The sequence below is a fragment of the Oncorhynchus tshawytscha genome, unplaced genomic scaffold (assembly GCF_018296145.1).
Source record: "Oncorhynchus tshawytscha isolate Ot180627B unplaced genomic scaffold, Otsh_v2.0 Un_contig_4177_pilon_pilon, whole genome shotgun sequence".
NCBI lineage: Eukaryota > Metazoa > Chordata > Actinopteri > Salmoniformes > Salmonidae > Oncorhynchus > Oncorhynchus tshawytscha.
This window is the reverse complement of record NW_024609106.1, coordinates 1-108,866: the sequence shown is the minus strand read 5'-3', so window position 1 is coordinate 108,866 and position 108,866 is coordinate 1. Positions and strand designations below refer to the sequence as shown.

General features: G+C 44.3%; 3 protein-coding genes across 10 annotated transcripts; all 3 read right to left on the bottom strand.

Annotated features, from left to right (window-relative positions):
* Positions 1-1,588: 1,588 nt before the first annotated feature.
* On the bottom strand, positions 1,589-3,670 carry LOC121844287 (zinc finger protein ZFAT-like; the record flags this gene model as incomplete). Its single annotated transcript, XM_042314219.1, has 3 exons — positions 3,435-3,670; positions 2,354-2,560; positions 1,589-1,870 (listed from the first exon to the last, which is right to left on the bottom strand). Coding segments are annotated over exons 1-3 (508 nt in total), but the record flags the coding sequence as incomplete, so codon positions are not given.
* A 2,679-nt stretch (positions 3,671-6,349) lies between these two features.
* On the bottom strand, positions 6,350-50,449 carry LOC121844286 (cytoplasmic dynein 1 intermediate chain 1-like). 7 transcript variants are annotated; one of them, XM_042314210.1, is made up of 18 exons: positions 50,137-50,449; positions 39,322-39,467; positions 38,725-38,842; positions 35,138-35,279; positions 34,096-34,101; positions 33,287-33,346; positions 33,008-33,123; positions 32,266-32,358; positions 31,980-32,142; positions 30,723-30,822; positions 30,348-30,473; positions 29,121-29,267; positions 9,491-9,604; positions 9,005-9,138; positions 8,535-8,679; positions 8,174-8,314; positions 7,630-7,755; positions 6,350-7,200 (listed from the first exon to the last, which is right to left on the bottom strand). In XM_042314210.1, the coding sequence occupies exons 2-18, from the start codon at positions 39,427-39,429 to the stop codon at positions 7,090-7,092; spliced, it is 1,950 nt and encodes a 649-aa protein (XP_042170144.1). In that variant the 5' UTR covers positions 39,430-39,467; positions 50,137-50,449; the 3' UTR covers positions 6,350-7,089. The 7 variants fall into 7 exon arrangements, with proteins under 7 accessions (XP_042170144.1, XP_042170145.1, XP_042170146.1 ...); XM_042314212.1 differs by having other exon boundaries at positions 6,351-7,200; positions 35,138-35,228; positions 50,137-50,447; XM_042314215.1 differs by having other exon boundaries at positions 6,351-7,200; positions 35,138-35,195; positions 50,137-50,443.
* A 209-nt stretch (positions 50,450-50,658) lies between these two features.
* On the bottom strand, positions 50,659-105,248 carry LOC112243682 (protein tyrosine phosphatase type IVA 3). 2 transcript variants are annotated; one of them, XM_042314218.1, is made up of 6 exons: positions 105,085-105,248; positions 67,988-68,709; positions 67,356-67,448; positions 61,114-61,244; positions 53,836-53,910; positions 50,659-52,337 (listed from the first exon to the last, which is right to left on the bottom strand). In XM_042314218.1, exons 2-6 carry the CDS (start codon positions 68,084-68,086, stop codon positions 52,220-52,222), a joined length of 516 nt encoding a protein of 171 aa, XP_042170152.1. In that variant the 5' UTR covers positions 68,087-68,709; positions 105,085-105,248; the 3' UTR covers positions 50,659-52,219. The 2 variants fall into 2 exon arrangements, with proteins under 2 accessions (XP_042170152.1, XP_042170151.1); XM_042314217.1 differs by lacking the exon at positions 105,085-105,248 and adding an exon at positions 72,329-72,570.
* Positions 105,249-108,866: the final 3,618 nt, after the last annotated feature.

Here is a 108,866-nt window from a genome sequence, read left to right as displayed (position 1 = left end):
TTCCATGACATTGATTGACCAGGTGAATCCAGGTGAAAGCTATGATCCCTTATTGATGTCACTTGCTAAATCCACTTAAATCAGAGACATGGATTTTGTATGTGTGCCATTCAGAGGGTGAATAGGCAAGACAAAAGATTTAAGTGCCTTTGAATGGGGTATGGTAGTAGGTGCCAGAAGCACCAGATTGTGTCAAGAACTGCATGCTGCTGGGTTTTTCATGCTCAACAGTTTCCTGTGTGTATCAAGAATGGTCCACCACTCAAAGGACATCCAGCCAACTTGACACAACTATGGGAAGCATTGGAGTCAACATGGGGTAGCATCCCTGTGGAACGCTTGACGGGAAGGGCGTGTATGCAATCCATGCAATCTCCATAGCTGGACATTGGCAGCCTTACTGATGAACTCCGTGACTTTCAACGTGGCACCGTCATAGGATGCCACCTTTCCAACAAGTCAGTTTGTATAATTTCTGCCCTGCTTAGAGCTGCCCCTGTCAAATGTAAGTGCTTTTAATGGGTAGTGGAAATGTCTAGGAGCAACAACGACTCAGACGCAAAGTGGTAGGCCACACAAGCTCACAGAACGGGACCGCCAAGTGCTGAAGCGCGTGGCACGTAAAACAATTGCCTGTCCTCTGTTGCAACACTCACTACAGAGTTCCAAACTGCCTCTGGAAGCAACGTCAGCACAAGAACTGTTCGTCGGGAGCTTCATGAAATGGGTTTCCATGGCCGAGCAGCCGCACATAAGCCTAAGATCCCCATGCACAATGCCAAGCCTCGGCTGGAGTGGTGTAAAGCTCGCCACCATTGGACTCTGGAGCAGTGGAATCACGCTTCACCATCTGGCAGTCTGATGGACAAATCTGGGTTTGGTGGATGCCAGGAGAACACTACCTGCCCCAATGCATAGTGCCAACTGTAAAGTTTGGTGGAGGAGGAATAATGGTCCGGGGCTATTTTTCATGGTTCGGGCTAGGCCCCTTAGTTCCAGAGAAGGGAAAGCTTAACGCTACAGCATACAATGACATTCTAGATGATTCTGTGCTTCCAACTTTGTGGCAACAGTTTGGTGAAGACTCTTTCCTGTTTCAGCATGACAATACCCCCATACACAGAGAGAGGTTCATACAGAAATGGTTTGTTGAGATCGTTGTGGAAGAACTTGACTGGTCTGCAAAAAGCCCTGACCTCAACCCCATCGAACACCTTTGGGATGAATTGGAACGCAGACTGCGAGCCAGGCCTAATCGCCCAACCTCACTCTTGTGGCTGAATGGAAGCAAGTCCCCACAGCAATGTTCCAGCAACATCTAGTAGAAAGCCTTCCCAGAAGAGTGGAGGCTATTACACCAGCAAAAGGGGGGACCAACTCCATATTAATGCCCATGATTTTGGAATGAGATGTCTGATGAGCAGGTATCCACATACCTTTGGCCATGTCGTGTATGGGCCCTGGTAAAAAGTAGTGAACTATATAGGAAATAGGATGCCATTTGGGACGTATCCCTAGATGGACCATAAAGCACTATTCTATTCCGATCTATTCTAAACAGACATAAAACAGTTGACTTCACACATACCGTTGTCCTCCTCCTGATCCTCATCCTCTCTGAGGTCCATCAAGCAGATGTGTTTCATGATCTGTCGTCTGTTGCCGAACACACGGTTGCACTTCTTGCAGTCCAGGGCATTGTTGTCCTCTGGTTCTTCCTCGTCCACTGGCCCAGCTTCTGATTGGGCCTCTACTGTCTGTTGTTTCTGCTTTTTCTGGTTGGGGCTAGTAGTCTCTGTCATGGGCCCATCAGCTACAATCTTCTTGGTTGAGCCCTTAGGACGTCCTCGTTTTCTCTTAACAGGGCTATCTGTGGGGGAAATATGATCACTGCCATCAATCACTCTATTACACACAGACAGACCTATAGGGCCGGGTTTCCCAGACACAAATTAAGCCTAGTCCTGGATTAAAAAGAGCTGTCAAAATCAGATTACAATCTGCTACAAATGTTTGAAGGACTACCGAGGCACTGAGTAGCCAATTATTCAGATTGTTGAAAAACAAAGAAACACCATAATACGGTCGGTTGTTGCAATGCCCTATTATCCCTGGCTGCTTTGAAGAGGTCTCTCACTTCCACCATTTGTATCCCTGGTTGCTTTGAAGAGGTGCTCACTTCCACCATTTGTATCCCTGGTTGCTTTGAAGAGGTGCTCACCTCCACCATTTGTATCCCTTTCTGCTTTGAAGAGGTGCTCACCTCCACCTCCACCCTTAGTATCCCTGGTTGCTTTGAAGAGGTGCTCACCTCAACTATTAGTATCCCTGTCTGCTTTGAAGAGGTGCTCACCTCCACCATTAGTATCTCTGGTTGCTTTGAGGAGGTGCTCACCTCCACCATTCTCCAGTGGAGCTGTCAATGGCATGAGGGCCACAATGATGTCATCAGGGTTGAGCCCCTCTGTGTGGTGCTTCTCAGACACATGGGAGAGGAGCTGTGCTCGGTGTGGAGAGAACAGGTTGCACAGTTTACACATGAAGATGGAGGAAGTCCCACCTGTGAATTAACAGCCAGGCAGGCCAAGATTAATGTGTGTTTATGTACAAATTTGACTGTGGAAAAGGTTGACGGCCCAATAATAAGATCATTACACATTGACAGTTTAATTGACAGTTGGTAGAGCATGGTGCTTGCAACGCCAGAATTGTGGGTTCGATTTCCACGGGGGACCAGTACGCAAGAAAAAGAAGAGAATGAAAACGTAAGTCGCTCTGGAGAAGAGTGTCTGCTAAATTACTTCAATGGAAATGAGATATTTTCAATAGGCTGGCAGTGGATTGGCCTTTACATTGTGCTTGTGTGTCTCCTCGTGTGTTTAGTGTTCGTTCTGCATGGCTCATTCTTTGGTCAGGGACTGTATATTGTTCCTCTAGCTACCTACCTTTCTTTCAGTTAAAATACTGATTTCAACCCTAGCTAGGGCCTACATGATCAAGCCAGCCTAGCAACTACAAGCTGGGAATACAGAAATGGAATGAGGTCAGTGAAGTATAGTTTATTGGTTTGCTCTGTAGCTCTCCAGACAGGTTTAGTTACCACTGCAACAGCAAAGATGGTTGAACTCCTGACTCCTCAGCAGTATGAATAAAGCTAGCTAAACCCTGGGAGAAACAGGAACAGTTTCGTGATAAATACTTTCTTTACAAACTAAATCCAATAACTTTAGGCCGAACATTTAGCTGCAATAAATGTGCTGTCAATGTTGTGGCTGGTCACGGTAATTATGTGCCTCACTTTTAGCATAGAATAAACTTCACATGAGTAATTTGACTACATCTGTTGGCTAGCTTGCTACTTTTACCTAGCTAAGAAATGTTATTTCTCGAGATAGTACTGTACGAAAAGGTAAACAATCGAATCGAGTACTTACCTGCAGTTGACGTCGCCATGTTTGTAAAATAAAACGTAATACCCCAAGAGTTACATGTACATTTATTTATATCTACATTACTTATTGAATAAGTAATTGAAAATCGTATTTTTATTTGTTTTGAGGAAGGTTTCTGGCGAATCTGCGACAACAAATATGGCGGATAAAGTCTTCCTGTGGAGAGAAAAGCAGGCTGGTTTGGGATGTTCTCCCCCAGTGGCTGGGATGACCAGAAGGCATACTCTACCCTTGATACATTTGTAAAAAGGTTTCCACTCCATTCTTTTGAATAGGACAGTACTCTCCTTATTACAAAATCCTCTGACATATCATGATTGGTTACTCACGCCAAGATATATATGCTCAATGGTTATTAAATATGTTCCCATAACAGTAGAAAACTGTAATTTATATAAATAATGTGATGAAATGATTAAGCTTTAAATTAATGTAGCCTACATGGATTTTGAATACAGGTGTGTGAACTGGCAAAACATTTGAATTTGTGAATGAATGTGCATTTTCTTCAGCAATCCCTACCATTTTTAACCAGGTCCATAAAAATGTTTTGCTAATAGTATGCTATAAACTGTGATATACATTTGAACATGCCAATGAATAAAATAATCAGTCAAGTCAATCAATCAATACACATTTGCAAAGTTTAATTTTTGCAATAACAAACAGTATTGTCATTATTGATCGGTGACAATGCATCCAAATATCATCCATTGATTGCATTTTCTACATGTTAGGTTTCTCATTAAAAAAAACTACCAATGGGGATTAATTGCAGCCTTCTCTGTTCGTACAAAAATAAATCTTTCCATCTCGTCATGAGTGATCCATTAAATCCCATCCATGCAGATCGAAGCTGTCCAAGCCAGCCAAAGTAAACACCCTCTCCCCAGCCTTCCATACAGGCTATAGCTGAGTGTAGGATGTTTACAGTAACTACACTCAGAATGGAGAAGCTAGGATACATCCATTTCCACAGCAGTAGAACTGGAAGTAAAGCGCACTCACTTGTGTCTGGGAAACACCAGATGTACAAACAATAACAATGTTATTTAAATGCAGATGCAAACCTGAGGTTGGTGGCATCTTAATAGGGTAAGACAGGCTTGTGGTAATGGCTGGAGCAGAATGGTATCAAATACATCAAACGTATGCCATTCCATTCATGCAGTTCTGGCCATTATTATGAGCCATCCTCCCCTCAGCGGCCTCCCGTGGTCCCGATCCACTTTTACTTGTAACCGCTTCCCTCATCCACTTCGCCATACATACATCACTGGAGGGTTTACTCCAAGTGATGGGAGGAAGAGAAGGTCCTAATTTTGACTGGAATGCAGCCCTAGATCTACAAACAACACTGGTCTAGGAGTCTGCGGAAGAATGGAGCAGCAAACACCCTACTGAAAGCTAGAACATGTACATCACAGCTTCCAGTCGGGGATGTTTACAGTACCAGGCAACCAATCTTGACAACACACTGAACATATCTGTAAAGATGATACTACTGTATGCAGTCTGTCACTGACAATAGCAGCTAAGGAAATTGAACTTTGACCTTGGTCGCCCCCTACAGGGCTGTGAGAAAACATGAACAAGTCAAATAAGACAATACTGACAAGTTTATCTATCCATATATTACAACATTCAGTGTTGTTGTTATTCCATTGACCATGTCTCCCTCATACGGTGTCATTTTAGAAACAGCAGAGATGGCGTTGGATTGACGTTGGATTTCAACGATCTGCCAGAATAATGGTGCAACTAACTCAGAACCTGGGTTGTGTGAAAAACATTCCATTTCAAATCTTTATCTGCATTATTACATTTTTTTCAAAGCCCTGCTTACATCATAAGTCTAAAAACAAGCTAGGTAGGAACATTTGGTAACAAAAAAGATAGTTATAGCATTTGATAAATTCTATCGGCATTAGAATAAGCTTCCGAGAAAATAGAGAAGCTAGCTTGCTTGACTTTAATATATGTGGTTTTTAAAAGAACGAAACGAACTTGTACTGCTTGCTACCGCTAGTGCTGCTAACCTCTGCAGAGTGCAATCAAGCACAAAGCTAGCAAGCTAACACGGGCAGAAGTAAACTGGAGAAAGGCCGACAAGTAGCTTCACAATATTAAACGTAAACATGGATTACTAGGTAGCGAACTACGGTTCTCTATTTGGCTTTTAGTCGCCCGTCATTTAGCTAACTGACTTGCAAGCAAAAACAAATCAGTCAAAAAGTAATCTAGCAGATTAGCATATCCAACTAGCCAGTTGTGCTATCCTTTCGAGTAAAGTCAAACATGCTAGCCAGCTGAGCTATCCTTCCGAGTAAAGTCAAACTCCTTCAGGCTTACTAGCGAGGCTATGCTCCGCTCAGACTGTCCTCCCCGTGACCACGCATAGAATAAACCAAGTACCACGAAAACGAAACGACACTGAAGCCGCACCATACGAGAATATCTCGTCGTTTTAAAGCACAACAGTTAAGTTTACCTCCGCCATTCTGTTTCCTTCTGTGTGGCGCTTGTCTTTAGCATGACCTTTAGTTACCCGACACTAATATTGACGTAATTGTCATGGAAACAGAACTCCGCCTGCTACGTGGATTCGCGTACGTTCGAAAATGACCACTGAGCTATAATAAGAAGTCAACGACAGTGGACAAAGAAAGAATAAAGCCACCTCTTTACCAAGATTACCCCTTTCATAAATAACATCGCAATAGGTAAATTCTCAAAGTAAGGACGCACAGTACATTCACACGATGATACTACAACGGACCTCAATCAATATTTTACAGTAGCTGACTGAGGATGGTTTATATCAAATTACTGTACAAATGTTTAGATTCAATATCAAACATAGAAATAAAATGTTAAATGCAATACACACTGTAAATGTATTATCTTCAACCATAACCCTAAAACTTCTACGACAGTACTACAGTAGCCCATATAGCCTGGCCTGTGAGATTTGTGGCATACATCCCCCTCAGTATTTATCCATATTTTATTGTCAATTGTTGTCCTTACAGCAAAAAGCCATACATTTTTAGACTTATTTCTTAGAACAAAACAAAATGGTTTAACAGCAAACAAAATGTAATAATGATCATGCTAATGCACTGAAAAGCCCAAAAGCTACTTAAAAACATTATTAAAGGTTAACTTGGATATCTTGAGAAAACAATGATCCACCTTGTTATTAATGCAGCTTTTATAACCTTGAAGAAAGAAGAACAGGAACAGATCACAGGAATATGATAATCAAACCTCATGAGTAGAATATACGGATCATATCTAGCTCACTCCAACATTTAGACCCACGTTAGACCCATAAGCACATTATCATTGCAAGCCATATGATTCTGATATCAAGTATATACATATCAACTGTTTAATTAACCAATAACAAATAAATAACCCTGGTAAGTATAGTTGTTGCCCCGGGCAAATCGGCATTTCATACTTTGATCTATGGAGCATAAGCTTGGAGTCAGTCTAATCCCAATGACTTGAATCTCACTGAAGCATACTGCTGTTGTTACGTCAGTAAATGATGGTTTGTTGTCTGTAAATGTCTGTTATCAGGCTGTCAGTCCTGAAACGTTGCATCCATTGATGAGAGGGTGAGAAGGTTTCAGGCTGGCAGCTCCACGGCCCCCTCCTCCTCTCCATCCCCGCGGTTGGCACGGATCTCAACTAGGGTACGAGCGAAGTGGCTCCAGTCCTCAGGGTGTGGCACTGCCAGCTACAGGAGACAAACACGGTCAGTCACATATCAAATCAAATCCAATATTATTGGTCACATACACATGGTTAGCAGATGTTATTGCGAGCGTAGCGAAATGCTTATGCTTCTAGATCCGGCAGTGCAGCAATATCTAACAGGTAATATCTAACAGATTCCACAACGAAACCTAATACACACAATCTAGTAAAGGAATGGGACAAGAATATAGAAGTATAAAATATATGGATGAGCATAAATATGAAGAAAAAAACCTGAAAAACAATTGGATAGAAACAACAGTAGGCTAACTGATGTATCACATTTCAGCAAAGAAGTGAATAAGAATCCAAGGCACAACAACAAGGCCACGAGTTCCATCTTGTTTCAGCTACAGCACCCATTCTCTCATCGTTCTAACCCTTTAAATGATGGACTTAATTATTTCACCTCTCCCACATCGTAGATCCAGACACGGCCCTCCGAGTCACCCACGGCAACCTCTCTGCCTCCCGACGCCCATCTCACACGGTTTAGAGCACACGCCCCCTCGATCGTCACACTCGCTGTGGGCACCTTTAAAAAGAAAAGCGTCATATTATCTTACAACCACATACCAACAACAGATAGCTATGTAGAAATATGATCAAATCCTATTCTGCATCATACACATCCAGTCCAGGATAAAAGAAAGCTGTACAGTGGTAAACAATTAACTAATAAAAACCGTCATGGAGAAGAACGAGCTGGAGGAGACTGCCCAGAACAGAGTGTGATGGAGAGGAACCAGCTGGAGGAGACCGCCCAGAACAGAGTGTGATGGAGAGGAACCAGCTGGAGGAGACTGCCCAGAACAGAGTGTGATGGAGAGGAACCAGCTGGAGGAGACTGCCCAGAACAGAGTGTGATGGACAAGAGTTGTCGATGACTTATGCTCCCAAAGGAACGATGGGCCATATGTAAGTAAAGTAACCAATGAGATTGTGTGACTCACCTCAGTGTCATTGTTGAGGTTCCACAGGTCCAAACGACCCATCCCATCCACGGAGGCAAAGAGAGCCGGATGCACAGGGGACCAACTGACATCATAGACATAGTCTGCATTATCCTCAAAGGAGTACAGTGGCTTGTTGTGCTGGAGAGAGAGACAGACACAGAAAGAACAACCAATTCAAATTCTATTCTACGAGAATTCTATTCCATTCTAATTCTACAGAGAGCGCAAGAATGCTGCTACCGCTGAGGGTTGTTTGGGGCCTTAGGTGGCAGTTATAACTGTCTTGTAATTGTTAGTTTAAAATGTAGATCAGGGAACAGGGGTAACACCCTGAGTAGAGTAATGTGACTTGTCTTACCTTGATGGACCACAGTTTTACAGTCCAGTCAAAGGAGGACGTGATGAAGAGGTGTGAGAAGTCCACAGTGCCCACAGCGTTATGGCAGCTGATCCCAGTCACTGGGCCCTGGTGCCCCTCAAACATCTCAGCTATACCTGCTTTACTGCACACAACAACATAACAAGGCATTCACATAAGTACATTCAATGAGCCTTAAGATAAAGCTATCATTCCAGATACCGTAGGTTGGTTGGTCGAAGGACACACACATATCGCAAACATCTTGCGCTGTTTTCATTGGAAACATAAATAACATCAACTTCATGAGGTTGCATTCATTTGTAACAATAAAGAAACATTGTAAAATAGAGATAATGTGAGAGACTGACATTACACACATCCCCCAGTGTCATGTGCTGTTTCTATGGAAACGTGAAGACACATTCATGTTATAAATAAGTGTCCCTGTTGAGCCTCAGCTCACTAACCTGCCGTGGCGGGACGCAGAGTACACCATCCCTTCCTCGCTTCCCACTACGTAGTTGTTAACATCTCCGGCAGGGAAGGCCATTCCTGTTACTGCTACGGGCTTGGACTTATTGTAGACCAGCTCCATACTCTCCTGTTAAATGCAGGCTCATATAGTTTACCTCAATAAACATGGAACAAAGACAAATACTAGTCATTTTCTTTATGGATAAAAAAAATATATATATAATGAAATCATTTGTTTAGATAAATTCTCTGAGGAGAATTAATAGGAGTTTATTGCGATACATACGTCTCAAATGGCACCCTATTCCCTTTATAGTGCACTACTACCCAATGGACCCTGGTCAAAAGTAGTGCACTACTACCCAATGGACCCTGGTCAAAAATAGTGCACTATTACCCAATGGACCTTGGTCAAAATAAGTGCACTATAAAGGGAATAGGGGGCCATTTAGGAAGCAGACTTATGCCCCTCTGCTCACCTGAGGCTGAGAGAGCATGTCTAGACTCCAGGAGCACATCTTCCCATCAGTAGACACTGTTATCAGGTTGTTGGCGTTCTGGGTACCCACCACGTTCACACAGTACACTGGGTGCTAGAGGAAAGAACAGTAGGTCGGTTCTTAGATATGTTACCACCAATCTAATGTTGTTCCCCAGACACTTCTTCCCAACGCTTCTTATACGCAATTGGCCTGGGGACGAGGTTAACACAAATCTGTTTGAAATCTGTTTGAATTTGTTAAAAAAAGAAAGAAAAGCCAAACAAACTAGCTTGAATCAGAGATCAGGGGCTGTATATACGAAGCAACTTAGAGTAGGAGTTCTCAGATGACAACCAATAAGATTCCATGGACACGGGATACCTGATCCTAGATCAGCACTCCTACTCTAAAAAGTTTGATACGGTCCCAGAGGTCACACTGATATAAACACGCTACAGTAGAGTATATGAGAGGCAGAGGGAGGTGTCTGTTAACTTACAGTGTGTAGAGGGAGGTGTCTGTTAGTTTACAGTGTGTGGAGGGAGGTGTCTGTTAGTTTACAGTGTGTGGAGGGAGATGTCTGTTAGTTTACAGTGTGTAGAGGGAGGTGTCTGTTAGCTTACAGAGTGTGGAGGGAGGTGTCTGTTAGTTTACAGTGTGTGGAGGGAGGTGTCTGTTAGTTTACAGTGTGTAGAGGGAGGTGTCTGTTAGTTTACAGTGTGTAGAGGGAGGTGTCTGTTAGTTTACAGTGTGTGGAGGGAGGTGTCTGTTAGTTTACAGTGTGTAGAGGGAGGTGTCTGTTAGTTTACAGTGTGTAGAGGGAGGTGTCTGTTAGTTTACAGTGTGTAGAGGGAGGTGTCTGTTAGTTTACAGTGTGTAGAGGAGGTGTCTGTTAGTTTACAGTGTGTGGAGGGAGGTGTCTGTTAGTTTACAGTGTGTAGAGGGAGGTGTCTGTTAGCTTACAGTGTGTAGAGGGAGGTGTCTGTTAGTTTACAGTGTGTGGAGGGAGGTGTCTGTTAGTTTACAGTGTGTAGAGGGAGGTGTCTGTTAGTTTACAGTGTGTAGAGGGAGGTGTCTGTTAGTTTACAGTGTGTAGAGGGAGGTGTCTGTTAGTTTACAGTGTGTAGAGGGAGGTGTCTGTTAGTTTACAGTGTGTGGAGGGAGGTGTCTGTTAGTTTACAGTGTGTAGAGGGAGGTGTCTGTTAGTTTACAGTGTGTAGAGGGAGGTGTCTGTTAGTTTACAGTGTGTAGAGGGAGGTGTCTGTTAGTTTACAGTGTGTGGAGGGAGGTGTCTGTTAGTTTACAGTGTGTAGAGGGAGGTGTCTGTTAGTTTACAGTGTGTGGAGGGAGGTGTCTGTTAGTTTACAGTGTGTGGAGGGAGATGTCTGTTAGTTTACAGTGTGGAGGGAGATGTCTGTTAGTGGTAGAGAGATGTCTGTTAGTTTACAGTGTGTAGAGGGAGGTGTCTGTTAGTTTACAGTGTGTAGAGGGAGGTGTCTGATAGTTTACAGTGTGTGGAGGGAGGTGTCTGTTAGTTTACAGTGTGTAGAGGGAGGTGTCTGTTAGTTTACAGTGTGTAGAGGGAGGTGTCTGTTAGTTTACAGTGTGTGGAGGGAGGTGTCTGTTAGTTTACAGTGTGTAGAGGGAGGTGTCTGTTAGTTTACAGTGTGTAGAGGGAGGTGTCTGTTAGTTTACAGTGTGTGGAGGGAGGTGTCTGTTAGTTTACAGTGTGTGGAGGGAGATGTCTGTTAGTTTACAGTGTGTAGAGGAGGTGTCTGTTAGCTTACAGAGTGTGGAGGGAGGTGTCTGTTAGTTTACAGTGTGTAGAGGGAGGTGTCTGTTAGTTTACAGTGTGTAGAGGGAGGTGTCTGTTAGTTTACAGTGTGTGGAGGGAGGTGTCTGTTAGTTTACAGTGTGTAGAGGGAGGTGTCTGTTAGTTTACAGTGTGTGGAGGGAGGTGTCTGTTAGTTTACAGTGTGTGGAGGGAGGTGTCTGTTAGTTTACAGTGTGTGGAGGGAGATGTCTGTTAGTTTACAGTGTGTAGAGGGAGGTGTCTGTTAGTTTACAGTGTGTGGAGGGAGGTGTCTGTTAGTTTACAGTGTGTGGAGGGAGATGTCTGTTAACTTACAGTGTGTAGAGGGAGGTGTCTGTTAGTTTACAGTGTGTAGAGGGAGGTGTCTGTTAGTTTACAGTGTGTGGAGGGAGGTGTCTGTTAGTTTACAGTGTGTAGAGGGAGGTGTCTGTTAGTTTACAGTGTGTAGAGGGAGGTGTCTGTTAGTTTATAGTGTGTAGAGGGAGGTGTCTGTTAGTTTACAGTGTGTGGAGGGAGGTGTCTGTTAGTTTACAGTGTGTGGAGGGAGGTGTCTGTTAGTTTACAGTGTGTAGAGGGAGGTGTCTGTTAGTTTACAGTGTGTGGAGGGAGGTGTCTGTTAGTTTACAGTGTGTAGAGGGAGGTGTCTGTTAGTTTACAGTGTGTGGAGGGAGGTGTCTGTTAACTTACAGTGTGTAGAGGGAGGTGTCTGTTAGCTTACAGTGTGTGGAGGGAGGTGTCTGTTAGCTTACAGTGTGTGGAGGGAGGTGTCTGTTAACTTACAGTGTGTAGAGGGAGGTGTCTGTTAGCTTACAGTGTGTGGAGGGAGGTGTCTGTTAGCTTACAGTGTGTAGAGGGAGGTGTCTGTTAACTTAAAGTGTGTAGAGGGAGGTGTCTGTTAACTTACAGTGTGTAGAGGGAGGTGTCTGTTAACTTACAGTGTGTAGAGGGAGGTGTCTGTTAGCTTACAGTGTGTAGAGGGAGGTGTCTGTTAACTTACAGTGTGTGGAGGGAGGTGTCTGTTAGTTTACAGTGTGTGGAGGGAGGTGTCTGTTAACTTACAGTGTGTAGAGGGAGGTGTCTGTTAGCTTACAGTGTGTAGAGGGAGGTGTCTGTTAACTTACAGTGTGTAGAGGGAGGTGTCTGTTAACTTACAGTGTGTAGAGGGAGGTGTCTGTTAACTTACAGTGTGTAGAGGGAGGTGTCTGTTAGTTTACAGTGTGTGGAGGGAGGTGTCTGTTAACTTACAGTGTGTAGAGGGAGGTGTCTGTTAGCTTACAGTGTGTAGAGGGAGGTGTCTGTTAACTTACAGTGTGTAGAGGGAGGTGTCTGTTAACTTACAGTGTGTAGAGGGAGGTGTCTGTTAACTTACAGTGTGTAGAGGGAGGTGTCTGTTAGCTTACAGTGTGTAGAGGGAGGTGTCTGTTAGCTTACAGTGTGTAGAGGGAGGTGTCTGTTAGTTTACAGTGTGTGGAGGGAGGTGTCTGTTAGTTTACAGTGTGTGGAGGGAGGTGTCTGTTAGTTTACAGTGTGTGGAGGGAGGTGTCTGTTAGTTTACAGTGTGTGGAGGGAGGTGTCTGTTAGTTTACAGTGTGTGGAGGGAGGTGTCTGTTAGTTTACAGTGTGTGGAGGGAGGTGTCTGTTAACTTACAGTGTGTAGAGGGAGGTGTCTGTTAGTTTACAGTGTGTGGAGGGAGGTGTCTGTTAGTTTACAGTGTGTGGAGGGAGGTGTCTGTTAACTTACAGTGTGTAGAGGGAGGTGTCTGTTAGCTTACAGTGTGTGGAGGGAGGTGTCTGTTAGCTTACAGTGTGTAGAGGGAGGTGTCTGTTAACTTACAGTGTGTAGAGGGAGGTGTCTGTTAACTTACAGTGTGTAGAGGGAGGTGTCTGTTAACTTACAGTGTGTAGAGGGAGGTGTCTGTTAGCTTACAGTGTGTAGAGGGAGGTGTCTGTTAGTTTACAGTGTGTGGAGGGAGGTGTCTGTTAGTTTACAGTGTGTGGAGGGAGGTGTCTGTTAGTTTACAGTGTGTGGAGGGAGGTGTCTGTTAGTTTACAGTGTGTAGAGGAGGTGTCTGTTAGTTTACAGTGTGTAGAGGGAGGTGTCTGTTAGTTTACAGTGTGTGGAGGGAGGTGTCTGTTAGTTTACAGTGTGTAGAGGAGGTGTCTGTTAGTTTACAGTGTGTAGAGGGAGGTGTCTGTTAGTTTATAGTGTGTAGAGGGAGGTGTCTGTTAGTTTACAGTGTGTGGAGGGAGGTGTCTGTTAGTTTACAGTGTGTGGAGGGAGGTGTCTGTTAGTTTACAGTGTGTAGAGGGAGGTGTCTGTTAGTTTACAGTGTGTGGAGGGAGGTGTCTGTTAGTTTACAGTGTGTAGAGGGAGGTGTCTGTTAGTTTACAGTGTGTGGAGGGAGGTGTCTGTTAACTTACAGTGTGTAGAGGGAGGTGTCTGTTAGCTTACAGTGTGTGGAGGGAGGTGTCTGTTAGCTTACAGTGTGTGGAGGGAGGTGTCTGTTAACTTACAGTGTGTAGAGGGAGGTGTCTGTTAGCTTACAGTGTGTGGAGGGAGGTGTCTGTTAGCTTACAGTGTGTAGAGGGAGGTGTCTGTTAACTTAAAGTGTGTAGAGGGAGGTGTCTGTTAACTTACAGTGTGTAGAGGGAGGTGTCTGTTAACTTACAGTGTGTAGAGGGAGGTGTCTGTTAGCTTACAGTGTGTAGAGGGAGGTGTCTGTTAACTTACAGTGTGTGGAGGGAGGTGTCTGTTAGTTTACAGTGTGTGGAGGGAGGTGTCTGTTAACTTACAGTGTGTAGAGGGAGGTGTCTGTTAGCTTACAGTGTGTAGAGGGAGGTGTCTGTTAACTTACAGTGTGTAGAGGGAGGTGTCTGTTAACTTACAGTGTGTAGAGGGAGGTGTCTGTTAACTTACAGTGTGTAGAGGGAGGTGTCTGTTAGTTTACAGTGTGTGGAGGGAGGTGTCTGTTAACTTACAGTGTGTAGAGGGAGGTGTCTGTTAGCTTACAGTGTGTAGAGGGAGGTGTCTGTTAACTTACAGTGTGTAGAGGGAGGTGTCTGTTAACTTACAGTGTGTAGAGGGAGGTGTCTGTTAACTTACAGTGTGTAGAGGGAGGTGTCTGTTAGTTTACAGTGTGTAGAGGGAGGTGTCTGTTAACTTACAGTGTGTAGAGGGAGGTGTCTGTTAGTTTACAGTGTGTGGAGGGAGGTGTCTGTTAGTTTACAGTGTGTGGAGGGAGGTGTCTGTTAGTTTACAGTGTGTGGAGGGAGGTGTCTGTTAGTTTACAGTGTGTGGAGGGAGGTGTCTGTTAGTTTACAGTGTGTGGAGGGAGGTGTCTGTTAACTTACAGTGTGTAGAGGGAGGTGTCTGTTAGTTTACAGTGTGTGGAGGGAGGTGTCTGTTAGTTTACAGTGTGTGGAGGGAGGTGTCTGTTAACTTACAGTGTGTAGAGGAGGTGTCTGTTAGCTTACAGTGTGTGGAGGGAGGTGTCTGTTAGCTTACAGTGTGTAGAGGGAGGTGTCTGTTAACTTACAGTGTGTAGAGGGAGGTGTCTGTTAACTTACAGTGTGTAGAGGGAGGTGTCTGTTAACTTACAGTGTGTAGAGGGAGGTGTCTGTTAGCTTACAGTGTGTAGAGGGAGGTGTCTGTTAGTTTACAGTGTGTGGAGGGAGGTGTCTGTTAGTTTACAGTGTGTGGAGGGAGGTGTCTGTTAGTTTACAGTGTGTGGAGGGAGGTGTCTGTTAGTTTACAGTGTGTAGAGGGAGGTGTCTGTTAGTTTACAGTGTGTGGAGGGAGGTGTCTGTTAACTTACAGTGTGTAGAGGGAGGTGTCTGTTAACTTACAGTGTGTAGAGGGAGGTGTCTGTTAACTTACAGTGTGTAGAGGGAGATGTCTGTTAACTTACAGTGTGTAGAGGGAGGTGTCTGTTAGTTTACAGTGTGTGGAGGGAGGTGTCTGTTAACTTACAGTGTGTAGAGGGAGGTGTCTGTTAACTTACAGTGTGTAGAGGGAGGTGTCTGTTAGTTTACAGTGTGTGGAGGGAGATGTCTGTTAACTTACAGTGTGTAGAGGGAGGTGTCTGTTAGTTTACAGTGTGTGGAGGGAGGTGTCTGTTAACTTACAGTGTGTAGAGGGAGATGTCTGTTAACTTACAGTGTGTAGAGGGAGGTGTCTGTTAACTTACAGTGTGTAGAGGGAGGTGTCTGTTAGTTTACAGTGTGTGGAGGGAGGTGTCTGTTAGTTTACAGTGTGTAGAGGGAGGTGTCTGTTAGTTTACAGTGTGTAGAGGGAGATGTCTGTTAACTTACAGTGTGTAGAGGGAGGTGTCTGTTAACTTACAGTGTGTAGAGGGAGGTGTCTGTTAGTTTACAGTGTGTGGAGGGAGGTGTCTGTTAACTTACAGTGTGTAGAGGGAGGTGTCTGTTAACTTACAGTGTGTAGAGGGAGGTGTCTGTTAGCTTACAGTGTGTGGAGGGAGGTGTCTGTTAACTTACAGTGTGTAGAGGGAGGTGTCTGTTAGTTTACAGTGTGTGGAGGGAGGTGTCTGTTAGTTTACAGTGTGTGGAGGGAGGTGTCTGTTAGTTTACAGTGTGTAGAGGGAGGTGTCTGTTAGTTTACAGTGTGTGGAGGGAGGTGTCTGTTAGTTTACAGTGTGTAGAGGGAGGTGTCTGTTAGTTTACAGTGTGTGGAGGGAGGTGTCTGTTAGTTTACAGTGTGTGGAGGGAGGTGTCTGTTAGTTTACAGTGTGTAGAGGGAGGTGTCTGTTAGCTTACAGTGTGTAGAGGGAGGTGTCTGTTAGTTTACAGTGTGTAGAGGGAGGTGTCTGTTAGTTTACAGTGTGTGGAGGGAGGTGTCTGTTAGTTTACAGTGTGTAGAGGGAGGTGTCTGTTAGCTTACAGTGTGTGGAGGGAGGTGTCTGTTAGCTTACAGTGTGTAGAGGGAGGTGTCTGTTAACTTACAGTGTGTAGAGGGAGGTGTCTGTTAACTTACAGTGTGTAGAGGGAGGTGTCTGTTAACTTACAGTGTGTAGAGGGAGGTGTCTGTTAGCTTACAGTGTGTAGAGGGAGGTGTCTGTTAGTTTACAGTGTGTGGAGGGAGGTGTCTGTTAGTTTACAGTGTGTGGAGGGAGGTGTCTGTTAGTTTACAGTGTGTGGAGGGAGGTGTCTGTTAGTTTCTGTTAGTGTTAGTTTACAGTGTGTAGAGGGAGGTGTCTGTTAGTTTACAGTGTGTAGAGGGAGGTGTCTGTTAGTTTACAGTGTGTGGAGGGAGGTGTCTGTTAGTTTACAGTGTGTAGAGTGTCTGTTAGAGAGGTGTCTGTTAGTTTACAGTGTGTAGAGGGAGGTGTCTGTTAGTTTACAGTGTGTGGAGGGAGGTGTCTGTGTCTGTTAGAGGGAGGTGTCTGTTACACAGTGTGTGGAGGGAGGTGTCTGTTAGTTTACAGTGTGTGGAGGGAGGTGTCTGTTAGTTTACAGTGTGTAGAGGGAGGTGTCTGTTAGTTTACAGTGTGTGGAGGGAGGTGTCTGTTAGTTTACAGTGTGTAGAGGGAGGTGTCTGTTAGTTTACAGTGTGTGGAGGGAGGTGTCTGTTAGCTTACAGTGTGTGTCTGTTAGAGGGAGGTGTCTGTTAGCTTACAGTGTGTGGAGGGAGGTGTCTGTTAGCTTACAGTGTGTGAGGGAGGTGTCTGTTAACTTACAGTGTGTAGAGGGAGGTGTCTGTTAGCTTACAGTGTGTGGAGGGAGGTGTCTGTTAGCTTACAGTGTGTAGAGGGAGGTGTCTGTTAGTTTACAGTGTGTAGAGGGAGGTGTCTGTTAACTGTTACAGTGTGTAGAGGGAGGTGTCTGTTAGCTTACAGTGTGTAGAGGGAGGTGTCTGTTAACTTACAGTGTGTAGAGGGAGGTGTCTGTTAACTTACAGTGTGTAGAGGGAGGTGTCTGTTAGGTGTGTAGAGGGAGGTGTCTGTTAGTTTACAGTGTGTGGAGGGAGGTGTCTGTTAACTTACAGTGTGTAGAGGGAGGTGTCTGTTAGCTTACAGTGTGTAGAGGGAGGTGTCTGTTAACTTACAGTGTGTAGAGGGAGGTGTCTGTTAACTTACAGTGTGTAGAGGGAGGTGTCTGTTAACTTACAGTGTGTAGAGGGAGGTGTCTGTTAGCTTACAGTGTGTAGAGGGAGGTGTCTGTTAGTTTACAGTGTGTAGAGGGAGGTGTCTGTTAGTTTACAGTGTGTGGAGGGAGGTGTCTGTTAGTTTACAGTGTGTAGAGGGAGGTGTCTGTTAGTTTACAGTGTGTAGAGGGAGGTGTCTGTTAGTTTACAGTGTGTAGAGGGAGGTGTCTGTTAGTTTACAGTGTGTGGAGGGAGGTGTCTGTTAGTTTACAGTGTGTGGAGGGAGGTGTCTGTTAGTTTACAGTGTGTAGAGGGAGGTGTCTGTTAGTTTACAGTGTGTGGAGGGAGGTGTCTGTTAGTTTACAGTGTGTAGAGGGAGGTGTCTGTTAGTTTACAGTGTGTGGAGGGAGGTGTCTGTTAACTTACAGTGTGTAGAGGGAGGTGTCTGTTAGCTTACAGTGTGTGGAGGGAGGTGTCTGTTAGCTTACAGTGTGTGGAGGGAGGTGTCTGTTAACTTACAGTGTGTAGAGGGAGGTGTCTGTTAGCTTACAGTGTGTGGAGGGAGGTGTCTGTTAGCTTACAGTGTGTAGAGGGAGGTGTCTGTTAACTTAAAGTGTGTAGAGGGAGGTGTCTGTTAACTTACAGTGTGTAGAGGGAGGTGTCTGTTAACTTACAGTGTGTAGAGGGAGGTGTCTGTTAGCTTACAGTGTGTAGAGGGAGGTGTCTGTTAACTTACAGTGTGTGGAGGGAGGTGTCTGTTAGTTTACAGTGTGTGGAGGGAGGTGTCTGTTAACTTACAGTGTGTAGAGGGAGGTGTCTGTTAGCTTACAGTGTGTAGAGGGAGGTGTCTGTTAACTTACAGTGTGTAGAGGGAGGTGTCTGTTAACTTACAGTGTGTAGAGGGAGGTGTCTGTTAACTTACAGTGTGTAGAGGGAGGTGTCTGTTAGTTTACAGTGTGTGGAGGGAGGTGTCTGTTAACTTACAGTGTGTAGAGGGAGGTGTCTGTTAGCTTACAGTGTGTAGAGGGAGGTGTCTGTTAACTTACAGTGTGTAGAGGGAGGTGTCTGTTAACTTACAGTGTGTAGAGGGAGGTGTCTGTTAACTTACAGTGTGTAGAGGGAGGTGTCTGTTAGCTTACAGTGTGTAGAGGGAGGTGTCTGTTAACTTACAGTGTGTAGAGGGAGGTGTCTGTTAACTTACAGTGTGTAGAGGGAGGTGTCTGTTAACTTACAGTGTGTAGAGGGAGGTGTCTGTTAGCTTACAGTGTGTAGAGGGAGGTGTCTGTTAGTTTACAGTGTGTGGAGGGAGGTGTCTGTTAGTTTACAGTGTGTGGAGGGAGGTGTCTGTTAGTTTACAGTGTGTGGAGGGAGGTGTCTGTTAGTTTACAGTGTGTAGAGGGAGGTGTCTGTTAGTTTACAGTGTGTGGAGGGAGGTGTCTGTTAACTTACAGTGTGTAGAGGGAGGTGTCTGTTAACTTACAGTGTGTAGAGGGAGGTGTCTGTTAACTTACAGTGTGTAGAGGGAGATGTCTGTTAACTTACAGTGTGTAGAGGGAGGTGTCTGTTAGTTTACAGTGTGTGGAGGGAGGTGTCTGTTAACTTACAGTGTGTAGAGGGAGGTGTCTGTTAACTTACAGTGTGTAGAGGGAGGTGTCTGTTAGTTTACAGTGTGTGGAGGGAGATGTCTGTTAACTTACAGTGTGTAGAGGGAGGTGTCTGTTAGTTTACAGTGTGTGGAGGGAGGTGTCTGTTAACTTACAGTGTGTAGAGGGAGATGTCTGTTAACTTACAGTGTGTAGAGGGAGGTGTCTGTTAACTTACAGTGTGTGGAGGGAGTGTCTGTTAACTTACAGTGTGTAGAGGGAGGTGTCTGTTAGTTTACAGTGTGTGGAGGGAGGTGTCTGTTAGTTTACAGTGTGTAGAGGGAGGTGTCTGTTAGTTTACAGTGTGTAGAGGGAGATGTCTGTTAACTTACAGTGTGTAGAGGGAGGTGTCTGTTAACTTACAGTGTGTAGAGGGAGGTGTCTGTTAGTTTACAGTGTGTGGAGGGAGGTGTCTGTTAACTTACAGTGTGTAGAGGGAGGTGTCTGTTAACTTACAGTGTGTAGAGGGAGGTGTCTGTTAGCTTACAGTGTGTGGAGGGAGGTGTCTGTTAACTTACAGTGTGTAGAGGGAGGTGTCTGTTAGTTTACAGTGTGTGGAGGGAGGTGTCTGTTAGTTTACAGTGTGTGGAGGGAGGTGTCTGTTAGTTTACAGTGTGTGGAGGGAGGTGTCTGTTAGTTTACAGTGTGTGGAGGAGGTGTCTGTTAGTTTACAGTGTGTAGAGGGAGGTGTCTGTTAGTTTACAGTGTGTGGAGGGAGGTGTCTGTTAGTTTACAGTGTGTGGAGGGAGGTGTCTGTTAGTTTACAGTGTGTAGAGGGAGGTGTCTGTTAGCTTACAGTGTGTAGAGGGAGGTGTCTGTTAGTTTACAGTGTGTAGAGGGAGGTGTCTGTTAGTTTACAGTGTGTGGAGGGAGGTGTCTGTTAGCTTACAGTGTGTAGAGGGAGGTGTCTGTTAGCTTACAGTGTGTGGAGGGAGGTGTCTGTTAGCTTACAGTGTGTAGAGGGAGGTGTCTGTTAACTTACAGTGTGTAGAGGGAGGTGTCTGTTAACTTACAGTGTGTAGAGGGAGGTGTCTGTTAACTTACAGTGTGTAGAGGGAGGTGTCTGTTAGCTTACAGTGTGTAGAGGGAGGTGTCTGTTAGTTTACAGTGTGTGGAGGGAGGTGTCTGTTAGTTTACAGTGTGTGGAGGGAGGTGTCTGTTAGTTTACAGTGTGTGGAGGGAGGTGTCTGTTAGTTTACAGTGTGTAGAGGGAGGTGTCTGTTAGTTTACAGTGTGTAGAGGGAGGTGTCTGTTAGTTTACAGTGTGTGGAGGGAGGTGTCTGTTAGTTTACAGTGTGTAGAGGGAGGTGTCTGTTAGTTTACAGTGTGTAGAGGGAGGTGTCTGTTAGTTTATAGTGTGTAGAGGGAGGTGTCTGTTAGTTTACAGTGTGTGGAGGGAGGTGTCTGTTAGTTTACAGTGTGTGGAGGGAGGTGTCTGTTAGTTTACAGTGTGTAGAGGAGGTGTCTGTTAGTTTACAGTGTGTGGAGGGAGGTATCTGTTAGTTTACAGTGTGTAGAGGGAGGTGTCTGTTAGTTTACAGTGTGTGGAGGGAGGTGTCTGTTAACTTACAGTGTGTAGAGGGAGGTGTCTGTTAGCTTACAGTGTGTGGAGGGAGGTGTCTGTTAGCTTACAGTGTGTGGAGGGAGGTGTCTGTTAACTTACAGTGTGTAGAGGGAGGTGTCTGTTAGCTTACAGTGTGTGGAGGGAGGTGTCTGTTAGCTTACAGTGTGTAGAGGGAGGTGTCTGTTAACTTAAAGTGTGTAGAGGGAGGTGTCTGTTAACTTACAGTGTGTAGAGGGAGGTGTCTGTTAACTTACAGTGTGTAGAGGGAGGTGTCTGTTAGCTTACAGTGTGTAGAGGGAGGTGTCTGTTAACTTACAGTGTGTGGAGGGAGGTGTCTGTTAGTTTACAGTGTGTGGAGGGAGGTGTCTGTTAACTTACAGTGTGTAGAGGGAGGTGTCTGTTAGCTTACAGTGTGTAGAGGGAGGTGTCTGTTAACTTACAGTGTGTAGAGGGAGGTGTCTGTTAACTTACAGTGTGTAGAGGGAGGTGTCTGTTAACTTACAGTGTGTAGAGGGAGGTGTCTGTTAGTTTACAGTGTGTGGAGGGAGGTGTCTGTTAACTTACAGTGTGTAGAGGGAGGTGTCTGTTAGCTTACAGTGTGTAGAGGGAGGTGTCTGTTAACTTACAGTGTGTAGAGGGAGGTGTCTGTTAACTTACAGTGTGTAGAGGGAGGTGTCTGTTAACTTACAGTGTGTAGAGGGAGGTGTCTGTTAGCTTACAGTGTGTAGAGGGAGGTGTCTGTTAGCTTACAGTGTGTAGAGGGAGGTGTCTGTTAGTTTACAGTGTGTGGAGGGAGGTGTCTGTTAGTTTACAGTGTGTGGAGGGAGGTGTCTGTTAGTTTACAGTGTGTGGAGGGAGGTGTCTGTTAGTTTACAGTGTGTGGAGGGAGGTGTCTGTTAGTTTACAGTGTGTGTGAGGGAGGTGTCTGTTAACTTACAGTGTGTAGAGGGAGGTGTCTGTTAGTTTACAGTGTGTGGAGGGAGGTGTCTGTTAGTTTACAGTGTGTGGAGGGAGGTGTCTGTTAACTTACAGTGTGTAGAGGGAGGTGTCTGTTAGCTTACAGTGTGTGGAGGGAGGTGTCTGTTAGCTTACAGTGTGTAGAGGGAGGTGTCTGTTAACTTACAGTGTGTAGAGGGAGGTGTCTGTTAACTTACAGTGTGTAGAGGGAGGTGTCTGTTAACTTACAGTGTGTAGAGGGAGGTGTCTGTTAGCTTACAGTGTGTAGAGGGAGGTGTCTGTTAGTTTACAGTGTGTGGAGGGAGGTGTCTGTTAGTTTACAGTGTGTGGAGGGAGGTGTCTGTTAGTTTACAGTGTGTGGAGGGAGGTGTCTGTTAGTTTACAGTGTGTAGAGGGAGGTGTCTGTTAGTTTACAGTGTGTGGAGGGAGGTGTCTGTTAACTTACAGTGTGTAGAGGGAGGTGTCTGTTAACTTACAGTGTGTAGAGGGAGGTGTCTGTTAACTTACAGTGTGTAGAGGGAGATGTCTGTTAACTTACAGTGTGTAGAGGGAGGTGTCTGTTAGTTTACAGTGTGTGGAGGGAGGTGTCTGTTAACTTACAGTGTGTAGAGGGAGGTGTCTGTTAACTTACAGTGTGTAGAGGGAGGTGTCTGTTAGTTTACAGTGTGTGGAGGGAGATGTCTGTTAACTTACAGTGTGTAGAGGAGGTGTCTGTTAGTTTACAGTGTGTGGAGGGAGGTGTCTGTTAACTTACAGTGTGTAGAGGGAGATGTCTGTTAACTTACAGTGTGTAGAGGGAGGTGTCTGTTAACTTACAGTGTGTGGAGGGAGATGTCTGTTAACTTACAGTGTGTAGAGGGAGGTGTCTGTTAGTTTACAGTGTGTGGAGGGAGGTGTCTGTTAGTTTACAGTGTGTAGAGGGAGGTGTCTGTTAGTTTACAGTGTGTAGAGGGAGATGTCTGTTAACTTACAGTGTGTAGAGGGAGGTGTCTGTTAACTTACAGTGTGTAGAGGGAGGTGTCTGTTAGTTTACAGTGTGTGGAGGGAGGTGTCTGTTAACTTACAGTGTGTAGAGGGAGGTGTCTGTTAACTTACAGTGTGTAGAGGGAGGTGTCTGTTAGCTTACAGTGTGTGGAGGGAGGTGTCTGTTAGCTTACAGTGTGTGGAGGGAGGTGTCTGTTAACTTACAGTGTGTAGAGGGAGGTGTCTGTTAGCTTACAGTGTGTGAGGGAGGTGTCTGTTAACTTACAGTGTGTAGAGGGAGGTGTCTGTTAGCTTACAGTGTGTGGAGGGAGGTGTCTGTTAGCTTACAGTGTGGAGGGAGGTGTCTGTTAGAGTGTGTAGGGGAGGTGTCTGTTAACTTAAAGTGTGTAGAGGGAGGTGTCTGTTAACTTACAGTGTGTAGAGGGAGGTGTCTGTTAACTTACAGTGTGTAGAGGGAGGTGTCTGTTAGCTTACAGTGTGTAGAGGGAGGTGTCTGTTAACTTACAGTGTGTGGAGGGAGGTGTCTGTTAGTTTACAGTGTGTGGAGGGAGGTGTCTGTTAGTTTGTCAGTGTGTGTAGAGGGAGGTGTCTGTTAACTTACAGTGTGTAGAGGGAGGTGTCTGTTAACTTTACAGTGTGTAGAGGGAGGTGTCTGTTAACTTACAGTGTGTAGAGGGAGGTGTCTGTTAACTTACAGTGTGTAGAGGGAGGTGTCTGTTAGTTTACAGTGTGTAGAGGGAGGTGTCTGTTAACTTTACAGTGTGTAGAGGGAGGTGTGTAGAGGGAGGTGTCTGTTAACTTACAGTGTGTAGAGGGAGGTGTCTGTTAACTTACAGTGTGTAGAGGGAGGTGTCTGTTAACTTACAGTGTGTAGAGGGAGGTGTCTGTTAACTTACAGTGTGTAGAGGGAGGTGTCTGTTAACTTACAGTGTGTAGAGGGAGGTGTCTGTTAACTTACAGTGTGTAGAGGGAGGTGTCTGTTAACACAGTGTGTAGAGGGAGGTGTCTGTTAACTTACAGTGTGTAGAGGGAGGTGTCTGTTAGCTTACAGTGTGTAGAGGGAGGTGTCTGTTAGTTTACAGTGTGTGGAGGGAGGTGTCTGTTAGTTTACAGTGTGTGGAGGGAGGTGTCTGTTAGTTTACAGTGTGTGGAGGGAGGTGTCTGTTAGTTTACAGTGTGTAGAGGGAGGTGTCTGTTAGTTTACAGTGTGTGGAGGGAGGTGTCTGTTAACTTACAGTGTGTAGAGGGAGGTGTCTGTTAACTTACAGTGTGTAGAGGGAGGTGTCTGTTAACTTACAGTGTGTAGAGGGAGATGTCTGTTAACTTACAGTGTGTAGAGGGAGGTGTCTGTTAGTTTACAGTGTGTGGAGGGAGGTGTCTGTTAACTTACAGTGTGTAGAGGGAGGTGTCTGTTAACTTACAGTGTGTAGAGGGAGGTGTCTGTTAGTTTACAGTGTGTGGAGGGAGATGTCTGTTAACTTACAGTGTGTAGAGGGAGGTGTCTGTTAGTTTACAGTGTGTGGAGGGAGGTGTCTGTTAACTTACAGTGTGTAGAGGTGTCTGTTAACTGTGTAGAGGGAGGTGTCTGTTAACTTACAGTGTGTAGAGGGAGGTGTCTGTTAACTTACAGTGTGTGGAGGGAGGTGTCTGTTAACTTACAGTGTGTAGAGGGAGGTGTCTGTTAGTTTACAGTGTGTGGAGGGAGGTGTCTGTTAGTTTACAGTGTGTAGAGGGAGGTGTCTGTTAGTTTACAGTGTGTAGAGGGAGGTGTCTGTTAGTTTACAGTGTGTAGAGGGAGGTGTCTGTTAGTTTACAGTGTGTGGAGGGAGGTGTCTGTTAGTTTACAGTGTGTGAGGGAGGTGTCTGTTAGTTTACAGTGTGTAGAGGGAGGTGTGTCTGTGTGTAGAGGGAGGTGTCTGTTAGTTTACAGTGTGTGGAGGGAGGTGTCTGTTAGTTTACAGTGTGTGGAGGGAGGTGTCTGTTAGCTGTTAGCTTACAGTGTGTGGAGGGAGGTGTCTGTTAGCTTACAGTGTGTAGAGGGAGGTGTCTGTTAACTTACAGTGTGTAGAGGGAGGTGTCTGTTAACTTACAGTGTGTAGAGGGAGGTGTCTGTTAACTTACAGTGTGTGTCTGTTAGACAGTGTCTGTTAGACAGTGTGTAGAGGGAGGTGTCTGTTAGTTTACAGTGTGTAGAGGGAGGTGTCTGTTAGTTTACAGTGTGTGGAGGGAGGTGTCTGTTACAGTGTGTACTGTTAGTTGTGTGGAGGGAGGTGTCTGTTAGTTTACAGTGTGTAGAGGGAGGTGTCTGTTAGTTTACAGTGTGTAGAGGGAGGTGTCTGTTAGTTTACAGTGTGTAGAGGGAGGTGTCTGTTAGTTTACAGTGTGTGGAGGGAGGTGTCTGTTAGTTTACAGTGTGTAGAGGGAGGTGTCTGTTAGTTTACAGTGTGTAGAGGGAGGTGTCTGTTAGTTTACAGTGTGTGGAGGGAGGTGTCTGTTAGTTTACAGTGTGTGGAGGGAGGTGTCTGTTAACTTACAGTGTGTAGAGGGAGATGTCTGTTAACTTACAGTGTGTAGAGGGAGGTGTCTGTTAGTTTACAGTGTGTAGAGGGAGGTGTCTGTTAGTTTACAGTGTGTGGAGGGAGGTGTCTGTTAACTTACAGTGTGTAGAGGGAGGTGTCTGTTAGCTTACAGTGTGTAGAGGGAGTGTCTGTTAGCTTACAGTGTGTGGAGGGAGGTGTCTGTTAACTCTGTTAGCAGTGTGTAGAGGGAGGTGTCTGTTAACTTACAGTGTGTGGAGGGAGGTGTCTGTTAGCTTACAGTGTGTAGAGGGAGGTGTCTGTTAACTTACAGTGTGTAGAGGGAGGTGTCTGTTAACTTACAGTGTGTAGAGGGAGGTGTCTGTTAACTTACAGTGTGTCTGTTAGACAGTGTGTAGAGGGAGTGTCTGTTAGCTTACAGTGTGTAGAGGGAGGTGTCTGTTAACTTACAGTGTGTGGAGGGAGGTGTCTGTTAGTTTACAGTGTGTGGAGGGAGGTGTCTGTTAACTTACAGTGTGTAGAGGGAGGTGTCTGTTAGCTTACAGTGTGTAGAGGGAGGTGTCTGTTAACTTACAGTGTGTAGAGGAGGTGTCTGTTAACTTACAGTGTGTAGAGGGAGGTGTCTGTTAACTTACAGTGTGTAGAGGGAGGTGTCTGTTAGTTTACAGTGTGTGGAGGGAGGTGTCTGTTAACTTACAGTGTGTAGAGGGAGGTGTCTGTTAGCTTACAGTGTGTAGAGGGAGGTGTCTGTTAACTTACAGTGTGTAGAGGGAGGTGTCTGTTAACTTACAGTGTGTAGAGGGAGGTGTCTGTTAACTTACAGTGTGTAGAGGGAGGTGTCTGTTAGCTTACAGTGTGTAGAGGGAGGTGTCTGTTAGCTTACAGTGTGTAGAGGGAGGTGTCTGTTAGTTTACAGTGTGTGGAGGGAGGTGTCTGTTAGTTTACAGTGTGTGGAGGGAGGTGTCTGTTAGTTTACAGTGTGTGGAGGGAGGTGTCTGTTAGTTTACAGTGTGTGGAGGGAGGTGTCTGTTAGTTTACAGTGTTAGTCTGTTACAGTGTGTGGAGGGAGGTGTCTGTTAACTTACAGTGTGTAGAGGGAGGTGTCTGTTAGTTTACAGTGTGTGGAGGGAGGTGTCTGTTAACTTACAGTGTGTGGAGGGAGGTGTCTGTTAACTTACAGTGTGTAGAGGGAGGTGTCTGTTAGCTTACAGTGTGTGGAGGGAGGTGTCTGTTAGCTTACAGTGTGTAGAGGGAGGTGTCTGTTAACTTACAGTGTGTAGAGGGAGGTGTCTGTTAACTTACAGTGTGTAGAGGGAGGTGTCTGTTAACTTACAGTGTGTAGAGGGAGGTGTCTGTTAGCTTACAGTGTGTAGAGGGAGGTGTCTGTTAGTTTACAGTGTGTGGAGGGAGGTGTCTGTTAGTTTACAGTGTGTGGAGGGAGGTGTCTGTTAGTTTACAGTGTGTGGAGGGAGGTGTCTGTTAGTTTACAGTGTGTAGAGGGAGGTGTCTGTTAGTTTACAGTGTGTGGAGAGGTGTCTGTTAACTTACAGTGTGTAGAGGGAGGTGTCTGTTAACTTACAGTGTGTAGAGGGAGGTGTCTGTTAACTTACAGTGTGTAGAGGGAGATGTCTGTTAACTTACAGTGTGTAGAGGGAGGTGTCTGTTAGTTTACAGTGTGTGGAGGGAGGTGTCTGTTAACTTACAGTGTGTAGAGGGAGGTGTCTGTTAACTTACAGTGTGTAGAGGGAGGTGTCTGTTAGTTTACAGTGTGTGGAGGGAGATGTCTGTTAACTTACAGTGTGTAGAGGGAGGTGTCTGTTAGTTTACAGTGTGTGGAGGGAGGTGTCTGTTAACTTACAGTGTGTAGAGGGAGATGTCTGTTAACTTTACAGTGTGTAGAGGGAGGTGTCTGTTAACTTACAGTGTGTGGAGGGAGGTGTCTGTTAACTTACAGTGTGTAGAGGGAGGTGTCTGTTAGTTTACAGTGTGTGGAGGGAGGTGTCTGTTAGTTTACAGTGTGTAGAGGGAGGTGTCTGTTAGTTTACAGTGTGTAGAGGGAGATGTCTGTTAACTTACAGTGTGTAGAGGGAGGTGTCTGTTAACTTACAGTGTGTAGAGGGAGGTGTCTGTTAGTTTACAGTGTGTGGAGGGAGGTGTCTGTTAACTTACAGTGTGTAGAGGGAGGTGTCTGTTAACTTACAGTGTGTAGAGGGAGGTGTCTGTTAGCTTACAGTGTGTGGAAGGAGGTGTCTGTTAACACAGTGTGTAGAGGGAGGTGTCTGTTAGTTTACAGTGTGTGGAGGGAGGTGTCTGTTAGTTTACAGTGTGTGGAGGGAGGTGTCTGTTAGTTTACAGTGTGTGGAGGGAGGTGTCTGTTAGTTTACAGTGTGTGGAGGGAGGTGTCTGTTAGTTTACAGTGTGTAGAGGGAGGTGTCTGTTAGTTTACAGTGTGTGGAGGGAGGTGTCTGTTAGTTTACAGTGTGTGGAGGGAGGTGTCTGTTAGTTTACAGTGTGTAGAGGAGGTGTCTGTTAGCTTACAGTGTGTAGAGGGAGGTGTCTGTTAGTTTACAGTGTGTAGAGGGAGGTGTCTGTTAGTTTACAGTGTGTGGAGGGAGGTGTCTGTTAACTTACAGTGTGTAGAGGGAGGTGTCTGTTAACTTACAGTGTGTGGAGGGAGGTGTCTGTTAACTTACAGTGTGTGGAGGGAGGTGTCTGTTAGTTTACAGTGTGTGGAGGGAGGTGTCTGTTAGTTTACAGTGTGTAGAGGGAGATGTCTGTTAACTTACAGTGTGTAGAGGGAGGTGTCTGTTAACTTACAGTGTGTGGAGGGAGGTGTCTGTTAACTTACAGTGTGTAGAGGGAGGTGTCTGTTAGTTTACAGTGTGTAGAGGGAGGTGTCTGTTAGTTTACAGTGTGTAGAGGGAGGTGTCTGTTAGTTTACAGTGTGTGGAGGGAGATGTCTGTTAACTTACAGTGTGTAGAGGGAGGTGTCTGTTATCTTACAGTGTGTAGAGGGAGGTGTCTATTAACTTACAGTGTGTAGAGGGAGGTGTCTGTTAGTTTACAGTGTGTGGAGGGAGGTGTCTGTTATCTTACAGTGTGTAGAGGGAGGTGTCTGTTATCTTACAGTGTGTAGAGGGAGGTGTCTGTTAACTTACAGTGTGTAGAGGGAGATGTCTGTTAACTTACAGTGTGTAGAGGGAGGTGTCTGTTATCTTACAGTGTGTAGAGGGAGGTGTCTGTTAACTTACAGTGTGTAGAGGGAGGTGTCTGTTAGTTTACAGTGTGTGGAGGGAGATGTCTGTTAGTTTACAGTGTGTAGAGGGAGATGTCTGTTAACTTACAGTGTGTAGAGGGAGGTGTCTGTTAGTTTACAGTGTGTGGAGGGAGGTGTCTGTTAGTTTACAGTGTGTAGAGGGAGATGTCTGTTAACTTACAGTGTGTAGAGGGAGGTGTCTGTTAGTTTACAGTGTGTGGAGGGAGGTGTCTGTTAGTTTACAGTGTGTGGAGGGAGGTGTCTGTTAGTTTACAGTGTGTAGAGGGAGATGTCTGTTAACTTACAGTGTGTAGAGGGAGATGTCTGTTAACTTACAGTGTGTAGAGGGAGGTGTCTGTTAGTTTACAGTGTGTGGAGGGAGGTGTCTGTTAGTTTACAGTGTGTAGAGGGAGATGTCTGTTAACTTACAGTGTGTAGAGGGAGGTGTCTGTTAGTTTACAGTGTGTAGAGGGAGGTGTCTGTTAGTTTACAGTGTGTGGAGGGAGGTGTCTGTTAGTTTACAGTGTGTAGAGGGAGGTGTCTGTTAGTTTACAGTGTGTGGAGGGAGGTGTCTGTTAGTTTACAGTGTGTAGAGGGAGGTGTCTGTTAGTTTACAGTGTGTAGAGGGAGGTGTCTGTTAACTTACAGTGTGTAGAGGGAGGTGTCTGTTAGTTTACAGTGTGTGGAGGGAGGTGTCTGTTAGTTTACAGTGTGTGGAGGGAGGTGTCTGTTAGTTTACAGTGTGTGGAGGGAGATGTCTGTTAACTTACAGTGTGTGCTGCAGCAGACAGAGGGGTCCTCTGGACGGGGGTCCTCCTGTGACTACGGTTATCCCACAACACAATCTGTCCTGAGTACGTTCCCCCCACCACCAGGTTAGGATGGAACTGAGCAAAGCCCACAGACATCACTGACGACTGAGACAGAGAGAGAGAGAGAGAGAGAGAGAGAGAGAGAGAGAGAGAGAGAGAGAGAGAGAGAGAGAGAGAGAGACGGGGAGAGAGCGTGAGAGAGACAGAGAGAGAGAGGGATAGAGAGAGAGGGATAGAGAGAGAAAGAGAGAGAGAGACAGGGAGAGAGCGTGAGAGAGACAGAGAGAGAGAGAGAGAGAGAGAGACAGGGAGAGAGCGTGAGAGAGACAGAGAGAGAGAGAGAGAGGGATAGAGAGACAGAGAGAGAAAGAGAGAGAGAGAGACGGGGAGAGAGAGTGAGAGAGACAGAGAGAAAGACAGATAGCGAGAGAGAGAGAGGGAGAGAAAGACAGAGAGAAGTGAGAAAGAGACAGAGAGAAAGACAGAGAGAGAAAGTAAGAAAGAAACAGAGAGAGAGAAAGTGAGAAAGAGACAGAGAGAAAGACAGAGAGAGAGAAAGTGAGAAAGAGACAGAGAGAAAGACAGAGAGAGAGAAAGTGAGAAAGAGGGAGATAAAGACAGAGAGAGAAAGAGACAGAGAGGAAGACAGAGAGAGAAAGCGGGAGAGGCAGATAACCAGAGGAGGCAGAGACAGAAATAGAGATAGAGATAGAGAGAGAGTAAAATAATTTGAATCAAGTTAAACTATGTTAGTTTTTATATTACCTTTATTTAACTAGGCAAGTCAGTTAAAAACAAATTCTTATTTACAATGAGGGCCTAGGAACAGTGGGGGCAGAACGATAGATTTTTACCTTGTCAGCTCAGGGATTCAATCTAGCAACCTTTCGGTTACTGGTCCAACGCTCTAACCACTAGGTTACTGGGACTTAAAGACACAGTCAGACTGCTACTAATACTGGGACTTAAAGACATAGTCACACTGCTACTACAACGCTCTAACCACTAGGCTGCCTGCCATTATATTGTGTGATATTTAACAATATATTCCCTTCCATTATGTTTGTAACTTGTGGTTCTGAATGTTAGCAAGTAAAATGACTTCAACGTTGTATAATGAAATGTCATCCATCCTCTCTCAAGCATCAGTCATACGTCACATCAGATCAACAAACAGCTGCTGACCTGGCAGTGAAATGTATACTCTGGAGTGGTCTTCTTGAACTTCATGTTCCACACCAGCGCTATCCCATCAGGCTCGTGTGGAGCATCCTCGTTGCTGTTGTAAGAGGCCACCATCAGTTCAGGGTACTGCAAAGACACAAATATAGTATAGAACAGGACTGGATTGTTACTTCAACCAAGTCTTCTTCTTCTGTCTTGATCATAGAAATGGAATGAACAGAATGGGCTTGGAACCTCTGACCATGACTGTAAACTCAGGGGTGAACTCAAAGTGGCATTCATTCTGGTTCTGTGGTCTTGACATAGACAAATAAAGGAAATTAAGGAAGTAGATGCATCAGATATGTTCTAAACTGGGAGAAAGTTCCATTGTACCTGTGGGGACCAGTCTAAGCAGGTGACTACTCGATGTTTGGACCAGTGATCGTCATGGAACACACGGTTGAAAGACAGATTGGATCCACCTTGCATGTCCCTGATAAGACAGAAAGGGAAATGGGAAAGATGTTAGCTCCAGTTCTACTCTGATTCTATTCCGGATCTACTCCGGTTCTACTCCAGTGCTACTCCAGTTATACTCCAGTTATATTACAGTGCTACTCCAGTGCTACTCCAGTTCTAATCCAGTGTCACTCCCGTGCTACTTCAATTCTACTCCAGTTATACTCCAGTTCTATTACAGTGCTACTCCAGTTATACTCCAGTGCTACTCCAGTACTACTCCAGTGCTACTCCAGTTCTAATCCAGTGTCACTCCAGTTCTAATCCAGTTCTATTACAGTGCTACTCCAGTTATACTCCAGTTCCTAATCCAGTTCTAATCCAGTTTTATTACAGGGCTACTCATGTTCTACTCCAGTTCTAATCCAGTTCTATTACAGTGCTACTCCAGTTCTAATCCAGTTCTATTACAGTGCTACTCCAGTTATAATCCAGTTCCTAATCCAGTTCTATTACAGTACTACTCCAGTGCTACTCCAGTTCTAATCCAGTTTTATTACAGGGCTACTCATGTGCTACTCCAGTTCTAATCCAGTTCTATTACAGTGCTACTCCAGTTCTAATCCAGTTCTATTACAGTGCTACTCCAGTTATACTCCAGTTCCTAATCCAGTTCTATTACAGTACTACTCCAGTGCTACTCTAGTTCTAATCCAGTTTTATTACAGTGCCACTCCAGTTCTACTCCAGTTCTACTTCAGTTATACTCCAGTTCTACTTCAGTTCTATTCCAGTTCTACTCCAGTGCCACTCCAGTGCTACTCCAGTGCTACTCCAGTGCTACTCCAGTTCTACTTCAGTTCTATTCCAGTTCTACTCCAGTGCTACTCCAGTGCCACTCCAGTGCTACTCCAGTGCTACTCCAGTGCTACTCCTGTGCTACTCCAGTGTAATGTGTACTTATTCCTCCCATAACATCCATCCACAGGGAACATGGTGTGCATCCTAAATGGCCCTATTCCTTGGATATCCTGCAATAACTGGGACTTTTCAGTTTTTAATTGTTTTATTAATGGAAATTCAGTACAAAGCTGTGATGAGCTGATGAGCCCTATGGACCTTGGTCAAACGTAGTGCACTACATAGGGATCAGGGTGCCATTTGGGACACGGCCATGCTCAATGTTCTCACCCTTCTTTGTCCTCCAGGTCCCGGCCGCTGTAGTCGAAGAAGATGTCTCCCTCCTCGGCCAGCGCCCGCTCCACCACAGAGACCGACCGCTCAAAGAACACCAGGAAGTCCTCTGAGTGGAGAATCTGTTCCCTCTCCTCCTCCGTCAGCTCTCTGGGATGGGCTGAGAGGGATCACACACATTGTGATACCAGTGTTGAGAATATCTGTTGGTTGTATATGTTTAGCTGCCCAACAAGTGCTTTTCCTAACAGCAGTGTGTTAAAGAACATAAAGTCATTATTACCCTCTTTACTGTCCTCTGCCTCTCCTTCCTCCTCCGGCTGGTCAGTCTGAGGGGAAGCTTTAGGCTCACTGCTCTCCTCATCCTCTTCTTCTTCTGGGAAGAAAGACGTGCTTTATGTTCTACACTACAGGTGGCTGCAGAGAGGACAACGGCTCATAATAACATCCAGAACGGAGTGAATGGAATGGTGTCAAACACCTGGAAACCATGGAAACCATGTGTCTGATGTATTTGATACCATTCCACTGATTCCACTCCAGTCATTACCACGAGCCCAGTCCTCCCCAATTAAGGTTCCACCAACCTCCTGTGTTACACACATACATACAACATAGGCTTCAACATTCTTTCAGTCTGTGGGGAGAGAGCATGTTGAAAATATCAACCATACCCATTCATACTAACCAACCTAAAGCTCTACATTAAAAGTATACATTTCAAGAGTCAACTTCAAGAGTCAATTTCAAGAGTCAATTTCAAGAGTCTACTTCAAGTGTCAACTTCAAGAGTCAACTTCAAGCGTCAACTTCAAAAGTCAACTCAAGAGTCAACTTCAAGAGTTCTTTAAGAGTCAACTCAAGAGTCAACTTCAAGAGTCAACTCAAGAGTCAACTTCAAGAGTTCTTTAAGAGTCAACTCAAGAGTCAACTTCAAGAGTTCTTTAAGAGTCAACTCAAGAGTCAACTTCAAGAGTCAACTCAAATTCAAGAGTCAATTCAACATCCAACTCAATATTCCTTACCTTCAGATTGATGTGCTGCTGAAGGAGTCTGGGTCTCTTTAGTGTAGGTCACAAGCTCTTTGGGAACGAAGTCAATCTGTACTATTTTTGACGCTCCAAGTCTGTGCATCCTGCGCCTGAAAGATGGAATAAATGGTTTAGAAGACATACAGGGAACACTCTGCTGTCAGTCAAGAAAAATATAACCTTTGTGTAAGTCCTATGGGCTCTGGTCAAAAGTAGTGCACTATATAGGGAATAGGGTGCCATTTGGGAGCAGATTCAAGAGGAAAGACATACCCCAGCTCAGAGTCTGCCTGCAGCTGGAGAGCAGAGGGGTCCGTGTCCCACTGCAGGGTCCTAAACACAGCAGCAGGGGGCGCCAAAACAACACAAATTAGTCCATACATCAACTCAAGGGACATCCCTTTTAGAACATATGAATTCATGCAAGGACAGTGTGTACACAAAACAAACATTAAACAAAACACAGGATGGATCTCAAATGCCACCCTATGTTCTATGTAGTAGTGCACAAATGTTGACCAGGGCTCATAGTGCTCTGGTCAAGAATAGTTGACTAAATGGGGAATAGGGTGGCATTTGGGACAGAGACACATTCACAGTTCCACTGCCTCAATAGAAGTTAAATTCACAGTTCCAATGCTGTCACTGATGTCAAATAATCAACTGATCTCACATAATCAACTGATCTCACATAATCAACTGATCTCACATAATCAACTGATGACACATAATCAACTGATCTCACATAATCAACTGATGACACATAATCAACTGATCTCACATAATCAACTGATGTCACATAATCAACTGATGTCACATAATCAACTGATCTCACATAATCAACTGATGTCACATAATCAACTGATGTCACATAATCAACTGATGTCACTGATGTCACATAATCAAAGGATCTCACATAATCAACTGATGACACATAATCAACTGATGTCACTGATGTCACATAATCAACTGATGTCACTGATGTCACATAATCAACTGATGTCACTGCACGACAACACTGAAGTCTCCCTGAACAGAAACATCTTCTCCATAATCACTAGTACATCGACTCTGTTTCTTACCTATATCTGATGTCCCATTACAAGATGAAAAGAGAAGGGATAAACATCAGATAGTCTGTGCCACTGTGCACATATACATTGCCTGAGTCCCAAATGGCACCCTTTTCCCTACATAGTGAACTATTTTTGACCAGAAGTCCTATGGGCCCTTGTGAAAAAGTAGTGCACTATATTATTTGAAGTAGGGAATAGAGTGCCATTTGGGACACAAACATTTCCACAGTTCTCATGTTCAATGTCATATGTTCATGATGTTAGCTACATTGATAGACTAACATTTAGGAATTGTTAGAACCAAAGAGAGAAGCTTCTAGCATACAATATACCTTGTTGTTGTCGAATAGAATGCCAATACCAATTATTTCCAACTGTACATCTATTTGTCTGTGTGTTCATATAGAAAATCATGGAACAGTACTAAAATACCTTCTGCTCGTTTGTAACAGTGAACAGTGTTTGTGTTTGTGTGTGTGTGTGTGTGTGTGTGTCGGTGTGTGTGTGTGTGTTTGTGTATCGGTGTGTGTGTGTGTGTGTGTGTGTGTGTGTGTGTGTGTGTGTGTGTGTGTGTGTGTGTGTGTGTGTGTGTTTGTGTGTGTGTGTGTGTGTGTGTGTGTGTGTGTGTGTCGTGTGTCGGTGTGTGTGTGTGTGTGTGTGTGTGTGTGTGTGTGTGTGTGTGTGTGTGTGTGTGTGTGTGTGTGTGTGTGTGTGTGTGTGTGTGTGTGTGTGTGTGTGTGTGTGTGTGTGTGTGTCTGTGTGTTCATATAGAAAATCATGGAACAGTACTAAAATACCTTCTGCTTGTTTGTAACAGTGAACATCTTCCATGACATCAATACTACATCTGATAGCAGTTGTGTGTGTGTGTGTGTGTGTGTGTGTGTGTGTGTGTGTGTGTGTGTGTGTGTGTGTGTGTGTGTGTGTGTGTGTGTGTGTGTGTGTGTGTGTGTGTGTGTTGTTTGTGTGTCGGTGTGTGTGTGTGTGTGTGTGTCGGTGTGTGTGTGTGTGTATCGGTGTGTGATAGAGTAAAGAGCATGTTCCATACCTTCCCACTGTCCCCCCATCTACGGACTCCTGGCTGCCAGCATCACTGGTGGTGCTCACTGATTGTGAAGAGGGAGACATAGGGGTTGGGACTAAATAATGAAAATAACAGGTATCCCATGTTAAGAGCTGCAGAGGCTGCACTGGTGGCCAGCAGTCAGACCCCCACAGCCAAACCAGAAGGGTTCCAAATCAACAGGATGGATTGAAATGGTTCAACGCAAAGGAAGAAGAATTCACAAGAAAAGAGGGAAAGAAATCGTCAAACGTACTTCCTGATGGACACCTGGTTTGTGACATAATAACGACCGACCGCCAAACTAGTGTGAAATCTTTCAATATGTTGACACATCATATCAAACTAACCCTCTGAACCGAATACATAGATTCATACCTGCAGTAGGTCTCTTCAAATACATCTTCATTTAAACAAAATGGCATCAAAGCCATGAATATATAACCCTACCAATCAAATCACTGGATTTTTATAACTAAGCTTTTGGCAATGACACAAATGGAATTTTAATGTGTTTATACCATAAAGGGAAAATTAGAGTAAATTAATAATGTAAATGATTTGTTTGAATATATGATATACTGTAAACTGAAGATCATTTCATGACCTGATTATTTTGTATGGAGACCATTACCACAAGATACACTCAATAAACAAAGACGGGCCAGTTTCCCACACACAGATTAAACCTAGTTCAGGTCTGAAAACATTCTCACTGGAAATGTTTTTGTTAGGATAGGATGATCTCAGAATGGTCAGTAGGATGGTAGGATAGGATGATCTCAGAATGGTCAGTAGGATGGTAGGATAGGATGATCTCAGAATGGTCAGTAGGATGGTAGGATAGGATGATCTCAGAAAGGTCAGTAGGATGGTAGGATAGGATGATCTCAGAATGGTCAGTAGGATGGTAGGATAGGATGATCTCAGAAAGGTCAGTAGGATGGTAGGATAGGATGATCTCAGAAAGGTCAGTAGGATGGTAGGGTAGAATGATCTCAGACAGGTCAGTAGGATGGTAGGATAGGATGATCTCAGGTCAGTAGGATGGTAGAGTAGAATGATCTCAGAAAGGTCAGTAGGATGGTAGGATAGGATGATCTCAGAATGGTCAGTAGGATGGTAGGATAGGATGATCTCAGGTCAGTAGGATGGTAGAGTAGAATGATCTCAGAAAGGTCAGTAGGATGGTAGGATAGGATGATCTCAGAAAGGTCAGTAGGATGGTAGGATAGGATGATCTCAGAATGGTCAGTAGGATGGTAGGATAGGATGATCTCAGGTCAGTAGGATGGTAGAGTAGAATGATCTCAGAAAGGTCAGTAGGATGGTAGGATAGGATGATCTCAGAAAGGTCAGTAGGATGGTAGGGTAGAATGATCTCAGAAAGGTCAGTAGGATGGTAGGGTAGAATGATCTCAGAAAGGTCAGTAGGATGGTAGGATAGGATGATCTCAGAAAGGTCAGTAGGATGGTAGGGTAGGATGATCTCAGAAAGGTCAGTAGGATGGTAGGGTAGGATGATCTCAGAAAGGTTAGTAGGATGGTAGGGTAGATTGATCTCAGAAAGGTCAGTAGGATGGTAGGGTGGAATGATCTCAGAAAGGTCAGTAGGATGGTAGGATAGGATGGTCTCAGAAAGGTCAGTAGGATGGTAGGGTAGAATGATCTCAGACAGGTCAGTAGGATGGTAGGGTAGGATGATCTCAGAAAGGTCAGTAGGATGGTAGGGTAGAATGATCTCAGACAGGTCAGTAGGATGGTAGGGTAGGATGATCTCAGAAAGGTCAGTAGGATGGTAGGGTAGGATGGTCTCAGAAAGGTCAGTAGGATGGTAGGGTAGAATGATCTCAGAAAGGTCAGTAGGATGGTAGGGTAGGATGATCTCAGACAGGTCAGTAGGATGGTAGGGTAGGTGTATATCAGAAAAGTCAGTAGGATGGTAGGATAGGATGGTCTCAGAAAGGTCAGTAGGATGGTAGGGTAGGAAATCTCAGACAGGTCAGTAGGATGGTAGGGTAGAATGATCTCAGAAAGGTCAGTAGGATGGTAGGATAGGATGGTCTCAGAAAGGTCAGTAGGATGGTAGGGTAGGATGGTCTCAGAAAGGTCAGTAGGATGGTAGGGTAGAATGATCTCAGACAGGTCAGTAGGATGGTAGGGTAGAATGATCTCAGACAGGTCAGTAGGATGGTAGGATAGGATGGTCTCAGAAAGGTCAGTAGGATGGTAGGATAGGATGATCTCAGACAGGTCAGTAGGATGGTAGGGTAGAATGATCTCAGACAGGTCAGTAGGATGGTAGGGTAGGATGATCTCAGAAAGGTCAGTAGGATGGTAGGATAGGATGATCTCAGACAGGTCAGTAGGATGGTAGGGTAGGATGATCTCAGAAAGGTCAGTAGGATGGTAGGGTAGGATGGTCTCAGAAAGGTCAGTAGGATGGTAGGGTAGAATGATCTCAGACAGGTCAGTAGGATGGTAGGGTAGGATGGTCTCAGAAAGGTCAGTAGGATGGTAGGATAGGATGGTCTCAGAAAGGTCAGTAGGATGGAAGGGTAGGATGATCTCAGACAGGTCAGTAGGATGGTAGGATAGGATGGTCTCAGAAAGGTCAGTAGGATGGTAGGGTAGGATGATCTCAGAAAGGTCAGTAGGATGGTAGGGTAGGATGGTCTCAGAAAGGTCAGTAGGATGGTAGGGTAGAATGATCTCAGACAGGTCAGTAGGATGGTAGGGTAGAATGATCTCAGACAGGTCAGTAGGATGGTAGGGTAGGATGGTCTCAGAAAGGTCAGTAGGATGGTAGGGTAGAATGATCTCAGACAGGTCAGTAGGATGGTAGGGTAGGATGGTCTCAGAAAGGTCAGTAGGATGGCAGGGTAGGATGGTCTCAGAAAGGTCAGTAGGATGGTAGGTTAGGATGGTCTCAGAAAGGTCAGTAGGATGGTAGGGTAGAATGATCTCAGACAGGTCAGTAGGATGGTAGGGTAGAATGATCTCAGACAGGTCAGTAGGATGGTAGGATAGGATGATCTCAGAAAGGTCAGTAGGATGGTAGGGTAGGATGGTCTCAGAAAGGTCAGTAGGATGGTAGGGTAGAATGATCTCAGACAGGTCAGTAGGATGGTAGGGTAGGATGATCTCAGACAGGTCAGTAGGATGGTAGGGTAGGATGATCTCAGACAGGTCAGTAGGATGGTAGGGTAGAATGATCTCAGAAAGGTCAGTAGGATGGTAGGGTAGAATGATCTCAGACAGGTCAGTAGGATGGTAGGGTAGAATGATCTCAGACAGGTCAGTAGGATGGTAGGGTAGAATGATCTCAGACAGGTCAGTAGGATGGTAGGGTAGAATGATCTCAGACAGGTCAGTAGGATGGTAGGATAGGATGGTCTCAGAAAGGTCAGTAGGATGGTAGGATAGGATGGTCTCAGAAAGGTCAGTAGGATGGTAGGGTAGGATGGTCTCAGAAAGGTCAGTAGGATGGTAGGGTAGAATGATCTCAGACAGGTCAGTAGGATGGTAGGATAGGATGGTCTCAGAAAGCAACAAGGATATGACTGGTATACCTAATGGTGGTTCTGGTGAGATCCCAATACTCTGCAGCAGCGCCTCCGTCTCTCTTCGTTTGCGGTCCAAGTCAGAATCTTCAGAGACATTCTCTGTTTTCTGCTGCAGACTCTCAGACTGAACAGGTGTTGAGGAGAACTTCAGTATCACTATCTCTGTCCCAAATAGCACCCTATTCCCTACGTGGTGCACTGGCCAAAAGTAGTGCAATATCTAGGGAATAGGGTGCTATTTCAAGTGCATTATATAAGGAATATGGTGTTATTTGAAGTGCATTATATAGGGAATAGGGTGCCATTTGAAGTGCACAATATAGGGCATAGGGTGCCATTTGAAGTGCACAATATAGGGAATAGGGTGCCATTTGAAGTGCACTATATAGGGAATAGGGTGCCATTTGAAGTGCACTATATAGGGAATAGAGTGTCATTTGGATCGGAGCCAGTGTATTTCCACAAAGACTTCAGAAACACTAACAACCCAAATCAGACTTCTTATAACCTGTTGTAGAAATGCTCTATTCATCCTCATTTGAGATGCTGAACTAAACCAAAGAAGTTCACATGACATTCAAATGAATAGAGATTTCTCCTCACCTCTTTCTTTTTCCTCTCCTCCTCCTTTCTCTTCTTCTCCTCTCGTATTTGAGCTAGCCTCTGTTTCTTTCGCTCTAGCTCAGCTTTCAGGTCGCTTTTGTCAGACATCTTCGTCCTACTAGATAGATAAGAAAGCAGCAATCTGCCTGTTGATACATACAGCACAGTTAGCCTGTTGATACAGCACAGTGAGCCTGGTTCATTCTGCCTGTTGATACAACACAGTTAGCCTGGTTCATTCTGCATGTTGATACAACAAAGTGTGCCTGGTTCATTCTGCATGTTGATACAGCACAGATAGCCTGGTTCATTCTGCATGTTGATACATACAACACAGTTAGCCTGGTTCATTCTGCATGTTGATACATACAACACAGTTAGCCTGGTTCATTCTGCCTGTTGATACATACGACACAGTTAGCCTGGTTCATTCTGTATGTTGATACATACAACACAGTTAGCCTGGTTCATTCTGTATGTTGATACATACAACACAGTTAGCCTGGTTCATTCTGCCTATTGATACATACGACACAGTGAGCCTGGTTCATTCTGCATGTTGATATACAACACAGTTAGCCTGGTTCATTCTGCCTGTTGATACATACAACACAGTTAGCCTGGTTCATTCTGCATGTTGATACATACAACACAGTTAGCCTGGTTCATTCTGCATGTTGATACAGCACAGTTAGCCTGGTTCATTCTGCCTGTTGATACAGCACAGTGAGCCTGGTTCATTCTGCCTGTTGATACAGCACAGTTAGCCTGGTTCATTCTGCCTGTTGATACATACAACACAGTTAGCCTGGTTCATTCTGCATGTTGATACAGCACAGTTAGCCTGGTTCATTCTGCATGTTGATACAGCACAGTTAGCCTGGTTCATTCTGCATGTTGATACAGCACAGTTAGCCTGGTTCATTCTGCCTGTTGATACATACAACACAGTTAGCCTGGTTCATTCTGCATGTTGATACATACAACACAGTTAGCCTGGTTCATTCTGCCTGTTGATACATACAACACAGTTAGCCTGGTTCATTCTGCCTGTTGATACATACAACACAGTTAGCCTGGTTCATTCTGCATGTTGATACATACAACACAGTTAGCCTGGTTCATTCTGCCTGTTGATACATACGACACAGTTAGCCTGGTTCATTCTGCATGTTGATACATACAACACAGTTAGCCGGTTCATTCTGCCTGTTGATACATACAACACAGTTAGCCTGGTTCATTCTGCATGTTGATACATACAACACAGTTAGCCTGGTTCATTCTGTATGTTGATACATACAACACAGTTAGCCTGGTTCATTCTGTATGTTGATACGTACAACACAGTTAGCCTGGTTCATTCTGCATGTTGATACAACACAGTTAGCCTGGTTCATTCTGTATGTTGATACATACAACACAGTTAGCCTGGTTCATTCTGTATGTTGATACGTACAACACAGTTAGCCTGGTTCATTCTGCATGTTGATACATACAACACAGTTAGCCTGGTTCATTCTGTATGTTGATACGTACAACACAGTTAGCCTGGTTCATTCTGCCTGTTGATACAGCACAGTTAGCCTGGTTCATTCTGCATGTTGATACAACACAGTTAGCCTGGTTCATTCTGCATGTTGATACAACACAGTTAGCCTGGTTCATTCTGCATGTTGATACAACACAGTTAGCCTGGTTCATTCTGCCTGTTGATACATACAACACAGTTAGCCTGGTTCATTCTGCATGTTGATACAACACAGTTAGCCTGGTTCATTCTGTATGTTGATATAACACAGTTAGCCTGGTTCATTCTGCATGTTGATACAACACAGTTAGCCTGTTTCATTCTGCACGTTGATACATACAACACAGTTAGCCTGGTTCATTCTGCATGTTGATACAACACAGTTAGCCTGGTTCATTCTGCCTGTTGATACATACAACACAGTTAGCCTGGTTCATTCTGCATGTTGATACAACACAGTTAGCCTGGTTCATTCTGTATGTTGATACAACACAGTTAGCCTGGTTCATTCTGCATGTTGATACAACACAGTTAGCTTGTTTCATTCTGCATGTTGATACATACAACACAGTTAGCCTGGTTCATTCTGCATGTTGATACGTACAACACAGTTAGCCTGTTTCATTCTGCATGTTGATACATACAACACAGTTAGCCTGGTTCATTCTGCATGTTGATACATACAACACAGTGAGCCTGGTTCATTCTGTATGTTGATACATACAACACAGTTAGCCTGGTTCATTCTGCATGTTGATACGTACAACACAGTTAGCCTGTTTCATTCTGCATGTTGATACGTACAACACAGTTAGCCTGGTTCATTCTGCATGTTGATACATACAACACAGTGAGCCTGGTTCATTCTGTATGTTGATACATACAACACAGTTAGCCTGGTTCATTCTGCCTGTTGATACATACAACACAGTTAGCCTGGTTCATTCTGCATGTTGATACATACAACACAGTTAGCCTGGTTCATTCTGCATGTTGATACATACAACACAGTTAGCCTGGTTCATTCTGCATGTTGATACAACACAGTTAGCCTGGTTCATTCTGCCTGTTGATACATACAACACAGTTAGCCTGGTTCATTCTGCATGTTGATACAACACAGTTAGCCTGGTTCATTCTGTATGTTGATACAACACAGTTAGCCTGGTTCATTCTGCATGTTGATACAACACAGTTAGCTTGTTTCATTCTGCATGTTGATACATACAACACAGTTAGCCTGGTTCATTCTGCATGTTGATACGTACAACACAGTTAGCCTGTTTCATTCTGCATGTTGATACATACAACACAGTTAGCCTGGTTCATTCTGCATGTTGATACATACAACACAGTGAGCCTGGTTCATTCTGTATGTTGATACATACAACACAGTTAGCCTGGTTCATTCTGCATGTTGATACGTACAACACAGTTAGCCTGTTTCATTCTGCATGTTGATACGTACAACACAGTTAGCCTGGTTCATACTGCATGTTGATACATACAACACAGTGAGCCTGGTTCATTCTGTATGTTGATACATACAACACAGTTAGCCTGGTTCATTCTGCCTGTTGATACATACAACACAGTTAGCCTGGTTCATTCTGCATGTTGATACATACAACACAGTTAGCCTGGTTCATTCTGCATGTTGATACATACAACACAGTTAGCCGGTTCGTTCTGTATGTTGATACATACAACACAGTGAGCCTGGTTCATTCTGTATGTTGATACATACAACACAGTGAGCCTGGTTCATTCTGCATGTTGATACATACAACACAGTTAGCCAGTTCGTTCTGTATGTTGATACATACAACACAGTTAGCCTGGTTCATTCTGCATGTTGATACATACAACACAGTTAGCCTGGTTCATTCTGTATGTTGATATATACAACACAGTTAGCCTGGTTCATTCTGTATGTTGATACATACAACACTGTGAGCCTGGATCATTCTGCATGTTGATACATACAACACAGTTAGCCTGGTTCATTCTGCATGTTGATACATACAACACAGTGAGCCTGGTTCATTCTGCATTTTGATACAGCACAGTGAGCCTGGTTCATTCTGCCTGTTGATACATACAACACAGTTAGCCTGGTTCATTCTGCATGTTGATATACAACACAGTACGACCATTAGAAAATTCACCAATTCTCTCTGAGAACTGCTAGCCTGAGTGCCAGTCTGTTTGTGCTAACATGCCAACTCCTTGTCCTTCCTTGTCATGTATGTTTGGCTTGACAATGAGCAAATGAGTTGGCAAGAGCACAGACAGTTTTGGGACCAGGCTACAGAAGGAGACAACAGATCTGGGACCAGGCTACAGAAAGAGACAACAGATCTGGGACCAGGCTACAGAAGGAGACAACAGACCTGGGACCAGGCTACAGAAAGAGACAACAGATCTGGGACCAGGCTACAGAAGGAGACAACAGACCTGGGACCAGGCTGGGACAGAAAGGACAACAGACTGGGACCAGGCTAGACCAGACCTGGGACCAGGCTGCAGAAAGAGACAACAGATCTGGGACCAGGCTACAGAAGGAGACAACAGATCTGGGACCAGGCTATAGGAGACAACAGACCTGGGACCAGGCTACAGAAGGAGACAACAGATCTGGGACCAGGCTACAGAAGGAGACAACAGATCTGGGACCAAGCTACAGAAGGAGACAACAGATCTGGGACCAGGCTACAGAACTGCATGGAAAACAGAATTATCATAATTTAAAATGTTTTATATTTTTATTGAACCTTTATGTAACAAGTCAGTTAGGAGCATATTCTTATTTCATATATATTTTGATTTGTTTAAACCTTTTTTGGTTAATACATGATTCCATATGTGTTATTTCATAGTGTTGATGTCTTTACTATTATTTTACAATGTAGAAAATGGTTAAAAAAAATAAAGAAAAACCCTTGAATGAGTCGGTGTGTCCAGACTTTGACTGGTGCTGTAGGTTCAGAAAGCTGTCTGGCAGACAAGATTAACAATACCCTTTCTAGCACTAAATATAGGTGTTCTACAAAACCCTTCAATGCTACCATTACAGATGATTACACATCAATCCATGGGTCATGCACAGCATCATGTCCACCTACATCTCTCTTTATGTCGTGTTGTGTTGTCTCTCTTGTCGTGATGTGTGTTGTGTCCTATATTCATATTTCATTTATTTGACATTTTTAATCCCAGCCACCGTCCCCGCAGGAGGCCTTTTGCCATTTGGTAGGCCGTCATTGTAAATAAAAATTTGTTCTTAACTGACTTGCCTGGTTAAATAAAATAAATAAATATAGGTTTAATCTCTGTATCAGTGTCATGTCCACCTATAGGTTTAATCTCTGTATCAGTATCCACCTGTAGGTTTAATCTCTGTATCAGTATCCACCTATAGGTTTAATCTCTGTATCAGTATCATGTCCACCTATAGGTTTAATCTCTGTATCTGTATCATGTCCACCTATAGGTTTAATCTCTGTATCATGTCCACCTGTAGGTTTAATCTCTGTATCAGTATCATGTCCACCTATAGGTTTAATCTCTGTATCAGTATCCACCTATAGGTTTAATCTCTGTATCAGTATCATGTCCACCTATAGGTTTAATCTCTGTATCTGTATCATGTCCACCTATAGGTTTAATCTCTGTATCATGTCCACCTGTAGGTTTAATCTCTGTATCAGTATCATGTCCACCTATAGGTTTAATCTCTGTATCATGTCCACCTACAGGTTTAATCTCTGTATCAGTATCCACCTATAGGTTTAATCTCTGCATCAGTATCCACCTATAGGTTTAATCTCTGTATCAGTATCATGTCCACCTATAGGTTTAATCTCTGTATCAGTATCATGTCCACCTATAGGTTTAATCTCTGTATCAGTATCATGTCCACCTATAGCTTTAATCTCTGTATCAGTATCATGTCCACCTATAGGGTTAATCTCTGTATCAGTATCATGTCCACCTATAGGTTTAATCTCTGTATCAGTATCATGTCCACCTATAGGTTTAATCTCTGTATCAGTATCATGTCCACCTATAGGTTTAATCTCTGTATCAGTATCATGTCCACCTATAGGTTTAATCTCTGTATCAGTATCATGTCCACCTATAGGTTTAATCTCTGTATCAGTATCATGTCCACCTATAGGTTTAATCTCTGTATCAGTATCCACCTATAGCTTTAATCTCTGTATCAGTATCATGTCCACCTATAGGGTTAATCTCTGTATCAGTATCCACCTATAGCTTTAATCTCTGTATCAGTATCATGTCCACCTATAGGTTTAATCTCTGTATCAGTATCATGTCCACCTATAGGGTTAATCTCTGTATCAGTATCCACCTATAGGTTTAATCTCTGTATCAGTATCCACCTATAGGGTTAATCTCTGTATCAGTATCATGTCCACCTATAGGTTTAATCTCTGTATCAGTATCATGTCCACCTATAGGTTTAATCTCTGTATCAGTATCATGTCCACCTATAGGTTTAATCTCTGTATCAGTATCATGTCCACAGTTAGGTTTAATCTCTGTATCATGTCCACCTATCGGTTTAATCTCTGTATAGGTATCATGTCCACCTATAGGTTTAATCTCTGTATCTGTATCATGTCCACCTATAGGTTTAATCTCTGTATCATTGTCATGTCCACCTATAGGTTTAATCTCTGTATCAGTATCATGTCCACCTATAGGGTTAATCTCTGTATCAGTATCATGTCCACCTATAGGTTTAATCTCTGTATCTGTATCATGTCCACCTATAGGTTTAATCTCTGTATCAGTATCCACCTATAGGTTTTATCTCTGTATCAGTATCCACCTATCGGTTTAATCTCTGTATCAGTATCCACCTATAGGTTTAATCTCTGTATCAGTATCATGTCCACCTATAGGTTTAATCTCTGTATAGGTATCATGTCCACCTATAGGTTTAATCTCTGTATCAGTATCCACCTATAGCTTTAATCTCTGTATCAGTATCATGTCCACCTATAGGTTTAATCTCTGTATCAGTATCATGTCCACCTATAGGTTTAATCTCTGTATCAGTATCCACCTATAGGTTTAATCTCTGCATCAGTATCCACCTATAGGTTTAATCTCTGTATCAGTATCCACCTATAGGTTTAATCTCTGTATCAGTATCATGTCCACCTACAGGTTTAATCTCTGTATCAGTATCCACCTATAGGTTTAATCTCTGTATCTGTATCATGTCCACCTATAGGTTTAATCTCTGTATCAGTATCATGTCCACCTATAGGTTTAATCTCTGTATCAGTATCATGTCCACCTATAGGTTTAATCTCTGTATCAGTATCATGTCCACCTATAGGTTTAATCTCTGTATCAGTATCATGTCCACCTATAGGTTTAATCTCTGTATCAGTATCATGTCCACCTATAGGTTTAATCTCTGCATCAGTATCCTGTCCACCTATAGGTTTAATCTCTGTATCAGTATCATGTCCACCTATAGGTTTAATCTCTGTATCAGTATCATGTCCACCTATAGGGTTAATCTCTGTATCAGTATCATGTCCACCTATAGGTTTAATCTCTGTATCAGTATCATGTCCACCTATAGGGTTAATCTCTGTATCAGTGTCATGTCCACCTATAGGTTTAATCTCTGCATCAGTATCCACCTATAGGTTTAATCTCTGTATCAGTATCATGTCCACCTATAGGTTTAATCTCTGTATCAGTGTCATGTCCACCTATAGGTTTAATCTCTGCATCAGTATCCACCTATAGGTTTAATCTCTGTATCAGTATCATGTCCACCTATAGGTTTAATCTCTGTATCAGTATCATGTCCACCTATAGCTTTAATCTCTGTATCAGTATCATGTCCACCTATAGGGTTAATCTCTGTATCAGTATCATGTCCACCTATAGGTTTAATCTCTGTATCAGTATCATGTCCACCTATAGGGTTAATCTCTGTATCAGTATCCACCTATAGCTTTAATCTCTGTATCAGTATCATGTCCACCTATAGGGTTAATCTCTGTATCAGTATCCACCTATAGCTTTAATCTCTGTATCAGTATCATGTCCACCTATAGGTTTAATCTCTGTATCAGTATCATGTCCACCTATAGGTTTAATCTCTGTATCAGTATCATGTCCACCTATAGGGTTAATCTCTGTATCAGTATCCACCTATAGGTTTAATCTCTGTATCAGTATCATGTCCACCTACAGGTTTAATCTCTGTATCAGTATCCACCTATAGGTTTAATCTCTGTATCTGTATCATGTCCACCTATAGGTTTAATCTCTGTATCAGTATCATGTCCACCTATAGGTTTAATCTCTGTATCAGTATCATGTCCACCTATAGGTTTAATCTCTGTATCAGTATCATGTCCACCTATAGGTTTAATCTCTGTATCAGTATCATGTCCACCTATAGGGTTAATCTCTGTATCAGTGTCATGTCCACCTATAGGTTTAATCTCTGCATCAGTATCCACCTATAGGTTTAATCTCTGTATCAGTATCATGTCCACCTATAGGTTTAATCTCTGTATCAGTATCATGTCCACCTATAGGTTTAATCTCTGCATCAGTATCCACCTATAGGTTTAATCTCTGTATCAGTATCATGTCCACCTATAGGTTTAATCTCTGTATCAGTGTCATGTCCACCTATAGGTTTAATCTCTGTATCAGTATCATGTCCACCTATAGGTTTAATCTCTGTATCAGTATCATGTCCACCTATAGGTTTAATCTCTGTATCAGTGTCATGTCCACCTATAGGTTTAATCTCTGTATCAGTATCATGTCCACCTATAGGTTTAATCTCTGTATCAGTATCATGTCCACCTATAGGTTTAATCTCTGTATCAGTGTCATGTCCACCTATAGGTTTAATCTCTGCATCAGTATCCACCTATAGGTTTAATCTCTGTATCAGTATCATGTCCACCTATAGGTTTAATCTCTGTATCAGTATCATGTCCACCTATAGCTTTAATCTCTGTATCAGTATCATGTCCACCTATAGGGTTAATCTCTGTATCAGTATCATGTCCACCTATAGGTTTAATCTCTGTATCAGTATCATGTCCACCTATAGGGTTAATCTCTGTATCAGTATCCACCTATAGCTTTAATCTCTGTATCAGTATCATGTCCACCTATAGGGTTAATCTCTGTATCAGTATCCACCTATAGCTTTAATCTCTGTATCAGTATCATGTCCACCTATAGGTTTAATCTCTGTATCAGTATCATGTCCACCTATAGGTTTAATCTCTGTATCAGTATCATGTCCACCTATAGGGTTAATCTCTGTATCAGTATCCACCTATAGGTTTAATCTCTGTATCAGTATCATGTCCACCTATAGGTTTAATCTCTGTATCAGTGTCATGTCCACCTATAGGTTTAATCTCTGCATCAGTATCCACCTATAGGTTTAATCTCTGTATCAGTATCATGTCCACCTATAGGTTTAATCTCTGTATCAGTATCATGTCCACCTATAGGTTTAATCTCTGTATCAGTATCATGTCCACCTATAGGTTTAATCTCTGTATCAGTATCATGTCCACCTATAGGTTTAATCTCTGTATCAGTATCATGTCCACCTATAGGTTTAATCTCTGTATCAGTGTCATGTCCACCTATAGGTTTAATCTCTGTATCAGTGTCATGTCCACCTATAGGTTTAATCTCTGTATCAGTATCATGTCCACCTATAGGTTTAATCTCTGCATCAGTATCCACCTATAGGTTTAATCTCTGTATCAGTATCATGTCCACCTATAGGTTTAATCTCTGTATCAGTATCATGTCCACCTATAGGTTTAATCTCTGTATCAGTATCATGTCCACCTATAGGTTTAATCTCTGTATCAGTATCATGTCCACCTATAGGTTTAATCTCTGCATCAGTATCCACCTATAGGTTTAATCTCTGTATCAGTATCATGTCCACCTATAGGTTTAATCTCTGTATCAGTGTCATGTCCACCTATAGGTTTAATCTCTGCTTCAGTATCCACCTATAGGTTTAATCTCTGCTTCAGTATCCACCTATAGGTTTAATCTCTGTATCAGTATCCACCTATAGGTTTAATCTCTGTATCAGTGTCATGTCCACCTATAGGGTTAATCTCTGTATCAGTATCATGTCCACCTATAGGTTTAATCTCTGTATCAGTGTCATGTCCACCTATAGGGTTAATCTCTGTATCAGTATCATGTCCACCTATAGGTTTAATCTCTGTTCAGTATCATTGTGTATCTATCAATGCCGGAAACACAAACTAGCGTATGGGCGAATGGTTGGGATGTTCAATTCGACATGAAATTGTGTGATTGGACTGCCAAAGCACAGTGAGAATGGAACATCATTTATTCTAATTATATGGATGGAACTATTTACAGCACTAGGAGCCAAGGAGATGCAACTCCCAAAGATGCAGGTATTACATTGGAAAGTGGCAAGTACATTTTGAAAGCAAATTATACATTTGATACTAAATGAACAACGTACTGTAATGAAACAGCAGGGAGCAAGTCTCGAACCCGCGACCTTCTAGCTCGAGGTCCGGCGCGCTATTGACTGTGCCGCAAAAGCATGCTCGTGCTGCAGAGTCGATTTCCGCGCTTATAAACCCAGGGTCGTTACAGTACAAATATTTTCTTTACCTGCACGATCAGTAAGTAGGTGCTATTACATTATGAAAATGAGAAGTGGGAACGTAATGCAAAACATAAATAAAATGACAAAACACTACGAGACAAAGAAAAAACTTTATTTTAAATCCTGATGGATGACCGAGCAGACCGAGGCATGCAAAACAAAACAAGCAGAAATGAGGATTGTAGCCTATGGCATGATGGTAGAGAAATGTTGATATCATGCATTACAAATACTGTACATCATACAGTATTTGACAGTGTGGACTCGCCTATTATAACAACTACCAATTAAATAATAAAAACGGAAAAGCAATGGCCCTGGATACCATGGTGAGGCTTATTACGCTGTAGATACATTGACCATGTTTTGCTACATTTGCAGCACATTGAATACATTTCATTTCTAGATTGTTCTCCCCATCACCAGTAAAACCATGTATTCTCCAGTTAAAATCGTGGTGCGCCTAGGTTTTCACACAATGACCAGAACACATTTTGAACCGTTAGACTTGGCCTACATTATTGGGTGCCGGCTAATAAGGATGCTCATGCAAGACAAAGATGCATTTTAATTAGCCTACCGTCTGCACTGTGCCTTGCGTTTATCTCGGGTCCTTTCCAGAATTAGCTATATCGGACGTGCCACAGGCAAAAATACCTGCGTGATTTATATAGACAATATCACTACGGACAAGACGTTTATATAATACAACAAAGGACATAGAATTAGCAGCTCGAGCTCTGCCCTCTTTCTCAATTGTAATTAGATTCCGTCCGGAAGTAGCCAGTATAGCATACGTCATTGTTGTACAAACAGGAATGTTTGAGATAATAAGATGATGACTTAATCTACACTATAGATGATACATGTGCCATATTATAATATCAAATTAACAATATGGTCATTGAAGAGAAAACGATAAATCTATTTCAGAAATTGCAAAAATGAAGGCCAACAAATGCCACTAATAATGTGTGAATAACTACACATGGCCACTAGATGGCAGCATTTAGCTTGCTTTCACAACAAGGCAAAAGTGGTTGTTTAAAATGATTCGTTCTCCCACAAGTCAACTCCTGAATAAAACACAAAACAGTCCAGCTTACTTTAAACAATTACTTTATTTCTTGTACTTCATTAACTGTGAACAATCTGAAGTGGGTTACTTCCAAGGCAGCAGATAAATGTGACAGCTTTCTTCCAAGGATACGAGTCATTCCTTCAGTACCGGTCCTTAACTGAGACTGCGTCTTGCACCCTATTCCCTATTTAGTGCACCACTTTTGACCAGAGCCCATAGGACTATAGTCAAAAGTGTGCTATATAGTAGTGCACTATAAAAGGGGAATAGGGTGCTATTTCAGAGGCAGGATGAGAGACATTTATATCCACACTGACAGATGCAGAGCCAGGACGTTATTTCTGAGCAGACGGTTCAGTTGGCTGTTTTTCATCCCAGAGACGACTACGGGGCACCGCCATGTTTACGTTCCCAAAGCATAGTACGCGTCCCAGATGGCACCCTACTCCCTATATAGTGCACAACTTTTGACCGGAGCCCATAAGATCAGTGCGAGTCCATGTTTTTGTGTATATTTCAAGGCATTGTAGCCCATAGACCTCTGGTCAAAAGTAGTGCACTATATAGGGAATAGCGTGCCATCGGGGACACAGACGGTGTTGCCTACCAAGCCCACCCAGGCTCAGCTGACTCCTACATGATACACTGAGATCCTTCATGTTGTACAACAGAAGCAACCAGTGGTGAAGAATCCTAATCCCAGAGTATTTCATATCACAATGTAAAAAATATTGCTATTTTAAAAAACGGCGACTCAGCACAAAACCTTGTCCTATTTTAAGTCCCATCCCGCATCCCCATATCCTCAAAAAAAGGAGACAAGGACATGATTCTAACAAGTGTTAACTTACATGCATTATGAAAACGGAGCAAGGAGCAAGATGGCTGAGCTCTGTGGATGGCATTTCAATTTAACAAAGACGTTAAACTGGATTTCCTTGAAACATTGAGATAAAAACACACAGACAGCATAAAATCTGTTATTTTTCATGATTATTTCATTCATGTCATCATGGCTAGCAGGGGCTTTCAGTTAACATGGTGTATGGTGATGCAGACCTGTTGTGACAGCTAGTGGTGTGTTTCATTGACAGTGCTTTGGGTTGGGGCAGTGCTACCTAGCAGCAGGGAGGAAAGAGGAACGATCAGGCCTGGGACCAAGCTGACAGTGTTGCTGCTGGTTGAGGGGTTGGTCTGGTGGTCAATGGCGTTGTGTGTGTGTGTCACAGTATGTCACAATCAGTGCAAAATAGTTTGTCAGTGTGTGTGTGTGTGTGTGTGTGTGTACACTTGATGGAAATAGGGCTTGTTTGTTTTTCCTCTCTATGAGTTCAATTGGCCGGCAGTTGGGGACGAACGTGTTCTTTCAAAGACATCAGAGAGGAGATGGTCTCTAACAGCCCTGAGAGTGAGAAGCAGAAGAATCCCAACAGAACAGTGGCAACTAACTGTCCCCATGGAAACAGACAACAGGTCAAGTCCTAAATGCATCTTAGCGGGGTGGAGGTCGGTCCAATATTAAAGTTCATGTAGTTGTTCCATATGGGTCAGAACAGGCGGGCTGCGGGGTCACACTACATCATCACATCACACAGCACTTGTTCTTGTGTTTGTGAGGGTCTTTGAAGCGTAGTCGCTGTCTGGAGCGGTATTTCTCCAGGTAGGTCAGCTGCTTGCTGTTGATCGCTCCCCTGCGCTTCCTGAGGAGACAGAGAGAGACAGGTCTACTGTTACTCCCTACAGGAACCTCTGTTGTGTCCCAATTGGCACCCTGTTCACTACTTCTGAACAGTGTCCACTCTGGTTAAAAGCAGTGTAACATTTGGGGACTAGGGGCCCCTTATATGTGAAGCTAAACAGCTTGACACTGTAGCCACACACACACACACACACACACACACACACCTTTGCTGTATATAAGGGCCCTCATGTAAAGAGACAATTATAATTCATTTAGGGGATGATTTTCCCAGATCCACATGAAGCCTATTTATTCCTGGACTAAAAAGCACCTTCAATTCATGATGTCCCATAATCCTCCTCAGTACAGAGCGGTTCAATCCCTTTCTCCCTCCTCATGATGTCCCATAATCCCCCTCAGTACAGAGCGGTTCAATCCCTTCCTCCCTCCTCATGATGTCCCATAATCCCCCTCAGTACAGAGCGGTTCAATCCCTTTCTCCCTCCTCATGATGTCCCATAATCCCCCTCAGTACAGAGCGGTTTGAACCGCTCTGTACTTTCTCCCTCCTCATGATGTCCCATAATCCCCCTCAGTACAGAGCGGTTCAATCCCTTTCTCCCTCCTCATGATGTCCCATAATCCCCCTCAGTACAGAGCGGTTCAATCCCTTTCTCCCTCCTCATGATGTCCCCATCTAAATATACAGCTGTCAGATGAAACAGGAACAACACTAAAAAGGTTGAGTGGACTTCCACTCTCAAAAACATCAAGAGACGGAAGGTGAGATGTTCCTACTGCCTGATAAACTGAACTGAATCTGGAGGTGGTGTACATACTGCCTGATAAACTGAACTGAATCTAGAGGTGAGGTGTACATACTGTCTGATGAACTGAATCTGGTGTACATACTGCCCGATGAACTGAATCTGGTGTACATACTGCCTGATGAACTGAACTGAATCTGGAGTACATACTGCCTGAAACTGAATCTGGAGGTGGTGTACATACTGCCTGATAAACTGAACTGAATCTGGAGGTGTGGTGTACATACTGCCTGATGAACTGAACTGAATCTGGAGGTGAGGTGTACATACTGCCTGATGAACTGAACTGAATCTGGAGGTGAGGTGTACATACTGCCTGATGAACTGAACTGAATTTGGGAGGTGAGGTGTACATACTGCCTGATGAACTGAACTGAATCTGGAGGTGGTGTACATACTGCCTGATGAACTGAACTGAATCTGGAGGTGAGGTGTACATACTGCCTGATGAACTGAACTGAATCTAGAGGTGTGGTGTACATACTGCCTGATGAACTGAACTGAATCTAGAGGTGTGGTGTACATACTGCCTGATGAACTGAACTGAATCTGGAGGTGGTGTACATACTGCCTGATGAACTGAACTGAATCTAGAGGTGAGGTGTACATACTGCCTGATGAACTGAATCTGGAGGTGGTGTACATACTGCCTGATGAACTGAACTGAATCTAGAGGTGTGGTGTACATACTGCCTGATGAACTGAACTGCCTCCTCATACTTCATCCCGCCCTCGATCAGAGCCAGAGCCACCAGCACAGGAGCCCTGGAGGGAGAAACACAAAGAAACAGCCTTTACATGCTGCTACTAATACTGGGACTTAAAGACACAGTCAGACTGCTGTTAATACTGGGACTTAAAGACAAAGACAGTCAGACTGCTACTAATACTGGGACTTAAAGACACAGTCAGACTGCTGTTAATACACAGTCAGACTGGGGACTTAAAGACACAGTCAGACTGCTGTTAATACTGGGACTTAAAGACACAGTCAGACTGCTGTTAATACTGGGACTTAAAGACACAGTCAGACTGCTGTTAATACTGGGACTTAAAGACACAGTCAGACTGCTACTAATACTGGGACTTAAAGACACAGTCAGACTGCTGTTAATACTGGGACTTAAAGACACAGTCAGACTGCTGTTAATACTGGGACTTAAAGACACAGTCAGACTGCTGTTAATACTGGGACTTAAAGACACAGTCAGACTGCTGTTAATACTGGGACTTAAAGACACAGTCAGACTGCTACTAATACTGGGACTTAAAGACACAGTCAGACTGCTACTAATACTGGGACTTAAAGACACAGTCAGACTGCTGTTAATACTGGGACTTAAAGACACAGTCAGACTGCTACTAATACTGGGACTTAAAGACACAGTCAGACTGCTGTTAATACTGGGACTTAAAGACACCGTCAGACTGCTGTTAATACTGGGACTTAAAGACACAGTCAGACTGCTGTTAATACTGGGACTTAAAGACACAGTCAGACTGCTGTTAATACTGAGACTTAAAGACACAGTCAGACTGCTGTTAATACTGGGACTTACTGGGACTTAAAGACACAGTCAGACTGCTACTAATACTGGGACTTAAAGACACAGTCAGACTGCTGTTAATACTGGGACTTAAAGACACAGTCAGACTGCTACTAATACTGGGACTTAAAGACACAGTCAGACTGCTACTAATACTGGGACTTAAAGACACAGTCAGACTGCTGTTAATACTGGGACTTAAAGACACAGTCAGACTGCTACTAATACTGGGACTTAAAGACACAGTCAGACTGCTACTAATACTGGGACTTAAAGACACAGTCAGACTGCTGTTAATACTGGGACTTAAAGACACAGTCAGACTGCTGTTAATACTGGGACTTAAAGACACAGTCAGACTGCTGTTAATACTGGGACTTAAAGACACAGTCAGACTGCTGTTAATACTGGGACTTAAAGACACAGTCAGACTGCTGTTAATACTGGGACTTAAAGACACAGTCAGACTGCTGTTAATACTGGGACTTAAAGACACAGTCAGACTGCTACTAATACTGGGACTAATAAAGACACAGTCAGACTGCTACTAATACTGGGATTAATACTGGGACTTAAAGACACAGTCAGACTGCTACTAATACTGGGACTTAAAGACACAGTCAGACTGCTACTAATACTGGGACTTAAAGACACAGTCAGACTGCTACTAATACTGGGACTTAAAGACACAGTCAGACTGCTGTTAATACTGGGACTTAAAGACACAGTCAGACTGCTGTTAATACTGGGACTTAAAGACACAGTCAGACTGCTGCTAATACTGGGACTTAAAGACACAGTCAGACTGCTACTAATACTGGGACTTAAAGACACAGTCAGACTGCTACTAATACTGGGACTTAAAGACACAGTCAGACTGCTACTAATACTGGGACTTAAAGACACAGTCAGACTGCTGTTAATACTGGGACTTAAAGACACAGTCAGACTGCTACTAATACTGGGACTTAAAGACACAGTCAGACTGCTGTTAATACTGGGACTTAAAGACACAGTCAGACTGCTGTTAATACTGGGACTTAAAGACACAGTCAGACTGCTGTTAATACTGGGACTTAAAGACACAGTCAGACTGCTGTTAATACTGGGACTTAAAGACACAGTCAGAAACTTATGGGCCCTGGTCAAAAGTAGTGCACTTAATAGGGAATATAGCGCCATTTGGGACGTTAGAAACAGCATTCACATATTAAGACGGGGAATTAAAGACATCCATTAGTATCCTTCCTGTTATGCCCCCAGCAACGTCTCTCTCTCCATGTTGTCACAACACAGCCAGTTCCCAGGGAATGGAGTTCATTCTGGTTTGGACAAAGGAAAGCCCTGCTGCGCGTTGAGAGCTGGAACTAGTTGTGCTGTATTTGGCCACTAATATTTACAGGTAACAAATCATTAGGAAAAGCTGTAGCCCACTTTCCCCTTTTCTAGCCTTATATGGGTTGTTGCTGTGGTTACGGTAAGTCAGTGTGGAAATAGAGAGCTGAAGAGCATAACACCACTAACACAAACACGGGACTTCTAGGAATCAGTGAAACAGATGAGGTGCCTGCCTGCATGGACATGAGACATTCAAACATATTCATCTAACTCCACCCTGTCAAGCCATTTCAGCCCCCAGACCACTTAGATGTTGCAGAGGTTACCAGCTGAAAGCCAAAGACTCCCCAGCTGATTAACAGGACAACAAACAGTTCAGAGTAAAGTAAACATTGGCGCCCTGTCAAAAACCACAGACGAGTCCCAGAGGAGGTCTCCAGTACGTCAGAGATAGACGGTGCTTCACCAACCCAGGGAGGGGAGGCTGGGGAGCTCCTTCAGCTTACCCAGAGAGGGGGGGCTGGGGAGCTCCTTCAGCTAACACAGGAGGGGAGAGAAGAGCCTGGGGAGGTCAGGGGGCTGGGGGGGGCTCCTTCAGCTAACACAGAGAGGGGAGGGAGGGAAGAGTCTGGGGAGGTCAGGGGGCTGGGTGGCTCCTTCAGCTAACACAGGAGGGGAGGGAAGAGCCTGGGGAGGTCAGGGGGCTGGGTGGCTCCTTCAGCTAACACAGGAGGGGAGGGAAGAGCCTGGGGAGGTCAGGGGGCTGGGTGGCTCCTTCAGCTAACACAGGAGGGGAGGGAAGAGCCTGGGGAGGTCAGGGGGCTGGGTGGCTCCTTCAGCTAACACAGGAGGGGAGGGAAGAGCCTGGGGAGGTCAGGGGGGAGCTAACAGAGGGGGGCTGGGTGCTCCTTCAGCTAACACAGGAGGGGAGGGAAGAGCCTGGGGAGGTCAGGGGGCTGGGGAGCTCCTTCAGCTAACACAGAGAGGGGAGGGAGGGAAGAGTCTGGGGAGGTCAGGGGGCTGGGTGACTCCTTCAGCTAACACAGGAGGGGAGGGAAGAGCCTGGGGAGGTCAGGGGGCTGGGGAGCTCCTTCAGCTAACACAGGAGGGGAGGGAAGAGCCTGGGGAGGTCAGGGGGCTGGGTGGCTCCTTCAGCTAACACAGAGAGGGGAGGGAGGGAAGAGTCTGGGGAGGTCAGGGGGCTGGGTGACTCCTTCAGCTAACACAGGAGGGGAGGGAAGAGCCTGGGGAGGTCAGGGGGCTGGGTGGCTCCTTCAGTTAACACAGAGAGGGGAGGGAGGGAAGAGTCTGGGGAGGTCAGGGGGCTGGGGAGCTCCTTCAGCTAACACAGGATGGGAGGGAGGGAAGAGCCTGGGGAAGTCAGGGGATTGGGGGGGCTCCTTCAGCTTACCCAGGAGGGGAGGGGAACAGGGGCTCCTTCAGCTTACCCAGGAGGGGAGGGGAACAGGGGCTCCTTCAGCTTCCTACCAATGAGCTCAACCATTATTAGTACCAAAGGCCTGGTTTAACCTGGCTCCATATTGCCCACAGGGCTCTGGTCAAAAGTAGTGCACTATGTATAGAATAGGGTACCATTTGAGACATTTTCTCCTCTACCAGCTAGCTAATATACTCCATCAGTACAGATGTGACTCGTTGTCTCTCCTCTGCCATAGAGGACACCTGAAGGAACACCAGACAGGACAGGGCTAAAATGAGTCTGGTAACCAGATCAGTTTGTGCTTCTATTTAGTCAACTCCTCTGTTATGTTGGTTGGCATGCCAACCTTAAGAACTAATGTACGGCATGGCCAACCGTACGAACTAATGTACTGCATGGCCAACCATAAGAACTAGTGTACTGCATGGCCAACCATAAGAACTAATGTACGGCATGGCCAACCATAAGAACTAATGTACTGCATGGCCAACCATAAGAACTAGTGTACTGCATGGCCAACCATAAGAACTAGTGTACTGCATGGCCAACCGTAAGAACTAATGTACTGCATGGCCAACCGTAAGAACTAATGTACTGCATGGCCAACCGTAAGAACTAATGTACTGCATGGCCAACCATAAGAACTAATGTACTGCATGGCCAACCGTAAGAACTAATGTACTGCATGGCCAACCATAAGAACTAATGTACTGCATGGCCAACCGTACGAACTAATGTACTGCATGGCCAACCGTAAGAACTAATGTACTGCATGGCCAACCGTACGAACTAATGTACTGCATGGCCAACCGTACGAACTAATGTACTGCATGGCCAACCATAAGAACTAATGTACTGCATGGCCAACCATAAGAACTAATGTACTGCATGGCCAACCATAAGAACTAATGTACTGCATGGCCAACCGTAAGAACTAATGTACTGCATGGCCAACCGTAAGAACTAATGTACTGCATGGCCAACCGTAAGAACTAATGTACTGCATGGCCAACCATAAGAACTAATGTACTGCATGGCCAACCATAAGAACTAATGTACTGCATGGCCAACCATAAGAACTAATGTACTGCATGGCCAACCATAAGAACTAATGTACTGCATGGCCAACTATAAGAACTAATGTACTGCATGGCCAACCATAAGAACTAATGTACTGCATGGCCAACCATAAGAACTAATGTACTGCATGGCCAACCGTACGAACTAATGTACTGCATGGCCAACCGTACGAACTAATGTACTGCATGGCCAACCGTACGAACTAATGTACTGCATGGCCAACCGTACGAACTAATGTACTGCATGGCCAACCGTAAAACTAATGTACTGCATGGCCAACCATAAGAACTAATGTACTGCATGGCCAACCATAAGAACTAATGTACGGCATGGCCAACCATAAGAACTAGTGTACTGCATGGCCAACCGTACAAACTAATGTACTGCATGGCCAACCATAAGAACTAATGTACGGCATGGCCAACCATAAGAACTAATGTACTGCATGGCCAACCATAAGAACTAATGTACTGCATGGCCAACCATAAGAACTAATGTACTGCATGGCCAACCATAAGAACTAATGTACTGCATGGCCAACCGTAAGAACTAATGTACTGCATGGCCAACCGTAAGAACTAATGTACTGCATGGCCAACCGTAAGAACTAATGTACTGCATGGCCAACCGTAAGAACTAATGTACTGCATGGCCAAACATAAGAACTAATGTACTGCATGGCCAACCATAAGAACTAATGTACTGCATGGCCAACCATAAGAACTAATGTACTGCATGGCCAACCATAAGAACTAATGTACTGCATGGCCAACCATAAGAACTAATGTACTGCATGGCCAACCGTAAGAACTAATGTACTGCATGGCCAACCGTACGAACTAATGTACTGCATGGCCAACCGTACGAACTAATGTACTGCATGGCCAACCGCTTGGTTTGCCTGCATACGAACTAATGTACTGCATGGCCAACCGTACAAACTAATGTACTGCATGGCCAACCGTACAAACTAATGTACTGCATGGCCAACCATAAGAACTAATGTACTGCATGGCCAACCATAAGAACTAATGTACGGCATGGCCAACCATAAGAACTAGTGTACTGCATGGCCAACCGTACAAACTAATGTACTGCATGGCCAACCATAAGAACTAATGTACGGCATGGCCAACCATAAGAACTAGTGTACTGCATGGCCAACCGTACGAACTAATGTACTGCATGGCCAACCGTACGAACTAATGTACTGCATGGCCAACCATAAGAACTAATGTACGGCATGGCCAACCATAAGAACTAGTGTACTGCATGGCCAACCGTACAAACTAATGTACTGCATGGCCAACCATAAGAACTAATGTACGGCATGGCCAACCATAAGAACTAGTGTACTGCATGGCCAACCGTACGAACTAATGTACTGCATGGCCAACCATAAGAACTAATGTACTGCATGGCCAACCGTAAAACGAATGTACTGCATGGCCAACCGTACGAACTAATGTACTGCATGGCCAACCATAAGAACTAATGTACTGCATGGCCAACCATAAGAACTAATGTACGGCATGGCCAACCATAAGAACTAGTGTACGGCATGGCCAACCATAAGAACTAGTGTACGGCATGGCCAACCATAAGAACTAGTGTACGGCATGGCCAACCGTAAGAACTAGTGTACTGCATGGCCAACCGTAAGAACTAATGTACTGCATGGCCAACCGTACGAACTAATGTACTGCATGGCCAACCGTAAGAACTAATGTACTACATGGCCAACCATAGGAACTAATGTACTGCATGGCCAACCATAAGAACTAATGTACTGCATGGCCAACCATAAGAACTAATGTACTGCATGGCCAACCATAAGAACTAATGTACGGCATGGCCAACCATAAGAACTAATGTACGGCATGCCAACGGGAGTCCAGAGGCTCAACTACAGAACATACATTACAAGTCTGGGCATGGCCAACCAGAATACAGCTAACTGACATTTCACAAGACAACTGGCTACATCCCAAATGGCACCCTATTCCCTATATAGTGCACTACTTTTGACCAGAGTTCTGGTGAGCTAACTAGTAGAGATCCAATCTGAGAGGAAACACTTAGACACACAATAGAAAAAAATGCTGCTTCAACGTTTTTCAGAACTCAACCTCTGTGCTTTGAATAATAAACAGTGGATTAGTTGTGAAGGAGTGGCCCTTGGCTAACAGTTGGCTTGGTTCTGTCTGCATGCAGAGAGAGGGCCCTTGGCTAACAGTTGGCTTGGTTCTGTCTGCATGCAGAGAGAGGGCCCTTGGCTAACAGTTGGCTTGGTTCTGTCTGCATGCAGAGAGAGGGCCCTTGGCTAACAGTTGGCTTGGTTCTGTCTGCATGCAGAGAGAGGGCCCTTGGCTAACAGTTGGCTTGGTTCTGTCTGCATGCAGAGAGAGGGCCCTGGTCAGGCTGTAGGAGAAGGGGAGAGACTGGTGGCTGCTGGGACAGTGGCCGTCACAGTGGGTGGATGACACTGCAGCCTTGTGATCTTGGTTCAACTGTCTCACCCAATGAGAACCCTAAGACAGAAGAGTATTAAATGATCCGTACCGTCCCAGCCCGGCAACACAGTGCACCGCCACGCAGCAGCCAGGGTCCTCACGGAACTTAGTCTTCAGCAGGTTCAGCCAATCATCCACGATCTTAGTGGGAGGAGGGGCACCGTCATCAAAGGCCCAGTCCTGGAAAACATACAAATACATTCACATTAGAAAACAATGTAATTGTCAACACAATGTGGGAATTGGTCTTCAGCATCACACATCATAAACAGTACAGTTCTGTCTCTCTGACAGAAACAGCTGATTAGCATTGGCACTCTGAGGGAGCCCATTGTTACGAGACAAAGCAGCTCTACACTGCACCCCTATCTACTTCAAACTGAGGAACCAGACAAAGCAGAATCCCCTACTGAGGGTGAATGTTTTTAAAAGAGTTTGTGAAGCGCTGCATGTCTGAAACAACTGGTTCCAAGCCGCTACACACTGTGAAATGAGACATCTGTACCCACGTAACAGGGAGGAACACAGAGTGTACCAACCTCAGTCATCTAAGCATGACTCGCAATATGAACCAACTGTCCCCACAGACACACACTGTGAAATGAGACATCTGTACCCACGTAACAGGGAGGAACACAGAGTGTACCAACCTCAGTCATCTAAGCATGACTCACAACATGAACCAACTGTCCCCACAGACACACACTGTGAAATGAGACATCTGTACCCACGTAACAGGGAGGAACACAGAGTGTACCAACCTCAGTCATCTAAGCATGACTCACAACATGAACCAACTGTCCCCACAGACACACACTGTGAAATGAGACATCTGTACCCACGTAACAGGGAGGAACACAGAGTGTACCAACCTCAGTCATCTAAGCATGACTCACAACATGAACCAACTGTCCCCACAGACACACACTGTGAAATGAGACATCTGTACCCACGTAACAGGGAGGAACACAGAGTGTACCAACCTCAGTCATCTAAGCATGACTCACAACATGAACCAACTGTCCCCACAGACACACACTGTGAAATGAGACATCTGTACCCACGTAACAGGGAGGAACACAGAGTGTACCAACCTCAGTCATCTAAGCATGACTCGCAATATGAACCAACTGTCCCCACAGACAACACACTGAAATGAGACATCTGTACCCACGTAACAGGGAGGAACACAGAGTGTACCAACATGGTCCCCACAGACACACACTGTGTCCTTCCTACACTATTCACTGTTCCTGCCATCTCAACAAGCACCTCCCATCCAAACAGTGGGAACATTCAGTCAGCGAATGGTGGTTTCTGAGGGCCTAGATTCGTCTCAAATGGTACCCTAATTCCCTATATAGTGCACTACAATAGGGCTTTGGTCAAAAGTAGTGCACAATGTAGGCAATAGGGTGCCATTTGGGACACAAAACATGTTCCATCAGCACCCACAGCATCAGGAAAGCCTTCTGTCAACACAGACAACACTATAAGGAGTTTGTTTGTAGTTGGTACAGAACCACAACAGAGAACAGATGTGTGGTCACCTCTTCTTCACTGAGTGAACTGTGGGGAACTGTTTGACGTCAACATTTAATTGGTTTGGCTAGTGTACATTAATCAGTCGGTTGGATACAATGTATTTTTCTGGCCATGTTGGGCTACCATCCCCTATAATGACAAACACTCTTTCATTGAAGGATTAGACAATGATGGTAGATGAACCAAGACATCCATCACCTGGTCAGATACAGACCTAATGCACCATACAGCATCAAGGATGCTCAAACCAGCTGTTTAACTCCTCCATTTGACAGATGAAGGCTTAAAGCAGAATCCATGGGTGTCTAGGAGGGATCAGTCACTAGAGACCCATCAGACACTGTATCACATCCGGCCGTGATTGGGAGTCCCATAGGGCGGCGCACAATCGGCCCAGCGTTGTCCGGGTTTGGCCGGGGTAGGCCGTCATTGTAAATAAGAATTTGTTCTTAACTGGCTTGCCTAGTTAAATAAAAGGTTACATATAAAAAAATAACAAACACACACACACACACACACACACACACACACACACACACACACACACACACACACACACACACACACACACACACACAGAGAGAGAGAGAGAGAGAGGGAGAGAGAGTCATCTCTTATCTTCTAGTGGAGTGGGACTTCCAACAACACAATACCTGCTCCCAGGGACAAACATCTTGTGTGTGTGACGACAATGCGTTACCAAGACAACAACTCCCTTCAAAAGCCCTTGGAGGCTCAGCTGAGCCAGTGGATCACAGGCCTGGCTGGGAAAGATGTTATGAAGACATCACTATTTCACACTGCCATGAATAGAAGGGTGCAACTGGGACTTTCTCTCTCAAAAAAACAAAACAAGAAATTGATCTGAAGGACTGATACTACAGGATCGAACAAGAGGATATCTTGTCAGCGCTTCCTACTGCGGTTTTCTTCTGATCATCTCCAGTGAGGGAACAACAGGTGTGGTGGCTGTGAACCAACTCTATCCTGGGGTTAAGGGTCGTTCCACATGGACACTGCAGGGTGCGTCCCAAACGGGTCATAGGACCCAGAGCCCAGGGTCGGGACCATACCAGGGGTCGGGACCATACCAGGGGTCGCGATACTCATTAGTATCGTGACAAGGAAACAAAACATCAAGCGGCTGTAACTTTTTGGGGAAAACAGCCATAATGTTGGAAACATCATTATGTCGTCATCCAGAGTCACATGGCTTTTCAAACTACAGCCACAACATCCAGCAGGTTAAAGGATCAACGAGTTTGGTCTGCTTCGGGTTTACATTTTTGCCATGGGAAAAAATGGTACAAAGTAATGCAACATATAGGATATTAGGGCACCATTTTAGACACACAGCAGGACCCATTCTACCAGTAACACACAGGCAAAACACACAACAGGATCCATTCTACCAGTAACCCACCACAGGATCAATTCTACCAGTAACCCACCACAGGATCCATTCTACCAGTAACCCACCACAGGATCCATTCTACCAGTAACCCACCACAGGATCCATCCTACCAGTAACCCACCACAGGATCCATTCTACCAGTAACCCACCACAGGACCCATTCTACCAGTAACCCACCACAGGACCCATTCTACCAGTAACCCACCACAGGACCCATTCTACCAGTAACCCACCACAGGACCCATTCTACCAGTAACACACAGGCAAAACCCACAACAGGATCCATTCTACCAATAACACACAGGCAAAACCCACAACAGGATCCATTCTACCAGTAACCCACAACAGGATCTATTCTACCAGTAACCCACCACAGGATCCATTCTACCAGTAACACACAGGCAAAACCCACAACAGGACCCAATCTACCAGTAACACACAGGCAAAACCCACAACCGGATCCATTCTACCAGTAACACACAGGCAAAACCCACAACAGGATCCATTCTACCAGTAACACACAGCCAAAACCCACCACAGGATCCATTCTACTCTCTGTTCAATGTTCCAGGTAGGACACTAAATCCTGTACATGGCAAGGCCTGACCCTAACCTCACATGAAATGCCTTGAATTGCTCTGCATCCTGTTGTGGATATCTAAAGAAGTTGTGGGCGTCAAGATATGGAAAAGTCACCACAACACCGAAGATACAGAAATGTCCATTTACATGTCTGTTTTGACGCCACAGAACTCCATAATGGGTGAACCTGTTGTGACAACCTTGAGAGTAAATCTCTCCCTAATAGAATCTTCGACTGTAGAGAGGATGTGGTTAAAAATAACATTTACATCTACTAAGAGGTGAACAGAGCCGCCTGGTATGTCAACAGTAAGCTATTCATGTCGTGAAGCTCATTCCAAGTCCAACCAACGCAGCCCAGAGCTTGAGACAAGAGCTTGGAGGAGGAGGAGGCAGAGTTCTAATTGTGGCCAGAAGAACATCTTGGGCCGTTTCTCGGAACCCCCAGAACGGACCTTGTCACCATGGTATCCTTCTTCCTCTGCAACTTGACTCTCATACGACAACAAGCGAGACGTTTGGCAGAGTGTAGGTCTCAAATCTGGCACCTTATTCCCTTTATAGTGCAGTGCACTACTTATGATTAGGGACCATACAGCTCTGCTCAAAAGTAGTGCACTATATAGACACAATAGGGTGCCATTTTGGGCCACTTCCTGAATGAGTCCACAGTCCCTTTATATCAACCAGCTGAACGTTATCACATGCTACAGAGGATGGTCTATGTTAAGTCAGTCACAAGGTGGATGGACGCACCTCTGGTACTTACCACTGTTATTACTGGTTATATATGGCCTCCAAATATACCCCCACCATTACTGATACACTGGTAAGACTAAAGTAACCTGCAAAAGCAGAGATTGAGGGAGTAACATTTCTCCATATAATGCCAATAAATAACCTCTTTGAGCAATGAAAGCATCACGAGCCATGTCAGACAGAACAGCACATTACACAGTGTTCTGAATGAGACAGACAACATGGTTTTCATTTGGAGTTCAGGGAGATGTGGAGGGGAACAGGGAACTGGGTTTCACCTGCCAGCCAGTCTCTCTCAGCTGGTGGCTAATATTCTGCTCTCTGCTGTGTTCCTATTGAAGAGGAGGCACTGAGCCAGTCAGTCAGCAAGTGTACAAGGGTACGTCCCAAATGGCACCCTATTCCCTACATAGTGCACTACCTTTGACCAGAGCCGGACTCAGTCAGCCAGGATACAAGGCTCTCTCTCTCACACAGGGAAGAGAAGAGAGAGGACTCAGTCAGGAAGAGAAGAGAGAGGACTCAGTCAGCCAGGATACAAGGCTCTCTCTCACACAGGGAAGAGAAGAGAGAGGACTCAGTCAGCCAGGATACAAGGCTCTCTCTCACACAGGGAAGAGAAGAGAGAGGACTCAGTCAGCCAGGATGCAAGGCTCTCTCTCACACAGGGAAGAGAAGAGAGAGGACTCTGTGTGACCGTGTCACTCTGATAACACAACAGACAGAGGGTGGTTAAGGGCCTTATGTAACCCGGGCCTCTGGCTATCTCTACATCCCTACATTCTTCTCATCTGATGCTACCCCTCCTCTGAGAGGGTACTCGCTCTCTGCTCCCAACAAAGTTATTAACTCAGAGGGAGAGAATGGAGAGAGAAAGGAGAGAGAGTGAAGAAAAAGAAAGACCAGGTGAGAGGAGAGGATGTTGGGAGACAAGAGAGGAGTAAAACCATGAGGTAAACCCTGACGCTGAGCCAGATGTGTGTGTGTGTGTGTGTGTGTGTGTGTGTGTGTGTGTGTGTGTGTGTGTGTGTTCGGGGCAGGAGGTAGTGTTTCCTCTACTCCAACACATGTGCAGCAGGGTGAGATCATGAATAACATCCTCCACATGGCAGAGAGAGAGGAAACAGGGTCAGTAAGAACATACTGGAGAAAATGTTTTGAAACAGAGCGAGTAGACTAGTCTCAATGGACCAGTTCAGATAGCAGTAGACTAGTCTCAATGGACCAGTTCAGATAGCAGTAGACTAGTCTCAATGGACCAGTTCAGATAGCAGTAGACTAGTCTCAATGGACCAGTTCAGATAGCAGTAGACTAGTCTCAATGGACCAGTTCAGATAGCAGTAGACTAGTCTCAATGGACCAGTTCAGATAGCAGTAGACTAGTCTCAATGGACCAGTTCAGATAGCAGTAGACTAGTCTCAATGGACCAGTTCAGATAGCAGTAGACTAGTCTCAATGGACCAGTTCAGATAGCAGTAGACTAGTCTCAATGGACCAGTTCAGATACCAGTAGACTAGTCTCAATGGACCAGTTCAGATAATGGACCAGTTCCAGTTCAGACTAGTCTCAATGGACCAGTTCAGATACCAGTAGACTAGTCTCAATGGACCAGTTCAGATACCAGTAGACTAGTCTCAATGGACCAGTTCAGATAGCAGTAGACTAGTCTCAATGGACCAGTTCAGATAGCAGTAGACTAGTCACAATGGGCCAGTTCAGACAGTAGCAGGCCACGTTTCACCTCATTTTGTACCTACTGAACACCACCAGGGTCGTATTCATTAGTGCACAGCGTACCAGAACTTTTGGCACCGTAGCAAAACGTCTTGCAACAGAAAAATGAAAAAGCTTTTCTCATTGGACAAATTCAGGTAGGTCCCCTTCCTTTCAGCCTGTTTTGCTTCCATTTGGTTCCGAGTGAATAGGACCCTAGTGACAGAGTGTAGAGAAGAGGGATCCGATGTGTGTGTGTGTGTATCTTTGCGCACCATGACTGTGATGCCATCCTTCTCCAGAGGTGTCTTGTCGTAGGTGACCTCACACACCCGCACCACTGTTGTTGCACCATACTGCTTCAGGTCCTGGAATAGGGAGAGGTAACTTCATTAAAACCATTCATGAGTCGGAGGTGTGACAATGACAGTTGTAATACCAGTTAGATTGATTTGGTAACCGCCCTGTCACATGACACAGCTAGTTACAGTGGTAATACCAATCAGACCGAGTAGGATTAAGTTTTCCCTAGATGCTGATCTACCATCAGTTCTGGGTTTTCCTGAGAGGCTCACACTCTGTTCTTAGAACCAAGTTTTCAGGGTTAGCCAATCACAGATTGTCACCCAATTTAAATATTAATTGTCATCAAATTCCATTCATTGTGACATTTCCATTTTCACCTAACATGAATATTCATGAAGCTTAGCCCTGGGCTAAGAACGTGCAGTGTGAACCCGGAGGAGTAATCTGATTGTAGATCAGTTACCTAGGTACCACTTCTAACTCAGCAGGATTAGACGACCGAGAGCCAGAACAGTCTGGAAGGTTCTTCTCTGTCTCACCTCGATGAAGGTGATAAGAGTGGTGTTAGTGGTGTTGTGTGGAAGATTCTTCTCTGTCTCACCTCGATGAAGGTGTCGAGGGTGGCGTTGGTGGGGTTGTGTGTGATGAGGAACCTCATGTTCTTGTAGGAGACCTCGACGGGGGGAGCCGGACGGTTCATTCTGGACACACTGAGGATCCCACTCTCAGGAGAAGACGCCACGACGTCGACCCAGACCCAGGGGCCCGCACCCACCCTGACAGGGGAGCACCCAGCCCACCAGCTACACTACACTGTCCTGACACAGCAGGCAGGAAGCCAGGCAGGAAGCCAAGAAGGCAGGTCACCCCTGCTAGTCTCTCTGAGGCTGAGGAACAAACCCCAGCAACAACACCCCACCTCAGAAGGACTTTACAAGGTCCTCTCAAGTCTCTCCTGTCCAGGGTGTCTTGGGGTGCTGGGAATAGAGTGGGGGTTGGACAGGGTGAAGAGTAAGGTGCCGGGGGTGAAGAGGTAGCTGTCCGTTAGCTTACGCTGCCCTTGGCCACCGACACTCACTACCCCATCTGGTGAGTTAGTGGGCCTGCCGTCCGTCGCTCAGTCTACAGTCAGAGTGGGGGTGGCTGGGTCTGGGTTGAGAGGGCGACCTGGCTGTGGACATTCAGGGGTGGGAGGTGCAGCAGGGCAGCAGGGCCATCCTCCCCCCGGGGGGCCTGGGCTCAAGCGCTGAGATGTTGGGCGTGGCAGTAGTCACCGCTCCCCTGCAAGAACTCCATCAACGACTGGCCGGCCTGAGTGCAGCGCTGCAGAGACAGAGGAGAGAGTCAGTGGGACTAACAGTCAAACCACACACTCACACAGAGACAGAGGAGAGAGTCAGTGGGACTAACAGTCAAACCACACACTCACACAGAGACAGAGGAGAGAGTCAGTGGGACTAACAGTCAAACCACACACACACACACACAGTTAGTTGGGGAGAGAAAGTCTACCTATTCTCCATTATCCCCAGTCAGTCAGTTCAAGACATCATTTCCTGTTTTGATCAAGCTGGGCTGAAGAGCGTTTGGTAAACTTTTATTCTATCAAACTACACACACAGGGTAAGGAGAGGACACAGACAGATAGAAGATGATACAGTCAGTCAGACACACACAGGGTAAGGAGAGGACACAGACAGATAAAAGACAGGCCTAGACAGGGCCTAAAACTAACTTGTTTGTATAGCAGCCACTGTGGCAGGTAGATACAAAATAAATCTACCAGCCAATCAGATTTTTTACCAGCCAAAATTTTTACAAATGTGCTGCCATAATTACACAAAGAAACAAACAAACTGCCATGCTTAGTAATGTTTCTAAAACAAGAAATGTATTACTAGTAAGAAGTTATTGGTTATATTTCTCAATGTAATTTACTATTCTGTGACCTGAGTATTTTTAACATAAATATCAGACAAAAAATGTTTCGCTGCCCTTTTAAGGTTACCTTGGTAACAGGGCCACTCAAGTCATCACATGTGCCTGTGTCACTAGTAGAGAGCCAACGAGGTCTCTTTTTGCTAGCAGTGGGAGGAAACTCAAACATTGAAAAAGTAACCTAGCTTGTGAACAAAACAATGTAAATTAACAAGAAATCACTGTAGGATACTTGAGTAAATTAGACCAACTTTTATGCCTGAGCCCATTGCTTCTAAAAACAATATTTCAGCACTCACAGCCCCCCAGACAGGCAGTGTTGCTGCCTGATATCTGAATCCTAATGTTATAGCTTTCTTTGTGCATTAACAGATACGAAACAAAATGGCATTAATACTTTGAAAACAGCTACTGCAGCTTTTATTTAGCTATAAATCACAACTCACTTGGGCCAATGCTTGGCTATTTTTATGAAATACCCCACTGTAGAGCCTGGAGTACTGCCACGCACTAACATAGCTGGTGAATTATACATTCTTACCTGCCAACGGCAAAATCTACCCACGTTCAGCAGGTGGCGGGTGTTAATTTTAGGCCCTGGGCCTAGGTGAGGATAACTGATACCCTAGAACTGCCAATTCCACAAATACCACACACAGCCCCACACACAGCCCCATACGCTAACCACACACAGCCCCATGCGCTAACCACACACAGCCCCATACGCTAACCACACACAGCCCCATACTCTAACCACACACAGCCCCATACTCTAACCACACACAGCCCCATACTCTAACCACACACAGCCCCATACTCTAACCACACACAGCCCCATACTCTAACCACACACAGCCCCATGCGCTAACCACACACAGCCCCATACTCTAACCACACACAGCCCCATACTCTAACCACACAGCCCCATACTCTAACCACACACAGCCCCATGCTCTAACCACACACAGCCCCATACTCTAACCACACACAGCCCCATACGTTAAACATACTGCATACTTCGAGATGGTAGGACACAAATGGAAAACACTGTGCAGTAGGGACACTTCTCCAGCTATTCCTACTATTTTAGAGCTGTAGGGACACTTCTCCAGCTATTTCTGCTACTTCAGCGCTGTAGGGACACTTCTCCAGCTATTTCTGCTACTTCAGCGCTGTAGGGACACTTCTCCAGCTATTTCTGCTACTTCAGCGCTGTAGGGACACTTCTCCAGCTATTTCTGCTACTTCAGCGCTGTAGGGACACTTCTCCAGCTATTTCTGCTACTTCAGCGCTGTAGGGACACTTCTCCAGCTATTTCTGCTACTTCAGCGCTGTAGGGACACTTCTCCAGCTATTTCTGCTACTTCAGCGCTGTAGGGACACTTCTCCAGCTATTTCTGCTACTTCAGCGCTGTAGGGACACTTCTCCAGCTATTTCTGCTACTTCAGCGCTGTAGGGACACTTCTCCAGCTATTTCTGCTACTTCAGCGCTGTAGGGACACTTCTCCAGCTATTTCTGCTACTTCAGCGCTGTAGGGACACTTCTCCAGTTATTTCTACTACTTCAGCGCTGTAGGGACACTTCTCCAGTTATTTCTACTACTTCAGCGCTGTAGGGTAAATTCTCCAGTTATTTCCCCTATTTTAGCGCTGTAGGGACACTTCTCCAGTTATTTCTCCAGTTATACCACAATTCACAATCTTGATGATACTAGTAGTGTTGTTTTACCTGTAGAGACATACTGTAACCTGGTAGTGTTGTCTGTCGTAATGTTATAGGTTGTAGTCTACCGTTTAAATGTAATAAGGATGAGGTTGTAGCCTACCGTTTAAATGTAATAAGGATGAGGTTGTAGCCTACCGTTTAAATGTAATAAGGATGAGGTTGTAGCCTACCGTTTAAATGTAATAAGGATGAGGTTGTAGCCTACCGTTTAAATGTAATAAGGATGAGGTTGTAGCCTACCGTTTAAATGTAATAAGGATGAGGTTGTAGCCTACCGTTTAAATGTAATAAGGATGAGGTTGTATGTAAATGTAATAAGGATGAGGTTGTAGCCTACCGTTTAAATGTAATAAGGATGAGGTTGCAGCCTACCGTTTAAATGTAATAAGGATGAGGTTGCAGCCTACCGTTTAAAATGTAGTAAGGATGAGGTTGCAGCCTACCGTTTAAATGTAATAAGGATGAGGTTGCAGCCTACCGTTTAAATGTAATAAGGATGAGGTTGTAGCCTACCGTTTAAATGTAATAAGGATGAGGTTGTAGCCTACCGTTTAAATGTAATAAGGATGAGGTTGCAGCCTACCGTTTAAATGTAATAAGGATGAGGTTGCAGCCTACCGTTTAAATGTAATAAGGATGAGGTTGCAGCCTACCGTTTAAATGTAATAAGGATGAGGTTGTAGCCTACCGTTTAAATGTAATAAGGATGAGGTTGCTGCCTACCGTTTAAATGTAATAAGGATGAGGTTGCAGCCTACCGTTTAAATGTAATAAGGATGAGGTTGCAGCCTACCGCCTACCGTTTAAATGTAATAAGGATGAGGTTGCAGCCTACCGTTTAAATGTAATAAGGATGAGGTTGTAGCCTACCGTTTAAATGTAATAAGGATGAGGTTGTAGCCTACCGTTTAAATGTAATAAGGATGAGGTTGTAGCCTACCGTTTAAATGTAATAAGGATGAGGTTGTAGCCTACCGTTTAAATGTAATAAGGATGAGGTTGTAGCCTACCGTTTAAATGTAATAAGGATGAGGTTGCTGCCTAATTGAGGTAACGCGGACACACTGACTGTAATTCGATACAATCTATGGGTGCTTCGGCTTTACAGTTATTACTACACTATCTCCGTTCCAAAATAACTTCCCTCACTACCTCCTAACTGAACACATAGTAGCTAACTGTGAAGTAGAAAATACAACTGTTGAAGTCAACTGTATGTGAAAGTAAAAGTCCAGAGAACTAGCACTCAGAGAAGCCACCGTATTGTACTGCTCACCTGGGACAACTTCTTTGACAAGAAAACATCCTCAAATAGACAAGAAGAGAAACAACAAGCAGTCTTCTTTAGATTCCTCCCTCACAGCTAAAGGCCAAGAAGCATTTAATTCCTCTGTCACCACCAGTTTGATCAAGCTCATCAAACCCCAGGTCCTCCAAGGAGTCTCTCCAACCTGTTACTCTGCAGAGCTTCCCCTTCACACACTGAGCGTCCATCCACACTGCACACACCCGTGAGAAAGCTTATAGTAATCTAGGCAAATACATCTTCACCACGCCTCTCATCCTGTGGTCCCTCCCACAGGCTCTCTCTCATCCTGTGGTCCCTCCCACTCTCTCTCTGCCATCTCTGTTCTGAACCAGTTGAGGCTGCCCAGGTTTGTCATATGACACTGACAGCACTCAACTGTTAATGTCACAAACAAATGCATGTAATGCTCTAGGAGGCACAGAGAGTTGACCCATAAATATAGTGAAGTTGGTTAGGGTTATGGGTTGTTCTGACTCCTGGGGGTGACTGTTAAATATAGTGAAGTTGGATAGGGTTATGGGTTGTTCTGACTCCTGGGGTGACTGTTAAATATAGTGAAGTTGGATAGGGTTATGGGTTGTTCTGACTCCTGGGGGTGACTGTTAAATATAGTGAAGTTGGATAGGGTTATGGGTTGTTCTGACTCCTGGGGGTGACTGTTAAATATAGTGAAGTTGGATAGGGTTATGGGTTGTTCTGACTCCTGGGGGTGACTGTTAAATATAGTGAAGTTGGATAGGGTTATGGGTTGTTCTGACTCCTGGGGGTGACTGTTAAATATAGTGAAGTTGGTTAGGGTTATGGGTCACCCCCATGAGTCAGAACAACCCATAACCTATGACCCTAACCAACTTCACTATATTTAACAGTCACCCCCAGGAGTCAGAACCCATAAACCTAACCAACTTCACTCTGTTCACGCCCCTTTCCCTTAACTGCTAGTATACAGAAACATGTACCACCATGGGACATCTCTCTTCAGCTGTCAATCAAACCCATAGTGGCGCTAGCTAGCTGACAGAAACCTGTGGCGGCTGAACAAAGGGGCTTGACGGGCTATTTCTGTGTAGCTGCCAGCACGCCAGCCAAGGACTTTAATGGAGCCCACAGATCAGCCATTCCTATAAGAGCATTAACTGTGGCTCTAGTCCCAAATGGAACCCTACTCCCTATCGGGCCTGGTCAAAAGTTGCGCACTATATAAGGGAATGGGGTGCCATTCGGGACTCAGACAGTGTGACTGTGGGTCAGGTGGGGAATGAAAGGACTACAGCTACTGACTGGCTCATAAATAACATCACACATGAGTCAGACTTCTATCTGCAGCAATGAAGCAGTGTTTTTGATGGGCTGTTTCATTGTCATTGCTGCCAAGTGTGTGAGCGGAGCTGAGCGGTCGGAAATCCCACTCGTCGCTCACGGGCGCGCCATGTCCTTTCTAACCGCTCCGCTAGAAAACGCTCCTCGCTCACGGGCGCTCCATGTCCTTTCTAACCGCTCCGCTAGAAAACGCTCCTCGCTCACGGGCGCGCAATGTCCTTTCTAACCGCTCCGCTAGAAAACGCTCCTCGCTCACGGGCGCTCCATGTCCTTTCTAACCGCTCCGCTAGAAAACGCTCCTCGCTCACGGGCGCTCCATGTCCTTTCTAACCGCTCCGCTAGAAAACGCTCTAGCTCACGGGCGCTCCATGTCCTTTCTAACCGCTCCGCTAAACGCTCCTCGCTCACGGGCGCGCCATGTCCTCTAACCGCTCCGCTAGAAAACGCTCCTCGCTCACGGGCGCTCCATGTCCTTTCTAACCGCTCCGTAGAAAACGCTCCTCGCTCACGGGCGCTCCATGTCCTTTCTAACCGCTCCGCTACTGAAAACGCTCCTCGCTCACGGGCGCTCCATGTCCTCTAACCGCTCCGCTAGAAAACGCTCCTCGCTCACGGGCGCTCCATGTCCTTTCTAACCGCTCCGCTAGAAAACGCTCCTCGCTCACGGGCGCTCCATGTCCTTTCTAACCGCTCCGCTAGAAAACGCTCCTCACGCTGTCCTTTCTACGCGCGCTCTCGCTCACGGGCGCTCCATGTCCTTTCTAACCGCTCCGCTAGAAAACGCTCCTCGCTCACGGGCGCGCCATGTCCTTTCTAACCGCTCCGCTAGAAAACGCTCCGCTCACGGGCGCTCCATGTCCTTTCTAACCGCTCCGCTAGAAAACGCTCCTCGCTCACGGGCGCTCCATGTCCTTTCTAACCGCTCCGCTAGAAAACGCTCCTCGCTCACGGGCGCTCCATGTCCTTTCTAACCGCTCCGCTAGAAAACGCTCCTCGCTCACGGGCGCTCCATGTCCTTTCTAACCGCTCCGCTAGAAAAAACGCTCCTCGCTCACGGGTGCTCCATGTCCTTTCTAACCGCTCCGCTAGAAAACGCTCCTCGCTCACGGGCGCTCCATGTCCTTTCTAACCGCTCCGCTAGAAAACACTCCTCGCTCACGGGCGCGCCATGTCCTTTCTAACCGCTCCGCTAGAAAACGCTCCTCGCTCACGGGCGCTCCATGTCCTCTCTAACCGCTCCGCTAGAAAACACTCCTCGCTCACGGGCGCATGTCCTTTCTAACCGCTCCGCTAGAAAACGCTCCTCGCTCACGGGGCGCTCCATGTCCCTTTCTAACTTAGCTCCGCTAGAAAACACTCCTCGCTCACGGGCGCGCCATGTCCTTTCCCGCTCCGCTAGAAAACATCGCTCACTTGTCCTTTCTAACCGTTCCGCTAGAAAACGCTCCTCGCTCACGGGTGCGCAATGTCCTTTTCCGCTCCGCTAGAAAACACTCCTCGCTCACGGGTGCTCAATGTCCTTTCTAACCGCTCCGCTAGAAAACGCTCCTCGCTCACGGGCGCGCCATGTCCTTTCTAACCACTCCGCTAGAAAACGCTCCTCGCTCACATTCTATTCATTAATATATATTATTTTAACCAACACCCATCTATTTGTGACTACACGGACCGACCATTTGCTTTTGAAGTATTGAAACCAAAACATATAATTTGAATGAAAATAATTGAAACATGTAAAAGGTGACTAAGAAGCGCTCTTCATTTGAAAACAGGCCACGTGTCGTATTAAAACGGCATATAAACACTGTAAATAGGCCAGACAGGTAGCCTAAGACGGAACAACAATGTATTATTTAAGCTATATTATTAGACTATTATCACAAGGCTATAGCCTACAAATAAATCCATTGTGGAGCATTAGTGAGTGTGACACACTAGGCTGGTAGAGAGGCAGGGACAAAGAGCGCTCAGCATTTAAACATTTAGTTGTGTTAAATCATTGTCGTCTAGAAATTGCACATATAGGCTGTGACTTAGAATTAAATACAAATTACACAAAGAATGCCTCATAAGGCTCAATCTACAGTGCCTTTGAATACATTTTTGAAACTGTAGTAAGTACCCAATCATGCATTTATTTAAGGCGATTTTTCAGATTCCACAAGGACTCATTAGTTGTGGACACTACATCACTCCCTCCACTGCTCTCGGTCCTCCTCATCTTTGTAAGTCACCTTGTTTTAGCAACTGTGTGTTTCATCATTTTCTTTATGAAAATATTTAGTGAACTCCATGACAGTAGCTAAAGCAAGGGGCTATAGCAGCACACAAGTGGGCTGGTGAAGTGAGCGTTACTGGAGCGATATTGGAGCTGGTGAAAGTCCGACGCTCCAGCTGTTGGGAAAGTTGCTCTGTGCTCCAGTTAAATTGGGCATGCTCCGCCTCTCGCTCCAGCTCCACTCACATACTCTGCATTACTCTGCTCCACCTCTTATGATTTTTAACAGACTTTAGGTCTTTGTCAGGCTACCTCATGTATGATTTTAGCTAATCAGACTATTGGAGGCTAGCTAGCTACATCACAGCACCAGTCCAGGATCAGGCTAGCTAGCTAACAATAGTCTTTGGCTCAGGCTAGCTAGCTACATCACCAGCATACCATGCTCCAGTCCAGGATCAGGCTAGCTAGCTACATCACCAGTATACCATGCTCCAGTCCAGGATCAGGCTAGCTAGCTACATCACCAGTACACCATGCTCCAGTCCAGGATCAGGCTAGCTAGCTACATCACCAGTATACCATGCTCCAGTCCAGGATCAGGCTAGCTAGCTACATCACCAGTATACCATGCTCCAGTCCAGGATCAGGCTAGCTAGCTACATCACCAGTATACCATGCTCCAGTCCAGGATCAGGCTAGCTAGCTACATCACCAGTATACCATGCTCCAGTCCAGGATCAGGCTAGCTAGCTACATCACCAGTATACCATGCAGTCCAAAATCAGGCTATATCACCAGTATACCATGCTCCAGTCCAAAATCAGGCTAGCTAGCTACATCACCAGTATACCATGCTCCAGTCCAGGATCAGGCTAGCAAGCTAGATCACCAGTATACCATGCTCCAGTCCAGGATCACTGTTCCAATAACAGCCTTACTGTAGCCTAGCCAAACACCACTCCTTTATCTAATGTTGTTATGTGTCTATTCCGGTCTCACCTGTACACAGTAGCCTATTATATCTATCAGGGCTGTTGTTGTTCTAAATAGGAGGGAGATTTACAGGGCCTCCTGTGAGTAAAACCATTTCAGCCTATCAAGAGGTAGGAAGCCCTGCTGAGTAGCTGAAACTGGGCCAAAGGTTGCTTACAAATAGCACCCTATCTACTATGACGGGCCCTGGTCAAAAGTAGTGCACTATAGAGGGAATAGGGTGTCATTTGGGATGTAGTCCAAGTCTGAGCCTTGCCAGAGGACCAGATATTATGTATATGATTACTCATATGGAGTCACACACACACAGACTCACCAGCCCAACCCCCCCACACTCACACAGCACACAAACCCCCCGACAGTGACACTCTCACCAGCCCAAACACAAGACCAGTCTAGAGACCAGTTAGATGTTTGTAGCAGGGAAGAGTGGCAAGCTGTGGTCCTTCCTCCTTTGAGGAGCAGGTACACAGAGTTTTAAACCCAGAGTGCAGAGCAGCTTCAGGAGATGCAGACCAAACAGACCAGAACGGGATTTGAGGTTTGGGAAGTCAATCAGTTGGTTTGTAAGTCTTCAGCTTCCATTAAAACTAGCACTTGATGACTGACTAAATGAATCAGGATACTATAGACAACAGCAACACATGGCAGACAACAGAACAACAATTCCTCATAGCCTAATTTATCTCTCTCCACAATGGCTTATCTCTCCACTCTCCTTAATGGCTTCTCACCTGTACACACAGTCTAATCCTTCATACACAGGGCCAGTGTGCTACAAAACTAGACTTTAACAGCTCTGTCTCTGGATAGGCCTAAATATAGTGCCCAGTGATCCCGGAGGAGGGCAAGCCTTTATCTGTTTGTTGTTGGCTTTATACTTGGGTTATGAAGTCATGCCGTGGCTCAGTAAAGGATGTAGCTTGGCCAAGCTTATTAGCTACTACATTGACTGTCAACCACAACAAGCTGGGATTAAAAAAACTATTAAACTGGCAGTTTGAGGGCTCAAATAGACCTCAGGGTTGACTTCGTAAACACAAGATTTATCATAAAACGCTATTTAGGCCTAGGTATTGTAGGTCCACTACTTTAGAGTCAGTGATGCACAACTCAAACAGTCGTATCGGCCAGATATCCACAACAACTAGAGGGCACGGGTGAGGCTAGACTTCTCTACTGTTGTTGTCACACAGACTGACTAGATGACTGGTAAACATGTCCACACGGTATCCTAGCAGCCAGGCCACAGAGGCCAGAGCATCATTCTGAGAAATCTTCAGAAGGCTTGGGCTGTCCTCTGAGGAAGTTAATTGGATGATTATGTGGCTGGAATGGACGATCACATGACTACACTGGGTAGACAACAGAGATCACAGAGAGCATAACAGGTCAATCAATCAAATGTATATATAAAGTCCATTTTACATCAGCAGATGTCACAATGTGCTATACAGAAACCCAGACTAAAACCCCAAACAGCAAGCAATGCAGATGTAGAAGCACGGCGGCTAGGAAAATGTCCCTAGAAAGGCCAGAACCTAGGAAGAAACCTAGAGAGGTACCAGGCTATGAGGGTGGCCAGTCCTTTTCTGGCTGTGCCGGGTGGAGATTATAACAGTACATGACCAAGATGTTCAAACGTTCATAGATGACCAGCAGGGTCAATTAATAATAATCACAGGGTGCAACAGGTCAGCACCTCAGGAGTAAATGTCAGTTGGCTTTTCATAGCTGTTCATTCAGAGTTAGAGACATTAGGTGCGTTTAGAGAGAGAGAGTCAAACACTGATGACTTGTTGTGAACAACATGAAAGACATTGAGTGACATGATGTTACTGTATTGATACAGCTCATGATGCAGGCTATACGTTACGGACCCCTAGTTCTAATGATCAGTCTCTACATCAATCACCGTGGTGAAGGAACTAACTAGGTTTGGGAATTGCCAGGGACCTCACGATCACGATACGGAGGTGCCGATTCTATATGGATTTTGATTCGATACTGAGATTTTATTCAGATTCATGCTCACCATACAGTACCAAGTCCAAAGTTTGGACACACCTACTCATTCAAATGTTTTCTTTATTTTTACTAACCGACTTGCCAAGTTACATAAAAGGTTACATTTTTTTTTATACAAAAATAAATAAACTCAGCAAAAAAAGAAACGTCCCTTTTTCAGGACCCTGTCGTTCAAAAGATAATTCGTAAAAATCCAAATAACTTCACAGATCTTCATTGTAAAGGGTTTAAACACTGTTTCCCATGCTTGTTCAATGAACCATAAACAATTAATGAACATGCAACTGTGGAACAGTCGTTTAGACACTAACAGCTTACAGACGGTAGACAATTAAGGTCACAGTTATGAAAACTTAGGACACTAAAGAGGCCTTTCTACTGACTGAAAAACACCAAAAGAAAGACGTGCCTTAGGCATGCTGCAAGGAGGCATGAGGACTGCAGATGTGGCCATGGCAATAAATTGCAATGTCCGTACTGTGAAACACCTAAGACAGCGCTACAGGGAGACAGGACAGACAGCTGATTGTCCTCGCAGTGGCAGACCACATGTAACAACACCTGCACAGGATCGGTACATCCGAACATCACACCTGCGGGACAGGTACAGCATGGCAACAACAACTGACCAAGTTACACCAGGAATGCACAATCCCTCCATCAGTGCTCAGACTGTCCGCAATAGGCTGAGAGAGCCTGGACTGAGGGCTTGTAGGCCTGTTGTAAGGCAGGTCCTCACCAGACATCACCGGCAACAACATTAACTAAGTAGGTCAACCAAATAAAATCATTAGGTACATTCCACCAAAACTGTTTTGTGGAGAAAATAAACGTTGGGGGGGGTCCCAACAAATAATAATCAAGGGGAAATCATTCAGGTCAGGTGAGAGGGATATCACAGCATGTAGGACAAGGGCTATGTCCCAAAGGTTTATAAAAAAATATCTACAAAATAATAAAATCAGTCGTTCTGCCCCTGAACAAGGCAGTTAACCCACTGTTCCTAGGCCAGTTAACCCACTGTTCCTAGGCCAGTTAACCTACTGTTCCTAGGCCAGTTAACCCACTGTTCCTAGGCTGCCATTGAAAATAAGAATTCGTTCTTAACTGACTTGCCAAGTTAAATAAAAGGTCAATTAAAAAAGTTGTGTTACTATATAGGGAATAGGGTCCCCATAGGGCTCTGGTTAAAAGTAGTGCACTATATAGGGAACAGGGTCCCCATAGGTCTCTGGTCAAAAGTAGTGCACTATATAGTAAATAGGGTGTGATTTGGGACATACACACGGTATCAAAGTTGATAGTTGGGTTGGAATTCTGTAGCAGTCTGTCGGCATTACAGGCGTTCCCCCAGGTGGGTCAAGCCTTGGTAAGAACAGAACAGGTCTGCTGCGTTTGACAGGATGGGAGATGTGTGTTGGACACCAGCATTGTTGTGACACTACACTCCAGAGTGTCTTCACAGTGAGTACTGTAGTCAGGGCCCTCGCAGACACCTGCTGTCTATATTTAACACCACCAGCTGTTATCTAATACATTTAGCCTGGGCTGGCTGCAACCAAGAGTAGCCAGGCAACGTTGGATTACTCTGGGAGCTAGCTGGGGTCGCTTGTTTTGAAACCCGAGACCCCTCCTCTGGTCCAAAAACAAAGTCAAACAGGAAGAAGATTGCAGATTTAAAAAAGACACGGAACATAAAATGGAGCATCTTTGATACGTTTCAGAGGAGGCCATTTTAGAATTCGTCTGGCGTCCTTGTGATGGGAGTGTCTTCTGGAGTACACTACCACACCTTGTTATGTCATTATATTTGGTTGTTAATAAGGTTGATGTACTGCACCTGTATCACTCCATTTGTTACACTACAACTCTGAACATTTAGGCTGGACTACACGTCTGGAATAGGGTAATGGGTAATGGTACAAGACATGGAATAGCTACATTAGGCTGGACTACACATCTAGGGTAATGAATGGTACAAGACATGGAATAGCTACATTAGGCTGGACTAATAGCACATCTAGGGTAATGAATGGTACAAGACATGGAATAGCTACATTAGGCTGGACTACACGTCTAGGGTAATGAATGGTACAAGACATGGAATAGCTACATTAGGCTGGACTACACATCTAGGGTAATGAATGGTACAAGACATGGAATAGCTACATTAGGCTGGACTACACGTCTAGGGTAATGAATGGTACAAGACATGGAATAGCTACATTAGGCTGGACTACACATCTAGGGTAATGAATGGTACACGTCTAGGGTAATGAATGGTACAAGACATGGAATAGGCTTACTGATAGCAAATATTTAAAATTTCAGTTTGCCCACCTTATCTACCCCCCCGGCTGCCGATGGCCCTTTCAAGTGGTCATGGGAGTGCATTGCGCAACTGTAAAGGTCAAACTGACAAAAACAAACACAATGACGCACCCTGGGATACCCTACACCCTGGAGAAGGCGAAGCCTGGAAGACAACGGTGTTACACAACATCTTGGCAACCTAGCTTTGGGTGGAAAGGCTATATACACCACAGCAGTACCACTTACATCAATGGGCATGCCTGATTTGTGGTATCAAAAAAATAAATATATATATATATATTTTTGGAGAGCCTCATTTCAAACCAGGGGCTTCCTGAATGTGCCAACACAGGTAACATACATATGCAATGTTAACTAGGCCTGCTCTCGTTCAATTAGAATGGGGGCCGTCCTCATTTAATTGATCAGTCACGACTAACCCATAAGAAACCACTTTGCTGACCAATTAGATATGTGCTTTCTCTCTCCGTGCATAAAGTATCTCTTTGATTGCCAGGTTCTCTGACTACAGGGTTAAATCAAACCCTCTAAGAAATATTATGTAACCTCGGTTCTTAGAAAGTCGAAGGAAACTTCTCCATTAGAAACTTCTCTGTTAGAAAGGCACGGGTTATGGAAGGTCAGATTGCACAATTACTGTACAATCGCAGAGCAAAAGACTAGAAGGACAGGGACTTTGTTATATTGGTAGGTCATTGATTCATACAGAGAGAGAGAGAGAGCCCTGAGACTCTGATATATCCCAACATGATAAAAACTGTGATAGCTGGTAAAGCAAAACTTCCTTTTGAGATGAAGGGCTATTCTTGACCTCATGGGAATCCTTTGTTGGACGTCAGAAATCAAGGTCAAGTGCATGTATAAACAGCCAGCCTGTCAGACCCCAAGGAGTCAGAGATATCTGTCACTATAGTGACTCCTAAAGGGATAGTACAGCTGGTATGCATCCTGCCAGGTCACTCCCCTGCAGGCACATGTGATCATACATACCCCCCAAAATCCTGGCTCGTTTTTAGATTTGACATCAAATCCATTATTAATGTTTACATACCGTTTTACTCATTTCATATGTATATACTGTATTCGATTCTACTGTATTTAGTCAATGCCACTCCGACATTGCTCATCCTAATATTTATATATTTCTTAATTCCATTCTTTTACTTTTAGATGTGTGTGTGTGTGTGTATTGTTAGATACTACTGCACTGTTGGAGCTAGGAACACCAGCATTTCACTACGCCCGCAATAACATCGGCTAAATATGTGGATGTGACCAATAAAATGTGATTTGATTGTACCCCACACACCATTGCTACCCTCTTGGCAAGGTCTCCCTTGTAAAAGAGGTCTTCTGACCTTAATGGGACTTCCTGGTTGGATAAAGGTTAAATAAATACGTTTTAAAAAACCCACCCAGGGTTACCTGAAGACGTGTGTACACAGTGTAACCTTGGAATCACCTCAGTGAGTGCGGTCATCAAATATCTAGCTAATGCGTTCAGCTGAGTGGACTAGATGAACTGCTCTGTATGGAAAGTGGACGTAAGTATGAGTAATATAATCACTGAGATAACATGAGCTCATCCTTTTTTCCCCTTGGTTGGCTCACATGGTCAGAGGAGGTAACCAACCAGAGAGATTCATTATCTTTATGACATCATCACTGTTGTTATTGCTGCCAATAGGCCCTCTCCACCTGTGGCATCTGCAAGCCTCGGCGAGCAACTACAGTCTGGTAAAAAGTAGGCCTACAAGGCTTCTGGCTATGGGGACTTGTGTGTGTCATACACATCTATAAAAAGGCCATAGGGGATAAGATGGATTTTTCCCGGAAAGCTACGTGCTTGATGTGGCTTCTACACAAAACCCCACTCCAATACTGTTTTCTCTTAGAGCGGGGAGTCCTGCGGAGGACATACCAGCTTCCAAAAATAGGATGAATGGCTTTTTTCCCCCAACAGAGCCCACTCCAAAGGCCAATGTCAGCTCGAGTGGCACACTGGTTAATTTAGCTGAACTAAGGGTAACCCACAAGAAAGCTGCACTCTCATGTAGAGAAACAGGAACAGATTGCTCTACTATCTCTGCTCTGTCTGATGTACTTGCTCAACTCTGAGCCAGTCACAGATCTATGGTTTAGACATGGGGTAGGCTACGTCCCAAATGGCACTCTATTCCCTTTAACTTTTGACCAGAGACATTAAAAGTAGTGTGTGTGTGTGTGTGTGTGTGTGTGTACACACTACTTTTAACGTCTCTGATCAAACACAGACACAAAACAGGTCAAATGTTTTAGAACACCTACTCAGTCAAGTGTTTTTCTTTCATTTGTACTATTTTTTACATTGTAGAATAATAGTGAAGACATCACAACTATGAAATAACACATATGGAATCATGTAGTAACCAAAAAAGTGCTAAAGAAATCTAAATCTATTTTATATTTGAGATTCTTCAAATAGCCACATTTTGCCTTGATGACAGCTTTGCACACTCATGGCATTCTCTGAACCAACTTCATGAGGTAGTCACCTGAAATGCATGTAAATTAATTAAATTAAGTCAATTTGTGGAATTTCTTTCCTTTTTAATGTGTTAGAGCCAATCAGTTGTGTTGTGACAAGGTATACAGAATATAGTAAAGGTCGGGCCAATTTTAAGTTTTCATAACAATCGGTAATCTGCATTTTTGGACACCGATTATGGCCGATTACATTGCACTTCACGAGGAGACTGTGTGGCAGGCTGACTACCTGTTGTGCGAGTGCAGCAAGGAGCCAAGGTAAGGTGCTAGCTAGGATTAAACGTATCTTATAAAAAAACAATCAATCTTAACATAATCACTAGTTAACTACACATGGTTGATGATATTACTAGTTTATCTAGCTTGTCCTGCGTTGCATATAATCGATGCGGTGCCTGATAATTTATCATTGAATCACAGCCTACTTCGACAAACGGGTGATTTAACAAGCGCATTCACAGAAAACGCACTGTCGTTGCACCAATGTGTACCTAACCATAAACATCGACGCCTTTCTTAAACTCAATACACAAGTATATATTTTTAAACCTGCATATTTAGTTAATATTGCCTGCTAACATGAATTTATTTTAACTAGGGAAATTGTGTCACTTATCTTGCGTTCATTGCACGCAGAGTCAGGGTATATGCAGCAGTTTGGGCCGCCTGGCTCGTTGCGAACTAATTTGCCAGAATTTTACGTAATTATGACACAACATTGAAGGTTGTGCAAAGTAACAGCAATATTTAGACATATGGATGCCACCCGTTAGATAAAATACGGAACGGTTCCTTATTTCACTGAAAGAATAAACGTTTTGTTTTCGAAATGATAGTTTACGGATTTGACCATATTAATGACCTAAGGCTTGTATTTCTGTGTGTTATTATATTATAATTAAGTCTATGATTTGATAGAACAGTCTGACTGAGTGGTAGTAGGCAGCAGCAGGCTTGTAAGCATTCATTCAAACAGCACTTCCTTGCGTTTGCCAGCAGCTTTTCACAATGCTTCAAGCATTGCACTGTTTATGACGTCAAGCCTCCAGTTTATGACGTATCAACTCCAGAAATTAAGCTGGCATTACTAAGTCTCTATTAGAACATTCAATAGTCAAAGGTATATGAAATACAAATGGTATAGAGAAATAGTCCTATAATAACTACAACCTAAAACTTACCTGGGAATATTGAAGACTCATGTTAAAAGGAACCACCAGCTTTCAGATGTTCTCATGATCTGAGTAAGGAACTTAAACATTAGCTTTTTTACATGGCACATATTGCACTTTTACTTTCTTCTACAACACTTTGTTTTTCCATTATTTAAACCAAATTGAACATGTTTCATTATTTATTTGATACTAAATTGATTTTATTGATGTATTATATTAAGTTAAGTTAAAATAAAAGTGTTCAGTGTTCATTCAGTATTGTTGTAATTGTCATTATTATAAATATATATATTTCAAAAAAATATTTTAAATTCGTAAAAAATATATATATATTTTTTTAAATCGGCCAATTAAATCGGTAGTCTTTTTTTGGTCCTCCAATAATCGGTATCGAAAAATCATAAAATCGGTCGACCTCTAGAATATAGCCTTGTTCGGTAAAAGACCAAGTCCATATTATGGCAAGAACAGCTCAAATAAGCAAACAGAAACGACTGTCCATCATTACTTTAAGACATGAAGGTCAGTCAACATAGAAATTTCAAAAACTTAAAAAGTTTCTTCAAGTGCAGTCGCAAAAACAATCAATCGCTATGATGAAACTGGCTCTCATGAGGACCACCACAGGAATGGAAAACCCAGAGTTACCTCTTATCCTGCAGAGGAAGTTCATTAGAGTTTTCCAGCCTCAGAAATTGCAGCCCAAATAAATGCTTCACAGAGTACAAGCAACAGACACATCTCAACATCAACTGTTCAGAGGAGACTGTGTGAATCAGGCCTTCATGGTCAAATTGCTGCAAAGAAACCACTACTAAAGGACACCAATAAGAAGAAGAGACTTGCTTGGGCCAAGAAACACGAGCAATGGACATTAGACCAGTGGGAATCTGCCCTTTGGTCTGAAGACCGAAATTGTAGATTTTTGGTTCCAACCACTGTGTCTTTGTGAGACGCCGTGTGGGTGAACGGATGATCTCTGCATGTGTATTTCCCACGGTAAAGCATGGAGGAGGAGGTGTGATGGTGTGGGTGAACGGATGATCTCTGCATGTGTATTTCCCACCGTAAAGCATGGAGGAGGAGGTGTGATGGTGTGGGTGAACGGATGATCTCTGCATGTGTATTTCCCACGGTAAAGCATGGAGGAGGAGGTGTGATGGTGTGGGTGAACAGATGATCTCTGCATGTGTATTTCCCACGGTAAAGCATGGAGGAGGAGGTGTTATGGTGTGGGTGAACGGATGATCTCTGCATGTGTATTTCCCACTGTAAAGCATGGAGGAGGAGGTGTTATGGTGTGGGTGAACGGATGATCTCTGCATGTGTGGTTCCCACGGTAAAGCATGGAGGAGGAGGTGTGATGGTGTGGGGGTGCTTTGCTGGTGATACTGTCTGTGATTTATTTAGAATTCAAGGCACACTTAACCAGCATGGCTTACCACAGCATTCTGCAGCTATACTCCATCCCATTTGGTTTGGGCTTAGTGGGACTATCATTTGTTTTTCAACAGAACAATGACCCAATACACCTCCAGGCTGTGTAAGGGCTATTTTACCAAGGAGGAGAGTGATGAGTGCTGAATCAGATGACCTGGCCTCCACAATCCACCGACCTCAACCAAATTGAGATGGTTTGGGACGAGTCGGACCGCAGAGTGAAACAAAAGCAGCCAACAAGTGCTCAGCATATGTGGGAACTCTCAAAACTGTTGGAAAAGCATCTAGGTAAAGCTGGTTAAGAGAATGCCAAAAGGCAAAGGGTGGCTATTTGAAGAATCTCAAATAAACAATTCAAAATATATTTTATAACACTTTTTTGGTTACTACGTGATTCCATGTGTTATTTCATAGTTTTGATGGTCACTATTATTCTACAATGTAGAAAATAGTAAAAATAAAGAAAAACCCTGGAATGAGAAAGTGTTCTAAAACGTTTGACCAGTAGTGCACATATAGGGAAAAGAGTGCCATTTGGGACGCAGGCATGGCACAAAGATTGGAAGAGGGTTAGACCTACCAGTGAATCTTAAGAACCTCACCAAAATGGTATTTCTAACATGATAAGGCTGAATTTATTTCCTGGAAATACTTGGCTATATAGTAGGCAGAAGTTGCTAGGAGCAACACGGCCCAGTAGGAAGATGTTGCTAGGAGCAACACGGCCCAGTAGGAAGATGTTGCTAGGAGCAACACGGCCCAGTAGGAAGATGTTGCTAGGAGCAACACGGCCCAGTAGGAAGATGCTGCTAGGAGCAACACGGCCCAGTAGGAAGATGGCAGAAGTTGCTAGGAGCAACACGGCCCAGTAGGAAGATGTTGCTATGCTAGGAGCAACACGGCCCAGTAGGAAGATGCTGCTAGGAGCAACACGGTCTGTAGCTTTCAAATCCCCCTGGTAAATATATCATCACGGGACATGTTGAGCTTGACACATGGGTTTGATCAAGGCAACAAATACACATGCACACTTGACTAATCCTTGCGCAATAGCTTTCAAGCATCTTCATTCCAACTTCCTTTTTTTATTGCACTTCCTGTGTTATGAGCAGGAAGCCAGCTGCTGCTGCAACTGAACTCTTTCATCCAGGCCACAACAGATCACATGAGGACTGGTGGACCTGCTGTAAGCCACAACTGAGACATACAGGATTGGTGTTTCAGATATAAATAGAAGCCACAGGGTGTGGAACACCGGAACTGAATACCTCTTAACGCCCTGCTAGACATGAGGATTTCATTCTGCATTACTGACCCCGCTGGGCTCATGGTGTAAATGTCTTCTTCCTCTATCTTTAGAGAGTTGCCGCTCGTATTGAGTTGTCCTGGATTCAGATCAGACACCTCGTTGCTGCTGATCGATTGGACGTTAGGCTACAGTACTACAGGGGTTCACATGATCCATGGTGCAGCCAGCCTGCCTTTAGCCCGGTCCCACATCTGTTTGTGCTCTTACCAGCTCCATTGATGCCATTGTCAAGCCAAACATGACCATGAGTGACAAAGGTTTGGCATGATGGCACAAACAGACTGGCACTCAGGCTACATGCCTTTCACCTCAGATTCCCTTTTCAACGTTAAGCAACTACTTCTCATCTTCAGCCTTGCTACCAATGACCTCAGACAACATCTAACAATGAACTTCTGTTTGGCATTCTGAATTCCACTCCGAATTGAAAGTCATGGGGAATTAGGCTACTGAAGGATTAGGGCTAAATATACCAACCAGGCTGCATTCACTTGGAAGCAAGAACTGTGTAGAACTAGGTAACTTACAGTACATATGCCCTGGGTTATGTAACACTGTGTAGAACTAGGGGACTTGCAGTACATATGCCCTGGGTTATGTAACACTGTGTAGAACTAGGGGACTTGCAGTACACATGCCCTGGGTTATTTAATACTGTGTAGAACTAGGGGACTAGCAGTACACATGCCCTGGGTTATTTAATACTGCGTAGAACTAGGTGACTAGCAGTACACATGCCCTGGGTTATTTAATACTGCGTAGAACTAGCAGTACATATGCCCTGGGTTATTTAATACTGCGTAGAACTAGGTGACTAGCAGTACACATGCCCTGGGTTATTTAATACTGCGTAGAACTAGCAGTACACATGCCCTGGGTTATTTAATACTGCGTAGAACTAGGTGACTAGCAGTACACATGCCCTGGGTTATTTAATACTGCGTAGAACTAGCAGTACACATGCCTGGGTTATTTAATACTGTGTAGAACTAGGGGACTAGCAGTACACATGCCCTGGGTTATTTAACACTGTGTAGAACTAGGTGACTTACAGTACACATGCCCTGGGTTATTTAATACTGCGTAGAACTAGGTGACTAGCAGTACACATGCCCTGGGTTATTTAATACTGCGTAGAACTAGGTGACTAGCAGTACACATGCCCTGGGTTATTTAACACTGAGTTACAGGAGGGCTATGCAGGCCTCGAATATTCCGGTGGCATGGAGTCGAAGCCCCCTTGCGTGTGGCAGCAATGCCCCCTTGCGTGTGGCAGCAATGCCCCCTTGCGTGTGGCAGCAATGCCCCCCTTAACACTGGCAGCAATGCCCCCTTGCGTGTGGCAGCAATGCCCCCTTGCGTGTGGCAGCAATGCCCCCTTGCGTGTGGCAGCAATGCCCCCCTTGCGTGTGGCAGCAATGCCCCCTCGTGTGGCAGCAATGCCCCCCTTGCGTGTGGCAGCAATGCCCCCCTTGCGTGTGGCAGCAATGCCCCCTTGCGTGTGGCAGCAATGCCCCCCTTGCGTGTGGCAGCAATGCCCCCTTGCGTGTGGCAGCAATGCCCCCCTTGCGTGTGGCAGCAATGCCCCCTTGCGTGTGGCAGCAATGCCCCCCTTGCGTGTGGCAGCAATGCCCCCTTGCGTGTGGCAGCAATGCCCCCCTTGCGTGTGGCAGCAATGCCCCCCTTGCGTGTGGCAGCAATGCCCCCTTGCGTGTGGCAGCAATGCCCCCTTGCGTGTGGCAGCAATGCCCCCCTTGCGTGTGGCAGCAATCCCCCCTTGCGTGTGGCAGCAATGCCCCCTTGCGTGTGGCAGCAATGCCCCCCTTGCGTGTGGCAGCAATGCCCCCTTGCGTGTGGCAGCAATGTCCCCCATGCGTGTGGCAGTAATGTCCCCCTTGCGTGTGGCAGCAATGTCCCCCTTGCGTGTGGCAGCAATGTCCCCCATGCGTGTGGCAGTAATGTCCCCCTTGCGTGTGGCAGTAATGTCCCCCTTGCGTGTGGCAGTAATGTCCCCCTTGCGTGTGGCAGTAATGTCCCCCTTGCGTGTGGCAGTAATGTCCCCCTTGCGTGTGGCAGTAATGTCCCCCTTGCATGTGGCAGTAATGTCCCCCTTGCGTGTGGCAGTAATGTCCCCCTTGCGTGTGGCAGTAATGTCCCCCTTGCGTGTGGCAGTAATGTCCCCATGCCTTACATCCAAAGTGGCTGTTGTGCCCTTGGGCTGAATATAATAATTAGAATTCCCTTCTCCCGGGTGCCAAATTGCCGTGCTCCAAAGCACCTCTCACTGACATGGGTCTCTCAGATATCTCAATTCTTATTCGCCGACGCCCGTCATGTGATCGGGTCAGACACATCAGGGATGAAGTGAAGACAGACGTCGGGGATGCAATGGCGCTCATCCTATCTATTGAATTCCGAGGCGCATATTGAAAATGTTAGAACTGTCCACATTTTACTTTTCATCAGCCGACATCAACCAAAAGCCTGTCAATCTACTATCCCCCATAGTACAAACGTTGACCCATTCTATTGGTCAGCTTGTCCTTCTGTGTGAGAAATAAATATTCCAAACAGACTCTGGGACAGTTGTGGGACGACAGATCACAAATTAATACAACCACTGTATATCAAAAACATTTTAAAAGCAACGGATCAGAACGTTTAGCCTAAACATTTTGATAAACTATTTGGCTATTTCTTCACATTATGAGCGCAGCAATGCACACACGCCAGTGTGAATGCTCCAAAATGCAAAACGCGGGAAAACACCACTCTCAAAAATGCACCGTGAGGTTTCATATCCTTCAGAAATTTAGAAAGATCTAAAAACACAAGCATGGGTTGTTACTCTGACTAGGGCTGTTACTCTGACTAGGGCTGTTAGGGCTGTTAATTGTTAGGGCTGTTAATATGACTAGGGCTGTTACTCTGACTAGGGCTGTTACTATGACTAGGGTCAACCGTAAGGCTCTCCAGAGGGTAGTGAGGTCTGCACAACGCATCACCGGGGCAAACTACCTGCCCTCCAGGACACCTACACCACCCGATGCTACAGGAAGGCCATAAAGATCATCAAGGACATCAACCACCCGAGCCACTGCCTGTTCACCCCGCTGTCATCCAGAAGGCGAGGTCAGTACAGGTGCATCAAAGCTGGGACCGAGAGACTGAAAAACAGCTTCTATCTCAAGGCCATCAGACTGTTAAACAGCCACCACTAACATTGAGTGGCTACTGCCAACACACTGTCAATGACACTGACTCTACTCCAGCCACTTTAATCATGGGAATTGATGGGAAATTATGTAAATATATCACTAGCCACTTTAAACAATGCTACCTTATATAATGTTACTTACCCTACATTATTCATCTCATATGCATACGTTGATACTGTACTCTATATCATCGATTGCATCCTTATGTAATACATGTATCACTAGCCACTTTAACTATGCCACTTGGTTTACATACTTATCTCATATGTATATACTGTACTCGATATCATCTACTGTATCTTGCCTATGCTGCTCTGTACCATCACTCATTCATATATCCTTATGTACATATTCTTTATCCCCTTACACTGTGTATAAGACAGTAGTTTTTTTGGAATTGTTAGTTAGATTACTTGTTCGTTATTACTGCATTGTCGGAACTAGAAGCACAAGCATTTCGCTACACTCGCATTAACATCTGCTAACCATGTGTATGTGACAAATAAAATTTGATTTGATTTGATTTGGTTGTTAGGGCTGTTAATTGTTAGGGCTGTTAATATGACTAGGGCTGTTACTATGACTAGGGTTGTTAGGGCTGTTAATATGACTAGGGCTGTTAATATGACTAGGGCTGTTAATATGACTAGGGCTGTTAATATGACTAGGGCTGTTAATATGACTAGGGCTGTTAATATGACTAGGGTTGTTAGGGCTGTTAATTGTTAGGGCTGTTAATATGACTAGGGCTGTTAATATGACTAGGGTTGTTAGGGCTGTTAATATGACTAGGGCTGTTAATATGACTAGGGCTGTTAATATGACTAGGGTTGTTAATATGACTAGGGTTGTTACTATGACTAGGGTTGTTACTATGACTAGGGTTGTTACTATGACTAGGGTTGTTACTATGACTAGGGTTGTTACTATGACTAGGGTTGTTACTATGACTAGGGTTGTTACTATGACTAGGGTTGTTACTATGACTAGGGTTGTTACTATGACTAGGGTTGTTACTATGACTAGGGTTGTTACTATGACTAGGGCTGTTAATATGACTAGGGTTGTTAGGGCTGTTAATTGTTAGGGCTGTTACTATGACTAGGGCTGTTAGGGCTGTTAATATGACTAGGGCTGTTACTATGACTAGGGCTGTTACTATGACTAGGGTTGTTACTATGACTAGGGCTGTTACTATGACTGTTACTATGACTAGGGCTGTTAGGGCTGTTAATATGACTAGGGCTGTTAATATGACTAGGGCTGTTAATATGACTAGGGCTGTTAATATGACTAGGGTTGTTAGGGCTGTAAATTGTTAGGGTTGTTACTATGACTAGGGTTGTTAATATGACTAGGGTTGTTAGGGCTGTTACTATGACTAGGGCTGTTAATATGACTAGGGTTGTTGCTATGACTAGGGCTGTTAGGGCTGTTAATATGACTAGGGCTGTTAATATGACTAGGGCTGTTAACATGACTAGGGCTGTTAATATGACTAGGGCTGTTAATATGACTAGGGTTGTTACTATGACTAGGGTTGTTAATATGACTAGGGTTGTTAGGGCTGTTACTATGACTAGGGCTGTTAATATGACTAGGGTTGTTACTATGACTAGGGCTGTTAGGGCTGTTAATATGACTAGGGCTGTTAATATGACTAGGGCTGTTAATATGACTAGGGCTGTTACTATGACTAGGGCTGTTACTATGACTGTTACTATGACTAGGGCTGTTAGGGCTGTTAATATGACTAGGGCTGTTAATATGACTAGGGCTGTTAATATGACTAGGGTTGTTAGGGCTGTTACTATGACTAGGGCTGTTAATATGACTAGGGTTGTTACTATGACTAGGGCTGTTAGGGCTGTTAATATGACTAGGGTTGTTACTATGACTAGGGCTGTTAGGGCTGTTAATATGACTAGGGCTGTTAATATGACTAGGGCTGTTAATATGACTAGGGCTGTTACTATGACTAGGGTTGTTACTATGACTAGGGCTGTTACTATGACTAGGGCTGTTACTATGACTAGGGCTGTTACTATGACTGTTACTATGACTAGGGCTGTTAGGGCTGTTAATATGACTAGGGCTGTTAATATGACTAGGGCTGTTACTATGACTAGGGTTGTTACTATGACTAGGGCTGTTACTATGACTGTTACTATGACTAGGGCTGTTAGGGCTGTTAATATGACTAGGGCTGTTAATATGACTAGGGCTGTTAATATGACTAGGGCTGTTAATATGACTAGGGTTGTTAGGGCTGTAAATTGTTAGGGTTGTTACTATGACTAGGGTTGTTAATATGACTAGGGTTGTTAGGGCTGTTACTATGACTAGGGCTGTTAATATGACTAGGGTTGTTGCTATGACTAGGGCTGTTAGGGCTGTTAATATGACTAGGGCTGTTAATATGACTAGGGCTGTTAACATGACTAGGGCTGTTAATATGACTAGGGCTGTTAATATGACTAGGGTTGTTACTATGACTAGGGTTGTTAATATGACTAGGGTTGTTAGGGCTGTTACTATGACTAGGGCTGTTAATATGACTAGGGTTGTTACTATGACTAGGGCTGTTAGGGCTGTTAATATGACTAGGGCTGTTAATATGACTAGGGCTGTTAATATGACTAGGGCTGTTACTATGACTAGGGCTGTTACTATGACTAGGGCTGTTACTATGACTAGGGCTGTTACTATGACTAGGGCTGTTACTATGACTAGGGCTGTTACTATGACTGTTACTATGACTATGACTGTTAGGGCTGTTAATATGACTAGGGCTGTTAATATGACTAGGGCTGTTAATATGACTAGGGCTGTTAATATGACTAGGGTTGTTAGGGCTGTTACTATGACTAGGGCTGTTAATATGACTAGGGTTGTTACTATGACTAGGGCTGTTAGGGCTGTTAATATGACTAGGGTTGTTACTATGACTAGGGCTGTTAGGGCTGTTAATATGACTAGGGCTGTTAATATGACTAGGGCTGTTAATATGACTAGGGCTGTTACTATGACTAGGGTTGTTACTATGACTAGGGCTGTTACTATGACTAGGGCTGTTACTATGACTAGGGCTGTTACTATGACTGTTACTATGACTAGGGTTGTTAGGGCTGTTAATATGACTAGGGCTGTTAATATGACTAGGGCTGTTAATATGACTAGGGCTGTTAATATGACTAGGGCTGTTAATATGACTAGGGTTGTTAGACTAGGCTGTTAATTGTTAGGGCTGTTACTATGACTAGGGCTGTTAGGGCTGTTAATATGACTAGGGCTGTTAATATGACTAGGGCTGTTAATATGACTAGGGCTGTTAATATGACTAGGGCTGTTAATATGACTAGGGTTGTTAATATGACTAGGGTTGTTAATATGACTAGGGTTGTTAATATGACTAGGGCTGTTAATATGACTAGGGCTGTTAATATGACTAGGGCTGTTAATATGACTAGGGTTGTTGCTATGACTAGGATTGTTACTATGACTAGGATTGTTACTATGACTAGGATTGTTACTATGACTAGGATTGTTACTATGACTAGGATTGTTACTATGACTAGGGCTGTTACTATGACTAGGGCTGTTAGGGCTGTTAATATGACTAGGGTTGTTAATATGACTAGGGTTGTTAATATGACTAGGGCTGTTACTATGACTAGGGCTGTTACTATGACTAGGGCTGTTACTATGACTAGGGCTGTTACTATGACTAGGGCTGTTACTATGACTAGGGCTGTTACTATGACTAGGGCTGTTAGGGCTGTTAATATGACTAGGGCTGTTAATATGACTAGGGTTGTTAGGGCTGTTAATTGTTAGGGTTGTTACTATGACTAGGGTTGTTAGGGCTGTTACTATGACTAGGGCTGTTAATATGACTAGGGTTGTTACTATGACTAGGGCTGTTAGGGCTGTTAATATGACTAGGGCTGTTAATATGACTAGGGCTGTTACTATGACTAGGGCTGTTACTATGACTAGGGCTGTTACTATGACTAGGGTTGTTAATATGACTAGGGTTGTTAGGGCTGTTACTATGACTAGGGCTGTTAATATGACTAGGGTTGTTACTATGACTAGGGCTGTTAGGGCTGTTAATATGACTAGGGCTGTTAATATGACTAGGGCTGTTAATATGACTAGGGTTGTTACTATGACTAGGGCTGTTACTATGACTAGGGCTGTTACTATGACTAGGGCTGTTACTATGACTAGGGCTGTTACTGACTATGACTGTTACTATGACTAGGGTTGTTAGGGCTGTTAATATGACTAGGGCTGTTAATATGACTAGGGCTGTTAATATGACTAGGGCTGTTAATATGACTAGGGCTGTTAATATGACTAGGGCTGTTAATTGTTAGGGCTGTTACTATGACTAGGGTTGTTAGGGCTGTTAATATGACTAGGGCTGTTAATATGACTAGGGCTGTTAATATGACTAGGGCTGTTAATATGACTAGGGTTGTTAATATGACTAGGGTTGTTAATATGACTAGGGCTGTTAATATGACTAGGGCTGTTAATATGACTAGGGCTGTTAATATGACTAGGGTTGTTGCTATGACTAGGATTGTTACTATGACTAGGATTGTTACTATGACTAGGGTTGTTACTATGACTAGGGTTGTTACTATGACTAGGGTTGTTACTATGACTAGGGTTGTTACTATGACTAGGGTTGTTACTATGACTAGGGTTGTTACTATGACTAGGGCTGTTAGGGCTGTTAATATGACTAGGGCTGTTAATATGACTAGGGTTGTTAATATGACTAGGGCTGTTACTATGACTAGGGCTGTTACTATGACTAGGGCTGTTACTATGACTAGGGTTGTTACTATGACTAGGGCTGTTACTATGACTGTTACTATGACTAGGGCTGTTAGGGCTGTTAATATGACTAGGGCTGTTAATATGACTAGGGTTGTTAGGGCTGTAAATTGTTAGGGTTGTTACTATGACTAGGGTTGTTAATATGACTAGGGTTGTTAATATGACTAGGGTTGTTAGGGCTGTTACTATGACTAGGGCTGTTAATATGACTAGGGTTGTTACTATGACTAGGGCTGTTAGGGCTGTTAATATGACTAGGGTTGTTAATATGACTAGGGTTGTTAGGGCTGTTACTATGACTAGGGCTGTTAATATGACTAGGGTTGTTACTATGACTAGGGCTGTTAGGGCTGTTAATATGACTAGGGCTGTTAATATGACTAGGGTTGTTACTATGACTAGGGCTGTTAATATGACTAGGGCTGTTAATATGACTAGGGTTGTTAGGGCTGTTACTATGACTAGGGCTGTTAATATGACTAGGGTTGTTACTATGACTAGGGCTGTTAGGGCTGTTAATATGACTAGGGCTGTTAATATGACTAGGGCTGTTAATATGACTAGGGTTGTTACTATGACTAGGGCTGTTACTATGACTAGGGCTGTTACTATGACTAGGGCTGTTACTATGACTGTTACTATGACTAGGGCTGTTAGGGCTGTTAATATGACTAGGGCTGTTAATATGACTAGGGCTGTTAATATGACTAGGGCTGTTAATATGACTAGGGCTGTTAATATGACTAGGGCTGTTAATATGACTAGGGCTGTTAGGGCTGTTAATTGTTAGGGCTGTTACTATGACTAGGGCTGTTAATATGACTAGGGTTGTTAGGGCTGTTAATTGTTAGGGCTGTTAGGGATGTTACTATGACTAGGGATGTTACTATGACTAGGGCTGTTAATATGACTAGGGTTGTTACTATGACTAGGGCTGTTAGGGCTGTTAATATGACTAGGGCTGTTAATATGACTAGGGCTGTTAATATGACTAGGGCTGTTAATATGACTAGGGTTGTTACTATGACTAGGGCTGTTACTATGACTGTTACTATGACTAGGGTTGTTAGGGCTGTTAATATGACTAGGGCTGTTAATATGACTAGGGCTGTTAATATGACTAGGGTTGTTACTATGACTAGGGTTGTTAGGGCTGTACTATGACTAGGGCTGTTAATATGACTAGGGTTGTTAATATGACTAGGGCTGTTAATATGACTAGGGCTGTTAATATGACTAGGGCTGTTAATATGACTAGGGTTGTTAATATGACTAGGGTTGTTACTATGACTAGGGTTGTTAGGGCTGTACTATGACTAGGGCTGTTAATATGACTAGGGTTGTTAATATGACTAGGGCTGTTAATTAATATGACTAGGGCTGTTAATTAATATGACTAGGGCTGTTAATTAATATGACTAGGGCTGTTAATTAATATGACTAGGGCTGTTAATTAATATGACTAGGGCTGTTAATAATGACTAGGGCTGTTAATATGACTAGGGCTGTTAATATGACTAGGGCTGTTAGGGCTGTTAATATGACTAGGGCTGTTAATATGACTAGGGCTGTTAATATGACTAGGGCTGTTACTATGACTAGGGCTGTTACTATGACTAGGGCTGTTACTATGACTAGGGCTGTTACTATGACTAGGGCTGTTACTATGACTAGGGCTGTTACTATGACTAGGGCTGTTAATATGACTAGGGCTGTTAATATGACTAGGGTTGTTACTATAACTAGGGCTGTTAGGGCTGTTAATATGACTAGGGCTGTTAATATGACTAGGGCTGTTAATATGACTAGGGTTGTTAATATGACTAGGGTTGTTAATATGACTAGGGTTGTTACTATGGCTAGGGCTGTTAATATGACTAGGGCTGTTAATATGACTAGGGCTGTTAATATGACTAGGGCTGTTAATATGACTAGGGCTGTTACTATGACTAGGGTTGTTACTATGACTAGGGTTGTTACTATGACTAGGGCTGTTAATATGACTAGGGCTGTTAATATGACTAGGGCTGTTAATATGACTAGGGCTGTTAATATGACTAGGGCTGTTAATATGACTAGGGTTGTTAGGGCTGTTAATATGACTAGGGCTGTTAATATGACTAGGGTTGTTAGGGTTGTTACTATGACTAGGATTGTGTCTTTGGCTCCTCAACAACGAAAGAAAGTTGAGAACATGAGATAAATACTGGTTTCAGTGGCATATGAGGAAGTGTTTATGAAAGAATCCCCATAACATTCCTATGCTAGTAACTCTAAGACATGCCTCATAAAATACCCCAAAACGTCCAGGTTTTAAACAATTACGTTTATGGTTAAATAGTTTCAAAATGTTGACTGCCTACGCTTAGATTGCAAGATTGGTGAAGTTGCGCAAATGGCAACTTCAGAAGAAACAGTGCCTCAGGTATTCAGTTTTCAAATCAATTTAATTGGATATTTTGGTTAATGGCGTTGGTGCTGTGGCAGATTGGGCACCGCTTGAACGCCATATGGCCTTGCCCCTAAAATCACTAAATTCAAGGCCTGGGCCTGTCATTTACAGTAGATTGCAGTAATCACATCTCACACGGGTTCAAATTTGCTAGCATTTTCCCACTACAATGACAATAACACCAGTCCAATCCATCTTACCTTTTCAGAGAAAAACAAACCTGCCAAAGACTGTTTGAAAAATCCTAACTCAAGTGTCACTTTAGTTCCTCTTCCAGTCATCTCGAACTGCTGGAGTGTCACTGATAATACATAGGGCCTATGACCTACAATATAGGTAGGTCAAACAGCCCCTAGCGCCATAAAATGTGGAAACTCGAGACAGAAATAGAAGTTGAGCGATCCTGGTACTAGTTAGCCTAGTTCTCTGGAGGTTCTCTGGAGAACGTGAGGTGATCCTGGTACTAGTTAGCCTAGTTCTCTGGAGGGGAGAACGTGAGGTGATCCTGGTACTAGTTAGCCTAGTTCTCTGGAGGGGAGAACGTGAGGTGATCCTGGTACTAGTTAGCCTAGTTCTCTGGAGGGAAGAACGTGAGGTGATCCTGGTACTAGTTAGCCTAGTTCTCTGGAGGGAGAACGTGAGGTCAGCAGCAAAGCAAAACTTGGGTTTTTACCCGTCTAAGAAAGCTGACAACCGTACCATGGTCTTGTTTCCATGTGCCAGTTTTCAAGATTAGATATCAGGTTAAGAGAGGCCGGCATTCGTGTGCTCATCTGACAGCTCTACAGTGTTGGCAGTCAGAACAGGCACCAGCAGGCACTGGCACTTTCCACCCTTAAGGACTCCAGAGGTGATCTTAAATATAGCTTCACTGCCTCAAAGCCTTCCATAAACACAGGCAAATATGCCAGTGCTCTGAGCTCTTTGCAGATGACAAATACAATTGCTTCACCCCCCCCTCCCCATCACAAAATTCCAAAAATATCCCATCTGATTTAGCCAAGTGTGGCAGAAGTTGGCGGGATCCCCCACAGGAAGCATTTCCCTTCATTGTATCTCTGTGGTGCCTGTCTATGCTATGGGGTCCTCTGAGGCTTGGCTGACACTAGCCAGCAGTCTCAAACACCACCCAATTCCCTATATATACACTTCACTGCTTTTGACCAAAGCCCTATAAGCAGTGCACTATGTAGATAACAGGGTGCCCTTTAGGACACACATAACCAGAGCCGTCCATCAGCAGACAAGCGAGCGCACACTCCCTAGAGTAAGGTCTCACTGGCACTTCATAAATCAAGATTAGGAGTGTCTGGAGAATCCCCTCCCCAGAGTGTCATTAAAAAGGCCATGTCAGATGGAATATATCAGATGAGGGTGAGAGAACCAGATGAAAGACGAGCCAGGTCAAGAAGACCTCTGTGAGCAACAGCAACATTTAAATGAGTTAGTATGGCTCTGGAGTTTTCTGGAGATAATGCACGCCATGCTAACTAGCGTAAACTGTGCAGCTGCCTGCAGGCTTGAAGGAACCTCCTGAACTTCAGAGGCCTGCGTTGAGTCTTTCCTCATGGGTTGGTTGAACTTCGTCAGTCACTTGCTTGGGAATCTCTTTCACTAAGTTAATTAATCCTGCAGAAGATTACATCATACAACAAGCTACTGTAGGGAGAAAAATACAACAAGCTACTGTAGGGAGAAAAATACAACAAGCTACTGTAGGGAGAAAAATACAACAAGCTACTGTAGGGAGAAAAATACAACAAGCTACTGTAGGGAGAAAAATACAACAAGCTACTGTAGGGAGAAAAATACAACAAGCTACTGTAGGGAGAAAAATACACAACAAGCTACTGTAGGGAGAAAAATACAACAAGCTACTGTAGGGAGAAAAATACAACAAGCTACTGTAGGGAGAAAAATACACAAAGCTACTGTAGGGAGAAAAATACAACAAGCTACTGTAGGGAGAAAAATACAACAAGCTACTGTAGGGAGAAAAATACAACAAAGAAACATGTCCAACACGTCTCCACAATGTAAAGCATTAAATTGCTGAGGATTTTCCTAAATACCAATTGACTGACTTACCCTGTTAACAATTCACGAAGGACAACTATATCCACACAGCACAATGAGACGTACAGCTCTGTAATTCATGAAGGAAAACTATATCCACACAGCACAATGAGACGTACAGCTCTGTAATTCATGAAGGAAAACTATATCCACACAGCACAATGAGACGTACAGCTCTGTAATTCATGAAGGACAACTATATCCACACAGCACAATGAGACGTACAGCTCTGTAATTCATGAAGGACAACTATATCCACACAGCACAATGAGACATACAGCTCTGTAATTCATGAAGGACAACTATATCCACACAGCACAATGAGACGTACAGCTCTGTAATTCATGAAGGACAACTATATCCACACAGCACAATGAGACGTACAGCTCTGTAATTAATGAAGGACATTATATCCACACAGCACAATGAGACGTACAGCTCTGTAATTAATGAAGGACATTATATCCACACAGCACAATGAGACGTACAGCTCTGTAATTCTAAGAAGCATCGGTGCAATACCTGCTATTACTTTGCCACGAGGCTAAACATTCTATAAAAGTCAAAGACCATATCATTACAGAACAAAAACGGAAAAGCAGAAAGCTCTGCCTTGTAACAAGCAGAAATAACAGGAATAGCTTCAAACTTAACGGAGATCTCACCTTTCAGAGTGGTCGATCCAAATGGGTCAGGAACCTATTTGCACTTCCAGAAAAAGTTCCCTTTTAAAACAATGTGCTTCCTGCTTGCCTCTCTTTTTGAGAGTGTACATGCGTACCAGTGGGCTTGCCTGGGCTGTGATGTCTGTGCCCAATTAGAGCTCCAAAATGCCAATATGAGGAAAAGGGGAGGCCTGCTCCTTAGGGAATCCTAACATAACCATTTATTAGGCTCCCATACGAGTCCCAAAGCTCCACCAGTTGTATTCTGTCTCTTTATGCTTCTTTAACAGCAGTTGGTTGGCTGGGAGCCAGGTCCTGCATGCAGAAGGCCAGAGGAAAGTCAGATGGAGGGCCAATTAACAAATGGCACCCTATTCCCTATATAGTGCACTACTTTGACCAAGACCTATGGGCCCTAGTCCTGGTCAAAAGTAGTGCACTAAATAGGTAATAGGGTGCCATTTGAGCTGTAGCTGTGAAACTTGGCTCTGGGCAACATGGCTGGTTCTGCTATGAACTTGGGGCGGTATTACCAGCCAGCCACAAAGTAACAGGTTCCCTCACTACTGTCAAGAGTGACCTGGGGGGGTATTACCAGCCACAGAGTAACAGGTTCTCTCACTACTGTCAAGAGTGACCTGGGGGGGTATTACCAGCCACAGAGTAACAGGTTCCCTCACTACTGTCAAGAGTGACCTGGGGGGTATTACCAGCCACAGAGTAACAGGTTCTCTCACTACTGTCAAGAGTGACCTGGGGGTATTACCAGCCACAGAGTAACAGGTTCCCTCACTACTGTCAAGAGTGATCTGGGGGTATTACCAGCCACAGAGTAACAGGTTCTCTCACTTCTGTCAAGAGTGATCTGGGGGGTATTAAAAGCCACAAAGTAACAGGTCCTCTCACTACTGTCAAGAGTGATCTGCCCCCCCCCCAGCCACAGAGTAACAGCTTCCCTCACTACTGTCAAGAGTGACCTGGGGGGCTATTACCAGCCACAGAGTAACATGTTCTCTCACTACTGTCAAGAGTGACCTGGGGGCTATTACCAGCCACAGAGTAACAGGTTCTCTCACTACTGTCAAGAGTGATCTGGGGGGGTATTACCAGCCACAAAGTAACAGGTTCTCACTTCTGTCAAGAGTGACCTGGGGGGTATTACCAGCCACAGAGTAACAAGTTCTCTCACTACTGTCAAGAGTGACTGATCCCAGGGGCTTTGAGAACAAAGCTGGATTCCCAGAAGAGGCCTCCTCATGAGTTGGGATCACTTGACTCAGCCATACGCAACTGCTTTCACAGCATAAAAACATAAAAGGGTCTAACACAACGGAATAATCCAATGTAGAAATCAAGTGCGTACAGGGATATAATTTGCAAGGGAAAGCGAGATCATTTGCAAGGTTTCCATGCTTTTATAGCTAATCGTTTCTTCATAGATTGAATTGTAGCTCTGTTTCCAGCATCAGGGAAACTGTTTGCTTGTGCCCCCCAACAAGTTCCACACAGAGTGTGTGCCAGCACATCCACCACCCACCAGTCCTCCTTGATGCATTTTCCAGGGACTCATATTTTCCCAATAAAAGGGGCGTATCAGGATTACTGAAGCGGAGGAAGCCACCCCTTGCCCCATGGCAGCCATTTACGTCATTGGTTGCCGATGCCATGAGTGAGGACTGACACATTCAACTGTTAGGACACCCCTGCCCAGCGGTGGTGGGCGTGGGCTCCACCCTTCCCTCTCCTGGCCCTTCCTGAGTCAGCGGTGGGGGAGCGGGGGGCTCCACCCTTCCCGACCCCTTCCTGAGCCAGCGGCTGATTAGGTAGGCTGTGGCTACATCTCAAAACGGAACCTAATTCCCTATGTAGTGCCCCCATAGGGCCCCAGTCAGAAGTCGGGAATAAGGTATGATTTGGGATGCCGGCCGGTGTGACAAACTGGGGTGGGCCTCCCTCCTCACACCTTCCTAGTTTACAACCAGCAGAGAGAAGCCGGTGTCACAGTAAGGGGGGAAACAATGAGGTTGAGCCAGGTCAGTGGGCAGAGCAGCAGGGTGACTAGAACAGGACTTAATGCATAAGGAGAGTTTCCACTGTGACCTAGCCTCTACTCAGGACCTATATCAAAAATAACTGCCATCATCAACCTCAGCACTAGAGGGACAGGTTCTTTACAATTAGACATGGGGTTGAATCCCAAATGGCACACTATAGGGATACTCTATATAGTGCACTACTTTGGACCAAGACCCACCGGGGAAAAACATGCCATTTGGGATACACTCCAAGGAGAAATATGCCCATTATGTCAGTGGCTCACAAATAAAATGTGGCCACAATAGAGCCTTGAGTTTGAGCCTGTCCTAAGCATGACTTCCTTTAGGAAGGAACACACAAAACCAAGAAAGAAGAGGAGAGTTGTTCCCAGGCCTCAGCGCTTCCTGCTGTTAGGCCTATATGACAGAAGAAACATATTGGAGACCCACCGGGACCACAAACCACAGCAGTAGCCTGTAATGAAGTCCGTCTGGACAATAGTACCACAGCCTCAGTAAAACAGAGAGAATGCTATGTGAAAGTCTGTGACGGAGCGACTTCATGTGGGAAAGACAGGAGAAGTAATCAACAGGGCAGATGAGATGCCCACCCTCTCACCAGGTTGCTGCTTCACACACACACACCTGTTCACACCTGTGACAACAGGGCAGAGTACTTTAACAGAAAAATCTCGAGCTACCTGCTAGCCGACACTACGCTATTCCAATCAGACCCACTTTCCATAACCACTGGCAGCCGGTGAAGTAAACCTATACAGGGCTATTTTGAAATACAGCACAATAACTTTTTCCCGACAGATTTATCCATGTCGAACTGTGTTACTTGCAAAAGGCCAAAAGGTTGTTAAAGCGGCAAGCAGCAGTTGAAACAATAACAAAGCGTCCTCCCTGTCACTGTTTCACAACAAAGCAAAGGGATGGGACAGATTTCTTTTTTACTACTCTCAAACTCATAGCCAGAGCTATGGACGCAAGGACTGACCATCCATGATATTAAAATGATAGTTTTAAAGGATACCTTTATTTAACTAGGCAAGTCAGTTAAGAACTAATTCTTATTTACAATGACGGCCTTCCCTGGCCAAACCCAGACGACGCTGGGCCAATTGTGTGCCGCCCTATGGGACTCCCAATCACGGCCAGATGTGATACAGCCTGGATTCGAACCAGGGCCTGTAGTGACGCCTCTTGCACTGAGATGCAGTGCCTTAGACCACTGTGCCCCAAATCAGGATTTATCTCACTAATTGGATAAAGAACATTTCATGAAGTGAAAGGGATTTAGCTGCTGTACATGGTTGTATAACAGCTTTTAAAATATCAATAGTAAATCTACAAATCAGCTTTGGACATTTTGAGAATGAGAAAACAGCAGCACTATGTGCAATTGTCTATATGCATAAATATAATCTTGTCTGGTGCTGTTAAATTTCATCAGTATCTTGATCTGAAATAAAACTGGGAGCAGCGCCCATACCCCGCAGTGTATAAAAGCTGGACTCGAGGTTTTAGGGAGAGTTCCTCCATAAAGTTGCATAGAAATGGGCATAACGTTAGTGTGCCATCATCAACTAAAGTAAACAAAGGACTGGAGCAAGAATTTATTTGCATCTCAGCGAGCCGGGCATTTTCAAGAAAAACGAATCGGTTTTTTTCCGAGGAATTGCGGTAGAAATAAGATTCAAATGTTCGTGTGTAACAGTATTTGTATAGCCAACCTCAATGGCAAGAAAGCTTCTAAAATGGTTTGATTGAAGGAAGAAGCACAAGGACTGCGCACCACCTTAAAAATGCTAACCTGTTGCCATCAAAACACTAAGCCTGTTTCAAGAATCTTCACATGGTTGGTTCATCGTTGGCTAGTTAGCGCACAACGCAAGTTTACAGTTTGCATGGTAGCTAGTTACAAAGACCATCCTGACCATCATAAACAGACCTCTACTGTTGTTACGGGCAAGCTAACTAGCACTAAGCTAGCTAACGTTAGATAGCTACATCCGTAACGTTAGACTAGATCTTGCATGCAAATTCATATTTCATTTGATAAAGGCTTACCGTTTCCAAGCTACCGATGGTATCTTAAACTACTTGGTCGGCAGCAGCTCCTGGATACTTTTATGAGCAATTTCACATTGTTTGTAGCTATTTTATTGCACACAGACGGAGCGATCAAAACTCGGTCCATGTGATTTTAAAACGACAATGACATTTCTCCCTCCTCTGTCTCCATGGGGACCTCGCGTCACAATCGTTCTGTGAGAATAGGGGCGGGTCTCAGAACCATTTAAACAGCTGGCGGGAACACACTTATGTCAGATTCTCAATGTCATCTGTCCAGACGTTTTCTGGACAAATATTTTCTATCTAACCCCATTATTTGTTGTCTAATACCCAGCTGCATAGCATAATGAGACGTCTACAATGCTCTAAACGTATATATTTTAGGTTGCTCTGGTACGCCATCTAGCGTACGATAAAAGTGTACACAACAGCTACTTGGTGGTGATGTTACACCGAGTACTAGTATTCTGGTACGACAGACAGACAATCAAACGATAGATCCAAGCCTCTTGACCACAGTCAAACATGTGTGACTGTATGTAATAAAGTATAAAAGCAGGCTCTGACACAGAATGCAGTGTAATTTAATGCTCAGAAAGATATTAATAATCCGAAAGTAATCTGCAATAGCTTTGTCTATCTGATAAATAGGACAAGGAAGGCCTGTGATGGGAGAGGGGAATAGGGTGGGGCCCATGGGGAATAGGGTGTGCCATGTATGGGCCCTGGTCAACATTTGTGCACTAAATAGGGAATATGATCCTATTCCTCGGGCTCCTGAGTGGCGCAGCGATCTAAGGCCCTGCATATCATTGCACGAGGTGTCACTACAGTCCCTGGTTTAAATCCAGGCTGTATCACATCCAGCTGTGATTGAGAGTCCCATAGGACGGTGCACAATTGGCCCAGTGTTGTCTGGGGTAGGCCGTCATTGTAAATAAGAATTTGTTCTTAACTGACTTGCCTAGTTAAATAAAACACTTTTTAAAAATCCTACAGTATATAGTGCCCTACTTTTGTATGGGTCCTGGTCAAAATTAGTGCACTATATATGAAACAGGGTGCAATTTAGGATGTAGCCATAGGTGTAAGCCGTGGTAAGAAATAAGAATGCTTGACAGCTGTGTCATTCCAGCAGGCAGTGGCAGACGCTGTTCTGAAGCGATTACCATGGCCTAGACTCTAGACCAAGGGTGTCATGCACCCCAAAGATCTGAGGTGACATAAAAGTATATGAGGATGGCTGGAGGGGGTTCTAGGCCCCTGACCGTAAATTGGAGAACACCTGAAACAGCATTTTTTTTCTGCAATCTAGAGACATATTCATTATGCTTAATTCTATGTCAAATCCTCCTGACTGGTGGTTATTTTTTTTCAAGAAACGAAATATGCTACTCTGCATCTCTGCTCAAATCTGGGTAAAAGATTGAAAGGAATGTGAGTCTTTTTCAGTATATTTAGTTATTACATGCTTTTGTACCAAGCTTTCCAACAAGCACACCAGCTAAGATACTCGAACTTAATGCATAACCTGAAATGGCTTCTTGGTAGCTAGTTATAAGGTAAGGAGATTGGGAATCTTTCAAAGCTAGCTAAAGCCAACTTCATAAAATTGCTAGTAATGTTACAGAGAAATGACAACAACAACAAAATGTAATTAAAAAAAAAAAAAGGATAGGGCCCGTGCCCCTGTGTTCCCTATTGGGCTCTGCTCTAGACCAGGGATGAGGGCCCGCAGTGGCACACGCGGGTCTGCATTCCCACATCCATACCCACACATGCAGTCAAAGGCCTCAGCCTTTTTGGCGCCCACATTTTAGCGGTACCCCTCTTGACAGCAAAGAGAAAAAGTTACGTTTAGAGTTAATTTCAATTCTACACATTTTGCCTTGGGGCGCAGAAAGTAGATTTTGAAATGTTCTAACTCATTTCATGTAATTCTACTCATTTAGCCATGGGGAGGAAGTAAGTAAGTGTTTCACTGTTAGTTTACACCTGTTATTTACAAAGCATGTGACAAATAACATTTCATTTGATTTGAGGAGAGACATATTTTTGCAGTTTCACAGCAAATATTTTGCAATTCTACACATTTTGCAGTAGGGTTTTGTTTGCGGTTTTTAATATGATATCTGCCCATGCCTGCTCTAGACTTACATCCTAAATTGCAACCTATTCCCGTTATAGTGTACTTCTTTTGACCAGGTCCTATACTATATAGGAATAGGGTGCCATTTGGGATACATGTTCTCTCTAGTCTTTGGCATTGACTGACTGAAACAGATCCCCTGCTGCACCTGCTGCAAAGATTTATGGGCTTTTGGCACGCCAGGCATAGGCAGCGACCCCCCTGATTACTGAACCGACAGGATATATGCCTGTGTCCCAAATGGCACCCTACACTCTTAAGAAAAAAAAAGGAACTATCTAGAACCTAAAAGGGTTCTTCGACTGTTTTATTCCTACATAAGCAGGAATAAAACATTCAGAACAATTATTTAGGGTGCCATTTGGGACGAAACCTAAAGTTACTTAAAACCATACTGTTGCAGGATTATACAAATATCTCATATGTTACCCTATTCCCTTTCTAGTGCATGACTTTTGACCGGGCAAATAGTGCTCCGGTCAAATGTTGTCCTCTCTAGGTTACCATTTAGGATAGACTCTATCTTTTTCTGTTGATGGCATTTTTGATAAAACAGAGTTTAACAACTCACTCAAAAAAAGGAACTATCTAGAACCTAAAAGGGTTCTTCGACTGTCCCCATAGAACCCTTTGAAGACCCCTTTTTGGTTCCCGGTAAAACTCTTTTGGGTTCCATGGACTGTAGGACCCTTTCCACAGAGACAACCGAAGAACCCTTTTGTGTGTTCCCCTTGATAGTGCTTGGACATTTGATCAGGGCCCATCACTGTGTAGACAACAGGGGGCCATTTGTCTCGCTGCCCCAGGACATGAACAGTTTGTGGTGAGGAGTTTATGACGTGTGAATGATTAAAACAGTGAGGAGTAAATTGTGATTGTTGTGATGTAACCCTCTCACATGTTGTGTTCAACCTGTAAATCTGGGTTAGAGTGATACCCATGGAGAGGCTTAGCATACATAGGCTTACCAGTTCTTTCATAACCCCCCTATAGTTGTATTAATCTGAACAGTATTAAAATATAGCCTGCTGTGGGCTATGCACTTATATTTGGAGTTGTTTACGCCCCTCCTTTTTTTTTCTTGCATTGAGCACCACATATTTGAAGTAAAATACACTATTGGGCAGGCTATAAAATCCAAACTAGAAACCAGTCATATGATTAAAAAACACTAGGTCATCACGATGAGGCTTGCTATAAATAACCTAGGGTAATTGTCTAGGGATTTGCCTTTCATTTGAACTGGCAGACCATGATGACCGTTATGACAACCAGATATTCCAAACTCTTTGTGACATCTGAATGAAATGTGTTTATTAGGCTAAGTGTCATAGTCAGAGTTGCCAAGGAAACAATTGAGGAAGTTAAGAATCTTGGTGCCTTTTCGATTTTCAACCAACACATCCGTACCACCATCGACTGAGCGTCATGTCTAGGAAGGTGGGTATGTGTCACTGAGGTATAAAGTACGGGTATGCGTATTTATGTGATTTTGAGATGATGTGGTACTGGCAGGAAGTAGTGATGATGGGTCCTTCGCGAACGGCTCTTTTTGAACGGATCTTATTGGAAAGAGCCGTTATTTTGTCTCCCTGATTTGCATAATGCTTTTTGAGCCCAAAGTGTT

Bases quoted from the DNA above. Each gene is read 5' to 3' on its own strand.
- LOC121844286 (XM_042314210.1), bottom strand. From the start codon at position 39,429: ATGTCTGACAAAAGCGACCTGAAAGCTGAGCTAGAGCGAAAGAAACAG. The intron at 33,124-33,286 runs GTATGTCTTTCC...TCCATCTTTCAG, and splicing joins CAGGCAGACTCTGAGCTGGG to GCGCAGGATGCACAGACTTG. The intron at 30,823-31,979 runs GTGAGAACATTG...CTGTCTTATCAG, and splicing joins GACCTGGAGGACAAAGAAGG to GGACATGCAAGGTGGATCCA.
- LOC112243682 (XM_042314218.1), bottom strand. From the start codon at position 68,086: ATGAACCGTCCGGCTCCCCCCGTCGAGGTCTCCTACAAGAACATGAGG. The intron at 67,449-67,987 runs GTGAGACAGAGA...TCCCTATTCCAG, and splicing joins CCCTCGACACCTTCATCGAG to GACCTGAAGCAGTATGGTGC. The intron at 53,911-61,113 runs GTACGGATCATT...TTCTCCCTCCAG, and splicing joins TGTGTTGCCGGGCTGGGACG to GGCTCCTGTGCTGGTGGCTC.